The sequence below is a fragment of the Chenopodium quinoa genome, unplaced genomic scaffold (genome assembly GCF_001683475.1).
Source record: "Chenopodium quinoa cultivar QQ74 unplaced genomic scaffold, ASM168347v1, whole genome shotgun sequence".
NCBI lineage: Eukaryota > Viridiplantae > Streptophyta > Magnoliopsida > Caryophyllales > Amaranthaceae > Chenopodium > Chenopodium quinoa.
In genome coordinates this window covers 1,578,009-1,717,474 of record NW_018744239.1, presented here as the reverse complement: position 1 = coordinate 1,717,474, position 139,466 = coordinate 1,578,009, and the positions used below count along the sequence as shown (strand labels likewise).

Below are 139,466 nucleotides of genomic sequence, written 5' to 3'. Positions count from 1 at the left end.
TTCTTCTACTAAATTTTCCCATTGAACCATTATTGTGAGTTCCATTGAAAATCGATTCCTCTAACAACCGTTTCTATGATTTACCATCAGTTTCTACAAAAAAAATTGCCCTATTTGGCCCTTACTAACGCCATCGAAAATTACTAGCATGCTCTTTGAGTAACTTGGATATATCGTTTCAATATACTATTTTGAACTATCAAATTTTAATACTATGTAAATAATTTATTCTTATTAACTGATAATATATATATATATATATATATATATATATATATATAGGGAATAATTTCAAGCCTTAATCCCACTAGCTTGAACCCCACTGTGATCATACACTAAAGTACGGTGGCGTTCAAAAGGGAAGAAGATAGAGCAAAAGAGTCGCCAACAAGTTTTTTAGGAACTTGTAATCCGTTCACGAGGTGAAGGTTACACCCCTTAACGATCCAAGTGATCGTCAACTCCATAAGGTCTAGAACCAAATAAAGGGTTCGGGGATGAAGGTACAAATCCAACCTAAAAGAGATTGAACCTGCCCTAATAATAGGCCTCTACTTTATTCTGATCGTATTCATGTGCGCTTTCTGACTAACATGCAATCAATAGTATTAACCCTAAACCTGTTTAATCTACGTTGGTTGAATATTAATGCACAAATAAACTATTATTGGCGATCACTGGAATTATAATCATAATTAACCTAACAAGATTATTAATTATCTTATTAAGCGTGATTACAAGTACAAATTCCCTTTAAACATGCATAAAAGATGTGATCAAGCAATAACAATAAATCATCAGGCAACATAATAAATAATAAATCATCATGAATTATAACAATATAATAATCATAATAATAATAATCATCATGAATTATAACAATTATAATCATAATCATGTTCATGTTAATATAAAATAGCAAGATTCTAGGCATGATACTAACAAGATTAATAACAAACCCTAGCATGTCACTAAGCAATAAAAATCAAATTTTTAACCCTAACATGATACTAACAATCATAAATATTAGGAAGAATATAGGAAGCATCGTAACAATCATATTTAATATTAAAAATACCCTAAACATGATACTAGGAATATCATAATAACAATGTAAACATGATTTCTACATCATAACATCAATCAAAAACATTAAAGTACTTACTTTGATGCCTCGTACCTCATTCTAATAACAAAATACACACGTTAGTAACTTCAAGGAAAATAATAAAAAAAACAATTAAATTAAATAATTGAAAGAGAGATTTGGGACCAAACCCTCAGAAATTAAAACCTTTCACGTCTAGGGCGAAGGAAACTTCGAATATGGCTAGGTGTTTCTAGATCTCGTGAATGCGGAATTTTGTATGAAAAGCAATTTTTAGAGAAAGAAAGAAAGAATGATGAATGATTAAAGAATACTGATTGTAGATGAATGTAGATGAGAATTGGTGAATGAGGAGAATTGGTGTCAATTGGTGAATGAAAACGGAGTTTTTAATACGATATTTATAGAGAAAATCAGCCAAAAAGATAAAATAAACAAAACAGAGTCTGACGCACAAAAAACAGAGCAGGCGCCAACCCTGGCTAGCTGGCGCCAGGCACCAACACTAACGCTAGGCGCCAATGGCTAGCGCCAGGCGCCAGGCCTGGTTCCAGGCGGCAAGGCCTGGGGTTAGGCGCCAAGCCTAATTTTAACGCATTTTCGAAAATCAGATAATTTTGCCGTACTGGAGGATAAAATCATATAATTTCCTCGAAAATGCTATTTGATTTTGATTAAAACTCTGAAAAGTCAACAAAAGTCAATTTATCAATGTTAATTGAATTAGGAATGAAAAGAACCTTCTAGAAGATTCTAGAAGACTAAAACCATTCCTAATTGCATTAGGAATGATAAATCATATTAGGTCTTCCCCTAGATCATTGGGCCGTATATAAAGCTCAAACCAGACCCAGTTTAGTAAATTGGCCATAACTTCCTCAATATTCATCGGAATTGGGCTTATAATATATCGTTGGAAAGGTCTTTGCAAGCCCCATCCAACTATACTACTATTGGACCCATATCATGGACCAACCAAACTGGATTGTCTGTTTTCTTAAAATAAGTTTTCAAAAACAGAGAGAAGAGAAAAGAAATTAAAACTTTCCGCAACACTAGACTTTCCACACTTTCACTTCATTCGATTATGATTCAACGTGAAAAGTACTCATCACTGGGTTTGGTTTTGGGAAGACACATTTGGGTGTCTACAGAAGCCCCCACTTTGACTGAGTTTGGAGAAACGAAAATTTCAAAAACAAAAGTCAAAGTAGCGATAGGGACGGAGAATGATTCAGAACGTTCTGCGATCCTAAATCACTCTTGTAACGCCGATACCTGCAAAACTAGCATTAGTGAAACAGATAAAAGAGTTAAGAAACGCGTATCTTGCACCATCGAGCACACGTCTCTGAAAGTAACCAATTTGCTGCCGCTTTGTTGTTTTGACGACCTCCTGCAAGCTAGAGAATGCCATCCCGCTTGAAAATCGCTACGCCTGTAACTGCTTCCAATTTGGAAGATTGCTTCGCCTGAAACAATCCTCCTCCGCATTGATAATATTCCACGTCCAAGGGAATACTATCGAAGATTGCTTCTCTTGAAACAAATCTCCATCCGCATTATGACCATCTTCCATGCCTAAGGGAATATGATCGAAGACAACTTCGCCCGAAATTACCTCCAGTTGTTTGTGACAACGCTCCGCAAGCTAGGGAATGCTGTCGAAGATATCCTCTCTTGAAGCCATCCTCATTTGATGCGATAATTTTCCAAAGGAAATTACCGAAGACCCACTCCTGTCGATCTTTAAAAGTTCGCCTGAACTTTACTCCCGCTATGCCTGTATGTCGACGCTTCTTTTGCTTTGAACCTGTACGTCGGTGCCCTTTTGCTTTTGAACCTATATGTCGGTTCTTTTGTTAATGAGCCAATGCTTAGGCGCTTTAAGCTAAGTGAGACGATCTTTTATCAGGTCAATCACTTTAGGTAATCAAGCCGATTACTCAATCATGTCAAATTTCTTAGAGGGGCTAACTGGCATACCAAGGAACCCAAAAATATGCTGCAGAAAGGTAGAACAACCCCACTAGGTGGCTGGATGCTCTGGCGCCACTGAAAAACCATCAGCGCCACTCATTTAGCCTTAGCGCCAGGCGCTGAGATTGGCGCCAAGCGCCAAGCCAAATTTGTGACGCCAATGTATAGGGCTTGGCGCCAGCACGGGGATTTCCTTAAATACCCCTTTCCTCTTCATTTTGCTGGCTACTCGTCGCGAATTTGCTCGAAAAAAATCCGAAAACTTCAATTTCTCGGTTCTTGCTCGTTTCTCAACCGAATTTGCTCAAATTTGTGCAAATCAACGCTCTTTTCATCTATTTTCCCGATCTATGTAAGTTTTCTTCAAACTCACATCAGTTTTCATGAATTTTTGGCATGTTTATTCACGAATTTCATGAAAATTCGAAATTTATAATGCTTAATTTTCTTTGTTTGTCAAGTTTTATGCCATGAAATTACTTGATTATGTTTATATATTTCCTTGGGAGTAATTTAAGACTTGTTTGACTCAATTTGATGAAGAAATGAGCGACTTGCCGTTATTGGACCTCTTAAGGTCGTGAAGAACAATGTGACTCGTTCTTGATGTTTTTGCTAGCAATTCTTGTCCAATTTGTCACAATAATTACTATAGTATTGCAAGAAATTGTTTGATTGCTTGAAAAATGCCGTTATGCTCAATTTGAATTTGTGCTCTGTTTTAGTACTACGTACTCTGTTTTTGCGAACATAGCATCATGCGGCTAGGCGAACCTTAGATACTATAGAACCTTAATTTATGATGTTTTTGCACACTGTAGCATGGCTAGACAGCGAGGCTCGGGTTCACGGTCCCGAAATACTCGACGGGAGCATGAGCCCGTAGAGGATGACGCCACACCTTCCACTTCGCTTGGTCGACTTCCGGAGTGGGATGAGCGGACCCTGTTCTTCGCCCCCGTCCACCACATTTCTGAGAGGGTGAGACGGGGCATCACGCCCGGGAGGACGCGAAATCATGGCTCCGGCTGTGATGGTTTGGGCGATTTGTACAGGATATACATCGCCAGGGATCCTGAGACGAGACTCCTATGGGAGTCTTGCGGGCTAACTACTCTTTTCGGGACCTCTGAGACTATGGTTGCCTCCAGCGGGGGTCATCATGTAGTGCGCGCTTTGGTGGAGTTCTTTGGAATCGACGTCTTTTCTTCGGAGGTCGAGGAGCTGTTGGGGCCGATCGCTATTCGGGCTCGAGCTGAGGTCGAGACAACTCAGTTTAGTGCTAGGGGAATTTGCCGCTCGACGCTGGCAGCGGCTTTTGATGACGATGCGACCACCCGAGAGCGGCGGGGCGCATCTTTGCGCTGATGTTGTTGTCAGGGACATTCTCCCCTGACAAAGGTAGTAGGGCGTTGCTTTACTATCTCCCTGCTGTCCGTGATCTTCACCGGATCGGGACTTATGACTGGGCCAGCTTGGCCTATGCTGACTTTGTTCGTGCACTTAGGGACTCGTGTCGACACCGGTCCTTTGGGACGAACGTCGCTTTGTCTGCTTTTTGGAAGATCGTAGAGGTAAACATTATTTCCTATAAAGTTTAGCTCTACATATCAGCTAGCTTTTACTCACACTTTTAACCCTTTGTAGATCTGATTCAACGAGCACTTCCCTTCTGCTGCACCGGCGAGACCATCGCCGCGGGGATTTCCGGTGAGCGCCTCTTGGGGCGGCCGCCATGTGGATATGTCTACTACACATGTCAGGAACTGGATCATTGCGGTACGACTTTTATTGTTTATTTGCTTTTCCGCGATGCTTTAGGTATATTCTCGCCTGATTGATGTTCATTTTAGGGTCCTGAGGTGGTGTACCGGTCGTGGGCGGTTGGACAGTCCCTGGGTTAGCCGCACAGTATTCTGTCGAGCGTCGCTATTTCTTGGGGACTTATGGAGCGATCGCGTACTTAGGAGAGAGGGTTGCTAGACATCATTCCTCTGATGTCTTCGTCGTTCCTGCTGCTCCACCACGTCATATGTTCAATGACGCGCGTTTGTCGAGCATTTCTGAGGGAGCTGGTACCCCTTGGCGGTCCTATGTGATCCTCGGGCGGTGCTATGCTGAGGAGCTACTACCTTTGTTAGCTCCAGCCCCCGTACCAGCTGAGGATGTGAGGGTAAGATTTTTTCTGTTTTTTACTTTCCATGAAGTAGCCCCCAAGTAATGTTTTACTGACTTTTTTGTCTTATCAGGACGGTGCTACTGAGTTCGTGCCACCTCGTATGTCCATCCACTACCAGGGGATGTACGGGCCGGTTGAGGAGATGATTTCTCCTGCTCCCGAGGGCGAACGCTGCGTAGAGCGGTCGATTCCTCACCACCAGGATCGAGTAAGCCTAGTTACCCACAATTTTTGTTTTTGTCCATATATCATGCATGTTTACTGACTTATTTCTCTGACAGTTTTCACGCGAGGTGGTTTCGGCGATGGCACGATGTATAGATTCCTTCCAGAGCCAGATCGTCCGGATGAGGAATGCGGCCACTTGTCGTCGGGATGACGTCACCCGAGAGGTAGTCTTTCTTTATATATTTCCTTGCATTACCGTTTCAATTTTGCCTTGTTTTTTATTTAATTCTTTTTGCAGGGCCAGCCTATCGCTTCTCACACCCGCGCGAGGCCTGAGGGGCGGAGGGATCCGGCGAGGTCCAGCTCGAGACGTCGTCGTACTTCGTTAGGGGGTAGAGGTGGTCGCTCTGAGGCTGCCCATGGTGACGTTGCAGAGGGCTCAGGATCTTCTTCTGAGGGTGCTCATGCTGCACCGGTAGGAGAGGCTACCTCGGTTTTCAGAGGTGGTGGGATGTACGAGGTAGGCTCGTCATCGCAGCAGCCTCCGCAGCCTCAGCCTCAGGTTGATCCTGGGTGGAGTGGTCCTATATTGAGTCTTCCTCCTCCTACGGAGACTGGAGCTGGAGCTGGAGCTGGTGGAGAGGTGACTCCTCGTACGGCGCAATTTTATGATATGATGGGCCTACGTCCTCCAGCGCCGTAGTTTGTTCCTGTGTATATTTTGTTTTGACTTTTTTATAGAACTTTGCCTTAGACTCATTATTTATAGACACATTTTGTATATTTATGCTATTATGAGTTTATTTATTATTATGTGTATGTTTGTGTGTGCAAGAGAAGTGTGACAACAATTTTGCGCAAAAATTCCGTCATTTTTATTATTGATGGAGGGTATCCGACTCTCTCCCCCAAAAAGAAAAAATAAAAAGGGAAAAGTCAAATAAAATGTCGGGTGTTTGGAATTTAAGTAAAGTCCAAAAAACAGAATAATATAATAAAAAAATAATAGCTATTTTAATTAATTACAAAAAAAGGATGAAAAAAAAATGCTTAGGAAAGATAATCGAGCCATAAAGTCATTAGGCGACTCGAGTTTAGTATTAAAAACACAGGTTAATCACGCGCGCCTGCTATGACAACTTGGCGCCAGGCGCTACACTTAGTGTGTGGCGCCAAGCGTTGGCGGTTGGCGCCAATTACGGGAGTTTGACGCCAGTTGACGCTGATGCCGTATTTCATTCTGATTAAAACTTCTCGCAACTTGTGTATAAATAGCCCCCTGCCCAGCCGATTCTTCTCATAATTCTAGCGAATAAAATAATTCTTTGCTTTAGAGAAAAAAGAATAATAATCATGTCTTTAGTCACCAAAACCTTCACCCAATATACTCATGAATGGTGTCGGTCTCTTAATGCTAGGGAGAGAAAAGAATTAGATTTATTTCACTTGGGGGGAATTTATGGCATCAAAGGGGTAGATCTTGACTTAGATTTCATACATACCGCTCTAGAATTTTGGAATATTGATACTCATTGCTTTAGAATAGGGTATGATGAGATTAGCCCTTAGCCAGAGGAATTTGGTGCTATTTTAGGCTTCCCTACAATAGACCTTATAGTAATCCCTAGAGTAGATGCATATTATTATAAGGATTTTGAGCTCTTCTTTAATTTAAAAGAAAGGGATGTATCAAAAATAGTAGATGGCAACATAGTTAATTTGAAAGAATTTGCACGCTATTATTTTGATAAACCTCTTTCTGAATCTTTTCATGTATATAGGAGAAGGGCGTTCCTATTTGCATGCTTAATCAATTTTTTCTTAGTAGTGGTAAAAATAATGAAGGCCAATCAATTATAACCACTGTTTTAGAACAAATTGAATCAGGGAGAAATCCAATGCCATTCATAGTTGGAGAGACTATGATTAGTCTTGATGAACTGAAAACGGACCCAAAAGCACCTTTTCGCGGCTCTCCAATTTTATTACAGGTAGAAAAATAATATTTTTAATTACAGAAATCAAAAAATATATTTTTGTATTGTAATAATAACTTATTTGCATTGCGATTTTTTTACAGATGTGGCTAATGAAAAGGCTAGGATTAATTAGCCCTCCGGACGATATTGATAAGTATACTCCCAATTGCTTCGTGAGAAGGAAGAAGCGCATCCCTAAAATTGGGCGCCACGGGGGGAGAAAAGTCTTCGAATCACGTGATTTTGCTATCAAGTGGGTCGTCCCATGGTGGAAAATTGAAAGGATGGTTGGTGTTAACAAGCAACCTTTCTACCGTCTTCCAAGCTTGTCTCGTGTGACTTATTATTACCCCTGCAGGGTAAAAAGACAATATGGCTTGCTTCAGAATATTCCTTCCGGGGATCTTCGTCCTCCCTATGAGTACCCTGTATCTCAAGAAGTAGACAGATTTGATGCTTATTGGAGCGCTAGACGTTTGTGGGAAGTGATTACCTAAAAGGTTCCTCCTTCTTTGCCCAATGATGTGAAGAAGTGGTTGCTGAAGAAATCTTCGAAGGATCAGGGTAGAACTGATGTGAAGAATCGTCTAGGTGACAGGGTAATTCCTGCCAAGGAACGCTTAGGTGCAAGAATTGAATTCAAAACACCTGCAATGCCTAGGAAGAAAAATGCTACCAAAGATAAAGGGAAAAGGAAAGCTAACACCACGGATAAAAAGGCTTAGGTGGAAAAGAAGCATGGAGTGTTAGCTGAAGGGGAGACTATCTATTCTAAAATTGAATGTAGGTCCTCTAAAGGATGCCTACTAGCTAAAGTTATGGATGAGGAGGAGGAAGCAGAAAAAAATTGGAAAAGGGCTAGGAAGGAAAAAAAAGATTAGGAGCATTGCTTGACCTTCAATTTATTAGACTTAGTTTATTATTTTTATTAAAGTTAATTTATTTCAGCTTTATTTAAATTCCATCAATAATGTAATTTTATTTTATTAATGAAATTTGAGCTTTCAACTGAATTATTTACTTTAAATTTATTTTATTAAAGCAATGAAAACCGAAAAAAATTAATTTTCCAGAAATTCTTCGAGTACGAAAGTCGAAAATTTTCCGAAAAACACCGAACTTCGCCTAGAATTTATTTCCAAATTGGCGCCACTTATTGGCAATTGGCACCTATCATTGGAGTCTGGCGCCAGGCGCTAATTTCATCGGCTGGCGCCAGGTTCTTCTCTACGACGCCGATGGTTCGCCGATCTTCTGTTGAATTTTTAATTGATTCTGGAACGCGGGGATGTCGAAAAATAAAGTGGCCGCACCCGTAAAGGGTTGCCTACGTATCCTTTCTTAAGGAATCAGGTCGAACGTAGCTCTCTTGAGTATCCTACTCAAGTAATTATGGGTAGTATTTCTTAAGTTAGCCAAGATTTGTCATGTTTGAGAATTCATTGCCATCCATATCAGTTAATTTTGCTGCACCTCCTGACAGGATTGTTTTGACAATGTAGGGTCCAGACCAATTAGGTCTAAATTTACCTCTTGGATCTAAAACGTTTTTCCTTAATGCTTTTAACACCAAGTCCCCTACTTTGATATTTCTTGTCTTGACCTTCTTATTAAAATGCCTAGCCATACGAGTTTGGTAACACTGAGTATGATGTAGAGCTTCTAGTCGCTTCTCATCGAGTAGAATTAATTCTTCATTTCTTGCCCTAGCCCATTCAACTTCATCGAGTTTACTCTCTAGCGCAATGCGTAGAGATGGTATTTCTAGTTCGATAGGTTGTACGGCATCCATTCCATATACCAAGGAGAATGGCGTATTTCATGTTGATGTACGAATTGACATGCGGTAACCCCACAATGCGAAGTGAAGCTTGTCAGGCCAATCCTTATAATTCTCCATCATTTTTTCGATGATAGTCTTTGAATTTTTATTAGTTGCCTCGACTGCTCCATTTGCTTGAGGTCTATAAGGGGAAGAATGATGATGTTGAATGCCGTATTTTTGTAGAAATTCTTCACATTCGGCCTGAAAGTGAGTTCCATTGTCACTTATCATTTCATGTGGGACTCCGTATCGACAAATAATATTTCTCTCAATAAAGAGTGCTACATGTTTTGCAGTGAGTTTAGCGTATGATTGCGCTTCGACCCACTTTGTAAGTAATCGATTGCTACTAGAATAAATTCGTGGCCTCCTGTTCCTGGGGGAGTGATTTTTCCAATGATGTCAATTCCCCACGTAGAGAATGGCCATGGCGATGTGTAGGTGTAGAGCAAAGATGGAGGAACATTTTGTAAATTGGCATAAATTTGGCACTTAGGGCATCTTTTTACGTATTGATGGCAATCCCTATTCATTGTAGTCCAATAATACCCTTCTCGCATTATTTTCTGGACTAACATTTTGCCATTTATATGTGTTCCACAGATTCCTTCGTGGACTATTCTCATTGCTCTTTGCGCATCCTTCTTTCCTACACATAGAAGAGCTCGACCTTTAGGTACCCTTTTATGTAGCTCGTTATCTATGAGTACATATTGAGAAGCCAAAAGTCTTAATGCTCGTTTTTCTCTTTTGTCAGCATGAGGAGGGTATACTCCATTGGTGACATAATAGATTATGTCCGTGTACCATGGTTCTTCTTCTTCTTCTTCTTCTTCTTCTTCTTCTTCTTCTTCTTCTTCGCCTTGGACTACTTCGTTGTCTTCTATGGCCTGGATGTATGTCGGTTTGTGCATTTTTTCAATAGTTAGAGGCATTTTCTCGATCTCCGTGGGAATCCTAACCATTGAGGCTAATCTTGCCAAGGCATCAGCAAATTGGTTTTCTTCTCTAGGTAGATATGTGTATTCTACCTTCTCTAACTGATCGGTAAGAGTTTCCAGATAGGTTTGGTAAGGTTCTAGGCTTTCGCTCCTTACTTTCCACCTCTTAGATATCTGATTAATGATCAAAGAAGAGTCTCCGAATATCCTTAACTTCTTTACTCCCAATGCCAAAGCTGTTTCAAGGCCTACCACGCATGCTTCATATTCAGCAGCATTGTAGGTAACGTCGAAATCAAGCTTTATGGAGATTGGAACATGCTCCTCTTTAGGTGATACTAGTAGTACTCCAACGCCACATCCCTTTTGGTTTGAGGCTTCGTCGAAATACAAGGTCCAAGTATCCTCTTCAGTAACCATTAGGTCTTCATCTGGAAATTCATTGTCTTGGATTGGCGTCGAGTCTTCTATTGGAAAATCTGCTAGAAAGTCTAACACCATGGATCCTTTGATAGCTTTTTGTGGCATGAATCTCACATCAAACTGGGCTAGATTGACTATCCATCTTGATATGCGTCCATTGAGTGTAGATTTCTCGAATAGATAATTGAGTGGATCTAATCGGGAGACTACGAAGACGGTATGCACCAGCATGTAATGTCTTAACTTAGTTGTGGCCCACACCAAGGCGAGACACAACTTCTCGAGTTGTGTATAGCGTGCTTCGTATTCGAGCATCTTTTTGCTTATGTAGTAGATTGCGTTCTCTTTGCTTTCTACCTCTTGCGCTAGCATAGCTCCCATTGTCTCTTTGGTAACTGTCAAATATTCTAAGAGGTATTCCGGGGAGTGCTGGTGCTAATACGGGAGGATTTGCGAGATAGGCTTTGATCTTTTCAAAGGCTTTTTGACACTCGTCATCCCATATTACTGGTACATTCTTCTTGAGTTTTTTGAAGATTGGTTCACATATCGTCGTCAATTTTGATATGAACCTACTTATGTATTGCAACCGACCAATAAATCCTCGAATCTGTTTCTCAGTCTTGGGCGGTGGCATGGACATGATTGCTTTGATCTTGGTTGGGTCTACCTCTATTCCTCTAGAGCTTATGACGTAACCCAAGAGCTTGCCTGAGGTGACTCCAAAAGCACACTTAGATGGATTCAACCTTATATTATATTTTCTTAGCCTTTCGAAAAATTTCCTTAAGGCTACTTGATGGCCTGGACGGTCTTTTGATTTTACAATCATGTCGTCAACATATACTTCGACTTCTTTGTGCATCATGTCATAGAGTTAGGCAGTTGCTGCACGTTGGTAAGTAGCACCCGCGTTTTTCAACCCGAATGACATTACCGTGTAGTAGTAAGTGCCCCATGGCGTTATAAAAGTTGTTTTCTCCATGTCTTCTTCTGCCATGAGAATCTGATTGTAACCTGCGTATCCATCCATGAACGAGAGAAGCGCGTGATTTGTCGTGTTATCTACCAGAATATCGATGTGTGGCAAAGGGAAGTCATCCTTTGGACTTGCCTTATTTAGATCTCGATAGTCGACACGCATCCTTACCCTTCCGTATTTCTTCGGAACTGGGACGACGTTGGCGACCCATTCGAGGTATTTGGATACCTTGATGAAACCTGCAATTATCTGTTTTTGAACTTCTTCTTTTATTTTAAGTGCTACGTCGGGTTTCACTCGACGTAACTTTTGTTTTACAGGTTTCATTCCTGGAATTAGTGGTATAGTGTGTTGAGCTATTTCTCTATTAATGCCTGGCATATCTTCATATGACCAAGCAAATACATCGATGAATTCTTTAAGTAAGTTAATTAAATCGGTTCTTTCTTGCTTATTCAATGTTAATCCGATTTTAACTTCTCTTTTATGAGTTGAATCGTTTGAGATATCAACTGTTTCAGTTTCTTCAATTACCGGTGTTTTCTTTTCAAGTGTTTCCATTGCTTTAATAATTTCTTTGTCTTTTTCATCGTTAGCTAAGCAATGCTCGTCATCTTGGGTTAGAGAAGAACACGAGAGGTAAGGAGAATAAGAAATATTATTATACTCTGAGATCATTACATCAAAGAGTGATATGTCCTCAGGGACTGGATCACTAACTATCCTAGGAGAAGAAATAAGAGGGGGAGGTGTTACTGCTAAAGACTTAGAAAACTCTAGAGGGAGAGACTCTGACTCAGACTCTGACTCAGACGACTCCTCAAACATCGGCCCTTGCCCTGTTGTGATGGATATCTTTCTTCCTCTTAGAGTAGTCACCTTGATAGTCTTGCGCCACCCTTGTAGTGATCCTTTAGCTGGAGTAATTAGCTTCGAGGGGTCGAAGCTTTCACCTTCTAGGACCGTTTGAATGAGCGAGGAGTTGTCCTCTTTATTAGTTGGCTCATTCTTTTCTCGCCCAAACAGTAATCCCATGACAGTAAAATCAAAGCATGGGGGTGCTTTCTCTTTGTGGGTGGGAGTTGGGATTTCATCAGTGAAGTAGCAATCCAAAAAAATCCCGAATCCCGGTTGTCGTATGCCGTTTACAACAAATGGCTCGGGAAATTCATGGCATGGATAGTCCTCTCCTTCTTTAATGAACTGACCATTAAGCGTAAGAGGGTACTGATCCATTGGAATTGCTTTCTTTTGAATGCGAGCGTCCCTACGTGCCTTTGACTTTTCCTGGGCTCGCTTGAGATCCTTCCGAGTCGGTTCGAAACCAAGTCCGAAAGTGTCTAACTTAGGGAGGCCAGGTGACTCCAGCGGTTTTTCTATTCCTTTTTTCTTCCCTAGGGTCATCCCGGGAAAATGTCCTTGTTTCTGAAGCATGGTGTTGACAATCATGTTGGAATGGGGGTCATGGCAAAGAGGGGTCCTTTCGTCCTCCTAGATTAAGGAGACTTCTTCGTTAAAGCCCCATAAATCTTCATCATCCTCGTCGTGCTCCACATTAATAATTGGATTCTCTATGGATTTGATTCTCATAGGCGAAGCATCTATGGTGATTGGAATTCCCCCAACTATAGATTTTACTTGTTGGTGGAGAGATGAAGGGACGGCCTTTAGATCATGAAGCCAAGGGCGTCCCAACAATAATTTGAATGAAGCTTTGAAGCCCACTACTTGGAAAGTAGTGGCATGTTCTATTGCTCCTGCCGTTATATTTAGGGTAATTTTGCCAAGAGCTTGACGACGAGTGTTATCGTAGGCTCTTATTCCTTGTGTGGACGGGGTTAAATCTTTGTCCCTTATGCCGAGCATCCTCGCAGTTCTAAGTGGACAGACATTGATAGCCGATCCATTGTCTACAAGAGTCATAGGAACATTCATCCTCTTGCAAACTACTGTGAGGTTTAATGCCTTGTAATGTTTGTCACCTTCTGGGGGTAAATCTTTGTCAGAAAAGGTGATCAAATTAATCAGACTAGGAAGGTCGCATGTGAGGAAGTTGGCTAGTCCCTCAGGAGTAGTGTCAAAATCTATCCCGATTTTGTCCAAGGCATTCATTACAGCCAACCTATGTTCTCGAGATGTTGCCAGAAGTTTCCACACATTCATCTCAACTTTTGTCTTCTTAAACTGCTTAACAATATCATTGTCTTCAATGATAGGTATGGGAACTTGTTGTGTGGTTGGCATAGGTTGTGTTGAAACGGGAGGTTGCATTCTCCCGGATCTTGTGAGGACGTCTATCGATGAATCTTCTTCACCCCAAATGTCATCTGTGGTATATGACACAGAAGGTGTAGGTCCTACTACATCCTTCAGATAGACATCTTCTTCATCACTGTCCCAAACTCCATTGATGGTCGCATCCTATTCTTGTTGAATTTGGACTAGTTTCTTTCCATCAATCATTTTTTGTACCAAATCCTTGAATTAGAAACAGTTTTCTATAGAGTGACCCCCTGATTGATGATACTGACAGTAATATCTACCTGTCCTTTTTAATGATTCAAATGGTCTCGGTTCGAGAGGTTTGACCTCGCCACTCTCGGAGAGCATTTCGAACATTTGCACATATGGGATCCCAATTGGAATGTAGATTCTATTGCTCTTCTTGGGTTTTTCAATGACTTGTAAGGGAAAGTGCTTTGCCTCATAAGTCGTTCTCACTGGTGTGAATTCTCTTTTAGGTTCTTCTTTCGGAAGTGGAAGCTCATCATATTTCTTATGGAGTTCGTTCATAGCTTTGAGAGCTTCGCATAGTAGTTGCGATACTTCCCTCATAGACAGTGTGAGCAATTGTATATCATCCTTATTTGCCGGTTCTGGAAGGTTATCCTTGACATCAAAAAAGATTTCCTCTTCTTTTTCTTTGACACAGATTTCTTTGACGGGTCTAATGGGAGATGAGGGGTCAACCTCGTTTTCCTCATCAGAGATAGCGAGGGTATGAGCGAGAGGTGCATTGTCAATACTTGGCTTATTACTGGCAGGGGGCAACGACAGCTTGTTGTTGTCGATTAGGTCTTGGATAGCTTCCTTAAGCTTCCAACAGTTTTCAGTGAGATGGCCCCTATCTTGGTGATACTTGCAGTGTGCATTGGGGTTTCAGTTAACCTACCTCTTCTCAACTGGTGGGTCCCCAAATGGTCCAATAGGATTTATAAGACCTTTTGCATTTAATCAATCAAATGCGGTGTCAAAACTCATGCCAATAGGAGTGAAGTTCCTCCTAAATGGTTTCTTTTGTCCTTGATTGTTCATAGCAAGGACTTCTCCTAAATTAAAGGTGCTAACATTGTTTGAGTGGGCGGTTTTGGAAGAAGAAGGATTGTCGTTCTTCTTTCCTTTCCAGCCACTATTGGAGTTATTGTTGGCAGCTTTTAACTTAGCCAAGTCATCTTCAATATTGATCCCAATGTCATAAACGGCTTTGAAGGTATGGAGGTTATTTTGATATTTGAGATGCTTGGAATATTTTTCTTGGAGATTTTTGATGAATAGTCTCACAGACTCTTTTTCACTTGGCACCTCAATCATTTTAGCTGAGGTTTCTCTCCATTTGTTAAAGAAAGAGGTGAAGCCTTCATTTTCTTTTTGTTTGAGGTTTTCAAGTTCCCTATGGTCAGTCTCGACTTGAACGTTGCACTTGTACACGAAAGCGTTTGCTATAGATTCCCAGGTAGAGGTCTTTTCTTTCTCGAGAGAAAAGAACCATTGTTGGCAAACGGTCTCAAGAGATAGTGAGAACAGAGAAGGGAAGACCTTCTTATCAATACCTTGATACTCATTATTGTTTCAAATGCTCTTAAATGAAAGTAAGGGTTGTCAATTGCTCTGAATTTTGGGATGTCGTTGGCGTTGAACTTCTGCGGAAGAAGCTCTTTGTCCACCGAGACCCCTTGTGATGTAAGCTCTTGAAACTTGTAGTCGCTAGACAACTTGCTTAAACTCTCTTGCATGAGGTCCATCTGTTGTTTCTTCACGGGATCATCAATTTTAAGTGCGAGAAGCTTCAATGTCTCAGTCACGGTAGCCAGTTGGTTCTTAAGATCATTGACTTCTTCTTGTGTTTTCATTATAGTCTTAGTTTTTCTCTTGCGAGCTATGGGTTTGTCAAAAAGTTGGACTTGTACGAAGAGGTTGTCTTTGATTAACCTTCCTTCCTTTCTTGACCACGCGCTGTAAATTAAACCATTTTGCGTTTTAATTACTCAACTTGAATCAACTTGACTTTACGGTTTATTTTAAGGAGGAAAAAGAAAGAAAAGGGAAAAAGGTGCCTATTTTTGGCGAAAATAACGTACATATTTTTAGGGAGTACATATTTTTAGGGAACTGAGTATAGTTTTTTTTTGGAGGATTAATATCCGACTTATCCCCCTAAAAAATGACAAAAAAACGCGCACACAAGACTCTCTTAAACATGGTCAAAGTATGTGGATTGGTGTGTGCGTTGAGTGTGAGTGACATGCTTGGACTCTTGTGTAAGACCATGGGATTTAGTGCCTAAACTCGATCATTGACTCAAATAAATACTATTGACAGTAGAATTTTAGCCGACTCAAATAGAAAACTGATTAATTAGACTCTAGGTGATGACTCGACCAATAATCCGAACTGTTGGCCAAGCGACAGGACTGGCGTCGCACTGTGAAGCTTGGCGCCAGACGACATAGCTGTCGTCAAGCGCTACACTTCATGATGTGGCTCTACAGCTCAGACCTTGGCGCCAATATTAGAGCTTCAGTCTGGGACTGTTTTCGGTGTTATTAGTCAATCGGGGTATGCCTAAAGTCGTACTAGGTCAATTCCGATTGAAATATTAGACTTTATTGACTCAAATTAGTTAATTATTTAATTAAATAGGCAAAGTTCTTTAAGTTATTAATTTTTTAGTCTCAACACAAGTCAACAAACGGTTAAGAAAAACATAGAATATATATGCACAACAAATAATGCACACTTAGTCAAGTAGGCACAATATGATGCAATGCATTTGCAACCTAACCATGGCTCTAATTCTCTAAAGTTAGGGATGTGGTTTAGTCAAAGAGGGTCCATGGTTAATTGTCTGAATGCACCGCGCGGAAGCCTAACCGTGAAGGGATGGCGCGAGTGGATGGGACACCGCGAGTTTTAGAAAAAACTCGTTTCCATGGTTTTGTGAATTCAACAATCTCGGATGTACCCTTTGTTGCACGGAGCGTTCAATCGGGTAGATGGAGCATGAATTCCTAGAGGGTTATGTCCATATGTAGAACACATATAGGTTTCAGAAAAGTGAGAAAAAATTCAATCAGGAAGTAGGATCGAGCAAACAATACGAAAAACCGGTTGAAATTAGAACGCATATTTCTGGCTCGGTATTGGGGGAAATTGGCGCCAGCAATCAAAGACTGGCGCCAGCTTTTAACTGTAGCGCCTGGCGCCATTAATGGCGTCTGACGCAACAACTAAAATACTGGCGCCAAGCTCTGGCCCCTGACGCTACTTCCCACATGCCTCAGCAGCTTTCTGTGCTCGATAAAATTTTCCAGTTTCGGGCGGTGTTATTTCAGTCCTAGTTGTGAAAGATATTTCTCAAATTTCCTACGTGTAAAATCCTATGTTTTTAACTCATTACGGATGGTATTTCCAATGAGATCTTTTTTATGCATATGACAATAATGTTAATCAAAATTACGCACATGAAATACTTAGAACGTTTCGAGTCTCATCCACTCATTCTAAATCATTGCCGAAACAAATTCAGGAATTAAAATAGAAATCCTCCCCAGCGGAGTCGCCAAAAAATTGTAGGGAATAATTTCAAGCCTTAATCCCACTAGCTTGAACCCCACTGTGATCATACACTAAATTACGGTGGCGTCCAAAAGGGAAGAAGATAGAGCAAAAGAGTCGCCAACAAGTTTTTTAGGAACTTGTAAACCGTTCACGAGGTGAAGGTTACACCCCTTAACGATCCAAGAGATCGTCAACTCCATAAGGTCTAGAACCAAATAAAGGGTTCGGGGATGAAGGTACAAATCCAACCTACAAGAGATTGAACCTGCCCTAATAATAGGCCTCTACTTTATTCTGATCGTATTCATGTGCGCTTTCTGACTAACATGCAATCAATAGGATTAACCCTAAACCTGTTTAATCTATGTTGGTTGAATATTAATGCACAAATAAACTATTATTGGCGTTCACTGGAATTATAATCATAATTAACCTAACAAGATTATTAATTATCTTATGAAGCGTGATTACAAGTACAAATTCCCTTTAAACATGCATAAAAGATGTGATCAAGCAATAACAATAAATCATCAGGCAACATAATAAATAATAAATCATCATGAATTATAACAATATAATAATCATAATAATAATAATAATCATGAATTATAACAATTATAATCATAATCATGTTCATGTTAATATAAAATAGCAAGATCCTAGGCATGATACTAACAAGATTAATAACAAACCCTAGCATATCACTAAGCAATAAAAATCAAATCTTTAACCCTAACATGATACTAACAATCATAAATATTAGGAAGAATATAGGAAGCATCGTAACAATCATATTTAATATTAAAAATACCCTAGACATGATACTAGGAATATCATAATAACAATGTAAACATGATTTCTACATCATAACATCAATCAAAACCATTAAAGTACTTACTTTGATGCCTCGTACCTCATTCTAATAACAAAATACACACGTTAGTAATTTCAAGGAAAATAATAAACAAACAATTAAATTAAATAATTGAAAGAGAGATTTGGGACCAAACCCTCAGAAATTAAAACCTTTCACGTCTAGGGCGAAGGCAACTTCGAATATGGCTAGGTGTTTCTAGATCTCGTGAATGCGGAATTTTGTATGAAAAGCAATTTTTAGAGAAAGAAAGAAAGAATGATGAATGATTAAAGAATACTGATTGTAGATGAATGTAGATGAGAATTGGTGAATGAGGAGAATTGGTGTCAATTGGTGAATGAAAACAGAGTTTTTAATACGATATTTATAGAGAAAATCAGCCAAAAAGATAAAATAAACAAAACAGAGTCTGACGCACAAAAAATAGAGCAGGCGCCAACCCTGGCTAGCTGGCGCCAGACACCAACACTAACGCTAGGCGCCAATGGCTAGCGCCAGGCCTGGTTCCAGGCGGCAAGGCCTGGGGTTAGGCGCCAAGCCTAATTTTAACGCATTTTCGAAAATCAGATAAGTTTGCCGTACTGGAGGATAAAATCATATAATTTCCTCGAAAATGCTATTTGATTTTGATTAAAACTCTGAAAAGTCAACAAAAGTCAATTTATCAATGTTAATTGAATTAGGAATGAAAAGAACCTTCTAGAAGATTCTAGAAAACTAAAACCATTCCTAATTGCATTAGGAATGATAAATCATATTAGGCCTTCCCCTAGATCATTGGGCCGTATATAAAGCTCAAACCAGGCCCAGTTTAGTAAATTGGCCATAACTTCCTCAATATTCATCGGAATTGGGCTTATAATATATCGTTGGAAAGGTCTTTGCAAGCCCCATCCAACTATACTACTATTGGACCCATATCATGGACCAACCAAACTGGATTGGCTGTTTTCTTAAAATAAGTTTTCAAAAACAGAGAGAAGAGAAAAGAAATTAAAACTTTCCGCAACACTAGACTTTCCACACTTTCACTTCATTCGATTATGATTCAACGTGAAAAGTACTCATCACTGGGTTTGGTTTTGGGAAGACACATTTGGGTGTCTACAATATATATATATATATATATATATATATATATATATATATATATATATATATATATATATATATATATATATATATATATATATATATAGGGGAAGACTCTTGTGAGAACTTCTTCTATATGTGAGAATTATTCTTATTTGAGAACACTTTTTATGTTCTAAATTAAATTAAATGTTCAAAATTAATATTCACATATTCTAAACCATAAATTAGTTAAGTTTGATGTTATAAATGTTAAATAACTTAACTTATATGTTCTAAATTTTATAACGTGTGCTCTAAGATTTTTAATCATATGTTCTAGATTTAATTTAAAAGCGTATGTTCTAAATTTTACTCAAATGTTCTAAATTTTTACTCACATTTTCTATATTTTATAAAAGGTGTTCTAAATTTTTATTCACGTGTTCGTAATCTTAAATCAGATTTTCTAAATTCAATAAAATAGATTTTCTAAATTTTTATTCATATGTATGTTCTAATTTTTTACTCATATGTTCTAAATTTAAGATCAATTCTCATATAAGTATGAATTCTCACATATGGGCCTGTTTTCACCAGATTCCTCCTATATATATATATAGACACACACACACACAGTAGTACGTGTTGAATTATTTTGAGAATTGTAGACAAATCTCAAGTTAATAATTATATTGTGTGGATCACGTGAAAACAAACCTATGGCTGAAAACTGAAAACGGGCGATTAAGACCATTAGATTACAATCTACACTAACTCAGCAAATCTAACGGTTGAGATTTTCTCCTCTATTTTCATGCTAAATACGGAGTATCTATACTTTCTCTCTCTCCTCCTTCATTTTCCACGTTTTATTCTCTTTCCTCATACTTTCTCTCTCTTACTTTCCCAATTCTTCTGCAAAATCCATACTCACTTTCAATTACTTTGATTCTTCATCAATTTCTCAGCTCTACATCTATTATCATGTGAGTAATTCGGTTAAATTTTATTTTATTTGATTAATGTCGCTAGTTTGCTTGATTTGAGGTACTTAATTTAGCTTTATGCTTTATGAATTTAGTATTCCGAATTTCATGCGTATTTTTTTGTAGATTGAACTTGAAATTTTAGCTCCAAATCGGTGTGTTTTGAGTACTCCGTAATTTTGTTTTTGAGTATTTCGTTTCTGATTTGAGTAATTTTTTTTTTTAAAATTTTTTTTTTGATTTTATTCATAATCGTTGTTTTTTGAGTTTTTTTTTTCATAATTTCGTTGTACCATTGTTTATGAGTAATTTTTCAAGTTTTTCGTTTATGATTTGTATATTTTTTTTCGTTTTTTGTTTCTGATTTTTGTTTAATTTTGTAATTTGCCTTTTTTTTTAATTATCGACTTGATTTGAATTTTTGAGTATCAACTACATTTTCATTTTCATAGTTGTAGGTTTGAATGGTATTTTGTTTAACTCTGATTGATTTTAGTTAATTAGGTTTTTATGAGTAATTTTTGCACTTAACTCTGTTGTCCTTGTTTAATTTTGTAATTTTTGCATATAATCTATATGCATATCAGTGGAATTTAATCGTCACGTGACTGAAATGTTGGTTGTTGGAGGTCAAATTTGTGATGTTAGAATCGGGCTTTGGTGGCTAATTGGTGGAGCAATTGGTGGTTGTTGTGTGGGTGTGAGATGCGACTATAACTGATTTACAATCTGAAAGCCCGACTTTGGTTGTTGGAGTATGAGTCTCAGCTTTTGTCTCGTTGAAAGGTAAATGAAACATCCAAAGTTGCTTCAATCACGTGGCTGTTGTCAAAAGAACATCATGTGGTTGTTTATTTTGCCATTTATGCATCAGATTTGGTTTCTTGGTTTTGCAATTAGAATTTTTATATTCTTTTCCTATTAATTGCTACGATTGATGGTGTTTTCTTAGGTAGTTGCTCGTGGTGTGGTTCGAGAGTTGCTGCAGCTCGGATTGGTGTTTGGTCAGTGGTGCAGCGTCCGAGATTTGGTACGGTGGCGAGCTAATGGTTGCAGCTGGTTGTGCGATTGGAGTTGGAGCTACTTGAGTGATAGCCTGATAGGCTTACATATAGTTTGGCATGTGGTGATATAGGAGTAGTTATCTTATTTTCATATATAGTGATCTTTGGGTAAACGGTTGTAACCTTGTTTCTATATATAGTGACCTTTGTGGCTTTGTGTGAATATCGTCAAAATTGTTATACTTTAATATAATTTTTTTTTTTTTTTTGTATATAGTGACCTCTGGGTAAATGATGTCAAATTGATATAGATATCCCAAGTTTATATATAGCTACCTTATTTTTGTATATAATGTCCTTAGCATCATGGATACGTTGTAAAATTTGTTTCAGTCAGCTTATTTTTGTATATAGCAATTTTTATGTAAGTGTTGTTAGAATTGATATAGTTACCTAATTTTTATATACAGTGACTTTTATGTAAATGGAGTAAAAAAACTCAAAGTCGATATAATTACCTTATTTCTGTACATAGTGACCTTTATGTAAATGGAGTCAACAACTCAAAGTCGATATAGTTATCTTATTTTTGTACATAGTGACCTTTATGTAAAAATGTTGTCAAATTTGATATGATTACCTTATTTTTGTACATAATGACCTTTGTGTAAATATCGTGAAAATTGATATAGTTACGTTATTTTTATATATAGTGACTTTATTTTTATATAGTGACCTTATGTAAATGTAGTAAATTTAGATAAAGTTACCTTATTTTAGTATGTAGTGACCTTAAAACGATTAATTGATTATATGTACGGTTGGAAAGATCTTAGGGCTTTTAAACCGTCTGATCTTTTGTGATAATATTGAATGGTTGAGATTTGTTGTTTTCAGCTTAAGCCCTGATTTCAGCATAAGCCTTGTTTTCAGCGGAATCACCCGTATATATATATATATACATATATATATATATATATATACATATATATATATAAATTAAATATATTATTAATTATTAATCTAAAGACAAATATACCAATTAAATTGGGATAATGACTAAGATTTTCATAAACAAAATAAAACACATGGACACAAGGTAGAACCGTAGAAGTCCAATGGAAATTATGTTGGCCCCATGAAAGTGAAACTATACAAGTATAAATGCATAATATCAAATTAATATAATGATATGTCTAAAAGCTCCTCCTCAGAAGTTGAAGTAGTACGTATAGTGTTTGAGTGTACAGATAGAGTGAAAAAAAAAACAGAGATGGAGAGTAAAGCAGCTCCTTACATAGGAATGTTAATGGCGGAATGTTGCCAAGTTGGACTTTTCATTATTAGTAAACAAGCTATGAACACTGGTATGACCACTTTCGTCTTCGTCTCCTACTCCAATGCTCTTGCGTCTCTCATTCTCCTCCCTTTCTCTCTCTTCCTTCACAGGTTTCCCTACTTTTCTCTCTCTTCCCTCCATTTTCATCTTTTTTTACCTCTATTTTTTACTCCATTTTTGTATTCAATTGCAGATCAAATCTCCCCCCGCTCGGTTTCTCTCTCCTCGGATGGTTTTTTCTGCTTGCTCTTTCTGGGTTAGTTTTGCTGTTTTTCTGATACCCTTTTCAATTTTCTGTAATGGGTTGTGTTTGTCTTTCTTAATGTCATATTATTTGCAACGATTAGACATTTTTTGTCAAATTGTTGCAAATAATATGGAACGGAGGTAGTATACTTCATTCTTTTGAATTGGGTTTTCTAGTAAGAGTACCTTTTCAATTTTGTGCAATGGTATTGTGTTCTTCTACCTTAGTTATAATGTTATCGAATTGGGTTTTCTGGTACCGTTCTTAATTTTATGCATTGGATCGTGTTATTCCTCTTAAGTTATAAAACTTATAATGCTATCGAATTGGGTTTTCTGGTACCCGTCTTAATTTTTGTTATTCTTGTTAAGTTATATTGTTATTTAATTGGGTTTTCTGGTACTCTTTTCAAATCAATGCGTTGGCTGATCTTCTTTAATTAGTATAGGATAATATAATCATTTATGGTACAAATCCAATAATAAACTAATTAAAATTTTAATTAGCTTGTTAGGCTTCTTTTCTTTTATATGCTTATTGATTTTTGTTGCCATTTTCAATTATGTTAATGGATCATGTTTCTGTTTGTGATATAGGTATTTGGCTCAGTTATTTGGGTTTGCCGGTATCAATTATAGCTCTCCTACTCTTGGGACGGCAATGCTAAACCTTGTTCCAGGGCTTACCTTTTTACTTGCAATCATCTTTAGGTATGTTTTTTTTTTTTTTTTTTAAAAAAATTTCTCTCTCTTGTTTATTCATTCATTTTTCTTTTTGATTTTTGGAAAATGATAAATATTTCTCTAAGAGCTATTCAATTACTCATAAAAGCAAAAAAGGAATTAATATGAATTATTAAACATTAATTACACCAACTGACCACCCTACACGGAATTTTGTCATAAGTTCCTAAATTTATTTTTTAAAATATATTTAAAGCTTATATGTTGCTCTAACTTAACCTGCTTATTGAGCATGTTAGGTTTGGGTTGACATTCAAGTGTTCAACCCATTTTTGTAATCGGTTTACCTGGGTGTTGGTGTTCAGTTGAAAGTTTCACTCCAAACCTAACCCATTTAATTTGTTTCAGGTTTTGTTGACCCTGTTATCTAAACAAGTTGATAATTCTTAACAAAAACCCTTTGGTCAAGTTTGTGTTGGGTTATATTTCGTGTCAACTTTTAACAGCCTAACTTGTGAAACGGGAATTTGAGGGAATTGGGAATTGACACGAACACTGTGTAACATGACTATAATTATAATGTATAATGTGTCCATTCCCTTATAACAAACCAGAAAATTAGTCATGTTGGGATTTTAACTCCCATTTCCACCCTCTTAGTCCCACCCCGTTAATTATTTGGTGATTTTGATCTTCTAGTTTAGTTAAATTTAGGCTGGATTTCCCCTATTGATTAGGAAGATGTTTGTAATTGAACAATAGTCCTCTTGTGGAAAGCCTTCGGACTCCCAAGTGCAGTGCTGTTACAGAGTGCTCTTGTCAGAGTTTGTTATATGTTATATACTATTTAGTGCCCATGTCAGAGTATGCTATATTTCGTATTAAATCTCCTAAATTCTACTCCATTTAATTATGCAAGACTAACTTCTACACCGCCATAGCTATATACCAATCCCATTTTGTCAAACATGTGCATAGTCCGCCTCTAGGAATAGCTTCATAGTGAGATATGCATCATGGCCATCATCAACATCTACTGCTCATGTTGCAGATTGCACCACTGCACATGAGCTGATAGGTATTTAATTGACGAGGCCCTAAAATTCATGAATTGTAGCTTTCCGAAGTCACTGTCTTTATGTCAATAGTAAAAAGATTTCTTTCCCAAAATGAAAATTCGTTTTGAAAATACTGGAGTACATGTTAGTCAATTCTCATTCCTAATGACCAACAAAGGACTTGATAACAACCTCTGCTGAAGCATACGGATAATGGTGGCTTTTGATTTTCATTAGTAACTGGCTATGCTTTATCACCATTGCTATTAGTAGAGTATGGAGTATTTCTCTCTCCAGTGGAGACAATTAATTTTGTTATTTTTATTGGTTTCATAAACAATAAGGACCACAATACATTGTTTACTTGTAATTCAGGATGGAAATGCTAAATACAAGAAGTTTAACTTGCCTAGAAAAATTGGTGGGAACCATGGTCTCGATTGCTGGAGCATTTGTTGTTACTCTTTATGAAGGTCCACCACTTCTAGACAGGCTTGCGCCTTTGCACACTCATGAACTTAGTCATAATGGTGATCAAATGAAGTGGATTCTTGGTGGTTTCTTTCTTGCCATTCGATGTGTCATAGAATCAGGATGGGTTATCTTACAAGTATGTTCTAGAAATCTCTCTTAGTGCCAGCAATCAGTAGGAATGTAGGATGAGCTGATCAGCTGATATTTATTACTAATGTTTACTTCCAGGCAGTAATTCTCAAAAAGTATCCAGCAGAGCTCCTTGTTGTGTTCTTTTACTTCTTCTTTGCTGCTATCCAATCTGGAATTGTGACACTTATTATGGAAAGGGATCTAAGTGTTTGGAGTCTGAAGCCTACGTTGAGGCTGCTTGCAATTGTTTACTCAGTAAGCTTGCTTAGAGACCAGTCTGCTCATTTTCTTTTGGTCTTTAGATTTGATTAAATATCCATTTTTGCAGGCAATATTTGGTTATGCCCTCCAAGCTGGCCTTTTCTCTTGGTGCCTGCGAAGGAAGGGACCTGTTTTTGTTTGCATGTTTAAACCTGTGGGGGTTGCCATAGCCGCAGTTGCAGGTGTTATATTCTTTGGGGATACATTATATCTTGGAAGGTATCCTTCCTTCTTAGTAACAATTACCGTTGTCTCTTCATGCATAGTTATTGCTACTGATGCTGGTACTCCCTGAGAATTGTGACAATCTTTATGCCAATGTTGCTCGAGGCATAGTTACCAATTCAAATTCCTTAATCTTCCCCCACCCCCAGGCAAACTATGAACTGAAAAAGTCAAATTAATAAATAAAATGTGGTATGTCTATGGCTTGGCTGGATTGGTTCTTCATATGTTTTCATTGTTTCAATAGGTGAATTGACAACAAATAATGCACTGCAAAAGTTGATTATATAAGATATGTTGCATAGTGGAACACAATTTATGGAACTTCATGCTAAATTGAATTTTATAAGTGGCTGAAAGATTATAGAGCATTTAATGTTTGGGAACTTTAGGTTGGACATCTTAAAGTAGAAAGTGGGAGCTGGGAAGTTTTTTGTTTGACATAATTTTTTTGTTAGCAAGGATTATCTTATAATTGAGTAGCTTTCTTGCAAAATTGTGGAACCAATAAAATGGATTTTTATCCCTTGTATGAGTCATTGAGCTGTATCACTACCATGGAGAGATACTTGAATAAATTTTGTTCTATTGGAACAAAAATATAGCAATTAAAGATATAGTAAACCAAGAATAAAGATGTTTGCTAATACGGATTTGTTATTAAGAAAACCTAGGAAGTATTTGTATACTCTTATGTAGTTATGTGAGACAATGTTAGAAAGTTGCACATCCCATTCTGTTCCCATCCGTTTCCACACTCTTAAGGTGTATTGTTATGAGTTATGACTATTTCTCTCGGACTAAAATTTCTAAAATCTGATTCAGAATGCTTATGATGCAGTTTGCTTGGGGTGATAATAATAGTACTTGGATTCTACTCCGTTATGTGGGGAAAGGCTAAAGAAGCGAAGAAAAGCCATGTTGGTCAATCCAGCAGCTTACAGTCTCCTCCCCAAAAAATGCCTTTGCTGGGAAATAATGCTGAAGAGACAGTGAATACTGCTGCTTAACTCAGCTTAAGGAAGGTAAATTTCCTGTTCCACGAGTTTTCTATTGTTGCTTGGCCTTTGGTGGTTGGATTTTTTTCCTGTTAGATAGAAAATGAATCTAAATCTGAGTGAATGTAAAGACCATACAGGCTAGTTCTTGGGATTTTGGTGAATCTATGTTATGTTTGGATTGGGGTCAAAGTAAGTTTGGTTGATGGCAGTAACAGAGTTTCATGTTGATTTGCTTGTGAATTTGTAGATATTGAAGTTGTGAAAACTTAAAGTTCAACCTACCCTAACCTAGTTACACTTTAGAAAACAACGAAAACTTTATTCCTACTATCGTCTCAATTCAAAGCAACTGTTGATGGGTGATGGTAAAGAGATGCCTTTGGGTGTATGTGGTATGACTGAAGAACATTATATCACTGTATTTTGGTTGGTTTTGAACTATGCTGCATACGAACTATGCTGCATACAGAGGAACTGCATGAAATATTGATAGACCAATGTTAGAGCTCTCTTGTGTAGAAGGTTTCGAATAACTGCGGTATGAGGCACAATAATTGTAAATTTAGACGGAGTACGTGCATGACATTTATGTTACAAGGTCTGCTTACCCAATCTTGTACCAGACTACAAGTTGTCTTCTAGTGAGCTGAGCTTACTGTGTAGGAAGAAATCCTAATATCTGGTATCTGACAAGAACCTGCATATGAGATGCTTAATTAGATGGAAATTCACATTATTTATGGAATCAAAAAAAGTAAAAAAAAAAAAAGAGAATGGCATACTATGATCCTAGTATGTACAGACATGGGACAATTCTCTACAACAGAGTGATGATATAAAAACCGTGTTTACTAGCATGTTTTTAATCTTCTTGAGCTTATCTTATGACATGTTTCATAGTGAGATGCTAAACTCGGAAAATATTGCTATTTGTAGTGTTATTGTTGGAACAATCATAGCATTGGGTTTCTACACCATGATGAAGGGGAAGACCCAACAAGAAACTCACAAGGAGGATGTGAACGATGGATATATAACACCCAAGAGATGTGATCTCATAAGTCATAAGGTGTCCCTATGTTGCGAATTGAAGCATGGATGCAAAAATTTCACAAGTTTATCTAATTATTGAATTATTCCATTGAATGATTGGTACTAGTGTATTTGATTGTAAGTAATAGTAAAATTATACCATATATGATTAATTAATTAAAATGATAATAAAGCTGAGTATCTTTCTAATTAGTGATGTTAAAACACTATTTCATTATTTGGTTTTATTTTATTTATTTATTTATTTGGTTTTTTTTTTTTTTTTTTTTTTTGGTGGTGCACACGAGGGGCAAAGCCCCACTTTTTCTCTATTTGTACATATACAACTCTCCCAACACATAAAATCAAAGACCCAAAAGGCCAAAACGTATTTCACCGTATTCTTGTTTGTGTATAATACTTCATAATAGTATTCGTTGAATCTAAGTATCACAAATTTATTGGTTTATTTTGTCCAAAACATTTTGAAGTAATTCGTAAATGTTAGAATTAAACATTTTATAATGGCTCACATTCCATGAAATAGTAAAAAAAAAAAAAAAAAAAAAAAAAAAAACAATGAAATCAAGCTCTTAGCTACAAAGACATTTGGATTAGTCTATGTATTAAAATTCTAATTTAATTACCACTTATGGCGATGAAGTGAAATATGTAGGTTCTAACGACAAAGACCCTATGGTAGTTGATCTAGACCATGTGCAACTATTGAACTATAGATGGCTATGGGTCGTGCCGGTTCATGTCTCTTGCCAGACCCACGTGTGTTTGGGCCCGACCTATGGCTTGGCCCATGAGTTTCGTATCGTGTCGTGCCGGGCCGAAATTTTCAAAAGGTTAGACCGTGCACGGCTCAGGCCCACATGCCATTTTGTCGCTGTGTCGGGCTAGTGTGCCTAAAAAAATTGCATTGATTTTGGCATGCTTTGTGGTGTTGAGTCCGATCATACCGTGTCTTATCCCGCTATTCCCAAATAAAGGCGGCACATAGCACGCATGCACAGTATTGTGTCGCGCCGTGCTTTTTTCGTGCCCGTGTTTGTGACGTGCTGTGCCTTTTCATGTTGGGCCATGCAGAGCTTTGAGCCGGCCTGATCCAATGTCATCTTTATGTGCAACCCTCTCCAACACTCCCTACATTCATGTTCTCTGACATGTCAAGAAAAAATGGAAGACCAATCAGGTCAAGGGTGAAGAACAAGAAAGGTAAAAGGTATCTCCATTGTTGTTTTTGCAGGATCAAGAAATGCAAGGGACTAGCTTGGAACAACTTATGGCTAGTTCTTGGGATGGATTTTCTCAAGCCCTTTATTTGCTTTGCCAAATAATTCATAGTGTGTGTAACCCCAATCTCCTTTTTAGTTATTGTATTAGTTTGGTTAAGAGGTTTAAATTTTCTCGTTGTTATTTTGAGTTAGTTGTGAACTAGCCTTCTTTCTTTATTGCTGTAAATAAATAAATAAAAATCTAATTTAATTAAAAAGAAATTGTCAATTTCCCTTTTTTTTATATTGTTTAGAGAGCCACAAGAATATGTGTGAGAATTGATCACAAGAGATTTTCTAGGAGAAAAGCTCTAACCATTTGAGTTATCTTTCACTCTCTTATAATCATTGCCTTTATAACTCTATTAGAGATAGACATTGGCCGAGTCAACACGAAAATGGCCCGACCCTGCTCTAGCTATGATATTACCAAATCAGTCCAAACCAGTCGCATCTCCAAATCAGTCCAAGTCGTCCATACTTGATCTAGTGTACTAATTTTATACGAAGTACATCTTCCTCAGAATTCAGAAGTGCTATACAGATAGATAAAGAACGAATAAGAGATGGAGAGTGAAGCAGCTCCTTACATAGGAATGTTAATGGCGGAATTTTGCCAAGTTGGACTCATGATTATCAGCAAACAAGCTATGAATACTGGTATGACTACTTTCGTCTTCGTCTCCTACTCCAATGCTCTTGCGTCCCTCATCCTCCTTCCTTTCTCTCTCTTCCTTCACAGGTCTTCCCCCCTTTTCTCTCTCTTCCAATTCAATCAATTTTCTGCAATTTTTACCTGAAATTGACTCGTATTTTGTCTTTAATTGCAGATCAAATCTCCCCCCGCTCAGTTTCTCCCTCCTCGGATGGTTTTTTCTGCTTGCTCTTTCTGGGTTAGGCTTGCTGTTTTTCTGATACCCTTTTCAATTTTATGTAAAAATTGCATTTATTTTTTTAATATATATTTTTATTGAATTGGGTTTTCTGTCACCTTTTTAAAATTAATGCAATGGGTTGTGTTAATCATCTTAAACTATATAAGATAATTAAATTCGTTTTTCCTGTTACCCTTTTGAAATTTGTATGATGGTTAATGGGTTATGTGCTTTTTCTTGATTTAGTGTAATTGAATATGTGTTTTAGTACCCTTTTCAAATAAATGCAATGGGTTGCATACTAGTGTTTATCATTTTATATTAGTAAATGTACATAAAACTTTCATGTACCCTTTTCAATTTTGTTTAATGGGCTGTGATCTTCTTCTTATTCAGTAGTGTTATTGAATTTGGTTTTTTGTATTCTTTTCATATCATTAAATTATTACAATGGGTTGTGTTAATCTTTTTGAATTATAGGGTGATTGAATTGGTTTTTATGGTACCCTTTTGAGTTTTGTGTGATGGGTTGTGTTCTTCTTAATTATAGTGTTAATGAATTTGGATTTTCTGTTACTATTTTCAATTTTGTGCGATGGATTTTTGTTAATCTTCTCGAATTATAAAAAATATTTAAATTGGTCTTTCGAATACCCTTTTTGAATCTATTGGACTATGTGTAATGGGTTGATTGTTTGTGATTTAGGTGTTTGGCTCAGTTATTTGGGTATATAGGCATCAATTATAGCTCTCCTACTCTTGGGGCGGCTATGCTGAACCTTGTTCCCGGGCTAACATTTTTGCTCGCAATCATCTTTAGGTATGATTTTTTATTATTATTTATTATTATTTATTTATTTGTTAATAGCGATACTCTAGCGTAATTAAATTTAGGCTGGATTTGTCCTTTCAATTATGAAGATATTTGTAATTAAGCGATGGTCCTCTTGTGGTAAGCAACTAAGCACATCGGACTCTAAGTGAAATCCTGTGTAAGCACGTCGGACTCTAAATTATGTTTGAAGTTTTATTTGGGGCAAATATGGAGTAGAATTTTGCTGTGTAGATTCTAAAAATCATCCCACAGTTTACATCTATGCAGTGCTATTCTTTTGTCTTGGATAACTATATGCCTATATGCAATAGTAATTGCAAAAATACCTCTTTCCTTTCGTATTCTGGAAATTTATATACCAATCCCATTTTGCCAAACATAAGCTAATCTTTCTTTAGTGATAAGTTCAGAGTGTGATACGCATTATGGCCATCAACTAAGAATGCTCATGTTGCATAGTGAACCATTCATTGTGAGCATCGTTAGTGAAAAAATGAGACCCTAAATTTATGAGGAGTTGCTTTCCAAAATCAATGTCTTTATGTCAAACTGTATAACACTGTCTTCCCCAAATTGAAAGTCCGTTTTGAAATTACTTATACCGTAGAGTTTGGAATCCACATGTTTGTCAAATCTCATTTTTACTTACCAAAAAAGACTTGAAATACACCTCAGCTGAAGCATATAGACAATAAAGTGGTGGCCTTTGTATGTTTCATACGTATCTAACAATGATATCTTCACTGCTATTAGTTAAGTATTCTTCATGGGAAATTTTGGTTCTGTTATTGTTAAACATTTTAATGGGTTTCAAATAAACTATGTATAAATGAGGTGAGTGTCACTTTGTGGCATTCATTACAGCTCTCAAGCCCAGATAAAGGAGGAGAGTTGCAGTAGGCCTGTGGCGGCCAGCATAAAAATTAGTCACATCTTATTATTTTGCTATGCTCTTTTTCTTTTTCGGACGGTTCCTTATGACAATTCGTGTTAGCCGACCCCAAATCATTTTGGGACTAAGGCCTTGTTGTTGTTGGTTAGTAAAAATACAATTGTAACTTGTAATTTCAGGATGGAAATGCTAAACACAAGAAATATAACTTGTCTAGCAAAATTGGTAGGAACCATAGTCTCGATTGCTGGAGCATTTGTTGTGACTCTTTATGAAGGTCCACCACTGCTGAAAAGGCTCGCAACTTTGCACACTCATCAACTTAGTCTTCGTGGAGATCAAATGAACTGGATTCTTGGTGGTTTCTTTCTTGCCATTGATTGTGTCATGGCGTCAAGCTGGGTCATCATACAAGTATGTTCTGGAATTTCTTAATGCCAACTTGCCAACAATTAGTAGGATGAGCTGATATCTTTTTCTATTGTTTACTTCCAGGCAATAATTCTCAAAAAGTATCCAGCAGAACTCATTGTTGTGTTCTTTTATTGCTTCTTTGTTGCTATCCAATCTGGAATCGTGACACTTATTGTGGAAAGGGACCTAAGTGCTTGGAGTCTGAAGCCTACATTGAGGCTGCTTGCAATTCTTTACTCGGTATGTATATTTAGTAGTCACTCTATTCTTTTTTTTTTAGGTCTTGTCTTTTAATTCAATACCATCTTTGGCTTTGTGGGGTTGCTTCCTATCTTTTGTTATAATTTGAGTCCCATGTTTGTTAGAACAAAATTTGGAGGAATGAACAAGAGGGACCGGATATTTCTTCTAGGCACGTATCATAGCCGCTTTCCTAATAATTTATTATCGACCCTCTACGAAACAATAGGGTTAACACGATATAATTATTGGGATACAAAGAAGAGACAACTGATTTTGGTTGTTTCTCAAAATCAATCTACAAAAAGTTTGTGAACAAGTGTTTGTAAAACCAATTAAGAGAAAATGCTATAGATTAAATTCTCTCAAAAGAAGCAAGTTTAATGATAATCTCTTTTTTCATCCTATCTCATCATATATGTCATACAAACTCCTATTTATAGAGTTTATATGAAGAGTAGTAAATATCCAACGGATTTGTCCGTTCACAAAGCAATATGTTCAAATCTGTCAAAAACCGTCAGTTTTGAACTCCGCCCGGTCAAACCGGGCAATGGAGCCCTACCGGGCGCGAGCAATACTTTTGTAAAACATGTAAAAACTGACAAACCCCCTTCGCCCTGGCAGACCGGGCAATTGAGCCCTACCGGGTGCGAGCAGCATTTCAATGAAATTGAGATAATTGACAATTTTTACTCGTGCTCGCTCTACAGCTTGCCCTGGCAGCCAGGGCAAAGCACAAATTAGTCAATTTTGCCTTGTATTGTCACTTTAATACATCTTGCTTTGCCATAACTCTAAGTATAATCATTATACTAATCCTCCTCAACACCTAGCATAATATAAACTTCATATATGAACTCATAAGCACATTTATCTATAAATGTTCCAACAATGTTTGCTAGATTGACTAGGCAGTGTAGCTAAATGTACAAAGTAAAGCATTTTTTTTAATTAAAATACAGAACCTCAAGGTCAGAAGAAATTCTTATATTGATTTAATATTACTGTTGTAGTCCTTATTAGGTTTCCTTGCTGAAATATACGTTTGTGTAGGCAATATTTGGTTCTGCCCTCCAAGTTGGCCTTTGCTCATGGTGCCTGCGAAGGAAGGGGCCTGTTTTTGTTTGCATGTTTAAGCCTCTGGGAATTGCAATAGCTGCAATTGCAGGTGTTGTTTTCTTTGGGGATACATTATTTCTTGGAAGGTATCTTTTTTTCTTACTAAGGAAGTCATTGCTTCTGATGATAGTGTTACGATTTTGACAGTTTTTTGGCTTTTATGCTAAAGGCATAGACCTCCCCCCCCCCCCCCTCTCTCTCTCTCTCTCTCCGGGAACTATGAAGTGTAAATTGTAAAAGGTGAATTAGTATGTGAATGTGATACATAACAAAATTAGGTACTTAGGTAGCGAGAATTGCATACCAATACTCAATCTTGTACTTAAATTAGGTAACATCTGCATCAAGGTAATGGCTTGGTTGGAATGGGGCTCCCTCTTGTAAATATTCCTCTTTGATTAGACACAAAAGACAATAATCACTACAATGATAAACAAAAATTTCGTTGAACATAATATGGTTGTTTGAGAGGACGTAGAGCAATTAATGTTTAGGAACAATTAATGTTTAGGAACAATTAATGTTTAGGAACTTTAGGTAGGACAACTTACAAAAAAAAAAAGTTGGAACTTCACACTTCACGTTTGACAGGGGTTGTATTAAGGACTATCTTAATTGAGTAGATTTGCTGCAGGATCATGGAAATCGATAAAGTGGATTTTATAACTTGTCTGAGTTGTATCATAACCATGGAGAGATACTTGAATAATTTTCAGTCAAATGGAACAAGTATATGACAATTAGAAAATTCAAACCAAGAATAAAAAGTACAAAGTATATATTTTGCTAAGATGGATTAGTTATAACTTATAAGGTATCTGTATGCTCTTATATGAGATAAAGACAATAATAGAAAGTTGCACATTCCATTCCAGTAATTTTGTTTCTCAAGATGAAGGAGCAATCAGGCCCTGTCTAATGTTTATGCTCTTGAAAGTTTATAGCTATGACTTTTTTTTTCTTGGAGAAAAAAAATTTTGATGCCTGATTTTCTGCAGTTTGCTTGGGGTGATAATAATAGTTCTTGGCTTCTACTCTGTTATGTGGGGAAAGGCTAAAGAAGAGAAGAAAATTCATGCTGGTCACTTCAGCAGCATGGGATCTCCCACCCAAACGATGCCATTGCTGGAAAATTATGCTGATGAGATGGTGAATGCTGCTGCTTAAAGAAGGTACTTTTCCTCTTCAGCGAGTTTCTTATTGTTGCCTGGCCTTTGGTGGTTGGATTTTCTCTTGTTGGAAATAAAAATTGAGCCTTCAAACTGAGTGGAAAGTGTGGTGGTCTGTATTGTTGCTTATAATCTTTAATTATCATGCCAAACCTGTGTTTCTGTCATAGAAAAGTTGCGCTTCCACATTGAATCCCCAAGTTGCAGCTATCAATAGATTGGGCAAGGTATCTGTTGATAAGGTGCATCAAGGTGTGAACTTGAAGACCTATGATTGCTTCTTTTATTCCCTGCTAAATCCTTTTTCTGTTTACTATAGACCCCCACCATACCATATACTTCTTAGTTGATGCTTAAATTTTCTAGAATTGAGTGGTTGCTTTTATTTACCAAGTCAACCTGTTATTTCAGAGACAATCGTTAATTTTAACCAGCACGCCTCACTTTCACTCTTTGCATCTAGACTCAAGGACCACTGTTGCCTTGTTGTGCCATGTGTCTTTTCAAACTCAGTGTTTGCACCATGATCTTTGTAAAAGTTTAGGAGAATAGTGCTCTTACATAGACCACTCTACTAAACCTACTCTTTTCTATTCAGTCTTCACTTAAGCTTACAAGTCAACCTATTATTTCAGAGACAATCGTTAATTTTAACCAGCACGCCTCACATTCACTCTTTGCATCTAGACTCAAGGACCACTGTTGCCTTGTTGTGCCATGTGTCTTTTCAAACTCGGTGTTTGCACCATGATCTTTGTAAAAGTTTAGGAGAATAGTGCTCTTACATAGACCACTCTACTAAACCTACTCTTTTCTATTCAGTCTTCACTTAAGCTTACAAGTCATAACCACACCTTTACAAGGTCACACAGCATGCGTAGATAGGCAAAGCAATTGGGACAGTCATAGCTGTGCTTATTAAATCATAAGGTGCCCTCAACTTAATTATGCTGAAAGGGGTTGTTTCTTTTTCATAATTGCCAGTAAATCCCATGTTCATTACAATGATATAGGCTACAGGCTAAATTTAATCTATTATATCCGCATGTTTTTTGGATCTCGGTGAGCTGTTTCAGTGTAACCTAACCTTAATTATAGCTAACTGGTGAAATTAGGTTAAGATAGTTTGCTGATCTGTTTGGATTGAGGTCAAATTAAGTTTGGTTAATGACGCTAATTAAAGTTTTACCTTGGGTGCCTGTCAATTCTGTGGATAATGAGATTGTGGTGAAAATTTAATGTTGTACCTTCCCTAACCTAGTAGTCCTTGTTACACTTTAGAAAACAAGAAATACTTCCGCATGCTGTCACTTCAATTCAAAGAAATTGTTGATAGACGATGTTAAAGTGATACTTTTGGCTGTACTTGGTCTGGCTGCATAATTATTTGTTCAAATGAGTTTGAAAAGGGCTGAAGTCTTTAGACTGAGAATCTCTAATACAAAGAGATCAGTGAGGAAAGCAAATCATGATGAATATTATTGAGTGTTTCCTTTAATTTTGTTTTTACACTTTGGGAGACTAAAGATAGCTCATGTTATCTTAAATTATCGAATGAGGAAGATGGTACACAAAGGGCATTAGAATTTTTGCTGAAAATGTTGATGTTTTTCTTAGATTTCTTTGTACGTTAATTGTATTCATTGTCTCAGTAATCATATTGGATCTATTCTTGGCAAGAATTAAATAAGATTGTTCTTGACATTTGACTGTATACTACTGGTTAAGGGGTTTATATCTGGTATCTCGATCATTTTCATCTGTGGGTTTTTCAGATGTCAACATACATCTTACGCAAATAGCTACTGAAGCTTTCTCAGGATAAAGAAAGAGATGATTAGAAAAGCAAAAAGGTAAGAAGAAATGTCTGCATTGAAGTGGAAATTTCTTCTTGAATAAGTCCAAGATGATAGTGCATTATTCTCAATTGCTAGATAAAATGAGACATTTGAATCAAAATGGCCTTTCGTACCTTGCCACCTCTATGCTATACAAGTCACCCCCTGGACAATTTCCTATCCTTCAGAAATCCCAAAGTATAACATATTACTTTTCCTGTCTATTCCTTTGTCTGCAGTCTGTAATTCTGTATGATATCAATTTAATTTGTTTGTAATATGTTTGCATACTTAATTGTCATAGAAAAGTACTCCCTCTATCTAGTATTAAAAGTCAAGTGTACTAGTTGAGATTGTGCAGAAAATATTCTCACTCTTTAAAATAGAAATATACTTGTATATAATTTTGATTTTCAAACATGTATTCACTTATATGGAGTTGATAGGATTGGAAGGGGATAACTATGTACAAGTATTATGAAAGGATTTTGTTGTGAATTTTGCGGCATTCTTGATTGCAAGAGGTTTGGCTAATGTGTCAATTAAATTTGGAAAGATGGAAATCTTAGTTGATGTTGCGGTTTTGCATCTTTACAGAGATTGATTAACCTACAAGCAGATCTAATCAATAAAACTTTGATGGTTTTAGTTTCTATGATCAGGTTGTCGAAAGCTGGAAGGAGTCCAAACTAGTAAATGTGATGGGCATGAAGTGTTCATTTGCTGGTGCTGTATTCTATTCCATGGTAGGCACGATAGTTCTCTATGCACCTGGCTTTAAAAAATCCCGTCAACAGGAAAAACGGCGATCTTCTGTCTGCCCACAGACTGAGGAATCACTGCATCTATCTTTCTATGATCAATGCCCATAATTTGACCTATTGTATATGGATTAGTTGTCAACCTTTTTAATGATGTAAGATCATTTGTAAATATATCTTTAAATGCTGTTATTGGCCATAAGATTGAGTCTTGTATAAACATTATTTATTCTTATATGATGTAAGATAATTTGTAAATATATCATTAAATACTGTTATTGGCCATAAGATTAAGTCTTGTATAAACATTATTTATTCTTCTATTTGTTGAATACATGGAATCAGTATTTTGAAATTGTTGGTGTCTGCTGCATGACATTACAATAGCATTAAGTCAGACATGGCATCCTTAATTTTGCTGCCTTAGCCCTTAAAAATGGGATTTTATATGTTATCATACACTTTAACGGTTTGTTATTCTTATTATATTTATTATTTATTATTGTGTTTAAGAGCACACTATGTTGAACAAAGTCTTGACTTGAGAATACCTTGAAGACCCCTTTGTCACATCTCAGAGGGGTGTATATTTTTGTTACTATTTCAGTTGGCAAATTAGCTCACCTTGAAAGGGATTATTTTATTGTCAAAAAAAAAATGAACTAAAGAATCTCAAGATTATGCTTCGTAAAAACAGATTTAATTTTAATCAAAATGATTTAAGTTTCCCAAATATCATTATATAAGGTGAAATGAATATGGCATTACCACATTAGTCCGTGTTTATGACTCTCTCTATCCCCTCTCCACACCCACCCCCACTGGAATTTGTTATATACATTCGGGTGTACCGTACACCTAACTAACTCAAGGTTAGTTTCTTTTCTTCATTTGATGATTAAATGAAAAACAATTATCAAAATGAGAACAAAATACTCATGACGGTACACCTAGGTGTATATAACGATCTCCCCTACCCCTACTCTTTTATTTGATGAAACTTTCACTCTCCCTTAAACTAACCCTCGTTTTCATTTTTGAGCTTCTTAATATATTACTTAATTCATTTCCTTTTTTATAAACCTTTTTTCTCTAATTATTCTCTAGTTTGGTTCCACATTATTGACCCAATTATTTATTTATCACTAACTTTTATGTATCTCTAATTTTTATGTGGCTAGCCACACCTATCGACTATTATGAGATTACATTTAGTGCTGTGAAATTTCAAACCGAAACCGTTTAACTGCTCGAAACCAACCGACTAAATGAGAACCGAACCGATTAAAAACCGATTTTGTAAAACCGAAAACCGACCCGAATCATATTTAAGTAAAACCGAAACCGAACCGATCCGAATAATGTCAAACCGTATAAGAACCGAACCCGTTAACAAACGAACCAGTTCTAAACCGAACTGAAATCAAACCGAACCGAAAAAGAACTGAACCGTTTCTAACCCGGAATCGTTTAAACCGAGGTAAAAACCGTTTACACCGAACCATTAACAAACTGCAACCCGTTTGCACCGAACCATTTATAAACCGAACCAGTTACAAACCGAACTGTCTATAAATCAAACTGTAATTTCGATGTCACAATAACTCATCAAATCATGATTATGACACATCAATTAGATGATTGAATAAGAAGCAGCTAATAATGTGATAGTAAAACAATAATAATTCATTACTACACTAAAATTTTATAATCTACGTTACTTCGTAATAAACTAGTAAGATCAGTATGACTAAACTTGAAAAAACATGATATGTATTTTTAAAATCAATGAGAATTTGTATATAATATAATGCCTAATACCTAAATATGAAGTGATGAAGTCTCGGCTTGATATAAAACTTGTTATCCAACAAAAGGTTAGCAAGTACTATGAAATTTCAAACCAAAATTGTTTCACAGCCCGAATCCAAACGACCCGATTAAAAACCGACTTTTTGAAATAAAAAACCGTTCCGAACCATAATTTATGAACGTGAATTGAAACTGATCTGAATAACGTTAAACTGTATAAAAGGCGAACCCGTTAACAAACCGAACCAAAATAAAATTGAACCGAAAAAGAACCGAACCGTTTCTAACTCGAAATCGTTTCCATCCCGAAACTGTTTGAACCGTTTACACCGAACCGTTTACTTCCCTAACCGTTTAGTCGTTTACAATCCGAACCGAATTAAAACCGCTCAAGAATAAACCGAAAGAGAATCGAACCGATAACTATTTAAACCGAATTGAAACTAACCCGCGAGACACTGAAACCGATTTCAAACTGACCAGATTTAATACTAAACCGATTCCAAACCGAACCCGAACTATCAAACTGTTTTGACACTGCTAAGATTACTCCATTAGTGTTATAAGGGTTACTTATTAGTTAGTGTTATAAAGGTTATCAAGTATTATAGGGGTTATTCAATCAATGTTGTAGGGGATACTCAATAAATATAATAAAGAGTTTATCTATCAATATATTAAGAGTTAATCTATCAGTGTTATAGGGATTAGTTTTTTTATTTTATTTTTTTTAAACAAGCAACCAATCGGTGTAGACAGCCGCAAAAAAAACACGCTTTTTATTTATTTATTTACTTATTATTAATTTATTTTATTTACTTTTCACACCTTCCCTCTTATTTCTTTGTTTATTTATCTAGTTATTATTCACTTGTAACAAAAATGAGTAAATTACTGGTCCTTGAACATTAGTATATATATGTGGTGGAAGAAATTATACATTTATGCCTATATATCTGGAATTTAATATAGTGATAGTTTATATTGATGTAACCTAGTACAGTTGTACCATATACCTCCATATTATATAATGTAATAAAGGTCTTTTATCAAAATGGCTAATTTTACAAAAGTATTTTCCAAAACGGCTAATTATAAATTTTAATTCCCAAACTAGCTAATTTATTAACTTTGAAGAAACTTATCAATTTCTTATATTCCTTTGAACTGGTTTACGAGTACAATGATTATAAATTTCTTTGTACACAAAGGTTAAAATTGTCATGAAGTAATCGATCTTAAGACTTATTTCCACCTTAAGAATGTTTATTCACGCAATAATATCCATACTACAAATATATAACAAGAAAACAATGTCGACTGAAATAGTTTCAGCAAAATAAATTATCAAATACACACAATATATCATTTATTTTATAATCCAGAGTAAGTATATAATACGAGTATAAGAATAATTGAAATTGACATAATACAAAGAATAGAATCCAAAATACATTTGTAGGATGGCTTAAATTCAAACCTACTTTTCATTTGAAATTGAATCACAAATTTCTCTCCCACTTAAATCCTTACGTATAAAATAAAAAACAACTATGGAAATCTATCTTTTTTGCAAGTATAATCGACATGATATAGGCCGGTTTGGTTCTATGTGACTAATCTTCCATAATAACTACTTTGTGCGGTTTACACTTGATTCATATTCTCATCCTCATGATGTTATTTTGGTTGATTTACTACCATTTATGTCATATCCTATGCTTAATAAGAAGAAATAAATTGAGCTCTTACTACCGGCCTAGCTAGACCTTATAACTTTATAACTTCATTCGAACTTTGTATCATTTCATCTTTTGAAATTTAAATCTAGGTATCACTACTCTTTTCCATACATTTTGTAGGTAGGTTGGATCCCTTAGGATTCGATTATGTTGTTCGAACGAACGATCACATCTCTATATCATACTATTGTTTACGATCGATAGATTATCATTTCATATGAAATAACATTGGTTGGTTTGGTTATGATTTAACGTCGAGGTTCATTCAGACATTCACAAGCAATCTTATCTTCGCCTATCCCCCTGAAAATTCATTTATAGAAAAGTATCTTATAAACCTAGCATATGTGATACATTGATTATTCATTAGAAATTATGCATGCATGCATACACATCAATATTGTTAATTTTGTATGAAAACTTAACTAAGAGATTGATCTTATTTAATCGTATTTTGACTAACTTTATTAATTAAGCAGGATAAGTTTTGAAAAATAAATTTGGATAAAATAATTTATTTTTTTTTCATTTCATGAATAAATCCTTACAATAATACTAATTCCTTACAATAATACTAAATGCTACTACAAAGTCTACATCATTCGAGACCATAATCCTTAGTTTAATTTTGTTAATGGTGATGGATATCAATTAACTATCTATATATAATAATAGTCCTCCAAAAAAAAAATATTAAAAATGTACTCGTAGAAAACAATATAAATAGCGCCCAATATAGAGGAGAACATAGCAAATAATAACCATTAGGTCAGGCAAACATTTTAAACGACCCCAAAGAGGTTAAGACATTAAGAGTCATATTATCTAAAATAAATAGACAAAGAGCCAATATTAGTTAACTTAATTTTTTAATTGGTGGTGATTATTTAAGTGTAACGATATTATTAATTAATAAAAATTCAATGAAGCTTTCCTCATCCGTAAATATGAAATTGCTGACATTGTCTATAGTTCAACTTTAAGAAATTAAAATGAAGACCAAACATTTTAATTTCCAAGTTGTACGTGAATCATTTCATTTTTGAACCATTCATTAATCTTTTTCTAAGAAATATATAGGCCGGTTATTTAGGTCCATTAGTAGTTTGGAACTAACATTCGACGTACTACGTACTTCCCTCATTAACATGCGTGGCATGCACATCTATACAATATTTTTATTTACGGCCACAAATTCACAATGTAGCTAGTTGTGATGTCTAGGGTATGTCTGCCATTATAAATAATGAGATTGAATTTCATTTACTATAATGTTACTTATAGAAACTTTGTATATACTAAGGATCTGTTCTCTTCACCTTATTTTCAGTTCACTTCATTTCTTAATTTTCTTCTCTCATAAAATATTAAGTTTAGTTTAGTTCAGTTCAGTTCAACTCCTATAAGTTCAGTTCAGCTCAGTTTATTCAATCAGATAATGCCCTAAATAAGCTAAGAAAACCACGATCATCGACAGCGAGTAGTGGAAGGCTGATGTCGACGGTGGTGATGGAAGGAAGTGATGATGTGCACGTAAAAATATTACGGTTAGGGTTTTAGAAGAACAAATAATATGTGTGGCTACTCTTGATACCATGTGAATAATTATCAAAGGCTCTTCCCAATTTAGGGAGCCTTGACACTCAGCTAGAACTGTCAAAATCTAACTTGACCGATCTGATTCGATCTTATCCGAAAAAATCCGATTTAAATTTCGACTCGTATAGACACAATAATTTAGCATGATTCAACTTTAATGCTAATCCAATCTGACATGACCGAATTGACTCATCTACTGACACTGATTAAGTAGACTAGACAGCACTAGTCATTATACAATTACTAATTTACAGATATACCATTAGTACTTCTTTTATTTCTTAATACTTGCAACACTTCTCTTTTTATGCTTGTCAATGCACGATATCAATGTTAATATCTTTAATTACCAATGTTTAAAAATTATAAAAATTTGATATTATGAAAAGATAAATCGAGACGATCGAGTAATAAACAAGATAACACATGACCATATTCTTCCTTACCTATAAATCACCAAAGCTAGTCAAAGCGAGATATATGAATAGTGTAAAAGTCAAACTGCTGCAAGTAAAAAAAATGGAGGAAGTATATATTACACTGTTATTACTAGTACATACGTAATATGTTTCCAGATTAAATAGACTAGAAAGCCCTAGTTTCCTGCATTTATTGCATGCATGCTTTTCTTCATTCTTAAAATTATAGTTACGAAGCAATTTTTTCTTTGATCACTTTAAATAATCCCACTATCCTAGGGTAGTATGTATTCTCAGCCAGCTAGTTTACAAATTTGAAAAATATTACTTCATGCAGCACTATCTTCAAATGGAGGACATGCGTTATATCTTATATATGAATGTCACAAGCTCACAACCTATGAGAGTCGTGCATGGCATGCCTTAAAAAAAATGCAGAGTAAGTCATTGCAATAAGATAAATATAATGGCCTATTATGCGATAAAATGAACCTAGAATTCACTGATTTTAATATTTAATACGTGTTCCGTCTCATAATATAGTGCTTATATTTATTTTTATGGTCAAATTGTAGAAACTTTAACCAAGAATTCTCATAAATATATGCAAAAAAAACGTAGTAGATCGATCGTGTTATGAGATATCGTTAGATTTGTCTCAATGTGCAGTTTTATTATATCAACTTTTCATAATTTTTTTAATAAATGATTGAAGATATTGATTGTCTAAGGTATACATCTTGAAAACCGTATTAAATAATCATACGGAGTATAAACTATGTATGTACTATATTATTGGGCAAAAGGAGTAGAAATGTTAGTCTACTTTAGCTTAGGTAGCAAGGTACACCGCACCAATAATAATTATAATGGTAGGTGCATCAAATTTACATAAAATTTGTTGGATAAAGCCATTCTTGCTAAGCTTTATGATAGAGTATAAAAAACATCATTCTAAATTTATAGTTGACGTCCAAGAATATGTTTTATATATACTCTATCCTTTATATTTTTTTGGCAAGGCAAGGGGCGCAGATTAGAAATGGGCGGGAAAAATGTGAAGGTGGCAAATCAAATAAGTTAAATCTATTTAGCGATATGTCATTAGGCACATCCAGATTAAGTGGGTGCCTCTCTATACACTCAAAATTAAAGCACTTATTGCCCTAAGACCTAAGTACAAACCCTCTTTACTTCTTTAGTTGATGCTATGCCACACATTCAATTCAAGCTACCGTTAGTGTTACATATGTACGCCAATTGTTTTAAATTATTAATGGGTTTGTTAGTTCGTTGATTGAAAAATACAATATGATGTCAAAAAATTAAATTAAAAAAAAAATTTAAAAAAAATATAAGAAACCATTAGTAGAATAATTAAGTTTAATTTGGCCATTACAACTTCCCCAAGAGGTCAAGACTATTAAGACTTGGGAGTCATATATATTTCTCCACACCAAATTATATACAATATAAGATTGAATAACAACTAAATTTTGCTTATTAGATGGACGGTGTAACTTTAATAATAATAATAATAAACATAAGAATATTACATTTTACAAATATGCTTCCCTCATTCACAAAATATGAAACAGCTGACATTACCCATAGTCCAACTACATAAAATTTTTAAAATTGAAATTAATTAAAATATAATTCAAAAAATATTCTTCTTTGTTAATATTATTCAAGAATGTCGTCAACATACAAGACTAAACTTAACCCCACGTTTAGGGACAAAAATACTATTCATTTTTGCTTAATTAGATGACATAATCCAACTAGATTAGTGACTTAAACACACTATTTCCTTAATTGCACCTTTAGAAGTTGCCCAAAAGATCTCTCTAATTATAAAATTATTTTCCAATTTGGTAGGGTATATCTACAAGCTAACACTAGCCACAAACCCAAATTTATTGGGACCCCCCTTAATAATAAAATAAAATTGTAATTATAAAGAGACAAATAAAAGTGTGACATGCAATAAAATAAAATGAAATTAGAGGGGAACATACCTCAGCAAAGGTCAAAGGAATAACAAATATAATTTGCTGAGTCAGCTCACTATTTTTGACGACTTGTATATTCGAGTTGCTACTTCTCGACCCAACCCCTTGGTAGCTTCATGCCCTCATGAAAGGGTAACCATATTATTATTTTCTTATCTTTTTTTTGTAACAAAAAAAATAAAATTAACTATATCTTAATTTTTATTACTTTTTCTTTTCTCTCTCCATTTTTTTTGTGGTATAAAATGTGGATGAAGAAACTTTCTTCATTCATCAAGGTTTTTAACAAGAGCTAGCTTAGCAAGCTTGATCATACTAAGAGAGAAGAACATACACACATACATATTCATACTTGAGCTTCATTCTTTGTGTGTGTGTATATCTACACCTTGATTGCTTATCGAAATCGTCGTGTTTTCAAAGAAGAAGAATGGAAATGACAAGAGGAAATAACAGTAAAATATGGGAAGTGATTCCATTTTTATGTATGTTTTTGATAGAAGGGTGTACCATTGCCTTAACCATAACCGCGAAATCGGCTATGGCTATAGGGATGAGTCAATTTGTCTTTGTGGCTTATTCGAACGCTCTTTCTTCTATCCTCCTCGTCGTTTATTGCCTCATCTATCATAGAGATAGGTAAGTTATTAACTAGGTCTAACAAGATAATTTCATTACATATGATCATTTTGAATAATTTAAGATAATTTTACATATGATCACCTAATAATTTTTTTTTCTTTTCTTGAATGGGCAGTATGAAAAAGGTTTTCAATGTCAAGCTTCTCACACGATTCTTCCTCCTTGGTCTTACGGGGTTCGTTCAATTCTCTAACTCATGTTATACAATTTTATCATTTCTCTCTCTTTTACGAGTTATTTCATGAATGTACACATGCGCGTGCAGACATACACATACACACGCCGCCCTACTAGATTCGAATTGCTTGCATCGTCGCATGTTGCAAATTGAATCTGGTAGGACAATGTCTAAGCTAAGTCTATATTGGCGCCCTTAGCTTCATATATATGAAAGTCTTTATTGGTGTACTGTTCTTCAATACAACAAAAAACAAATAATGAAAATAAAATTTATGGTTTCTTCAAGAACAATATCTTAGGTACCAACTATCATAATTTGGTGGGCCTTATAAATATGATTGTTTTTGTTAAGTTAGTGGTGATTTGAGTAACATACGTAGTAACTTGATTAGCTAAAGAATGTTACACTTTTATTGTTTAAATTTTTAGTGTCATCCAATCATATAACTTAGAGTAGTACATTAAAACTACTGTTTTTTAGGTAGTCAGGTATCCTTATTAATTGGCTGACAGGTATAATAAACTTATTATGAAAAAAAAGATCGGCTTTTTTTTTCCAGTTTCTTTGGATGTTCAGCAACTTAAAGTTGTACTCATGATAAAAATTTACAAAAATTGACCAATTAAATTATTGTTATTACTCGTACATAATATGACTGTATATATTGCTATCGTGTACTATGACTAAACTGATCCGTACATGTATATTTGTTTGTGGATGGCAGGATAACAATTGCACAGAACCTTGCATTTACGGGGCTACGTGACAGCTCACCAATAGTTGTTTGTGCAATGGGACTATTACTACCATCCTTCCAATTTTTTCTCAATCTTATTCTAAGGTATACATACCCTTCATTTTCTTACTTCATATTTGATGAAAATGTCAAATTTTTTATACACCCCTTTATAATGCCTCCCACTATAATTTTCCCCTATTTTTAAAAAATCATTTTTCCTCACGTAAGCATTTTTTAATCATATAAAATGTAAAGATTTGATGATTGATATTCAATACTTCGTAACATATGAATATATGATGGGTCCTATTAAATCTAATCAATGGTGGCTAAGAGGACCACCTTAAAGGTGGAAATCGTGGGATTTGATTTTAATTGATTGGTTGAATTTTTTTTTCTTTGAAAAATAAAATAAAATTGGGGTTTAATCTTTCTACGCCATGCAATAGGCTAGAATCAATAGAATATACTGTTATTCATGGTTTTGTAATTTAATACAATTTGGCCTAGTATGTCATCTACATCATTCTAATGGCTCCAATTTGTGTTCTTGATCCTTGTGACATCAACTTTTGTTTTTGTAGAATGAATCATTAAAAAAGTTATTTGATAGAAGACCCCTTTTTGTCTAATTAGTACCAACCCGCACCTAAAATAACGATTCTAACAACCCTTAATTTAAACTTTTTTTTATTCTAAGCTCAAATCCTAGAATCTAGTGGTATATAATCTGATTCAAATTAAGTTATCATGAGTTACAAACTCTTACAAGTAATGTTAATTTTTAAATAACTCAAATTTACAATAATAATTGACACAGATAAACTTAATATACCTAATATATGTGTCAATGTACTATTTTGTCCGTATATATAAATAATTACATAACAATAATAATTGTTTTAAAAAGTTGATATATATTTGAAAAACTTTATACGGAGTATTATGTACTAAGCAACAGTACATTATTACATTTTATATACTTGTATTTGTGTTTTAATATATTATTATAAGGCATTTGTCTATATATAATTATAGTTAACGTTAGTCAAAGTAAATATGGAGTAATTGAGTTATTATGAAAAAAGGGAATAAGGTAATTAAAAAAAATGAAATCGACGAATTGAAAATGACTATATTATGCGTTAAAAGATTCTTATATAGGGTATTAGGGATCTAACTTGCTTAGTTCTTACTAGTAGCCATAAAATGCAAGAAAAATTAAGTTGACAAAACTATCATTTTACACCCAAAAACAGGAAGGCTAAGTTGAACATAGAGAGCAAAAGCACCCGCATCAAGCTCACCGGGGTCGCGGTGTCTATCATCGGAGCAATCACGGTCGCCGTCTACCTCGGCCCTTCCATCCTACAAGGACCAATTATTGGTCCTATCATGCTCCGTAGCTCTAAGTTTCAATTCGTGTTTATCACCACAACAGAAGAATGGATGTTTGGCACCTCTTTGCTAGCTCTTGCTACTTTCTTCATTGCAATTTGGAGCATGATACAGGTATATCATTTAGTAATAGTAAATCATGTAAATTTCTCTTTTCATTTATTAATAAAGACTTTGGTGTAAAAATAAATAATCTAACACGTAAATATTATTGGTAATATTTTGAATGATAGGTATCAACATTCTCAAGATTTCCGGATATGATGGTGATAGTAGCTTGTTACACTGTATTTGGGACCATCCAAACAATTTTTGTGGACATCATTGCAAATGGAGATTTGAGTGCTTGGAAATTACATTGGGACTTAGAGCTTCTTATTATCGTCTTAACAGTAAGCATTCGCCTTTTTATTTTACGTGTCATCAATAAACCTTTTTATTTTACGTGTCATCAATATGTACATAAAAATATATTTGAGTCTGGTTAATTTGTCATAATTAGACGTACATCTAATAGGAGGCAAAATCTATTTAGTTCACATAATGCTTGTATAAATTAGTAACTCTTATCAAGGGTACGTAGTTAGAACATTTTAAGGGTTCGAAATGAATAATGGTGAATTTTCGGGATTTATGAGAGGGCGAAACGAGGTACTAATACATGAGATGTGGTTAAAAAATGCAGGCATTGTTTGGGACGTTAGTGAGGAGCAGAATCCAAGCATGGTGCATGAGTCTGAAGGGCCCCATGTATGTGGCTATGTTCAAGCCTGCTGGGATATTTTGGGCTAACTTTTTTGGCGAAAGCTTTTTTGGTACTCTTTGTTATGGAAGGTACTCATCAATCTCTCTTTATTATCTCATTCATATAATTAAATTAAATTTCAATGAAATGACCATTGAAGCTTCCATGAGTCATGCATGACTTAATCATTTTTTTGACAAACATGACTTTATCATTTTGTGAATATAAGAATCAAATTAATTATTATTACTATTGTTGCTATCGAAAGTTCGTCCTTTACACTTTAAAATATCAAATATTGTACGGGTTTACTTTTGAAAACTTCAATCATATTTTTTCACAATTACATATCAAAACATTTTCATGTGAAATCTTGCTTGTTAAATTCGTCTAGTTGTGTATTTTCAAAATTATAATTGTGTAAAACAAAATTCATATATTAATTGTTGAAGGTTGAATTAGAGTCGGTGTAAATAATAATTTTAATCGATGTATTAGGTTTTTGTCTTCCAATTGGTTTTTCCATATACTAGAATCAAAGTCATAGATAAAGAAAAAAAAAAATTGAAAGCCTAGCAATTTGCAGTTTTGCATAGATAACCAATTAATTCTTTAATCTTATAATTGATGATTTTCTTAGACGAATATTGTGCTTACATATGTACTATGAGCCAAATTGTGGGATCAACAACTAATTACGTACGAATAGAGCCCTGCATATATTATTTTTATTTATTTTATATTTTTTAATTATAATTATTTTTGGCCTTAAGATAATCCATTGAGCCATGCATGCATGGTCATGAAAAGGCGGAAAGGTAGTAAATTACGTACGTAAATAATCGAGAACGAAATATTTTTGGAAATGGTATGATTTCAATTAGAAATTGGATAATTAATACAAGTTATTATATATAAACTTGACAACGTCTCATTATCACTATATAATCTGTCATATTTTTATTAGCGGGTGAAAATGTAACGCAAAGAAATAACGTATGAATAACATACTTGTATAGTTTAGTCACCAATTGTTAGTTAATTATTATATTGTTATGATATTAATAAATTTCAAATAGAGAAAATTCGAGTTAACGATATCGCTATTTTATGCAGTGTGATGGGTACAATTATAGTAGGGGTAGGGTACTACACAGTACTATGGGGAGTGAAGGAGGAAGCTAAAAAACAAGCAGATGATTCAACTAAAATTGCTCCATCCGATGACATCAAGACCCCTCTATTGCAAAATCAAGACGCCGATGAACAAGTGTGAAGTGTATTCCTTCATTAACTACCAATAAAACTAGGAAAAAAAATTTGCAGGTACGATAATATTCCTTTCAATATTGTTCTTTTTATTGTTCTTATTCGAAATTATAAGAACTTTATATTATACGTATAAAAAAAACCTAGTTATGATTAGTTTTATATGAAGTATAAAATAAACGTATGATTAATGAAAATACTAACAAAAACTCACGTAAATTTATTTTAATTGCAGGGTTATAAAATTAAAGCTTGGGGGGAGAAATTTTCTTCCATTTTCTAAATTGAATTTGGAGGAAGATGAGATGAACTTCGGGTTTTCGTGAAGATATGTGGATTTTAGTAATGGGTGAAATAATGTGAATTATTTTCTTTAGAATATGAAGCTAATGTAAATATATTATGAAAATTAAGATGTATTATTGCCCGATTTTTTGTGGGAGCTAGTTTTAATGAGGTGTATCTCTTTGTACGTGCGTAATTTGGAAGCATGCAAAGTCTATTGTAATTTTTGTTTTTATTTTCAAAAATGAAAAAAATAAATAAAAATCCAATGGTGCATTTCATGCACGCGATTTTCACTAATCAGGAAAAGAATTTGATGAGGCACCTGCAAGATTGAACGATGTATTACTCCGATTTATAAGCAATCAGTGTTATGCTTTAAATCATCAAGCTTAAATCTTGATTAGGAAAGTGTCAGGAATTGATTTTCCTTAGTTTGTATTTCTGTATGACAAGGTTCATATATATACAACCTAAAAACATATTAGGGCATAAACTTAAGGCCTAAAAGCTAATTACAATATTAAGGCTTAACAGAAAGCTTGTGATCGATAAATTTACAGTTTTTTGCAATGTCCCAAATGCAAAATTACCTTTAAATTCAATTTAGGAATGTACGTAACATAAGAAATGTTAGAAATCCGTGTAGGCCGAAGTTTTTTCTTATATATTAAACAAAAACTTTTGTATACACCCGGTTTACACTAATTTTACTGTACATCGAGCAGTATAAGGGTAATTTTTACCTAATTTTAGGGTAACTTTTTGCCTTTTATGGGTAACTTTTAACGTAATACAATTTTTATATAAATAGACAATAAGAAAAGTTTTATAATGGTAATTTAATTATATTTAATCACTAATAATTGATTTTTAGTTATTTAAGATGTGATTCTTTACTAATAATTTTTATTTGTATTGGATTACTTTTATGCATATTAGGGTAACTTTTATTTATTTTAGGGATAACTTTTAATCAATCTAGTCTATCTTTATAGTGGATGTACAATAATTATTGTACACCCGATTTTTTTTAAAAGTTTGTATATACTAAAAAGCCTGGAGAATGATAATATTATATCCTGTTTGAGTCGTGACTCTCGTGAGTTGTGACAAAATGAAACTTAGCGTGTTCTAATAAGAATTTTAAAAACAAGAAGATTGAGATCACTTAAATTAAGTGATGACATGCATGTTTAAAGATAGTGTTACGCTTTCTTATTGCAATTAAAAGGGCATCACCTAACCTTAGACCTACCTCACTTAATAATGGTAGGTCATGAGTATAATTTTTCTTTCATGGAAAAATATAATGATCATTCCCTTTTAATGTTCACTATTTTTAAAAATAATAAAGTTGGAATATAAGCAAGTCAACCTAACTTTTCCTTGGATTATATGAAAATTGAATTAATTCTCCAGATAAATTCAAATAGTTAGAGATGAACAAAAAATTATCTACAATTGCAATTTCATATATTACGATTTTAATTTACTTGGGATATGCTCAAGTAATTTCTTCCAAGGTTTATACGGTTGGAGACAACCATGGTTGGGGCCCTGGCAATGATTATTCAAAATGGGCTAAAGGAAAAACTTTTTACAAGGGTGATATTCTTGGTTAGTATTTCTCTAATAATTATTTATTTAATTGTTTTTTTTTCTTGACATAATTTGGATAACTTAATTTGAATCTCCAAGCTAAGTTAATCTATCAATTTTTTTATTTTTTTTATATTTTTTATTTTTTTGGGTTCGAAAGGAGCAATCTATCTATCTAATACATTAATTTTCACCATTAGGCTAGGATCTTGTGCAAGTATGAATATATATATGTTGTCTTGCGTTGAACGGTAAATCAAGTCTTGATTTTATAGCATAAGCTAAGTGATTTGGGCTTCTTAAATTACATGGTGAAATGGTTTAAAGAAATACACTACATACCTATATATAACTTAAATTACACATACATATTATGAAGTATGTGATTACTCGATCAGGCAGAACAATAAAATTTTATCTGATCAACTAATTAAAGTTAAAATTTTTGGTTTTTTGTTTTTTAAAAGTATATGATATATGTCCCAAATGAATCAAAAATTATTTAAATTAATTAAAAACATGATTATTTTGAAAACTGACAACAGAAAAGTGGAAACAGCTTTTTCTTGTTTCCTGTTTTTGGTTTTTGGTTTTCAAAAAAACAGAAAACTGAAAACCAAAAATGATGCCAAACAAGCCCTAAACAAAAAAAAAGTAAAATATTTAGGGAAACTTAAATCAAACTTCACTTGACCTGACTTGAATCGCCTCCCCTATATCCAATTTAAAATACTTAAACAGGAAATTAAACCCAACCCTTTTCAACCTTTTGGTATTTATAAATTATTTTCGTCACAATTAATAGAAGAATTACTTTTTATTGTTCAATTAATTGAACAATTAATATGCTACATGTAATTAATATTATTGATTGGGCTGTTTTTGGTGTATTAGTTTTTCATTATGCAGAAGGATACAGCGTAGATGAAGTGGATGCTAAGAGATTCAAGAAATGTGATTCAACATATTCTTTATATTCTGCAACAGATGGAAATTCTTCAATCACTCTTAAAAAATCTGGAGTTCATTATTTTATTGGGGGTTTATTTAATGAGTGTTCTCAGGGCATGAATCTCACTCTCACTGTCAACTAATTAAACCCTTTTAATTCTTTATTTGTACTTGTATTATTCTTAATTGATAAGTAATTATTAGATCCTTATTCAAAAAATTTCAATGAATAATCAAATATACGACATGAATTTTTTTTAATGTAAGAAAATTATTACATATATCCCCATTAGTCTTTGCAATGTGATTTATAAGCTTGTGTCGAAGGTGTTGGCTAATAGACTTAAAGTAAGAAAATAAATAAGATAATCTCTTTGTTTCATTATACGTAATAATTTAATTAAAGACCCGAATAGCTGGGTGCGGCCAAATTAACACATTAATATCAGACTTCTAAAACTGATTATTGGTCTATAAATATAAAATGATATCAAAAATCAAATTTACAGATTCTTGTTTAATAAGATTCTACTAGAACCTTGGAAGTACAAGTAGTTTACTTGGGAAGAGGGTTATCCTAATAGTAGTGGGAGTACCCTAATTAAATTAAACCCTATCTCTTCTATTTATTTTTATAAATACCTTCTTTTCACTTAGATAAACCTACCATTATCTCTTGTCTTAATTTCCAATCAAAATATTTGCAAATATGGGTAGAGCAAAATCCTCAAACACTTACATAGAGAAGAAAAGTAAAAGAAGCTCATGTTTCCATCTAAAAAAACAAACTTTGTTCAAGAAAGCTCGTGAGCTATCGATCTTGTGCGATGTCCCAACGTGTGTTATCGTCTTTCCTCCTAAAGAAGATAACCCGAAATCCGTACAACCCGAAGTTTTTTTCCTACAACGGAGAAGAAAAACACCAAGAAACCCAAAATGCAACAAACTTGGAGTTGACTCGTACTATAATTAAGCGTTACAAGGCATGCCCTAAGGATGATAATTACAAGAAAAGGTCAAGTAACTTAAGTGATGTGTTAGGAGATGATTTTAATGAAGAGAAGAATTTATTTATTAGGTCAAATAATCAAGATTTGAAGTCTAATATATGGTTTGAGAATACAAATCTTTCTGATTTTACACAAGAAAAACTAATCCAATTGCTTGGTAATTTGGATAACAAACTAGATTCTGTGACACGTAGAATTGATGTGATTAAGGGTTTTGAAATTGATCAACAAGAACATCAAAACTTGTTCGATGACATCGTGTTTTCGCCGTCCGATTTCGATGCCGGGTTGTTTAATGATTCCTTTAAACCTACCGTAGAAGATCATACAAGAATGTTTTACAATATGGATATGATGGGTCCTACTCCAAGTTACAAGATGTGGATCAACGGTCAGGATTTGTTGATAATTATCCTCTACAATCATCTCTTCCTACGATGGGTTCCGATTCAAGTTACTATGGTGTTGATCAAGGGTTAGGATTTGCTGATAATTGTTCACTACAATCGCTTCTTATGATGGGTGATCAAGGGTCAGGATTTACTGATTATGTTCCTCTGCAATGCGGCTTTTCGACGATGGGTCCCACTTACTATAATCAAGGGTCAGGATTTGTTGATGATCAGAGTTTTCCTATGATGGACCGTCCGATGTATTGTGATCAAGTATCTGGGTTTGTTAATGATAATGGTTATCTTATGATGTCTGATATTTCCACTTCTGCAGCGCAGTTAAATTAGTTATTTTATACGGATCCAAGATGGAGTAATGATGTCGACGAGATTCAATCCGTGTTTTTATTAGTACATTGTAATAGTAGAGTACTGCTTTTGTTACGTTGCTGATTCATTAATATTCTTATATATGTTTAATGAATTTCTTTTATTTAGAACAGTGTTATTTCCTCTTCATTCAATTCTTTCTGTTGACTATTTGACTCTATTGAGTAATGTTGAATGATAAGAGTAGTTTTTTTTTTTTTTTTTTTTTTTGTTACTATCATTAATTTTATTTTTATTTCCTTTAAATAATGTAATTTTTTCTTGTTAACCTGGTTCAAATCATAATTACAATGGGATCCCTGCCTCAAAAACTTTTACAGCAATTTATTTTAATTTTTTTAATATATATATAGTACAGCAAATCTATAGTAAGACCCGTTCACTTCACCTTATTTTTACTGAACTTAAATTATTTTTAGTGAAACAAAATTATATTTGCTAAACTTAAATTTTTTTTACTAAACTAAAATTAATTTTACTAAAATGAAAATATTTTTATTGATTTTCTATTATAAGTTTTTTTAAAATAACTGAATTTTACTTAACTGAACTTATTTTTATTGAACTGAAAATTATTTTTACTGAATTGACATTAATATTACTGAACTAAACTTATTTTTATTAAACTGAAATTATTTTTACTTAATATTATATTTTTTTAAGGTGAAGTGAACAGGGTCTAACATTGTCCATGAATTAATCAGTACGTGTATATAGAAATTATAACCTTGTTAAGAAAATGAAGGCGAAATAAAATCATTACATTCGACCAACTAACATTGATTAATGAAACTCGATGCTTACATATAGTCTAGCATTACAATAATGCTTAATTGATATTGCAAATTAAAGTTACACTCTAGGAAGTTTGAAACTTCGCACATTTTAATTTACTACTTTAGTATATAATAAGTATAATAGTAGTACCAATTGAACCAAATGCATAAGCTTTATATAGAGATCGAGTTATAAGTTAATTTGTTAATTAGGCCTTAAGAAGATAAGCATCGAGGTCTTGGAAAGTCTTGACAGCAAAAGCCTTGAAAATGATTTCAGGGTCAGGGGCATCATCTTTGGCCTTCTCGAATTCACATGACCATTTCACCAAGCTTCCTTCATCTTTCGGTTCGACTGCGAGTTGTGCCTTGAAACTCTTGTAGAAGGTTAGTATGTCGCCTTCAACTACAGAGTATCCTACTGTCTTCTTCGCTTCGTCTACCACATCGACCTTCTCCTTTGACATAGTAATCAGGGGAATTCCTATAAAATTTCATTGTAAGGGATATTAACAATTATGATTAGAGTAAAATGTAGACAAATTTGCAGATGTAGCTAGTTTATTTAGTTGATAATATATACTACCTCCGTTAAATATTATGTGCAACTTTAGAATATTTTACATCTCACAAATAATACCCAACATTGCTAATATATTCTTACACAACATCATGTGTGTCAGTGTGTGACATTAATTAAATAGCATAATATGATAAAAATTGTTGTATAATCAATACAAACATGAAACATCTACATTGTGTATTGGTACTAGGTAGCTAGTATAGTACATATGTTTTTTGTAACTTTGATAACTAGTGCATAAATTAATTTAAACCCAATGTCATCAATATATGTACCAAATTAAATCCGAATTTATAACACAACCCGAAACCAACCTGAGCAACTAATAGGACAGCCATAATCTACATGTACATAAAATTATGTTACATGTTGTGATCATGGTAAAAGTTTAGTGTACCTTCAGCAAATTTGACAAGGCGAACCGATCCGACATCCTTACCATCACCTTCAAGGACCTCAATGCTCTTGTATAATTCAGGGAATGCCTTAGGAAAGAGCTTGTCTGAATCCCTAATGCTGTTCCAGAACTTCTCTGGATTACTCTTAACTTCTACATCTACCTCAAGCTTTCCAATAGAAGCCATTGTTTCCTCTCTAATAATAAAATATAAAGATATGATGGGAAATGATATAAGATTAATGTCACATGATATGAGTTTATATAGGAAAAAAGTTTTGGAGTGGCTTTAAATTTAGAGGCTAGCAAGTGGTTCAACTGTTTTATAACATTTAAATTTACATAAATTAATTGTCCCACTCTTTTTGGTGGTGTTATTTAATTTGGTGTTGGTCCTATATAAATTATGGGTGAGCATTAATAATGCATCATGTACTATGATGATGATAATGATATTTGAATTATAGGATGGTAAATTGCTTCATTTGTGACTGAATTAATGGTTAGTTTGATAATATTTGAGAGTGATGGGGGATTGGAACATGCTTTAATTAGCTAAGTACCTAACTAAGTACACAATACTTATTAGCCCTCAAAATGTGTATGGAATTAATTAATAAATTTTTGGATGGTGAGTTTATTATGTTTTACATGTTGAAATATGAAACAACCCTAATAAGATGGAGAGAGATTGAGGACCAAACTAGCTAGTTACAACTTTGAATCATTGAAACCCAATTCATGGCTAGCAATTAGAACCATTGTTTACTTTGATCTTTAAGGGGACGATCAATGAGGTTAAATTTAAACATGATAAGAAAAAAAAAAAGTAAAAACAAAGCTTTGATCAAGGTTCAATTGAATTTATATCAATTTAATATAGATTAGGTCATATTCAGGTGATGATTCATTTTTTAAGGTATCTTTTTTGTTATTTTATTCTATTTGAATTCATATATATTTGTCTATTCTCAATCAACTTTATGATAATCAAATAGTTATATTGGGATATCACAATATCGAGTTTAGACACAAATCGGATATCTCGAATCAAGGAGTCAGAAACTCCTTAAAATGAGATTGGGGTTTGGGAATAAACTAAAAACCACCACCCTCCAACATCCAACAATCTTACAGATGGCTAGTAGTAAAAGTGGAGCCAACTTGTGGAGCCCATCCAAATCTTGAATTTGTAGCTGTAAATAGTTTGTTAGCTGGTATTAAAAAAAATAATAATAAAAAAATAAAAAATAAAATAAAAAAATAAAAAATAAAAAAATAAAAAATAAAAAAATAAAAAATAAAATAAGATGGGCGGCAGTAGGCACTCGGTATAGGCTTCTCTTTTTATTATTGATTGCACCTACAAATGACAAATCTACAATCAATAGTTGAGAAGCCCATTGCGATTATTCTAGGGCTGACCCAACAGTATGGGCTATAGTTTTCGATAATCCGTATTTAGATAATTTCCTGGCCATATTCGATTGTTAGAATTAAATTTTTGAAAATTCTTAACTCCAACAGCTATATATTATATATATATCAACATATAATACTTAAAAAATAAACATACATTTTTTTTCCCATTCCTTTTTATCTTAACTCTATCTCTCTCTCCTTTTTATCTCTATTAATTTTCTCCTCTTTTCTTCTCCATTTGAAATTTTCTCTCTTTTCTTTTTTTTCCTTTTCTTATAAGTTAAATTTCTTCAACCTTTCCACCTGTTTGTCCTATTAATTCTGATATCCTCCAATTCGTCACCATTGTAGCATTGTTCATTGTCATCCGCTTCGTGAAAATTGTAAATCTTGATGTGAATTTGAGTTTTTTTTTTTTGGTTTATAAATATGTATTATTACTTATACAAAATTGTTGATTTCTATTAATTTTGCATTTGTGATTCCTAAACCTGGGTCACTACCACGGGAACTGAAGCTTAGCTCCACTGAGTTATAGGCCTCTTGCTCATTATTTATTTATTTATTTATTTTATAATATGAACATATAAAAATCATGTTCATTTTGAATATACAAGGTGTTCATTTTTTTCGTTTTTTTTTTATTAAATGTTCATTTTATTTAGTGTTCATATATTTTTATGAAATGTTCATTTTATTAGGTATGATCCAGCTATTCAATTCTTATACAGAGTATGATAAATGTTCATATTTAATATACTAAATGTTCATATTTCTATTTTGACGTGTTCACTTTTTATTATTAAATGTTCATTTTTTTTATAACATTTTTTTTAAGTGTTCATAATTTTTTTACTAGATGTTTATTTTAAGGTTGTGGTCTATCAATTTTATGATTATAGATTATAGTCATGTTCATGTTTAATGTAGTATATGATCATTTTTTTTTTAACATGATCACTTTAATTTTTAGTACTAAACTAGATAATACCCGAGCCATGCTCGGTTTTTAATGAGGGTAATTAAGTTAAATATAAAAGTCTCATGAAAAATGTTCTCTAAAAGTCCATAATAATAATTAATTAAAGTATAAAGTTTCTAGACACATCAATAATTCTGCAAAAATCTAATCGGAAAAAATAGAGTTTAATTAGGAGGGAAAATTCCCTCCAAAAAGAACTCTAATACTCTGTATAGTTTAGATATATGAATAGATGGGCTTAACATTTCAGCGGGAAAATTATTCATGAGATAGTGACATGTGTACAACTATGAGAAAAGATTACATCAGCGGTTGCTACTTTAGTAATAGTTATAGATAGATGTGTTTTTTTTTTTTTTTTTTTTTTTTACGTTTTCATTTTGTTATTTGTGAATGCTCTTTTTTTTTTTTACATGTTCATATTTTTTTTACTAAATGTTCATTATTTTTTAAGTATTCATATTTTTTTTTATTAAATGTTCATTTTATAGGGTTGGTGCAGCTATCTTAGCCGCAAAAGGATGTAGCTAAGACTTATTGTTAAATACTCCCTCTGTTTTAAATTACTTGCTTTACTTTTCATTTTCGGCTGTTTTTAATTACTTGTTCCATTCCTTATTTGTAAAACTTTTACAATATTTAATTCATTTCTCCCAACATATTAATAATAAGTATTTTATTAATTTCATGTTCTCTCTTTTCCAATTTTCTCAACTACTTTTGCTTTTTACAATTGTTTCTATTTTTCAATCAACCCCACTACCTCTATATTTTATTACTTCTCCAATTTATCTTAAAACTCAATGCATGAAAAAATGAAGCAAGTAACGGAGGGAGTAATAAATAAGATATAGAATTCTCTAGAGAAATGTAATTCAATGGTCATAAGAATAAATAATTACATATTTACATGGAAAAGGTAAAAGAAATGATTACATGGAAAAGATAATCAATCATAAAAATAAAGGAATGTTCACTTCATCTTAATTTCAATTCAGTTCAATTCATCTTCAATCAGTTCAGTTTGGTTCAGCTCCTAATTTCCTTCTCTCATAAAATATTCATTTCAGCTCTATTTAGTTCAGTTCAGTTCAGTAAATATGAACAGACCCTAAGGCAGGTTTTAGACATTACAACTAATATGTTGCTCGGGCATTGTTTCGAGAAGTTACTTTAATAATTTCCCTACTTATAAAGGGTTTTGTGATGAAATTAACATATAGGTAAGAATGATGAATTAGGGTATGTTTACATTTACTAAACTGAACTGAACTGAACTGATTGGAGCTGAAGTGTATAAAGATGAAATGAATATTTTATGAGAGAAGGAAATAAGGAGCTAAACTAAATTGATTTGAGCTTAATTAAACTAAACTGAACTGATTAGAGCTGAACTGTACTGAACAGGACTGAACTGAACTGACATTAAGCTGAAGTGAACAGACCTTAACAAAGTTGTTTTCAATACCTTGTATAATACATTTGAATTATAATGCTGAATAGCGAAAATAATTTAAAGAGTGTTATGATTTTATTATTTTATTTTGGATGCTTTTTTATTCTACATTTAAATATATTTATGTATATGAATATAGCATAAATTGTTGCTAGCTATGATGGCAAGAAGAAGTGTGGTTTTCATTCAAGTTAACGTTGACATGGGATATTGAGTAGTGGTGACTTGACACAATGCTAGTACAAGAAGGGAACACGTGTTATATTGACATGGGCCACTAAGTGATGACATGGCACAATAATATAGCAAGAAAGATACACGTGACATACAAGCTTTATTAGGAAAGCTTTCTGATATACTTGGTATTCCGTATAAGCTAAGTATAGGTTTGATTTTTCTTTTTTGGGAAAAAAAAACTTTTTTAAATGGCCTTTGAAGAAACCTAACAACCTCTAAGTGAACCCCATATCATTGGGTCATGCTTGAAAGAACAATATTAGTAAATATTTAAGCCAAATAATAAAATGGGTTTGAATCCTTCTGAGTTCTAACATCGTTTGATCGGGTCATATGACTTCACAAATTCTTAGCTACCTACTAGTGCAGCTAAGCTAGCCACACCAACCATGTGTATGAACATGCAGTGTTTTAAAATGAACATATGTTTTTTTTCCCTTTCTTTATATCTTAACTATCTCTTCTCTCATCTCAAAATTTTCTCTCTCCTCTTTTTTGTTTTTACTTTTCCTTAAAGTTATTAAATTTCTTTCTTACCTCACCTTCCTTCAATCATTAAACTTCTTTGTTCTTCTACTTTGAGTACTTTCCAATTTTGTCACCATTGTAGCAATCTCTATCGTCGTCATCATCGTCGTGGTCTGAATCGAAAGGTGATTTTGAGGTTTTTTTAATTTTAAATATATATATATATAATTAATGAAATCTATTAATTTTGTACTTGTAATTCCTAATTTATCATGCTATAGACCGACAATTATTGTTATTATGATGAATTAAGATTAAATTTAAGGTGGATATTAAAACTTTAAGAGTTAAAATAATTACAACAAACTTGTGTTTAATTTCTGTAAAAAAATATGAACACGTTGTACTTTAAAATTGAACATTTAGACAAAATTAATATTTGGTACAATAAAAATGAATATTTAGTAAATAAAAAAATGAACTTATTTTAACGATTTATTTTGTATATTTTTATTTTTCATTAATCATTGTATACAATGAAATTGGACCTATGGATATGAAAATCATGTTCATTTTTAATATATTAAATGTTCATAATTTATTTTGACGTGTTCATAATTTTACTTGTTCATTCTTATACTTGATGTTCAATTTATCTAATGTGTTCACGTTCATTTTATTGGGTATTGTAAGCTATTCTATGATTATATGATTAATGTTCATTTTTAACATGCTAAATGTTCTTTTTTTTTTATGTGTTCACTATTTTATATTTTAATTTAATGTCCATATTACGTGTTCATTTTTTTTTATTACGAAATATTCATTTTTTGATGTGTCTACAATTTTTTTTACTAAATGTTCATTTTTAAGGTTGTGGTTCAACAATTATTTGATTATAGGATAATGTTATTCATTTTTAATATACTAAGTGAACATTTTTTTAATAAACATTTTCACTATTTAGTACTAATGATGCATTTATGTACGTGTTTATTTTTTATTATTAAATGTTCATTTTATTTATATGTTTTTTTTAACTAAATGTTTAGATTATATGACATGTTGCAGCTAGGGGTGTTCATAAATCGGTCCGGACCGAAAAAATGGACCGGACCACCCCGGACCGGACCAGACCGAATTAATTGGTCCGGTCTTCGGGTCTTGAAATTCATTTTTCCGGTCTTCGATCCGGTCCGGTCCAAAACCCTATAAAAACCGGTTTTAGACCGGACCAATTTTTTTATAAAAAATATGTGTGAAACCTTAAATAACGTTTAAATTTATCCTTAATAAGCTTAGAATACTTTAACTTTATAAGTTTTTTTGCACTAAACATACAAAAAAGACGCAAAAATGTCATTACAATATAGTTTTTCCAATTTTTTTTTTCCTTGAATTTATTAAAAATTAATATTCTTTTAAAAAAAATTCTTAAATCAGTCCAAAACGGTCCGGTTCGGGTTTTGGACCAATTCTTTCGGTCCGGTCCGGGTTCGGTCTTAATCGGTCCGGTCTTCGGTTCTTAAAATTCTAATTTTCGGTCTTCAGTCTTATCCGGTCCGGTCTTGGACCGATGAACAGCCCTAGTTGCAGCTATCTTAGCTCCACTAGGGTGCAGCTAAGATGTATTGATATGACTTGAGGAAATGAGGAGAGAAGGGACAACAAGTGCATATTGGACCTTAAGGAGAAAACATAAATAAAACACCATATTGACTTAAAGAGGATAATATAGTTTTACCAAGTCACTTGATATTTGTTGTCAAACCACCTAGATTAGTGAATGCAAGAAGTTAAATAAACATAAAAACATTACTGATTATACTGTACATTAGCTAATATAATTGTTAAGTGTACTTCACGTTCTACATTGTTGAAGGCATACATGAATGAAAAGGCAATATACGTTTTTTTTTTTTTTTGTCACGTTGACGTTTTCATACATTCAATAGCCTTTGATCCGTGCATTGCACGAGCGGTTGAATAACCATACTCATAAAGATATTAAGTCATGAGTTATGTGAAAAAAAGAGGGGGGGGGGGGGGTAAGAGATCAAAGGAGGATGAGACAAATATTTTTGATGATTTGCGTTTTTATTTACTATATTATACTTAGTATCCCTTTTTAATTTTAAAATATTATATATCTCACGAATATATATGAAACATGTAAATAGTGTACAAAGTTATACTCCATAATTAAAATAAAAACAGAAGAAGTACGACAGTTTCATAGGACTATGATATACTCCATACTAGTCAAACGTTAACAAGGGGCATAATCCTAGAATGATTCGTACTTATGTACTATTTCAATGAATTTTATTGATTCATAACATTGGCTCGGATCACTAATTTCATCTTTTCAATTTTAACTGGTAGAGTTTGTAGCTTGTTCATGAACTCTTAACTAAATGGCTACATACTTTACTCTTGTAATGTTTGCCCTACTTTGCCTTCCTCTTTCTCTTATCCCCACTGCTAACTCAATATCCTTCAAAATTCCTCGGTTCGACCCGCTTTTAACAAGCATACATTACCAAGGGGATGCGGTATACTCCGTACAATCAGTGGAGTTTAACATGGTTGATTACATAAACCGCGTTGGATTAATTACCTATGCTGAAAAAGTGTCTTTGGGATAAAAATACAAAAAATATTTCAGATTTTTCAACCAATTTTACCTTTGTTATTGACACTTTAGAGAAACCCTTAGGTAAATATGGTCATGGGTTGACATTTTTCATTGCTCCTGCTGGTTTTCAAATTCCCCCCAACTCGGCTGGGGGGTTTCTGGGGCTGTTTAACACTACAACATCTCATTCCTCGAGCAACAAGATGATAGTTGTCGAGTTTGATTCGTTCTCAAATCCTGAATGGGATTCATCATATGAGCATGTTGGTATCAACATTAACTCCATTGAATCAGCTGTAACTAAGCGTTGGAATGCTACTCAACATAGTGGTGTTTCTGCTGATGTTTCGATCATTTACAATGCCACTACAAAGAATTTGAGTGTGTATTGGTCGTACTCAAATGAGCCTAAAAATTTTCTTTCTTACCCTATTGATCTGATGCAGGTCATCCCTGAATGGGTTAGCATCGGATTTTCAGCTGCTACTGGGCAGTTTGCAGAGCGACATATACTCGAATCATGGGAGTTCTATTCTAGCTTGAATATAACTGAGGACGAGGGCTTGAGGAAGAACAATAATAATGATTTACAAATAAAAGTCAAGTTTAATAAGTTGGGGTTGATTCTTGTATCTTTAGGTATTTTTCTTTTTATCTTGGGAGGGATAATAGTGCTATTCTTTCTATGTCGGAAGAGGAAGATTCCTAGTCTAGAACATGCAGAGGATACCTCATTCAATGAGGAACTCGAGAGGGGCGCTGGACCGAGAAGGTTTTCATACGTTGAGCTTGAATCAGCCACACAAAATTTCTCTAATGAACGAAAGTTGGGTGAAGGAGGATTTGGAGGCATTTACAAGGGCTTGGATATGCTAATCGCAGTGAAAAAATTCTCTAGGGGCGGTAGACAGGGGAAAAAAGAGTACAGTACCGAGGTTAAAATTATTAGCAGGCTAAGGTGTAGGAACCTGGTGCAGCTTATAGGTTGGTGCCATGATAAAGGTGATTTCCTACTTGTTTATGAGTATATGCCAAACGGTAGCTTGGATTGTCACCTATTTGGTAACAAGCCTCCTCTATCTTGGCCTGCGTGGTACAACATAGCTCTTGGATTAGCATCTGGATTGTTTTATCTACATGAGGAGTGGGAGCAGTGTGTCGTACGTCGCGACAAAAATCCAGCAATATAATGCTAGATTCTAATTTCAATGTCAAGCTTGGGGACTTTGGTTTAGCAACACTTATGCAACATGGACATAGTGCTCAGACGATAACTCTAGCAGGGACTTTCGGGTACATGGCCCCTGAGTACTTGAGTACAGGAAAGGCAAGCAAAGAACCAGATGTATACAGTTTCGGCGTGGTGGCATTGGAGATTGCCACCGGAAGGAGGTCAACCGATCTCATAGAGGCAGGAACACATCAAGGAAAGGGATTAGTACAGTGGGTGTGGGATCTTTATGGCAATGGTGAGCTTCATTTAGCCACTGATCAAAAGCTTAATCACATGGAATTTGACGCTAAACAAATCGAGTGTTTGATGCTCCTTGGTTTGTGGTGTGCCTATCCTGACTACAATCACAGGCCATCAATAAAGCAAGCAATTCAAGTTCTCAACTTTGAGACTATCATGCCTAGTCTTCCACCTAAGATGCCTGTTCCAATTTATCAGGTGCCCACGATGCCATCAGATAGCTCTAGCAGTGGTCCTTCCATGCTTACTACAAGCGTTGAAATTGGTCGCTAGATCTCCGTAGAGATCCTCCATCTCATATTACGTCTCATCTTATGTCTCATTATCTATAATTATGACACCAGATAAAGCAAAAATTAATGTGTGAGGGAGTAAATTCTGTCTTTGATCATTTACCGAAATTTTTCTACTTTTTCCTATTTCTTATTTTTATTCAGATATTGTATTCATCCCATCCCTAGTAAAAATAATTGAATATGATTAATCCATCATTTCTCCGCACAGTGTAATTCCAAATCTAGATCAATCATGTCATAACTTTTGCTTAGACAAAAAAAAAAGGGAAAAAAAGAGAAATTAATTGATTCCAAAAGGAGATATTTTGCACTTTTTGCTAGTCAGGAAAGCACTTAAATAAACGTGGATCAATACAAAATATAATTGTGGTAGGCTCAAAAATATATTAATGTGGCACAACTAAGCAATCCCACCCCCCCACCCCCCAAAAAAAAAAAAAAAAAAATATATATATATATATATATATATATATATAATCAAAAGTTGATGATTGCAGCTTAAAAGGAATAAAGGCACTAAAACTATGGAAATTATGGAAGGAAATAATAATGTTTAGACAAATTTATTTAGATTTTTCATGAAAATGCCATCTCAACAGCTCAGACCATTTTTTCACTCTTTCAAGAGAAACAGTTACAGGAAAAAAAATAGAAAATAAAAGAGACTTAAGCTTCTATCTCACTATCAAACCAACCCCTACTCCTGACTCCTGAGACTCTTGCTTTTTCTTTTCCTTAAAGTACTCTCTATCTCACTTTCTCTCTCTAAAATCTCAAAGGTTGTTGGAAGGTTAGTGTAATGGAGTATTCTTCAAACCAAGTTTTTACTTCCTCTCTATGTACTCCTCTTAAGGATTCCTCAACTCATACTTGCATAATTTAGTTCGCTGGCCTGCCGGTTGTTCTTCTATCTCTTGTATGGTAAATCAAATCTTGTTCGGTTTTATCAACGTAATCCAGCACACAAAGAAGTAGCTTTGTTCTACAAGGCTAATTAGTGTTCCCATAATGCCCTTTGGCTTGGTTTCAGCATGGAACAAACGGAGGAGGAGCAAATCTCAGGACCAGGGTGAATCTTGTAATGCATCCTAGCTCTTCATTGTGTACTTTTTTAAGTTACAATAGAAACTGGCAAAAAGTGGATTCTAATCATTGAAATGATAGATGCTAATCATGTAATTTATGATAAAATGTGAAACTTTTTCAGGGATTTACAAACCTGTAGAATATTGGCAACTTGAGGAACAGAACCCACCTGCAAAAAGACGCCAAGGATCATCTGTTTTCACCCTCAAGGAGATGGAAGCAGCGACAAAGTCATTCAGCGAAGAGAATTTCATAGGAAAGGGAGGTTTTGGATGGGTATACAAAGGAACTCTTCGATCAGGAGAGGTATGGTTAGGATTTAGGAAAGGAGTCTTTTTTCTTTTCTAACACTTGTAAATTAGTTAAAAACAGCACAAGATTGAATCCGAATTCCGTCTTTCAGTCGTTCACAAGCTTCATTCATATGAACAGAGGTTAAGCGTGAAAGAAATAACATTACCAATATATTACCATCATAAAATCTCTGATTGAATGCTGTTGCTTTGTGTATCCCTCAGGTTGTAGCAATCAAGAAAATGCAGCTGCCACCACTTAAAGCAGCAGAAGGTGAGCGTGAATTTCGGGTGGAAGTTGACATCTTGAGCAGACTGGACCATCCGAATCTGGTTACCTTAATCGGGTATTGTGCCGATGGAAAGCACCGGTTCCTTGTATATGAATACATGCAGAATGGCAACCTACAGGATCACTTGAACAGTAAGTTTACTTCATTCAAAAGGGATCATTCATAAAATTCTCAAATCACTTGAATATAATCAAATAATAACTTAAATTACAATTTGTTGAAAATAGGTGAACGCAAGATGGATTGGTCAACAAGGCTCAAAGTGGCACTAGGGGCAGCAAGGGGGCTTGCTTATCTGCATTCAAGTTCAGCAGTTGGTATACCTATCATCCATAGAGATCTCAAATCCACCAACATTCTTTTAAGCACCAACTTTGATGCGAAGGTAAAAAATCCAACCCACAAAGCTGCTTGTATTGCTGAGCAATTTGTTAATCGAACAGTGGCTTTTGAACAGATATCAGATTTTGGACTTGCAAAGTTGATGCCAGAGGGTCAAGAAACTTATGCAACAGTAAATGTACTAGGAACTTTTGGCTACTTCGACCCTGAGTATACATCGGTATGCTTTTCACTGAAAGCTTTAGCTGCTAGTTTTTTTCTCCAGCATCCATATAACTATATAAGAACTGTATTTGACAGTCTTATAATCTACATTCAGCTTTCCTATCTCAATCTCTCAGTCCTTTCTTTTCTTTGTTTTATGTTATACTATTGGGGAGGGGATGATTTAACATAAAAAAATGTTAAAAGCTACCATATCATAATAATAACAATCCAGATGCATTAATCTTGGGTACGTTTAAAAGAAACAGCATCCTCAAGTCGTGGACACAGACCAAGAATCAGCATCCTCAAGTCGTGAACACAGCTAGGAGCAAGAATAGCTATTTTAATCTCAAGCAAATCTTGACTAACTCTACATTCTAGTTATAACTGACATGAACATAAACCAGCTCCATAACCTTGAGGTTGACGGACACTTGATAAGCCTCCAAAAGCCAAGATAACCCCACCCTCATCCTTCAATAAAAATACCCCCATCTTTTATATGTTGGTTTTATAAGAAAGCATAAGGAATTCCATCAAAAAATAAATAAATAAATAAGCCACACAGAATGAATTCTAACATTTGGATCTTGTTTTGAACCCAGGTCTAAGGTTAAACCCCTGGAGAATTCTCCGGCTAGTTTAGCTAGCACCCAAAAAAACAAAATCAATTTTATTGAACTTGCCATTTCTAGTCCAATGTCAAATTATTCATGCAGTATTGTCAATCCTTGAAAGAGATTGAATTGCATATTGGAATGATAGGTCCTCTTTCATATGCTTCATCATCTATCTACAAACTTATTGCATCAGGTGATAAGAATGATCCTAATGAGATGCTATACTGGTAACAGACAGGAAGACTGACTCTACAAAGTGATGTTTATGCATTTGGGGTAGTGCTTCTTGAGCTTTTGACAGGCCGTAAAGCGGTCAATTTAAACCAGGGACCAACAGATCAAAACCTAGTATTACAGGTATGTTACAAATCTTACGATAAATTCACAATATACAACTCCTTGGAAATGTATTGCTGACAAATGACATCTAAATACAACAAAATGTTTCAGGCCAGAAACATGCTGAATGACCGAAAGAAGCTGCGGAAAATTATAGATCCTGAGCTACCACGGAACTCTTACACAATGGAATCTATAGCTATGTTTGCAAATTTAGCATCACGTTGTGTAAGAATCGATAGTACTGAAAGACCAACCATGTCAGAGTGTGTTAATGAGCTCCAACTGATTTTCCATACAAATTCCAAAGGCTTAGGTATGGCTCTACATACACTACGAATGATCTAAATTGCCAACATGCTTCTCTCATAGGAATGGCCCAAATTTGTTCAAATAATTCATTTCATCTGGAAATTCCCAAGCTTATAAGATTCGGGTTGTCTAGGTTAGGAGACAGAAGTTCCTTGATGGGAAAAAACTATAGGTTTCATTGCTTTTGTGTCCCTACTCCCTCGCAAACAGGGGGGAAGGGGGGGCTCTCTTTTGTATTTCTTGGTGTGGGTATAAAAGTGTACTAGTCTTATTAGTATTTATGATACATGCATCATGTACTTTTGAGTTCATGTGAAACAGAATAATTTCCAGCTTTGCACAGTAAGCATCAACTCTTAATAAACCCAATTCAGAAGTAACATCTTTATTCTCTCTTGTACGAGGGTATTTCTGGGGGCAGTAAAAAATACATATACTCATATATACATATTTGTGCACAATATGAACAGATTGTAATTGTATTTGTAAGTAACATTCATACTCACCAAAAGCTGAAATTCATCCATCCATATCAAGAGAGCTCTGCAAAACCTGAAGTGCAATAAAAGTCGATTCATGAAATTGATTAGTCGTGTTGAGAATCATAGTATTTTTTTTGGAATAAGGTCATAAAGAGCTATGATGTATATACAATCAATTGTGCAAGACAAGGTTATTAACCCGTATCACAGATCTACAGCACCACAGGGAGAATATTAAAAAGGCTACACAAAAAAGGTTTGTGTGCGAAGGTATAGTGTCTCAACACTTTCAAGTGGTCGTATGATGCCAAAGAAAACTCTATCCTTTTCAAAGTAAGATCAAGGAGAAGTGATCGGTGTTTCTTTAGCATTTTCAAGCCGTGGGGATAACAATTTATTCGTTCCCACCCACATGTTATTTAACTCATGGCAGTGAAAAATTAGAGGTAGGAAAATTTCTATAAGAATGAATCGGATGGTATGTCTTCCATGTTTGTTTAAGTACAGGATTATTTCATCAGAAAGCCCAACACACAAAGAATAATATAGATCTGAAATTGACCAAAAAATGAGCAGGTTCAGTCATGAGCACAAATCATAATGAATCAGTAGACTTGAGCACAGAACATACACACAAGTCCCCATCTGGTAGCCAGGTGCGCTGGTGCCTGGTGGTGTGTGTGAGAGAGAGAGAAGAGAGAACAAGAATCGGATCAATCCTGACTATCTCATTCCCAAGTTCAGAAGAGTATCATTACCTCATCGAACAATAAAGGTTCTGATTCTCCCCCATCATTTAAAGAGGGGTCTTCTTCTCCATCCCCTGCAACGATTGTCTCCAAGGGCTTGCTCAAAGCAGGAAGCTCCTTACACATCAAATGTTTCCGTCTTTGTAGGGAGAGTAGGACTAAGAAACTGTCTGTCTTGGCAATGGTGTATCCTGCCTTCTTATACATGTTAAACGGTGCTGAATCAATCATTCTACAATGCAAGTAGACATTTCTTGAGGTGCTCATGTTTGATATTAGTTCCTCACTTGCCTTCAAAAGATGCCAACCAATGCCCCTCCTGGAACAAATAACATCAATACTTTATTCCTAACTCAGCCAATCACTAATAATGCACATCAATTTTCAATATCGCATAGAAATGTGTATATCTAGCAAGTTGCAACTCCACTTTAATGATATTGGCATTCAGATAGCAGATAATTTGTGACAGTTTCTCAAACATTGAAAATTCAAGCATCCAACAGAAGATGGCTAACATTCATGTTAAGGCAGCAGGTCAAGATAAAGTATCTGAGAAATTACATGCGAAGTAAAAAATCTATACGCAAAAGTGCAGAACTTTAAATGAAGACACAGCTACAATTATTTGCACGTGTTTGTCATCAACTAAGAGAGATGCTACAAGTGAAACACCTCTTCATCATTGAGAATATTAATTAGGCTTAATTAGAAAATAACACCTGCAAAAAGACCCGATTTTGTTTATAACACCTTAACATTTCGAAATTTTATTATAACACCTACAAAAATCCCAAAATTTTGGTTTCACCACCCACTAACGGATTTTTGGATGGAAACCGTTAGTGGGACCCACTAGGGACACGTGTCAGTTGTTTATTGGCTTAAAAATAAAAATTTTGGGTTTTTTTTTTATTAATTTTTATTTTTAAGCCAATAAACAACTGACACGTGTCCCTAGTGGGTCCCACTAACGGTTTCCATCCAAAAATCCGTTAGTGGGTGGTGAAACCAAAATTTTGGGATTTTTGTAGGTGTTATAATAAAATTTCGAAATGTTAAGGTGTTATAAACAAAATCGGGTCTTTTTGCAGGTGTTATTTTCTAATTTGGCCTATTAATTAAAAAGAAAAAAAAAAGCATCTATAAGCATCATAAGTAGACATTTGAGCCAGCATCAATTCAGCAATTGCAAACGGTCATAATGGTTATGCATTAACATATACTTCGTATTTTTTTCAAAGCAAAATATCTCATGCCAATATTTATGGTTCTTTTTATCAGTAGTTCCCTGTTGTGCTTTGCAAATGTCTTGTAATTTATGCTTTTTTAACAGTAGTTAAATTCAATTCAGGCACCTTCCTCTAAAGCCCGCAGTACAAATTCAAAAGAAAGCACCAAAAGTAACAGGACAGAAATGTGATGCTTAAACCAAAGAAATGATCATGCTCATCACCTCATCCTGGTTCCTACTTCCTATCCAAGCGCAAAAGTACACCCTGATAGTAGAGACTCCAAAGAAAATCAACGTCATATTTTACTAAGAATAGAGCCTCAAATTATAAGGTCCTTAACTTTTCAAAAAGAATTGATGTTGCCTTTACTTAGCTTTTTAGTTATATAATATTGCCTTTTTGTTATATGAAGGTTATGATAGCACCTTCACGCTGCTTATTTTATACAAACGCCCAATTTTTGAGATACTTTTAACTTGCTTAATTTACATATACAGACATGTATGAAGAAGATAACCATTTCTATCCAATAATGAAAATGTCAATTTGCGACAATCTCTAAGCCAAAAATAAGACTAATAGCATATGAAAGCAATTTGCACAGCAAAGATCATTTCAATCCCAATCATAATTCGAAGCATTAGATCAATTTTACAGTATATAATAGGCCGCGCCAATGTTGTAAACAATCTAAACATAATGTCCTCAAAATTCACATAAGCGTGTACACTCACTTCCATAGGCAAAGTATATATGCATCAAGAATTCAAGATAACCAACAATTCTAGAAAATGTAAGTTGTATATGAAATACCTACACTATAAATCAGAGAATGAAGAATTTCACCTTCGAAGGCGGTCTTTCACGGTCATATTACATATGTAAGGGCAATCTTTAGGTGGGGTTGGCGTAGGAGGTGAAGAATTAGCACCCCTTCTATCAAAGGAAAAGGACACTTCCACTGTTCCAGCTAATTCATCTTTTCTACCTTCACCATCAACATCAACATTCCCTTCTTCGACTCGAAAAAATCCGATTAGGGTAACACAATGAGGCATCAAACCCCTCCTCTCAATCAAATACTGCTTAATCAAAAAACCCAACACAGTTAAGTACATATTAGGCAAAAACATGGACTCGGCAAATGCTTCTGCAAGCAATTCAACAACAATATTAAGCTCCATATCCTTCATAACCCTAATACTCAAATACCCAGATGGCAATTTGCAAGAATAAGTGTAATTTTCAAGAAATTGAAGTTTTTGGAGCTCGTTATCCGTTAAAAAACGGCTAAATTTTAGTGGGTTTTGGGTGTTGTACGCAATGGAAGTTTGGGGTGAAGATGAAGGATGATCAGAGGAGGAAGAAGAGGTGGAGAAGCGAGTGAATTGGGAGTTGAAATTGGATTGTTTAGATCTTTTTGGAAGAGAGAGAAAGAGGGGTTGGAGCTTTGATTTGGGAGTGAATTTTGATTGGAAAGTGGGGTGAAGATGAGAATCAGCAATAGGGTAGAGAAAGAGTGTTGCCGCCATTGTTGGAAAGCTTTGGGAAAATGATTGTTCTAAAGTTGTGCAAGAAATGGAGTTGGTAGCATAACTTGCATCTCATTTTGAGGGAGGAATTGTGTTGGATGGATAAGGCAAATTCGTGGAAAAGACAGGTTTGACGTGTTTGCATCGAGAAAAAGGAAGGGTGTTATTATTCGTCGCTCCCATTCTACCGGTAACGCTCCCTTTTTTATTTGAAATTTCAATTTTACCCCTAATATTTAAATACGGTTTTTTTCACTTCCCGACCAACATTTCTCACTTTCTTACTTCTCTCTCTAACTCTCTTACTCTCTAACTCTCTAAAACACTCTTAAAATCTGAAACAAAAAAAAAATCCAAATTTTTTTCTTCATTTTTAAAAAAAAAAAACAATCATCAAAAACACAAAAAAAAATGGGTGATTCAAGGCGGATAAGGCTGAAATTCGGAGGGAGGAGCTTTGGCGGCGGTGGAGGCAGCGGAGGTGGCGGCGGCGACGCAGGCGAGTAGGTAAATTTTTTTTTTAATTATGGATCGTGGAACTTCCGCCCAAAAAATCCGGAAGTTCCATGGAGGATCCGCCTGAAATTTCCGGATCCTCCTTGGAACTTCCGGATTTTTTGGGCGGAAGTTCAAAATTTTTTTTTTTTGTTTTTTTTTCCCGTTAATAATATGGTTTTGTAATTATTTATTGTTAATTTTAATTTATTTATTTTTTTTGGATTTTGTTATTTTTGTTGTTATTTTGAAGTGTTATGGTTATTATTATTATTATTGTTATTATTATTGTTGATATTATTATTATTATTGTTGTTATTATTATGGTTAGTATATTTTGTAGTGTTATTATTTTTAAAAATATGATAATTTTTATTTTTTTTTGATATTAGGGTTTTTATTATTATTGTTATTATGGTTATTGTTGTTGTTGTTAATTTATTTTTTATTTTTTTTGGATTTTGTTATTTTTGTTATTATTTTGAAGTGTTATGGTTAGTATTATTATAATTATTATTGTTATTATTATTGTTGATATTATTATTATTATTGTTGTTGTTGTTGTTGTTGTTATTATTATGGTTAGCATATTTTGTAGTGTTATTATTTTTAAAAATATGATTAGTATTATTATTAAACTAATTTGATATTAGGGTTTTTATGGTTATTGTTGTTGTTTAATTTATTTGTTGTTGTTGTTGTTGTTGTTGTTGTTGTTGTTGTTGTTGTTGTTGTTGTTATAATAATATTATTATTATTGTTATTAGTAGTACTATTATTAATATTTTTAATTATGATTAGTATTATTGTTGTTGATATTAGTGTTATTATTATTGTTATTATGGTTATTGTTGTTGTTGTTAATTTGTATTTGTTGTTGTTGTTGTTGTTGTTGTTGTTGTTGTTGTTGTTGTTGTTGTTATTATTGTTATTATGGTTATTGTTGTTGTTTTTTATTTTATTTGTTGTTGTTGTTGTTGTTATTCTTGGCCTTCTATGGTTCTTGTTGTTGTTGTTGTTAATTTTAATTTTTTTTTGTTGTTGTTATTACGATTATGATTGTTGGTGTTGTTGTTTTGATTATTGTTTATTATTATTATTATTATTATTATTATTATTATTATTACTAAAATCGGATTATTTTCTTATTTTATGTAGATCGAGGGTTCTGGTGCTCGACATGCAATATCACGACGTCTGAATGCGTCTGTTAGGAGAGACATCTCGTTCAGCACCGCTTCAGCCCGAGCAGCAGCAATATGGGTCTACTAGTGGTTGGTCGGGAGACCAACAGTCTGGTAGTAGTCGGCCCTTGTACTCTGCAAGTGGAGCACCCATATCTGACGAGGAAGACGAATGTTCGGCTAGTCATGCTGGTGACCGGGATGAAGAACAGGATCCTCAGGATTACCATATGGTATATAGGGGTCAGTTTGGGAGATTTGTTGGTAGTGGATCGAGTCAGCCTACTTTCAGCTCTGCAGAGGCATGGTTAGTGCAGGAACCGATGCTGGGTGGGCCTGAGGATGGGTCAGTTATCCCTAGTTTTGGCGGTCACGTGGCACGATATATCTGGATGGAGCAGGAGCGTAGTGTTTTGCGCTGTTTGAGTAGGACAAAGTTATGTTCTGACTTGTTCACTTGGCGAGGTCGTCAATCTGTGGAGGACCTCGCGGCGATTGATGCTAGTTGATTGTCTCACTTGCCCGACCTGATGTTTAAGAGAATTGATTGGCCGTTGATTTATGCTTTTGTTGAGAGGTGGCAGCCAGATACGAACACCTTTCACATGCCATTTGGGGAGATTACGATCTTGTTGCACGACGTGTACAACATACTTGGGTTACGGGTAGCAGGCAATATGGTCACCACTACTCCTAGCACGAACGTGTTACGGGATGCGTGCTCGATCACCATGGATATGACTCCAGATGATCTGTCTGAGATTTGCGGCACAAAGACCATTTGGCAGGGTAGTGGGGTGTTGACTGATAAGATTTTTGAGTCGACATTGGCGGTTGACCGGGAGTTTAGTGATCAGCTTGATGGATACTTGTGGTTAGTGCTTGGAGGTACACTGTTTGTAGCTTAGACAAGAGTGGTAACCGTACGCATCCTTCCTTCCTCCACGAGCTATGTTACATGGATGTCCCTATTAACGAGTATGCTTGGGGAACAGCTGCACTGGCCTACTTGTATTGGCAATTGGGCACGACATCACGAAAAGGTGCTGATTCGATTGCTGGTTGTCTCATGCTTTTGCAAGCGTGGATTTACGAGTACTTTCCGTGCTTTCGGCCACAGCAGGGTACCTTGACCCGGGACCTTCAAATGCCTCGTGCGTCTGCTTGGGATGTTGGAGCGGGATGTCCTAGCAAGAACCTGGAGCGCCTGTTAGCTTTTCGTACTAGAATTGATGCGCTTACTGACCGTGAGGTGAACTGGCTACCGTACGGAGTTGATCCTCATTACGAGTGCCCCCCACTTTATTCATTGGTTGCATCCAGTACCGTAACATCATTGAGTCGTACATGCCTGATAGAGTGGTGCGCCAACTTGGTTTCGTGCAAGGCATTCCCCGCGAGATCATCAGGCCAGAGAAGGCCAAGAGGCCGACTAACTTGAAGATGTATCGGGTAGACTTCCCGACCGAGATGACAGATGTGATGTGGAAGAGGTTTGTCCCTGGGGTATCTCAGAGTGTAGTTTTAGGTGCCCTCACCAGGCTTAGTGCGCTGTAGCTCCTTCGGTTGCGCCTGGTTACATGTAGTGGCTGTACAGGTTTTCTCACCCGCGGGTATCTCCAGGTGCAGGAGTTACAAGCAACCTGCCTGAGCAGACTAACACTGATTATGTAAGTATTTATGCTTATTATTATATTAACAATGACTTTATGAATTTTTGTGTTTATAATATGTTATTGTTTGATTTGCAGCGGATGGGTCGGTCCATAGAGATTCACCAAAGAGCACTGGGTGAGTATCCTGAAATGTCGAGTGAGACTCGAACAATGACTGAGCAGCTTATATTTGGTTGGAAGTAAAAAATGGGACTTTAGATTATTTTGATTAGAAGTTGTGTTAGTGGTTTTAGTTATGTTATGAACTTTTTTTTTTTAAAATGTAATGTATAAACTGGACACTTATTTATTTTTATATTTGATGTTTTGTTGCATATCATGTTAGATTAAAAGCAAATACATTTAAAATTAATTTCATAATTCTAATTTTCTTACAAATGTTCAAAGTTAGTGAATGTACATTACAAACTACCTAGCTAATGCATCCCACATGTCCCTTCTCAATTGATATTGTTGATCCCATCCATTGACACTATCCTCGTGGTGTTTCGTCCACCAACCGGCGATCGGCGGGAGAGGTGAATCAGGTACAAGGTCAAGACAGATGAAATGTTTTTAACCAACTGTAGCAATCATAAACTCTCGAGTCGGTGACCGAACCCCGTTGCGTTCCCTCAGCGGTAAGACTGTGATGCATGGGTAGTAGCAAGTTGGTACTAGGCCTACCCCGAGACAAATCACCCTTGCGTTGAACCACGTAGCAATAGGAAATAAATCTTGAATTATAACCATCCAATGCCGCTCCCCGACAGCCCCACCATCCCATCGAATACGCTCTACGTTCATCCAAAGTCGCCCAAACCCGTAAATCCGTTCGTACAAATCAGGATGACATGCGATCTCGTTCGCTATTGTTTCTCGAGCGTCAAACCAGTGATTTTGATCGCCAAAGAAGAAGTCGGCGACACAACGAAAGCCATAGTTCCCATCACCAATGACATCCTTCCAAGACGAAATGTACGGCAACATTGGGGCTGGAAGCAAGTTCAAATACCTGCATTGACTAATGTCACTTGGATCTACAACACAATATTAAAAGATAAATTATTAGTAAAGCTACAAGTATTAAGTTTACATATTTTAATATTACATATAGAATTTTAATATTACCTGAATCTGGGTCACCACCACGTTGAGTGTGTTGACGGTTCACATGCTCGAAATAGCTACGATCACACCTGGTGTCATTTTTCTTTGGTCTACCACGAGTGTTGAGGTTGATATGTGGTTCTTCAAGGTGTGAATGATTTGGATGTAGCTCCTCTTCAATGATTCGCGTTACATTTCGACGTACGGCCGAGTCACTTTCCATGACTTCATCAATTAGGGACCGAAAATGTGCAGCCTCCTCGGTCGAATCATTAACCACTTCAGGAATGTTAACACCATCACCAATAACCAGTGTCTTCTAGAAAGAATGAATTTGGCTGCTATACAATCCTGTCTGTGCAACTATCGAATCATGTATCTGGCAAGCACATGGAAGACCATGGGTCACACGCATAACACATCCACACCGTTCATGGACCTGGTAACTCAAATCCCGCATCCTTTTCGTCTCGTTATCCATTACTTTCAAGCAATGTTGAGACACTTTGCCATTTATACGTGACAGTGGCAACTGTTTGTACATCTGACCAATTTTAGACCTTGATGCCTCCAAGTCATTACGAATTTGTATGATGCGATTATCGATATGACAATGGACTCGGGCCCACACGGTATCCAAAGAACCTGCCAATGATTCTAATTAGTAAATACATTTTAATTTGCAGTATTATAATTACAATTACGTAACAACGATAACAACTAATAAAATAATACAACTAACCTGTGGATGATTCAAACCAAGTTTTTACTGCTGAATGTTGGCTCTCAACTCTGCAGTTGGTGGTGTTACCAAAGTGAAGAACCTGGTTCGTCCAAAATTTCACAATTTCTCCTTATGACAAAGCCATGTTCTCTGAACATACTGAATCACTGCCGGATATTTTCCCCACCTCACTTGCATGGCAGCTAGAGCATGATCATACTCCGCCTGTGTTGTTTCATTCACGATTTTGAACCATCTCCCAGCTCTAAAACTGACACCAACCTTCTTGTTTCCGAACATCTTCGTCACCTTAGCCTCCACATCTCCGTTGATGTGCCATAGACAGAGTAAATGTGACGTCCCTTAAAGACTTCTCTCAAAGTCGCACATAGCCCAAGATCACGGTCTGAAATAAATACAGATGACTCTTTATCAAACCTAATCAACTCCCTTAATCTCTGCAACACCCACCGATAGCTAGCCATGCACTCGTCGCGCATGAAAACATATCCAACTAGAAAATTCTGGTTTGTCGGTGTCACACCTACTATCTCAAAGAAAGGCATGTTATATCGATTGGTCTTGTAAGTAGAATCCATACCTATGACATGTGGGTATGTGCGGAGTATGTTGACCATGATCGGGTGCACCATAAATGCATGTTGCAAAACGTTGTGATCATCGTTCGTGACCCAGTAAATGTATTTACTCTCTCTCGCCAGATGAAGAAATTGTTGAACAACTCCTCTTCCTTCGGACATCTCCATCCTGAAGTCATTTTGGCAATTGTAAATGTGTTTGATGTTTGGATGATCATCAGGAAATTGCTCGGCAATAGTGGACATGATGTTACGGGGAGCAACCTTGGACTTTGTCATGTTCCGCACAACCTGTTTTGCACCCGGACTCAATCCGCTCACTTTACGGTGACCCTCTTGGTACACAATCATTGGGTGGTTATGTGTCCCGGTGTGATCATTTTTCGCAATGATCTTCCAACTGTCGGTGCTGACATCATAATATATCTTGATGTAGAATGGACAACCATTAGCTTTGGTTTTCGTGTCCTTCCGTATCGCGTGCTCCAAATCTCTCGGCTTGCTCCTTCGTGACCGATCACATCGCAAATACCGATACGGCCGACCATCTCTGGTTTTGTTATAAGACGATTTCACCAATATAAATCCCAATTTTATGGAAACACCATCAGCCCATGTAACTACATCGTCAAATGTAGAAAAAAATATATCCGTGACAAAATTCTCACTATAATTCACACCGTCATCGCCTTCCTCAGATTCCATATCCTATACAAATTAAACAAAACATGGTTTCTGTCAAAATAATAATAATAAAAACAACAACAACAACAACAACAACAACAACAATAATAATAATAATAATAATAACAATACTAATAATAATAGTAATAATAATAACAATACTAATAATAATAATAATAATAATAACAACAAATACAAAACAATAACAATATTAATAATATTATTAAAAATAATAATAAACAATTATAACAACAAATACAAAACAATAATACCATAACATTAATTACTAAATAATAATAATATTATTATTATTAAAATTATATTTCTACTAATTAATAATAACAACAACAACAACAACAACAACAACAACAACAACAACAACAACAACAACAACAATAATAACAACAACAACAACAACAATAATATCAACTACAAAAACAACAATAACAACAACAACTACGATAATAATAATAATAATAAATAATAATAATAATAATAATAGTAATAATAATAATAATAATAATATTATTATTATTATTATCAATAATAATAATAATATAAATAATAATAATAATGTAACAAAAAATAATCATATTACTAATAATCATATTAATACAAAAAAATTACATTAATTATCAAATACTAAATCACAACAATAATCACAAGACCACGAAAAAAAACAAAAAAAAAAACAAACTTAATTAACATTAAAAAAATAAACGTACTTAACATTTAAAAAAAATAAACAGGGACATCCGCCTAAAATATCTGGATGTCCCTAGGTACTTCCGCCTAAAATTTCCGGATGTACCATAGAAGATCCGGATTTTTCAGGCAGATCCCTACTTCCGCTTGAAATTTCCGGATGTTCCATGGTACATCCGGAAATTTTAGGCGAATGTACCTAGGACATCCGGAAATTTTAGGCGGATGTCCTATTTGTAGAAAATAAAAAATAAAACTTACAGAATGTTCCGACGCATTCTCCGGCGTACGAATGTTCCACTCGCCGTCCATGACCCAAGACCCATCGGAAAATTTCACGATTAATTAACTTTTTTTAAAAAATAAAATTAAGGTGGTCGTGGGGACCGATTTGGTTTTAAGGTCGTGGAGACCGATTTTGGGAGGCTCGGGATAGCAAGGTCGTAATGTGAGGGGACCGTTTCATGTAATGTTTCCAAATGGGGAACAAGGTCCTTTTTATAACACAAATTGCATAAAGGGCATAGTTGTCCATTCAAGTCAAAAAGGGAGCGTTACCCGGTAAAATGGGAGCGACGAATAGCAGTTCAAAATAGGAAAGGTGTCATTTGGTTTAATTTAGGTTGTGTTCTTTAGAGCTGATTTACTTTCATGCTCTGAACGGCTCTATTTTGCTAAAATTTGCTCCGCGGTGTGTGGAAGACCAACTCTCTCTACTCTACTGAAATATGTTCAACTTTGTTTTATTCTGCCTGAAGTTCAAAAATCAGGGTCTTACATATGAATTACTCAGTAAAATTTCTCATGAATTACAAACTTATTTAATTAACATTGAGAGAAGCAATTTTTCATGACAATTTCTACTTACCTAGAGGATTAGTTAAGTTAATTCCTAAATTTCAATTCCATATTTCACCAAAAATTTGTCAACTAAACAATACACTTAACTTGTAATTCCTAGGAAATCTTACTTCTCATGTTTTTCATATCATCAACCAAACAAACCCAAAAAATTTTACAAGGTGACCTCAAGGAATTAAACCCGAAAATTGACTCCAACTTATTTTATTCATCCCACTACCGAATTAAAGCGGATAATATTGAGTTGTATAAGGCTTGTACCCGGTATCATATCAATTTGCAAGACCTCAACTCGAATCTGAATAGATGAATAAATTACATGTTAACATTCAATAAGAGCAACTCCAATGCTTGTAGCTAAGGACTTGCTTGCAATTTAGAAAATTCCCTAGCTATTTGTTTAACCATTGGAGCTTAAAATTAAATTAGTTTGGTCAAGCAAATTAGAGCATCTCCAATGGCAAGCTACAATGCTTTTGTAGCTTGCTTTTCCACATCAATTTCTAAGTTACAAAACTTTTTAAGCAACAAATTGTTCTAATAGTAAGCCACAACATATTGTAGCTTGTAAAAAATAAAATTTAAAAAATAATAGATAATTATACACATGTTACAATGTAAGTGAAAATTATTTGTCTCTTTTTCAATCAAGCTTGTACCTTGGTTGGGCTACAGTTAGTTGCATGTTGCTCAATTTTTTATTCTCCAATGATAAGCATGTAGCTAGGAACTTTATTTAAATTGCAAGCAAATCCTTATAATTGAACCATTGAAGATGCTCTTAGTTTAGTAAAAAACTAATTTGCTTGAGAAATAAAATTGCCAAAAGATAGGTTGATTACAAAAATTAAATGTAAAAAGCTAATTAAATTAACAAATTGATGCTCAATTAAATTACAAGCTACTAGCTAACCATTGGAGCACAAATTAGCTACAAAAGATATTAACTTATAACCTTATGTGGCATAACAAGCTAATTTGTTGATTAGCTTACTATTGAAGTTGCTCAAACTCATTCCCACTCCAAACCTGAAATGTTTAAACGACTTAATATGTGACTCGTTTAACCTAATTAAATTGTTTACAACCCGTGCCTAAACCCTTTTGCAAACCATGATTCGTTTAATTAGTCATTAACTACTAGACTAATTACTACTATATCATCCCGTTCACCCAAAAAAAAAAATTACTACTATATCATGAGTAGTTCAAAAATTACTACGACAACATTTTTTATTTGGTTATAGTCTTATATACTCTTACAAACATTATGAGGTTTGCTATCAACTTATAAAGTGTGAATTTTGTAGTGTTTTGCAATTACATTAATTGGTAGCTAATGAGTTCGTTATACATTTAAATTTACTATCATTATTCATAAATAAATGTTAGTTTTTATTAAAGATACATACTACCTCCACTTCGCATTACTCGCAACAAAGAGGTATTATTTGTGAGATATAAAATATCCCTTTGTTGCAAGTAATGCGAAGCGAAGGTAGTATTAAAATCTAAATTATTTATCGAGTGTATACAAAGGGTTTTTTTTATATTATATTATTAAGGAAAAATAAAAAAGAATAATCCCACATTTCGCTCATCTGCTCAAAATAATCCCACCTTGTAACTCCATCTTCCCAAAATAATCCTTTTTACCTTCAACCTGTAAAACAGGTTATATTTTTTATTTTTTTTCCCTCTAATCCCTCTTCTCTCACCTCCATGGCTGCATCCATGTCAAACACCTCCACAGTCCACACCACCACCGACCTGACTTGCAACCCAAAATCGTGCAGCCACCTACTGTAACACCCCAATAATTCTCTCTTAAAACCTGTAAATACCCTGAACAAAATCCAAGAGAATTACTGACGTGCTACCGCCACGTGTTCAAACGTTAAGGCTTTATCAGAAAATAGCAGCGGAAAAACTAACTCAGTTATAAATAAGGTTCAAAACCAATAACCAAAACCAAATTAAATCATACAACTTGGAACCAATAAGGCCCTTATTCAAAACCCCACAAAAGTAGTAAATAAATAAACCAGAGTTTAAATAAATTCAAACTTATGAAAAGTAATAAACTGCGAATAATAACCGACTCTCTACTCAAAATCCCACAACCCTGATGCGAATGCTGCGTATGTAAGAACCTGTGGTTAATCTGCTCCCCAATATTACAAGTGTAATAATTGGATCGTCACATGGTCATTGAAAGGCGAAGGCCATGACCAAAGAAAGACACACAAAGCACGCAATCAGCAAAGCTGAGTACATACAAGCTGCAAAACATAAAAGAAATCTCTAACGTGCTACTAATAATCAACCATTACGCATCATTAGTTTATAGACTCGGCACATGACTCAACTATTTATATTACTAAGACTCCATTAATTAATAATAGGTAAATCATTATTTTTTATTGGAAACAAGGCAAAGTGCTAGACTTGATAGAGCACTTTGTAATGGAGAGTGGGCTACTCGATTTGATAAGGCTATGATGAAGCATCTCCCGGCAGTAAGTTCTGATCATTGCCCCCTCTTTATATCCCCGAATGGATTTACCCCATTGCAATCCCTTCATAGACCTTTTCGGTTCCCAGCTACATGGCTAACTCATGAAAAATTTAAAGAATTTGTGGCGGAAAAGTGGGATGTGCAAGGTAATCTAATGGACTCGCTGAGCAAACTGTCGAATGATCTTCAGAATTGGAACAGAGATGTCTTTGGCAACATTTTTAAGCTGAAAAGAATGCTTCATGCGCGTATTGCTGGTATACAAAAGAATTGGCAGTGAAAGTAGACAGGGGCTTGATCAAACTAGAGGCTCGACTTAGGAGGGAATTGGATGAAATTTTGGAAAGAGAAGAGATCTTATGGTACCAGAAGGCGCGCATCGATTGGTTGAAGCATGGGGATCGAAACACGACCTTTTTCCACTTGAGCACAGATGTTAAGAGATGGAAAAATAAGGTGGTGACTATTAAAGGTTCGAAGATAAAGTTGAAATTAAGGAACACATTGTGAATTATTTTTCGACTTTATTTAGTGAAGAAGGGGAGCCTGAATTTTTTGATGTTCCCTCTGATATTTTTCCAGAGCTATCTGCACAAGATTGGAGAGCCCTCACCTTACCTTACTCAAGAGTTGAAATTGAAAAAGTGATTAAGGAGATGGGAGCGTTGAAGGCCCCGGGGCCGGATGGTTTTCAAGCGTTATTTTACCAAAAAAATTGGGAAATTGTGGCTGAAACAGTGTTAAGCACGATTATTCCAATTTTGGAAGGGAAAGGCTTACCGGAGCATCTAAATGATACTTTCATTGCTCTTATTCCCAAAATTGAGCAACCAGAGCTAGCCTCTCAATTTCGACCCTTAGGACTTTGTAATGTAGCCTATAAGGTGGTGACAAAAGTCTTGGTAAACTGATTGAAACCCATTCTCCCTCATATCATCTCCAACACCCAAGCAAGCTTTGTGCCGGGGAGACAAATCACGGATAACATTGTGATTGTGCAGGAAGTCATACACACTATGAAAAGGAAGCAAGGAGGTAAAGGGTATATGGCAATCAAAATAGATTTTGAGAAAGCGTATGATAGACTTCGATGGTCTTTCATTCGAGACACTTTGCTCCAAATGAATTTGCCTATTTTCATGATTGAATTGATAATGGAGAGTGTGACTTCGGCTTCACTTCAAGTATTGTGGAATGGTGAGCCTTCGAAGAGGTTTAAACCAAGTAGAGGAATCCACCAAGGAGATCCATTATCCCCGTATTTGTTTGTAATGTGCATGGAAAGGTTCTACCAAACGATAGAGGAAGCAATAATTCAAGGGAAATGGAAACCAATTCGAGCAAGCCGCAATGGTCCTTTGTTATCTAATTTATTTTTTGCGAATGACATCATATTATTTGCGGAAGCAAGTGTAGAGCAAGCTGAGATTATTCATCACTGTTTGAATCGGTTTTGTGCGGCTTCATGGCAGAAGGTCAGCTTGGCCAAATCAAGGGTCTATTTTTCGAATAATATGAGTGAAGAAGCGTGTGAGTCTATAAGCACTGCTCTCCATATGGAAAAAACGGAAGACCTTGGTATGTATTTGGGGATGCCTACATTGACAAGTCGGGTTTCTCTTGATACTTACGATCATATTTGTGAGAAGATTGATCGAAGATTGGCAGGATGGAAGTCGAAATACTTATCCTTGGCTGGCCGAATTACTCTAGCAAAGTCAACATTGTCGACCATGGCCATGTATGCAATGCAAACGGCAAAAATACCTCGTGGTATTTGTGACAAAATTGACAAGAAGACTAGGCAATTCATATGGGGAGGTGATGAGGATCAGCGCAAGGTGCATCTTTTATCATGGGAGATGCTTCAAAGACCCATGGAGCAAGGGGGTATTGGCATTACTTCGGCTAGACAGGCAAATGCTGCCTTCCTCACGAAGCTTGGATGGAGAATTCTTGCGGAACCGAATGCTTTATGGTCAAGAGTGTTGAGAGCAAAATATTGCAAAGGAAGGTGCGACATTGATATGTTCGTTCCAAAAGTGGGGAAGTTGAATGTGTGGAATGGCATCACTGAGAATGCTAAGGTGATTGGTGAAGGTACTCGTGTGGCTATTGGTAATGGGAATAGAACATTGTTCTGGGACCATCGGTGGTGCACGGATCAGCCACTGTCCGACCTTACAAATCAGCCCCTGCCAGAAGAATTAATGGGAGCAACCGTAGGGGAAATGTGGGAGGAAGATGTTGGATGGCGTTGGAATATTTTTTCACCTTTTCTGGAGGAAAAATATTTGAAAATTATCCAGAATCATGAGGTTCAAGTAGATCCAAGCATAGGGGACCTTGTTTATTGGAAGGATGGAGACAAAGGGCGCTTCACAATAAGGTCTGCAATTCGTATAATGCAGCACAATACTGATGAAATAGATGATGAATGCTGGGAGGTTGTGTGGAAAGCTCCGGTTCAGCAGAGAATAAGGGCCTTCTTATGGCTTGCGTGTCATGACCGTTTGTTGGGGAACTTGAATAGATTTAAGCGCAAACTAACTGATGATTCCAAGTGTTACATTTGTGGAGCAAATGAAGAGACTAATTTACACATATTGCGAGATTGTCCAGCTGCAAAAGTTGTTTGGAGAAAGACAGTAACCCCGATGATTTGAAATCAATTTTACAATGGAAGCATTAGGGATTGGATAGTGAAAAATATGAAGGACCCAGACCATGAAGATGCTGAAAGCTGGGTGGTTTACTTTGGGATCACATTGTGGTGGATATGGAGATGGCGCAACTGCTATGTGTTTAACAGGAGAGATGAGCTTCCCATTGATTTTTGTGCTTTTCTTCAAGTAAGATATGAGGAGGCAAGAAGATCTTGGGTGAGCAACAAAGAAGAATTCAGCAGCACAAAGCAGCCGCGTATTCAAGTGAATGTTTCTTGGAGTCAGCCTGATTTTGGGTGGTATGTGCTGAATTGTGATGGTGCGGCAAAGGGCTTCCCGGGTCCTGCTGGTGGTGGCGCGATCATCAGAGATTATGCAGGCAAGTGTGTTTCAGCTTTCTCGAGCAATTTTGGTTACTGCTCTGCCTTCAGAGCAGAGGTAATGGCTCTGACTCGGGGATTGGAAATAGCAAAGAACTTGCAGCTAACCAAATTAGAAATCCAACTTGACAATTTGGCTTGTGTTCAAGCACTTCACAAAAAAGATGTGCCAAGAGGAGAAAACATTCACGACATAATCTATTGCAGGAGCTTGATAAATGAACAAAGATGGGAAGTGAAAGTGGTACATGTTTATCGTGAAGGGAACCGAGCGACGGATTAGTTGGCCAACCGCGGAGCTATTCAAGACTCTCAACTTATATTTTATAATGATATTCCGGTAGATTTAAATCGTATTTTAGAGGAGGATACTAGAGGTGTGGCCATGCCACGATTTGTCCCTCCTTAGGTAGCTGTTGTTTTTCGTTCAGTAGCTTGTAGTGTGCTTTTTCTCTTTTTTCTTTGGTATTTGATTACCTCTTCAGAAAAAAAATTTTTATTTTTATTCATTGTATTTTGCAATAGACAAGGTTGTCCAACCCATGCTCTATTTGGAACATCAATAAAAGAAAAACCCCATGCCTCCTTTCGGAAACATCAATAAACATCCAATGACCACGGGCGCGACTCCGTGACCGTAGTTAGTATGAGATCTCACCTAAATCCTAGTTTTAAAAACTATTTGAAATAGGAGACTCGTAGATCAGACGACCTCGATAAAGTACACGGCTAATACCCCGTGTACCCCAACCCCTGATTGTCATTACTTCAGAAGTGCACCAATCCAGAGTTTTATTGCTCATCCATCTTGCACTTTACGTGATTTAAAGGTTTAGACTTGGTGATGACTCATATGCATAACAATACAAACATTCCAAACACAATTCAATCAAACAAGGCAAGTTTCCAATTTCAAATCTTGATTTATTAGTGACGAACAACATTTATTATTTATTCCTTTACTACCTCGGTGTATAAACACCTTGAGTGCATAAGGCACCCCAAAACCTTAACCTCGTCTTATAAGACTTGAATTCTTCCTTTACTCATCCTGTTTGCATAATCATGAATGAGTAATAAATTAATCATTACACCAATCACATACCTTTGCCTCTAAGCGCACCTTGCATAATTAGAGCACAAATAATACTTGCAATATAAAATAGTGCACATCATATGAAATTCACAATGTATAACCAAACAATTTAACCCAGTCATCCCTATACATGATACTAAGTTCTCGATCCGTCCTTAAACATGCACCTAAAAGCAAGTTTTCATAACTCGTACGTACCTTGAATAAACGAATTGGTATGCCACTTTACTATCTAGAAATCACCTTCAATAAACTCATCTCCTAAACCAAACAATAACATTCAATCAATACCCAATCAATCAAATTTACAGCAATACTAACTTACTTTAAAACCTTCAAAATCCAAATCAAACAACACTTTAAAACCTTCCCTTTAGTTAAAATTAAAGGCTTATATATAGTTCTTTAAATTTTCTTCATAAAAACCTTAAAATACACTCTTATACATGGAATTACAGCAAGTTTAAAGTTTAATAAAAATCTTAAAATTATTTAAAAACCCCTAATAATCTCCCTTTTTAATGGGTGATTGAACCCTCTTTATAAAACATCAAAAGTAGTACTTAGAAAATATTTTCAACACTTAAAACTTCAATAAAAACATATATTTATGCTTAATTAACTTTAAACATAATTAATTTTATTAATCAAACTCAAGGATAATATTTTAAGTATAAAAAAAACTTCGTTAAAATTAAAAACTGCCCGAAAATCATATGTAGAGGCTGAATTTGGCCACGAGAGGGTGGTGCTCATTACCAAAGGTAATGAATCTTTCTTAAAACGTTGTTTTCACATGGAAAACACTACTTTTTCATCAAAATCGGATGAGTTCAGAACCTGATCGGGATTAAAACGAGATTAATATTAACGAACGGAAATCTAAAAATTAAAACCCGAATTTAAGTGTTCAAAATAATCTGAAATTAAGTTAAACTAATCATTAGTTATAATCACCAAAATTTCAAAACATCATTACTATAAAAGCCCTAAATCAATTGTTCATAAAAACCCTAAAATCATGATTTTCAATAATTAAAAACCCTAGGTTATAAAATTTACAAAATCTGAAAATTATGACATTTATAAAATCTGAAATTATAAAGTTTAATCATCAAAATACAATTTGATACTAATTAAATTAATTTCAAACAATAAAATCAAAACCCATAAATCAATAATTATAATTCTACAAATTAATAAAACAAAGGAGAAAATAAGACTAACCTTTTTGTGTGGGAAAATTTTTGAGATTCATGGGATATTTATAGGAGAGAATTATTGTAGGGTAAAAAGGAAGATTAGGCCTCATAAAAATAATGAGTCAATTTAGTAAACAAATGGGTTAGCTTGTTTGATTGGACATAAATTGTAGAATAAAGGTGCATAAAATAATTTGTTCAAATAATTTTCGACCCAGATTAACAATTTGAAACTTTTGAAATTAAATTCCGGAAAATAACAAATAAATATTATAAATAAAATAAAATTTCATTTATAAAATATTTTTAAAATACGGGGGATTACACCTACCCTCACCTCGCAACCCACAACCGTGTAGCCACCATCCCTCATCTCGCAATCTCCTACCCTGCAACCCACAACCGTGCAGCCATAATCCCTCACCTCGCAACAACCAACCCCAACAGTCCCGCGACACCAACAGAGCAACCCAGCTCGCTCCTCTAGTTGCCGCACTCAAAACCGCACTCCACCTCACCAAAATTCGACAACAATTAACCGCACCTTCACTCCAAAATCCACATCACAGCCCACAACGACACCAAGAACAACTCCTGCTCCACCTACTGCCGTCAACAATAGTGGCATCGGGCGCGCAAATCTGGGTATAATTCGTGCGGTGGTGGCGATTTGGTGCGATTGGTGGTGATTTAGTGTGTGGGTTCACTTGGTGGTGGTGGGTTGTGGTGCAGCAACTGCAGAGGAAGGTGAGACTTTGTTGTGGCGGTGGTGATGGTGGTAAGGGGCAGCGGCAAATGGTGGTGATGGGTAGTAGCAGGGGGTTATGATGGTGGTGGTGGTGATCTGATAAAGGGGTGGGAGATTTTTTATTTTTTAATTTTAATCGTTTTGTTTTTTAAAAAAAATTATTAAAAAATAGAACCAATTAGAAGGTGACAAGTGTCAAGTTACCTTCTAAAACAGGTTACTAATATTATTAACCGGTAAAAGGATCATTTTGGGAAGATAGGGGTACAAGGTGGGATTATTTCTGGAATTCAGAAAGGTGGGATTATTTTGAGCATATTTGTTAAAGGTGGGATTATTGTTTTCAATTTTTCCTATTATTAATGTAATACTGCATGCAAGGGCGAAGCTACATGGGGGGCGGGTGGAGGCCCAGCCTCCATGGACCAATTTCGTGGCTTATTATCTTAGCTCCTAGCCCCTATAAGTTTTTTTGAATAAATATTATCTTCGTTTCATATTATTTGCAACGATTTGACATAAGGTAGAGAGAAAAAATGTCTAATCGTTGCAAATAATATGAAACAAATGTACTCCCTCCGTGTTTTAAATAAGTGTTACAATATGATCAAACAAGCATGCCGAGGCACAAGTTTGACCATTAATTTATGTAATTATATAATACTAAAATTATAGAAAAGTTGATATTATAAAATATATTTTAACGAATCTAACAATGTATTATACAATGACATTTGTTTTTTTTTTATATATTGGTAAATTAATCAAGTCAAAACCATTATGTGAATAGTGAAAAAAGTGAAAACACTTATTAAAAAACGGAGGGAGTAGTAATATTCTTGTTATAACTTAAGTTGTATTTAACGATTGCCGTAGTGGTTTGAATCTCATTGTTTGGGGTTTAATTAGTTCCTAGGATCAAGCCCGTTTTCACATTAATTTTTTATTAAAGTGTTTGTCGACCCCTGTAGCTTTAAAATCCTGGCTTCGCCCCTGACTACATGTAGTTAACTTGAATTTTTATTTGTATTGTTTATTAGAGTAAATTATTTGTACAAAAAATTATTTTTAAAATTTTCAATGCATGCTAATACGAATATACATCAAGTTACCACATATTAAGTAGGTGTTAATATATAACGTTGAGTCACCACATGTTGAATAGGTACGGTGTTGATTCATAAACTACATTATAATGATTATATATAGAGGGATTTGAACAACTCATGGATTTCCAGCAAAGTTATGCTATTAAAGGCATGGAAAGGGTTGGAAACCAAAGTGATTAATTAATTAATTAGACATATAGCTATGTATAGCCACAAAATATTGGCAAAGTACAGCTAAATTTGCACAAAGTTGAACAATGCTTCTATTTATGTCATAAGCATGCATAAATATAATATCTGCCAAGAGCAAGCTGCAAATGAAAAAAATTCACAACTTTTTTCATTACCATTAAAACAACACCATAATGAGCAAGGCATTATTGTATAGAATGCTCCTTGTTATGGGGTTGGTTCAATCAATCTATGGGCATCAAGTTTATAGAGTGGGTGATGAACAAGGTTGGAACCCAAATGTTGACTACAAGGCATGGTCTGCTGGAAAGACATTCCATTTGGGTGATGTTCTTGGTAATGTATTTTATTCCTTTCCCCCTTTTTTTTTTAATTCATGATGCGTGCACAATACTATCACCTCATCTTTGATGGATTTTTTTTGCTTATGCACGATAATAATTCACAATATGGGAATCCCCTAAAACATTTTTTGCAATAAACAAGACAAAGACATTAAACACCTGAAATATAAAAAAAGTTTGACCAATACGATGTTTTGATAGTATATTTGGTATTTATCTTCGACATTTTATATATGAAGGCGATGTGGTTGTATACTTAAACAACTATCAGACAAGAATGGTTGTGTTTATGATGTTGGGTCTTTCATGGTGCAGAGTTTAACTATAAAGAAGGCTTAGAAGTGCAAGAGGTGACAGCTAAGAACTTCGAGGCTTGTAATAATGACAATGTCATATTTGAAGACCATACAGGAAAAACCTTCATTCCTCTTCGTTGTACAGGATCTCATTACTTCACTTGTGGTGTGTATAACTATTGTAAAGAGGGCATGAAACTAAACATAACAGTTACTTGATAGGCATAGTAATTAGGAAAGATTATCGAATCCTACAAGTTAGAGATGTAATATCTTTCCAGGAATTTTTTGTAACAAATTGCCTATTTTGTTAAATGAAATTGGTTTCCGATTGGAAGTATCTGGTTTCTCATCCATCACAGTTTTTTTGAGATTGATATCAAATAAATGAAGCTAGGGATTATTCATGTCAAGACAATATCCATCATTTGAATTTATTTAAACACATTTATATTTTTTTTTTTTTTATGAAAGTATCAAAAGTTCCAAATAAATGTAAGTAGTCTCACCTCAAAATAATACAAAATATACAAGTATATGCAATTATGTGTGATAAACCTCTCTCTTTTAATCATGCTGTTAAATAAAATAGCAATCTCATAACCATTGGCTCAATGGCTAATTTAACATTTTTATCCTTGTACTTCAGTAATCTCAATGACCATTGGCTCTTTGCCTCTTTCAACAAGTTAAAAAATTAGCAATTCCATGACAATTGGCTCTTAATTACTGAGTTCCTGAAGTTTGCAGTGAACAAAAGTTACAAAACCCTTAATAGAAGAAATGTACCACATCGGCACAAAACAACTTACCTGCTGCAACATCAAGCTATAAAAAGCAAGAGATTAAACGTAAAAAATCGTACCTTTCTCGGCCTTTTGGCTAAGAACAAGTGTAGTATCTGTTCTTATTAGTTTAATATCTGATACGTGGGCCAATGCCCCACAACAATATTAAATTTATTTTTTAAGGGGGAAGGTCCACCACATTAGCTTGCTGCTGGGATCTTCAAGCGTCGCCCATGCAACTCTGTGTTAAGCCGTTTAAATTTCTGGTTGTGAAAAAATTTAACAATTACTTCGTATTAATGAGTTGTGATATACTGAGATCATGTGATGATACTATTCTAATCATTGAATGGAAATGTGTGGCTATTATTTTGTTACTTGGCAGAAGGAAGGGATATGCATTTTTTATTTTCAATTTGGTTTATAATTTGAATTTTGAAAACATTCCAATATTTTTCTACTTATGCTTCATCTTGGACTGAAAACGCGTGATCATCTTTGCTACAACAGGTGCAGTACGTTTTCTGGCAAATCATTCAATACCAATACCTAAAAGTGCAAGAATCTGAAGATGTTAAGGCAAATCATTCAATACTTAAAAGTGTCAAATGTATTTTAGTAACGGAGGAATCAATTATCATTCAATGATGCCAAAAAAAAAAAGAAGAAGAAAAGACAGTTCTGTTTTTATTTTCAAATCATTATCATCTTTTGTCTAAATTGTTGTTAATGGAAATTTGTTGTAGACTTGTAATATTCATTTTAAAACAAGGACCCTAACCAAATACCAATGGCGTGAGAATTTTAGACCAAGGAGCTTGATGACGCTTGTTAATCCCGGGAGCATTTCATTAGCTTGTTTTTCTTAAACAAATTTTATTGTATTACCAGATCATGTTACACTCTATTCTTATAAAAAAATTTCTACAGTAATCTTTACTTGCCAGCCATATTCCATCTGTAGGTGCATTATTTTTGCTGATATATTGAAACTAAAAATAAAATACAAAGAGTATTAGTGTATTGCAGATATTGAGTATGATCTTGAATTAATAGTCACACAGAGTATATTTTTTAGACACCAAAAGTTCCTTTTTGTTTGGATGATTTTATGGTAGCCTTTTGAAAAGTCACTACCACAAGCTTAATGACATGGCGTAATTTAATTGGATGTCATAAGCTATGTCATCTTTGACTTTTCAAAGCCTTTTTTTTTAATTAAAATTCATTTCTTTAAATTCTGAAATTCTTTTTTTAATTTTCGAAAATCATATTTTATAATTTCAAAAATTCTTTTTTTGATTTAATCATTAATTTCAGAAAATCAAAATTAAATTTAAAATCAAAATTAAAAAATTAAAAACAAAAAATAATCTTCATTGTTGGTTCTTCATTGTTCTTCATTTCTTCATCCAAAATTAAAACTTTCATGCAAATTTGTCACTATTATTCACTAATTCGTTCAATATTCCAGTCTAAAGTTTGATTTTAAATTTTTGTTCATCAAATCGTATTATTCAGTTTCCAATTTTAAGATTTTTGTTCTCACAAAAATCTCACCGAAACCGCATTATAACGTATTTGTTAACAATGAATTACCCGCATAGGTGTTTGGTTGTATCGCGGTTGTCGGTGGCATGGTGGTTTAAGTTTAATGATTGTTGTTTTTCAGCATGTTTGATTGAAGAAGACAACAATAATTCGTTCTTTTTATCCCTGTTTGATCCGTAGTAATATAAATATGTGGTTGCAAATTTGTTTGTGGCTTAGTAATGACCATAAACTCGTTATGTCATTACCTTTGGAAAACATTGTTTAATATTTTGTAAAAGATTATTATGCTATTTTTCGGGTATTGTCAAATTCAGTTTTTTTTTTCTCTCTCTCACGACATACACGTTTTCCTCCACTAGCTCTTGTGCAGTTTTATTTTTTATATTTTATTTTATTATTTTTTTTATATATAGAACTTCATTCTTTGCTTTCCCTAATTAAATTCAAATTCAACAATTGAGTACTCTTGAACTTCCATCATGGTTAAAAACGAAGATGTAAGTATATTCGATTTTAACCATAACTGGCATAATAATCTTTTACAAAATAAAAATATTTCAAATAATAAAAAGATGTAACTCTTGAATTTGACAATAACTGGCATAATAATCTTTTACAAAATAAAAAGATTTCAAATAATATAAAGCACTACTATTTTCCAAAGGTAATGACCTAACAAGATTAAGGTCATTATCAAAGGCACAAACAAGTTTGCAACAAATTATTTACATTTTTACGGATCAAAGAGGGACGAAAACAAAAAAAGAATTGTTGTCTTCTCCAAGCATACATTTGGAAAAATATCAATCATTCAACCTAAACCACCATGCCGGCGACCACCGCGATATATCCAAACACCTATGCGTGTAATTCATCCTTAACAAATACATTATAATGCGGTTTTTTGGTTGAGATTTTGTAAGAACAAAAATCTAAAAATTGAAAAATGAAAACTTCGAATTGCTACAAAATGAATTGATGAACAAAATTAAACATCGGACTTCAGAATGAAACATTGAACTAATTAGTGAATAATTGTAACAAATTTGCATTAAATTTTTAATGTTGGATAGTGAAATGAAGACCAATGAAGAACGAACAATGAAGAACAATCTTTGTTATTATTTTTTTTATTTTGATTTTTAATTAAATTTTTATTTTCTGAAATTAATTATTAAATCAAAAAAGAATTTCTGAAATTATAAAAAATGATTTTCGGAAATTAAAAAATGATTTTAGAATTTAAAGAAATGAATTTTAATTATAAAAGGCTTTGAAAAGTCAAAGATGACATAGCTTATGACATCAAATTAAATTATGCCACGTCATTAGGCTTGTGGTAGTCTTTTCTCAAAAGACTACTGTAAAAATTTTATTTTTGTTAATAATAACAATAACAATAAGATACTTGTTATTTATTTCCCGATTATTAACAACAACGTGGACGTGCCGGAGTGGTTATCGGGCATGACTAGAAATCATGTGGGCTTTGCCCGCGCAGGTTCGAATCCTGCCGTCCACGTTTTTTTTTTTTTTTTTTTTTTTTTTGGCGTCAATCTATGAAGCTCACTGCATTACCTTCTTTCAATCAATGTATGCTCCGTCTGTAGTATAATTCTTAGGATTCCTCATAAATTCATAACCCAATTTTCAATATAAAACAATTGTTCACTTGTTTTGAGCCAAAAGGCTGTGACATATGTACCACCCAAGGCACCAACAGCCAGCTTCTCCTACCGTGCACAAAAATTGTTAATCTTTGGCAACTAACAATTATCAAGCATTCGAATTCTGAAGTCTGAAACACATTAATAAAGCCGAAGGGATTTGTACAACTATGAAACAATCTTCAGTATAGAGCATATTACGGTTTTCACTATATACGACTATACGAGCATACAAGAATCACAATGTTAATCAACAATAACAAAACCAATAATTCTAAGTACTTGTATGTGAAGAATCCAATTCACCCGTCGACAAATTCCAATAGCGCTTTGGTATCAAGTTAGCTCTATCTCTAGCATATATTGCCATATTCATGTAAACTGCTGCGGCAAAGACACATTAGTAAGTATTGACGATAGTAAAGTCCCACATCGGTCAATAACACAAGATCCAAGCCAGGATTGCATTATATATTACTCAGTGAAAATCTGTACAACTCACGAAGCCACGCAGTGAGCACAGAGCGAACTATTCTTTCGCCTTTTACTAAAGAATACCGTGTGCTCGCTGCATTCAGTGGCATACGTTTATTTTTGGAGGGAGTTCCTGAAAGGAGCTTCCAACAAGTCTAGTCGAAGAATTTTAGTTACTATTATAATCACAATAATATTTACATCTTAAAATATAAAATCAGAAGTAAAACTTTGTTAATGAAATTAGATTTGTTAAATGTATCATAATAACATATAGGAAATTTTGCGAACAACTACTTATTAAATGATACGTTTTGGAAACAACTATCTTTTAATTTTTTTTTTGAAACAACTACCACAAAAACTAAAAAAGTTTGAGTAGCACGAGCACTATTTCGACGAGAATCTCCGACTGTGGGGCCCACCACTTTTCAATTTCCCTCCTAAAATCTCTCTCCTCTGTCTATAACCACCAAACTTCGTTTTACCCTCTCCACAAATTAAAACCCTAACTTTTTGAATCTCTTCAAATTAAGAGCGCAAAACAAGGGAAATTGCTTGGCGAACTCAAATCAAGGTAATGTATATCTAATCTCCCATTTTAATTACTCAATTTCTACAGTGAATGTTGTAATTAGGGTTCTTGGTTTTGAATAAGTGAAATTGAGGCTTTTAAAAATTGTGACATTTAGGCAAATTCTTTTGTATTGTCTATTTTAGGGTTCATTATTAAACTTCTATTGTTGTATTTGCAGCAATTAATTGCTTCCAACCATGTCTCATTCATCGTATCAATCAGCTCGGTCATTTCCTTCAAAATGCTATTGTGGAATTCCCCCAAAAATTGAGACTTCTTGGACAAGCACTAATCTTGGGAGGAGGTTTGTTGCCTGCAAATTTTATGATGCTATGAGTGGTAGGCGTGGCTGCAAGTTTTTTGACTGGATTGATGAGGAAATTGTGGAGTGGCATAGGGTGATAACCAACCAGCTTGTCTTAGAGAAGAAGCTGATGAGGGCTGAAATTGGTAATCTGAAACAAGAGGTGTGCTTGCTACAAGATCAGAAAGCTAGGTTGGTTGCACAAAATGAAAAATTGAGCAAGAAGCTGAGGTGCACATCCATGGATGGTTGTTCCCCTGCCAAAACAGGCTGCAATGCAGTAATCTTTTATGCAGCAATTGCCATGCTGATAATAGTTGTAGCTAAGCTTTTAGTTGCTTAAGTTGTAGTAGGTAATGCACAATTAGGTTACTGTCACTAATTTTCTGTTAATGTTGTAATCAAGTGGCAATAAACTATGTATGTGTGCAAAGTTGGTTGTAAAATTGTTGCTAATGAATGAAATGAAAGTATTAGTTTGTGAAATAATTGCAATTTTTGTTAGATAATATCTCCCTGGTCATTGTTGCATAATTAAAAAAAAAAAACCACATACATAGACCAAATTCTGAATTACATGACTGAGTGATTATAAATGTATAGCAAAAGAACACTTGACATACACATTGTTTTAGGCAAACAGCTGAATATACTAGCCTAGCTTTTGCAAAACACTATGCCTAGATTACTAAAAACCTACATCATGACCTCTTCCTAAACTATCAAGGCATCCAATGCTTGTTCTTGTTGTTGGACTTGATGGCCATCTTTCCTTTGGGAGGTGCATTTGGCTTTCCCTTTGAAGTAGTTGCTTTTGCCTTTCCCTTAGCTTGAGTTATGGATGACCCTGCCTGACTGCATTGAACCTCAGCATCTGTCACAACAGCTTGACTTTCTTGGGTTGGTTGTGGGTCATATGCCTGCAGATTAACTAATAAATAAGTACAGCAAACAAATAAAAAAAATAGTAAAAAAAAAAGAATGAACCAATAAAATAGGAAAAGGATCTAACCTTTCTAAGGTTCCTGTCCATTTTCTTTTTCCTTTGTGCCATTGCCCACTCATCAGTAGCATAAGGCCTACCACCTTTGTCTACTTCCTTAGGTGGGGCAGGAGGGTTCTTGCATTTGTTCTTGTAGTGTCCTGGCACACCACAATTGGAACACTTGTTCTGTCTCTTAGGCCTTTTGACAAACCTAGACTCTTCATCTTCTCCTTTCTCTTTTCTTCTCTTTTTCAGTGATGGTCTGCCAGGCATCTTCTTCATTAATGGTGGCAGAGGTTGTACCATGTCTGATTTCTCCCATTGCTCCATTCCAGGCATTGGTTTGATGGTTGGTGTATAAGCTTGCAGGTAGGTTTGCTTAGTATAGTACTCATGAACATAATCTTCAGGCCTTAGCCTTTTCTTAACAATGCAAGCCTATGCATGAGGACAGGGAATTCCAGTCAACTCCCAGTGAAAGCAGGTGCATGTGTTGTCATTCAAATTGACAACAAACCCGTCACCCTCAAAATCATCCTCCCATATATCCATCCTAGATGGAACAACAGTGCACTTAGAAGCATAACTTGATATCCATTTGAATACTTTGCTCACATATGGCATAAACTTGCCCTCAAGTCCTTGAACCCCCTCCCATTTTTCAGTATTCCTCTTCATAACATATCTCATGATCCATTCAAGACAGGTGATAATTGGCTTGTCTTTAGCCTCTCTCAAAACAGCATTAAAGGTCTCACATAGATTATTCAGCAACATGTTTGAATTAGATGTTGTTCTAAATGCATGTCTTGCCCAATGCTCTGGAGGGATTGCAATTAAATAGTTGTATGCATCTTCATCCAACAGTCTAATGCATGCCAAATGACCCTCACAATCAACCTAATTGATGAAATCAACAAAAAGTTTAAACACACAAACACACACACACACACACACAAAAAAAAAAATTCTAGTCACATGCATGTTAGGTCACTGGATCTGCCATACCTTGTTATTACACCTAGCTGCTTTCCAGAAATGTTCCTTGAATGTATCACCATGGAACTTGAGCTTAAAATTAGCCCATATATGTCTTGCACAGAACCTCACCTCTGCATCTGGTGCCATGACAGCAATTGCTTCTATTAACCCCTGAAATAGCATAAAAAAATAAACCAATTACTTTAGTTAACAACTTAAATGAACAAGTTAATGAACATGATAAAGGTGAGTGATTTTACCTTCTGCTTATCAAGTGTCAAACCTTTCCCATTTGGAAACCCCACATCCTTGATCAGCAGCTCAAGGAACCAAGTCCAGCTATCTTTATTGTCAGTTTCCACTACTGCCCAAGCAACAGGGAATATATTATTATTCCCATCTTTACTGACAACAACCAAAATCATCCCTGAAAATGCCCCTTTAAGATGACATCCATCCACACCCAGTAATGGTCTGCAACCTTTCTTAAACCCCTCCTTACATGCATCCAAACACACATACATCCTTTGAAAAAAGGGAGGAGGCCTCTCAATTCCTTCTAAGACCACAATTGCAGATGAACCTGGGTTATACTTCAGAATTGCAAACCCATAATCAAAGATTCTTGCATACTCTTCGGCTGAATCCCCATACAAAGTCAATTTTGCCCTGGCCCTAGCATACCAAGCTTTGTAGTACCCTATATGTACACCTAAATCTTTGTACACCCTCTCCACAAATCTGACTAACTTCCAATTTGGATTAGCTCTCCAATCATCAAGGTACTTCACAACCAAGTACTCAGAACTCACCTTTGTACTAGAATGATAGAAACCACATGTGTGGTTAAGCCTCAAACCCTTAACCTGCATAGTTGACTCCCCTGGCAACTGTCTCACATAGATCTTGAATCTACATTTGTTTTCATCATCACACTTGCACTCTCTCAACTTCCCATGCTTCTTATCCCAAGGACAGGACTGACATCTATTCCTACAGTAAGCAGTTACCCTAAACCTACTATTGTGCAATAGATAGTAATCATAGTTGTTCTCAATACTATGATGCCTAATTGCCTGCCTCACTGCTAAAACATTTGGAAACTTAAGCCCTAGAGTGAAGTTAATCTTGTTCTTGAAATCAACTTCAGGATTGAAGGTTGGATAAGGATCTATCTCATCATCTGATCCTTGCAAATGGACCCTAAACTTGTTCAGGATTGCTTATGTTAACCTCTCTTCCCTAAACTGAGATTGATCTGTCTTAACTTTTGCCTTTCTTTCAAATGGACCCTCTTCAAAAAACTCATCACCAACTACACCAACATTATCTTCCTCACTAGGCTCAAAATCAACATCTAGATCTGAATTATCAGAATCTGTAGACCACACCCCTTCACTACTGCAATCAGAGTCCACCCCTAGACTTACAGCTGCCTTTCCCTTTCCTTTCTCTGTTTTTTTATTCCCTTTCTTCCCCTTTTCCCTCTTTTTTTTTTCTCTGCAACCTTTTCTGCTTTCTTCTTTGTGGCAACAGTTTTCCTTCTAGGTGTTCCCTTACTAGATAGGGAGTCAAATGTAGGTTTAGGTTGAGAAGCAGCTTCAGTTGGTTGAGAAACAGTTTGAGTAGGTACGGGAGTAGGTTGAGAAGTAGGTGGGCTGTTATGAGAAGAAGCAATGGGCTGGGGTGAATATGGAGTAAGGGTTTTGAGGCTAAAGAAGCCATGTGCAAGTCATACTCTTCTTTGGTAACAACTTCTGCATCCAAGTCCACATCACTATCCTTGACTTTAAATGGGGATAACCTGACACTTCCTCACCCCCACTGTCTCTTTTTTAATGGGTTTTAGTTTTTTTGGTGGTGATTTTTTGGTGTTATCAACGCTGGGTATGTTTGTTTGGCCTATTAGTCTAGGTGGAAAATATGTTGGGTTTTTGGACCTCACTGAATTGGACCTAGCAGTTGGTTCTCCTGGTTCATATAAGGCCCATATAATCACTCTATCATTCAAATCTCTTGACTTTACCAACTTCACTAAGTCCTCCTCTGTCTCCACCTTCCTCCTACCATTTGTCAAGTTCTTACCATGCATCCTAAACCAAACACTGAAGTTCATGGGAACTCTCTTCATAACTAAGTCATAAGCCTGTATTACTGCTCTTCTAACACTACTGACACTCATTTGAGACAAGTAACAACTTATTTTCATAAACATTCCACCACCTATGTATTCAGTCTTTCCCTTATTATTTTCAAACTTCCCACCAACCCATATATTCATGTCAACATATTCAGGAGTAGTCCTACAATTAATTAATCTAATTAGCATTCAAACAATCACAGATTAGCAAACACATGCAGAACAACACATTTTCCCTAAGCATAATTGTCACAGCAAACAAAACATACATCAAGCACAAATCATATTATAAATTAACATTATAAAAATCAACTAATTTGTCTCATACAGTACTCCATTTTTGATTAATTAGTACTCCAATGACTAAATTAAATGTTAATTAGCTTAATTTATAACATAGGGTTTAAACAATTCCCAATTAAAAAATTAGGGTTTTCAGTTTTCAATGAAAAAGGCAAAGAATTCCCATAAATTACAGAAATGTACCTCGTCTTGACCACTTTTTGTCGTTTTTTAGCTGTCGCCATCTCCAATTGCTCCATTAAAGGCACCGACTTCTCTTTTTACCCAAAAAAGCAGCCAAGAGTACGAAAAGGCAGAACCTTTCCAGCTAAATTTGGACCACAACCGTAAGAGAGAGAGAGGGTGAATGAAAATGGAAGAGAGAGAGAGACAACTGGGGGAATATTCTCTGAATTTCAGAGATGAGTACATGAAGAAAATGAACAATGGAGTTAGGCGGGAAATAAATGATGAGGAAGATAGGTAGTTGGGGGAGAAATTAAATCAGGGGTAGATGCGTCAATTCAAGTGGGATTTTAGGAGGGAAATTGTAAGTGGTGGGCCCCACACTCGGAGATTCTCGCCGAAATAGTGCTCAAGGTAGTGCTACTCAAACTTTTTTAGTTTTTGTGGTAGTTGTTTCAAAAAAAAATTTAAAAGGTAGTTGTTTCCAAAACGCGTCATTTAATAGGTAGTTGTTCGCAAAATTTCCTAACATATATAGGTGTGAACATAGTTTATGACTGGTAAAAAATAACATAAATGTCAACCCCTATTGGGCTGCCTGACTATTCAAGCTAAATTGGGCTAGGTAATGCTGTAATGGTAGGCAGACAACCCCTATAGTTATGTACTCAAACTGCTTGAAATCCTTTTCAAAACATTACTAAGTTGATTGAAACAAGGATTGACTATTTGACTTGGCTTTTTCAGCCCAGCAGAGAAACAAAGTTTGAAAAAAAGATAATCTTGATTACTATGTTTTGTTTTCATGTCATGCTTGCATAACAGGAAACAATCATCGATTTATACCTCAAAGTTCAAGCTTAAAACTCAAAAGTTGTAGGGAAATCCAACTTAGGACATTAAGCATCTCATGATTCTGCCATTAACTAACACAGTCGTGTACGTCTTAGAATCATGTAAACGTTTCAGACATTAAACTAATAAAACACCTAATATGCTTGATCTTATAGACAAAATACATACAAGACCAAAAGGTATGCTTCCTAAAATTTACATACCTCTATCTATTTTGCTGGCCATTCCAGCAAAATCCAGCTTTGATTGCTGCTACTCCGTGTGAGAAAGTCAAGTTTTGAAATTTGAGATGATCATTTCAAACAGAAATACTTTCAACAGAAGTTCCAAAGCCTGGAAGTAACATAAGCAGCAAGTTACAGCAGAGGAAAGCAGTAGCAAACATTTCAAACGCATAAATCACTAAGACCCTAAAACTAGAAACTTTAAATAAACATCAGCTAGCGCCTTTCAATACAGAAGCTTCAACAAAGTAAGGATACGTTCTTTACTTTCTTGAAGTAAAATGATAAAAGCAAAGGTATACTGAAACTAAGCACCAGCCAAATAAAAGATCTATAGTCAGGCACTTGCTCGTGATCTACTTAAGTAGACAAGCATTACTTTAAACAAAATACTCAAAACCACTATATTCTATAATTACAAAGCTAAGGGTAACTGTTATAGCTGATGTGATAAAGCCATAGGAGCACAATGGCACACAATTTTTACATGATCCACTGCAATATGCATTAGCTACATCCACAGGCATAGATGAGAATAATATCAACCCCTGAAGTCATTCAGCTCATCGCAACTACAAACAGTTTAGCCCTTACGAGTCCTCAAGCATAAGGCTACAACCTACAAGGCATATACCAAAGAAATTCCTTCTCTTTAAAAAAGCTTGGACATTATGTATTAGCCCCAGCCTGTGGTAAGAAATGACGCCTTCACTTCAGCAGTAGCATAAACACCAGTTAACAAGTGTCAAGGAGTTGAAGACTTGCTAATCTTCACATCAGTCCTTAGATATGCAAGTCTGCAACCCAAAATGTAATATGTAATCACAAACTTTTCTCCCTTACATACACCAATACTTCTATTCTCAGAAAGGCCAGCAGTATGGAAGGCAAGAGCTGAGCTCAATGAATAACAATGAGGTTATAAATAGAATGATCCGTGCTCTCTTAAAAAACCCAATTACAATATCTACATTTGGATTAGATGCAAGAAGCTAGCTCAAATCTGTTACCTTTTACAATTGCACAAACTCTAAAAATGCCTTCAAATATGATAATGATGACTTTGATTTCAAGGGATATACTAATTATCATCCAACTCAAGTTCTTTCCAGGTTAACAAAACACACAATCTCAAAACCCTGACAAAGCAAAAAAAAAAAAAAAAAAAAGGTTTTACAAGGGCTCAAAACCACACAATATTGCTTAGAAGTAATACGCCACACAAGTGAGGTACTTGCCAAAAACTGGAATTCCTACACAGTTGGTTGTGCATAGAACCACGGACAATCTTTACAATGACCCTATAAACTCCTACTTATAACTTAAGTTATAAAACTACATACTACGTTACTACCTAAATCCTAGATCATTTAGGATTAGAAAGCTAAATGACCTTCCACTAGTTGCTAAACATTTCACCATAAGTAGGTAGTTCGTCTAACCTATTTTATACATGGTTGCTAAATGGAATCCCTACAAACTGAGCACACACTCCAAATTCTAAAAGAAGAAAAAGGCCCCTTTTCCTCTATCTCCTTTCCTTTAGCTTCTTCAGTATTCCGACTTCCAATGAATTCAAAAAATCAAATGGAAATTCATTCAACACTATTAAAGCCAAAATCACACTAATTTCTAAATTCATTCAACACTATTAGTGTTAAATTACAAAGACAATACACCCTCCTTAGTTCCTCAACACCAGTTGCCTTTCACTTCACTTGCATAAATAGATGTTCCACTGTTCCAGTCATTCACGATGATACAAAATAAGAAAATTCATGAAAATCACTGACTTTGGCAAATTAGAGTCAATGCATTAGCAGTGACAACAAAAACAAAAATGTGCCTTATAATCTTTTGATTACATGTTGACCTTATTTGACACTCGATTTTCAGCTATATTATAGCCTTATAGGATATTTAGTGATTGTCCCGCATCATCGGACTACCGAAATTAAGAAGGACAACATAGATATATAAAGAAACCATGGAGGACTGAGAAACATACTTACCTGGTCGGGGTTGATGGGTGATAAAAAATTTCCATGGCCTAGGAAGGTAGCCTCCATTGCACTTTGTGAGGGATGCTTACCTAACATCTTCCCAAAGAGGAAGAGTGTACTTGTATTCAGTGCCATACCATAAACTCTGATTAAATTATAAAGAGCACAAGAAACAACCTGAGCTGATGTCAATATTAAGCAACATGAAATCAATATATATAACAAGAATACAGTTTTGAATTTATAGTGTATATAAGTCACATACATGAAATCAATACATTAACTGTTCTCTCTCTTCACTTCCATATTTTTGCTTTTGGATTTACAAGTGCTTACTTTATCAGGGTTCATTAAACTACAGCAATATTGCAAACGATACATTTCTCACATGTACTGTAGTCGGAGGTTAACTGCTATTTATTTTTCTTTTCTTTTCTTTTTTTTTTTAAGCTCTAGGTTCTGGTTTCAGTTATTTCAACACAAAGATGGGACAACTCAGTCATTCGAGAATGGTTGAAGTCTAGCATAACTAATGCTGTAAAATTATTCATATATTCAGCAGAAACTTTTCAAATGTACAATTAAGAAATTCAGACACATGAAACAGGCAACAAATGACATTGTCACAGTAGAATTATCTGCCCTGAGACAGCAAGCAGAGACATCTCTTGTTTGGTGGGATTCTACTCCATACTTCAAACAAGGTACGACAAAAAGATGAAAAAGTCCCACATTAGTCAAGAAAGAATTTCCAATCTAGGAATGCAGGGTATAAATAACAAAGCCTGACTGTATACTAATTACGCAGCCATGCAGTGAGCACAGAGCGAACTATTCTTTCGCCTTTTACTAAAGAATACCGTGTGCTCGCTGCATGTAGTGGCATACGTTTATTTTTGGAGGGAGTTCCTTATCAGGAACTTCCAATAAACCAAGTGAAATTTTTTGTCAAATTTCCAACTAACTGTATAGAAGACTAGAGGATATGCCAATTTGAGTTTCAATTACATAACAGAGTACCTAGCTTTTGTTGTATTGAACATATTACTCCCTTTACCGTCTATGTTTGTCCCATATTATTGTTGGTTTAGAGAACCCCCAACTTTATTCTCACAACCACTATATTTAATACCACCATTGTTCTTTCATTAATTTCGTTCGACCAAAAATTAAGATAACCCTACGCATATGGAGCAACAGAAGGGAGTAGTTTTATTGATACCTTGCTGTAGTCTGAGGCATCCTAGCATTCAAGAAGAGTTCAGAGGGCTACAGATCCTTGTGCAAACCATATACAGTATAATTTTGTAAGTCATGACAATTTAAGCACTTCATACGACCGAACCTGAGTTTGAAGAACAAATAAAGTTGTTAAGTGGCAGAGTTGTCACAAAAGCAAGCTTCAGAAAAAAGATTTTAAGCTGCTTAGAGGGAATAGAAACTCCCCACAAGAGGATTGATTAGTGGACTGCACTCGCTATAAATTAGGGTATCAAGCACTGCGTGAATGAAACCAATTACTGTGACAAATAGTTTCTATATACTGTACATACAACTAGATCTAATTAGTTGACAAACACGGGCAAGAGCCCAAAAATGGGCTGCATTTCTGTCCTTGATTGGAAAAGTTTAGACTAATAAGAGTATACTAGACAGTGGACACATTCTAATAAACAAGCGCTATCTACATTCTCTATCATGAAAATTGCATCACATATTCACATGGATACCTGAAACTGGAAGCTTTTAGGACGAAAAAAAAAAAACTAAAATCTAACTAATTTTTGAACCATTTCTCGAATTACATGGGTCAAGGGCTATGCTAATATTCTCTGCATCACTACATATTTATAAGATGTCTCAGAAAAGATAAAAGTATCGCAGTCAATACTTCATACAAAGATACAAACATTTGTATCATAGACTTGGAATGCTGAATTATGAATCATAGCTTCAAAATCAAAATGACTCTGATTTACCTAGGAATTTGCAAAACTCAAATGATCTCAAGCTACCAAATCCAATATATGAAGTATCAAGTTAATAACTCACTAAAACTTCCAGGAAAGCCTACTCAAGGTGTTCCGCACAACTGATGGTTACTCTCTAGCTCAAATAGAAGTTAATATACTACAAGGTAGAATGAACTGATCTAATCTTTCCATAGGTTAATCTATAAGAGAGCGCTAACCTGTCTTTGAAATATAAATCAGTAGGGTTGTGCCAGGAATTGCACTAGCATTGTGCACAAAAAATTCAATTACAGCTACGGTAATAGTCCCTCCCACAAAAATATTATCATTGTCAGTCAAAGACCTCTGCATCTGATATATAAAGGATACGAAAATCTTGATATTAACCATAAGTATTCATGTATATCAAAGATCAAGACAATCTGACATAAAGAACGAGGTTTTTGCTTTAAATGACAGCAAAACTTCATAGGATAGACAAGCATAACCCCTATTTCAGAGAATGAGAGCCCTGGGAGGATAGATTTTTTTTTCCAAAATAGACCATTTCTCGATCTCTGTGTCATCCTTGTGTAGGGGCCATGCTAACTCTATATCGTTCCAATTTTATCATGTCTCTGAAGAGAACTCAAAATGATGTATAGAACAATATAAAGATTGTTATATTGGAGTAGTTTAGCAATGGGGGATACAAATATGCTTGTATATTGCTCAAGTGTACCTATGCTAATGTACTCAGAACAACGCAACGAGCACATATGACTCATAACATCAATTAGGTATCATAGATTGTTGGTTATCACCACAAAAACTCAGACCTTCAGTAATTCTAGACCTGAAATGATTATTCATAATTTGCAAATGAGATTATCACCCATAAAAGATATAGCAATAGATGCAATCGAACTTTTTGGTCAACCATCAAAATAGAAAGAAGATCAAATGATTTTAGCACTTAAACCACTGAAGTAGTCATCATAAGACATGTTTATAGGCAGAGAATTAAAATTTTATGTGGCACATGCTTGCACCAAATGTACTTCACAATGAACCAAAAACACCAAAACTTTGCTTATAAATTATAATTTTTTTCAATGCATGAAACAGGCAAATGGAAACTGTCTGAAAAAAGGCCCTAAAAATCCCAATAATCTAAACGTGCTTTAAATATATCATCCTAACTTAAAGATCAAGGGACATGATCCTTCTACTGGACTTTTGGTTTAAGTATTGGTGGGGTGCGCCAGGCCCGTGCAGTACTGCAACGCATGGGCGACGCTTGAAGATCCCAGTAGCAAGCTACTGTGGTGGATCTTCCCCCTTAAAAAATAAATTTAATATCGTTGTGGGTCATTGACCCACGTATCAGATATTAAACTGATAAGAACAGATACTACACTTGATCTTAGCCAAAAGGCCGAGAAAGGTATGATTTGGTAAGTTTAATCTCTTGCCTTTTATTTCCTGAAGTTGTCTTGCCCTCGTCGCTTCTATTCGATGTGGTACAGCAGTCCTTAACTATAGGCCAAAAGCACAGCTAAGAGCAGGATTGGATCATAAAAGACTTGAAGAAGTCTGGATATAAAGCAAACAGCATGGGAACTCAGCTTTCAGTTCCATAGAAGAACACCATAAAAAGAGAGCTACAGAAGTATGAAGGTCCAAAGTAGAAGCTTCATCAAAACACTATACATGAAGATTAAAAAATGATTTTGTTTAGGAATCATATAAAATAGTATTTCTCTCTACCTTAATTTCACTTATCTTATATGAAGTTATTAGTCCTTATCTAATATGAGTTAATCAACCCTTACCTTATCTTATTCGACTTTATTGGACCTTATAAAATTTATTATATAACCTTATAGAATTTATTATCCCTTATCTTGTCTGAACATATCAACCCTTATTATATAACCTTATAGAATTTATTATCCCTTATCTTGTCTGAACATATCAACCCTTACCTTAGTTAAACTTATAAATTCTTATACTATATTATACGAAGTATTAACTTATAAGCTTCAGCTGAGGAGAACATAACCCAATTATGTGGATAATTTAATAATGCATGGAACAGGAAGGAACTTAGTAGAGTAGTTTCTAAATTGAATGCCTAAATTAAAATAGATTTAGTATAGTTATTTACTTTATTTTCACTTATTTTATGAAAAATAAGTTATGACAAGTGTTATTCAAGCTCAAATCACAACTAAAATAAATTCTAATAAAGTATCGTGAGTTCATATAAGATAAAATAAGTGTACAATGTACTAGATGTGTTTAAGGTTGTCAAAAGTATGATTCACTCTTTGGATAATAAGGATTGAAAAAGATAAAAGGTTGATTTGTGAAGAAAAAAGTATATTTCAACTTAGGAATTTTTTTTGTTTTTAAAATTCTGATTCATCTTACAAGTCTTTTTCGAAATTAAGTCTTTCGATTAAAAATCTTAAACCACGGTTCATAGAATGATCCCAATCCAAAACTTATACAGTATTTACATTAATCTGAATGCATCCTAGTTTAATACTCCCTCCGTGTTTAAATCAATACGTTGAAAACTGTGTTCTTTAAATTTTAATGTTGTGTTCTTTTATAAATTCATAATATTCTTTATAATTATAAGTCATGTTCTTTTGCTTAATCTGGTATGCCCGGGGAACCACCGATTGAGTTTTAGGAAGGTTAGTTGAATTTATAAATATAATAAGTAGTAGGGTATAAGTTGATGAGAGTGGAGAGAGTAAGGGGTTTTTGTTGAGACTATTAGTTAGTAGCATGTTATTTAAAAATAGAGAGAATATTATTAAAAAATAGAGAGAAGTTACTATAAAAGAAAAGTGTCATTTATTCAAACAGGGCCGGAAAAGGAAATTGTTTCATTTATTTAAACACAGAGGGTTTGAGTGAATATTTGAGAATGCTACATAAGAAATGTTTTATTCAAACAAAAATGGACATTCCCTAAGTCTGCTTAAAACTTCCATGTGTTGTGAACCTTTCTCAAAAGGGTCTGAGTGAATCCTCATGGGGTATGGGATTGTATTACTCTAAGATACAATCCTAAGTTCATTCTTGATGGAAAACCCACACTACTCCACAAACCAGACACCCCCTAAGTAGAAAAGGTTTGTATTTATTATAGGTTTTCGCCCTATTTAGTGAAGATTTTTTATGTAAGTCCTTAGTTTTTAGCCTTGGAAGTTATACTCATTAAAAATCCCTCGTTTACATTCAAGTTTCTTTAGCTTTTCACTTTTTAGCTACATGCTAACAGCTCTTTAACTATATTTCACCACCTCCAGCAGTATTCAGTCTCAACACTCTGTCATGAATTTGTTAATTTGGTAAAAAAAAAAACAAGAGAAAAATTCACACAATGTCCAAATAGAGTATAAAAAGAGAATTACCATTTAAACACAATCTCACTCAGCTTTTTCACATCTTCGTCATTGTCATCCTCTATTCCTCATTTCAAGAGCGGCGAAGGATTTCAATTAAGAGAGCAAAATCTACAAGAATCAGTACTGTTATAACGAAGGTGAGAAATAACAAATCTTGAATGCGAAATTAACAAGAAAAACACACACAATTTTACGTGGTTCACCAACAATGTGTTGGCTACGTCCACTACCCGGTAGGGGTGTTCACTGTGCGGTTTGGATCATAAACCACACCATACCTCAAAAGTGCGGTTTGTAATTTTTTCAAACCGCACTTTTAAAAAAACCGCACCATAAAATGTGGTTTGGTGCGGTGTGGTTTGCGGTTTAACCGTATTTTATCAAAATTGTAATTATTCTTTTTAAAACAAAACTTTAATTTTATTTTATAATTATTAGTTTATAATTAAACTATTAAACTCTTTTTATTAACCTCTAATTAACTAATAGTCAAAGATTAGCTCAAATATTTTAGTTCTTTTGTATAGTTTTAATGAAAATATAGCATAAAAATCGCGGTTTGGTCTCAATATTTTTGGAAACCGCACCAAACCGCAAAATTGTGGTTTGGTTTGCGGTTTGGTGCGGTCTAAACTGCACTTTGTACAACCCTACTACCAGGCGAAAATAATAGTTTTATTTATCTTGGGAAAACAAATTGCATATTCACAACAGATTTGAGGCCAATCATAGAATACCGATTGATTGTCTCTCATATTTCAAATGTCATCATAATAAATAGACAAAAAAACTCTGAGATTTATGAATAATCACTCAACTTATTCGGCTAGGAGTAACCCTAAGGGTATATAATTAATATAGAACTCTTCAAAAGAGAAACTGATTTGGGCCAAAGCCCATTAAATAACCACACGGACCAAAACCACACGACCGTGTACCTTGATCCACACGACCATGTGACATATCTTGTAGTAGCGGAACTACACGACCATGTACCATGAACCACACGGTCGTGTATATTGAAGAGTACATAATAACACTGACTACGAGATCGTGTATAATGGACTACATGATCGTGTACCTACTCGGTCACCGATTCAAGGCATATTTCTCAACAAGTACAATTCAGATTAGCAAGCGCCAGAACAAGAAGGGAATTGTCAGCCTTTTGTTTTTACACTTCAGTATGTGTGCAGCAAGAAGATCCAAAACATGATGTAAAGAAATGAAATCAATAAGTTCGTAAATGTAAAAGGGGGGGGGGAAATATTATTGGGGGGGGGGATATTATGCTTAAATGTCTAAATTTGAGTCAAGTACATGCCTCTGGGATAGTTGACATAGCACATTACATATGTGATGTGGATTATTCAAGCAACCAAGGATATGAATCGATTGGTGTTCCAGGGAGATATAGTAAAAATGATGGGAATCTTATAATTTATCAAGACTTTTTATCATTCAAAATGAATAGCATCATTTTCAAACGGAGAATGGTGGCATTTCACATACTACATCAAAGGCGCAAATTGTCATTCTTACACACAATGTGAAGTCCTCATACCAATTCTTGAAAGAGAGAATAACATCGTACCATGAGCCTTGGGTTTTATTTAGTTGACACAATCCTGCTTAGTGCACCCTTTCACCAACAAAAGAATTCAAGCACTATTGGTCAGTATAATTAGTAATTACTTGTATAAAAGATCATGCAAGGGTTGGCGTGCAAAGTTATGAGGTAGAGATCAAATGCATAAGATATAACATATAAGTCTTTTGATCCTAATATCCATTAATAGGTCTGAGGTCAAATGCAATATTAAACCTTCCCCTTCAAATAAAATTACCGTTACTCACCAGCAAGATAGATACAAAGAAATCATCTACATGCAGTTTACACTACCCCTCATCCTTAAAGCCATGTCTTCACATAAATACAGGGGCATATCCGAATAAGATTGATAACTGATTTAAATACACGTCAATGCATTTCAGTCATCTAAATCTAATTTTTTTCCAATATTTCATAGGGCACATATAACCTCCAAGCATGAATTGGTGCAGTTTTTTTTTTTACTATTCACAGATTGGTCAATATGATATATTGCTTGTTCTAATATTCCATCTTCAGTATTCAGTACATGATATGTAAAATTGATACTAATATGCATACTGAACCAATAATTTATAATTTCATTCACTACATATACAAGATTAAAATCAGTTTTGCAATGTTGGATATTGTCCCACATCAACTAAATAACAAGGGGAGTTCATTAGAGATGAATATAAAACAAAACTGAGTATGACCAAACAAATTACTTACCTGGACGGGGTCAATGGGCGATCAAGAAGGCCCATGGCCTAGGCTGGTGGCCTCCATTGCACATTCGGAGGGGTGCCTGCCTAACATCTTCCCAAGAGGAAGAGTGTACGTCATAATTTGTGATAGTGGGGGCCTGCGTTCGCGCGGCCCCTGTACAATTTACAGTTAACTCGTTAGAAATAATGGAAATGGTGAAATAAAGCAGTAACACTCCTCGAAAATAATTAATTCCAAGTGAATTTAAATGGCATGTGTACATTTGTACACAATCATGACCTAGTAAGAATTAATCAAAATCTACCATCTGTTTGGCAAGGGTTCAAGTGTTCAACAAAAGGAAAGTCAATGAAGAACCGCATTTCAGTTTGTATTTAAAGAAAAAATAAAGCAACATTGAATATTGGAAGAAGCAAAATTGAATTAAAACAGAACAACATAAGTAGAATAAGCTTCACAGAGTAATTAGCATTAAGTGTCATACTAGATTGACGGATTTTTGAATAAAGGTATAGGGAATTCTGGCTAAAACTGAAGCCAATGGTAGATTGACGGTTTTTAGAATAAAGGTATATGAATTGCAGTTAAAACTTAAGCCAAAGAATCCAACCATAGAAAATCTTACAGTCCCAGCAAATTAACACCAATGCTGTAAAATGATGTTATGTTTCTTCCCTTACATACGATAAATGGGGATCACTTGTTAAATTACAGCATCTTGAACCTCCAGGATGTCAATATTTTCAACACAGAATGAAAACTCTGGCAGTTTGTTTCTCACACATACATCATCTTGAACCTCCAGTGTATCAATATTTTCAACACAAAATGAACAAACTGACAGTCAAGTAGAATTTACAACTACTATCCAGAGGACCAGAGAAATCTGTACATCAACCATCTTTTACTTTTAGTCCTCATGGCCAAACGGTATTTCAGATTCATATTTAACTGAAACTCAAATGTAAAACCAAAAGACAGACATACTGAGGAAGCAATAGCCAAAAAATGAAATCTTGTCTCAGTCCCATATGACACCAACCATGTAAAGGACCAGCACTACCACCCCACATCAAGTCAAGAAAGAAGATTTAAGCTAGGAATTTACGGTATAAATAACAAAACCTGTTGCAATTATCTTCACACAGTCATGCAGTGAGCACAGAGCGAACTATTCTTTCACAGACATACGTTTATTTTTGGAGGGAGTTCCTTAACTGGAGCTTCCATTAAAAAAAAAAGTGGAAGTTTGTATCCCACAAGCCAACAGCTGTTGTACTCTCCAAGTATATATCAATTGATAATATAAACTTATCTAACCAAATTACATTATGTTGATAATAACAATACAACAGTATAACACCTACCCCTCACATAATGTTGCTCTAACTTTTGTTAATGTTTATTTATTACATTCTTAAGGATGAAGTAAATTTCATTTTCCACCAGAACCTCTTAATGCCAGCACCAACTCCGACTTAATCAGAGTCAGATAAATGAGCTTTGGTAGATGATTATAAGCAAAAAGTTACTAAATTTATAGTACCTTGCAGAAGTCCCTGATACATTGTGGCACTCTAATGAAGCTGTGCAGGTATCAAGCATACGCCGCAAGTCAGGACAATATAAGCACTCCATATCTGAATTTAGAGTAATAAAATTATTAGTGAGAGCTACAAGAAACAAACTTCAGAAAGAAACACAACCAGCCAAAAGGAGCAGAAAGCCCCCAAAATTGGAGAAAGATACAAGGGAGAAATGTTTGGACTGTATTAAAGTAGGCATCAACTTTGCCACTATTTACTTATCTTTGACCAACTAATACATAAAGTAAATTTTATTACCTATAATATGTTATTGGGTTGTCTTTCAATACATCAATTTTTTTATTATCAATGGTCCTGTTTTCAAAGTATGCAAATATGAAAGAGCAGTAAAGAAACATGGCAGAATACAAAATTATCAAATTAATTGTGAGGGCCAGACCCGTGCATTAAAGCTAAACTTAACTAATATTGGTGGGGTACGCCAGGCCCATGCAGTAGTGCAACACATGGGCGACGCTTGAAGATCCCAGCAGCAAGCTACTGTGGTGGATCTTCCCCCTTAAAAAATAAATTTAATATCGTTGTGGGCCATTGGCCCACGTATCAGATATTAAACTGATAAGAACAGATACTACACTTGATCTTAGCCAAAAGGCCGAGAAAGGTATGATTTGACAGGTCTAATCCTGTGTCTTATATTTCCTGAAGTTGCAATAGCTTCATCATTTCTTTTCGATGTGGTACATTCCTCCTTATTTAAGAGTTTGGAACTTGGTACTCCTACTATTATTCTGATGTCTGAAGTATTTGGATAAGTAATGCATTAATGATGTAACTAGAGGTGATAAGATCTTGTGGATTTGGTTAAAATATGAAGACATGTTTATCACACATTAATATCATTTTAAGGGGTAAGGCAATGTAAGTCTAGAGCATGTCAAACTTCCATCTTGAACAAATGGAATGAAAATTTGGAAAATTTATCGGAAACAACCTTTTTATATAAAAAAATTTGCGAGAAATAAAATTTAACATTTTTCAAAGATGAAAGCTTACTCCATTTTCTGGCGTTGACCAAACATTTTATGATTGACTCTCGCATTTAACTCACGTGCCTGTATTTCCTCAATTTTCATTCATCTTCTTCCTATTTCCATCTTCTTCTTCTATCCCATAGTGAAAGACCTCCAAACAAATACCAGTTATGATGCCAGATTTCGACCCACAATTGTATATCTTTTGATGCCAACTTTTACTCGAATCTTCAGTCAAGTCAGGTGCCACGAGTAAAATAAGGAGAATCCTCCAACCTGACAATTACCGGCAGGAAATTTATTAATGCAACTCTCTTAATTAAACTGCAAATGAGATTCACAGAATTTTTACTAGTCTACAAAATCTTGCAACTGAAAAGTTCAGTAAGATAGACCATTTCTATAATAATTAATGAAACTGGCACAACAAGTACAGAAGAATTTGCCATTGGACTGTTTGAGGCAAAGAAATCGAAATTTTTCATGGACGATGGCATACCAAATTTAGTTCAAGATGGACCAAAACCATAAACGCATTACTTATTACTTAAACATTGGAAGGGCAGAAAAGGACAAAAAAATTTGGACCATTTCTCGATTTGTGCGTGTCATCCTTGCGCAGGGGCCATGCTAATCTTCTCTGTATCGTTCCAATTTTATCAGATGTCTCCAAAGAGACAACCCTATTGTGAAGACACAATAATATAAAGAAAGTGTTTTTCTCTAAACTAACCGATGTGGGACTGAAATTCCTTAACATACTTTAAAGGAATCAGAAACCTGAATTACTGCAGCTCAATTAGTCAACTGTACGAAAACATATCTAACCAAAAAAAAAAAGCTGTATTAAGACATAAGACCTACAACCTGACAGTCATAATGTCAAACACTAGCTAGATCTCATTGAATCATCAGCTAAAAATTCTACACAAATTGCATGGTTACTTTTTTGTCAAGTTGGCAACATCATCAATAACAGATATAGCAGAGTTGAACTTGAACTCTTCGTTAAACCATCAAATTAAGAACGAATTTATCATCATTAGACAATAGTAACTGATTTAATATAGAAAGATAGCAATTGAACTCTTAACTAAACAATCAAAAACAAAGAAACATTTAGTAAAATGGTATCCTTCCCACAAATGACATATCAAATGACTTTGGCATTTCTAGCATTGAAGGGTTCATCATTTTAACTTTTTACAGACAAAGAAATCAGAAAACTATGGCAGATGTCGTTACAAATCCAGTTCAAAAATCACAATAACTGCTTATAATTTTATTTATTTTTTTTAAAGCATGGAAAAGAACCTAAGGCAAAAAGAATAAACTTTCTGAAAAAAGGACCTAATAAAATTTCCTAGCTAGTTTGACATTGTTCGACCGTTTGTTTTCAGTCATTCAAGCAGTGACATTATTTTTCTATCTTATACTTGATGTAGTAGAAATTTTTATGTCATGGAAATTGTTATGGACTCATGTTTTCATCAAGATTGATTTCATCCCATATTATTACAAGTAAAAAATCACAACAGCCAGACCATTCCCTCAGTAAGCTTCATTTTCCAACAAGTGGCAACCACAAAACATCTGCGATAACGTAATAGTCACTATCAAACAATCATTCAATCAAAGTAATAATCTCATAAGTGGGGTCGGCCACATAAACCAAATTTGATTATTCCGTGTAATCATCGACGAAGATCCTCCTCCATCCCTTACGATCCAATGGCTAATCCTCATATAAATCCAAAAATTTTATATCCTTCCTATCTTTCCAACCAAGTCATTTTCGGTCTCCCTCTCCCTCGTTTAACCCCTCCATTGTCCCACCCTTCCACTCTTCTTACCGGTGCACCCTCGGGTCTCCGTTTTACATGCCCAAAGCAATGCACACAATTTTTTCGTAGTTTGTCTGCAATGCCTACCACAACTACCTTCTTGCGAATAACCTTGTTTCTGATAACCTAATAGTCACTAAACATAAAAGAAAAATAAAAACTATTGGATCCATTTCTTCACAGCTTGCTTATCCCAACTTTTACTCATATAATCAGTCGGCTAAGGTGCCTTAACCTAATTTAGGAGAGCCCAAAAAGATCATGAACATTCTCTGACCTATTTACCAACAGAAAATTAATTAATGCAACTCTCATAGTTGTTAGTCATGTAAAACTGCAAATGAAATTTGAATCATCTTTAGTACTCTACAAAATTAAGCACTTGATGCACCAAAATTGGACAGAAATTTGGTAAAATAGTTCATTTCTATACTAACACAGGATTCTAACGATTACAAATTACAAGTAGAATGATTAGCCATTTCACCTGTTTGAGTCACAGAAGTTGGAAGTTCTTTGAAGAAGATGTCACACCAAATTCAGTTCAGGATTGACCAATATCTTAAGCATATTGCTTGAAACACTTTTCAGACCCTGAAATCAGAACCAAGCCATGCAAAAATATCAACAGAGTTAGAACAAGAGCCTAAAATTCAACCACAAAAAGGAGACAAATCTCTGTATGCTATTGACATACTTAAATTTTACATACAGGACTCAATTTTGCATGCAATGTAAATTTGCAAGAAAAATCTCTATCAGCTTAACAACATTAACAACAAATACATAGCCACGGTATATGGCATGATCAAACCCTGTAGTGGACTACTGGACCCCTAATGCATAGCCAAGGTATATTGGCATATCACAAGTGCCAATTATGAATAACTAACGCCAACCATAAATACTGATCTTAAATCTGACAGCTTCTGATGCACAATAGGAAAAGATCTATGTGAACAGGTAAGATTTTACAAGCACGCTTTACTTTCTTGAAGTAAAATGATAAAAGCAAAGGTATACTGAAACTAAGCACCAGCCAAATAAAAGATCTATAGTCAGGCACTTGCTCGTGATCTACTTAAGTAGACAAGCATTACTTTAAACAAAATACTCAAAACCACTATATTCTATAATTACAAAGCTAAGGGTAACTGTTATAGCTGATGTGATAAAGCCATAGGAGCACAATGGCACACAATTTTTACATGATCCACTGCAATATGCATTAGCTACATCCACAGGCATAGATGAGAATAATATCAACCCCTGAAGTCATTCAGCTCATCGCAACTACAAACAGTTTAGCCCTTACGAGTCCTCAAGCATAAGGCTACAACCTACAAGGCATATACCAAAGAAATTCCTTCTCTTTAAAAAAGCTTGGACATTATGTATTAGCCCCAGCCTGTGGTAAGAAATGACGCCTTCACTTCAGCAGTAGCATAAACACCAGTTAACAAGTGTCAAGGAGTTGAAGACTTGCTAATCTTCACATCAGTCCTTAGATATGCAAGTCTGCAACCCAAAATGTAATATGTAATCACAAACTTTTCTCCCTTACATACACCAATACTTCTATTCTCAGAAAGGCCAGCAGTATGGAAGGCAAGAGCTGAGCTCAATGAATAACAATGAGGTTATAAATAGAATGATCCGTGCTCTCTTAAAAAACCCAATTACAATATCTACATTTGGATTAGATGCAAGAAGCTAGCTCAAATCTGTTACCTTTTACAATTGCACAAACTCTAAAAATGCCTTCAAATATGATAATGATGACTTTGATTTCAAGGGATATACTAATTATCATCCAACTCAAGTTCTTTCCAGGTTAACAAAACACACAATCTCAAAACCCTGACAAAGCAAAAAAAAAAAAAAAAAAAAGGTTTTACAAGGGCTCAAAACCACACAATATTGCTTAGAAGTAATACGCCACACAAGTGAGGTACTTGCCAAAAACTGGAATTCCTACACAGTTGGTTGTGCATAGAACCACGGACAATCTTTACAATGACCCTATAAACTCCTACTTATAACTTAAGTTATAAAACTACATACTACGTTACTACCTAAATCCTAGATCATTTAGGATTAGAAAGCTAAATGACCTTCCACTAGTTGCTAAACATTTCACCATAAGTAGGTAGTTCGTCTAACCTATTTTATACATGGTTGCTAAATGGAATCCCTACAAACTGAGCACACACTCCAAATTCTAAAAGAAGAAAAAGGCCCCTTTTCCTCTATCTCCTTTCCTTTAGCTTCTTCAGTATTCCGACTTCCAATGAATTCAAAAAATCAAATGGAAATTCATTCAACACTATTAAAGCCAAAATCACACTAATTTCTAAATTCATTCAACACTATTAGTGTTAAATTACAAAGACAATACACCCTCCTTAGTTCCTCAACACCAGTTGCCTTTCACTTCACTTGCATAAATAGATGTTCCACTGTTCCAGTCATTCACGATGATACAAAATAAGAAAATTCATGAAAATCACTGACTTTGGCAAATTAGAGTCAATGCATTAGCAGTGACAACAAAAACAAAAATGTGCCTTATAATCTTTTGATTACATGTTGACCTTATTTGACACTCGATTTTCAGCTATATTATAGCCTTATAGGATATTTAGTGATTGTCCCGCATCATCGGACTACCGAAATTAAGAAGGACAACATAGATATATAAAGAAACCATGGAGGACTGAGAAACATACTTACCTGGTCGGGGTTGATGGGTGATAAAAAATTTCCATGGCCTAGGAAGGTAGCCTCCATTGCACTTTGTGAGGGATGCTTACCTAACATCTTCCCAAAGAGGAAGAGTGTACTTGTATTCAGTGCCATACCATAAACTCTGATTAAATTATAAAGAGCACAAGAAACAACCTGAGCTGATGTCAATATTAAGCAACATGAAATCAATATATATAACAAGAATACAGTTTTGAATTTATAGTGTATATAAGTCACATACATGAAATCAATACATTAACTGTTCTCTCTCTTCACTTCCATATTTTTGCTTTTGGATTTACAAGTGCTTACTTTATCAGGGTTCATTAAACTACAGCAATATTGCAAACGATACATTTCTCACATGTACTGTAGTCGGAGGTTAACTGCTATTTATTTTTCTTTTCTTTTCTTTTTTTTTTTAAGCTCTAGGTTCTGGTTTCAGTTATTTCAACACAAAGATGGGACAACTCAGTCATTCGAGAATGGTTGAAGTCTAGCATAACTAATGCTGTAAAATTATTCATATATTCAGCAGAAACTTTTCAAATGTACAATTAAGAAATTCAGACACATGAAACAGGCAACAAATGACATTGTCACAGTAGAATTATCTGCCCTGAGACAGCAAGCAGAGACATCTCTTGTTTGGTGGGATTCTACTCCATACTTCAAACAAGGTACGACAAAAAGATGAAAAAGTCCCACATTAGTCAAGAAAGAATTTCCAATCTAGGAATGCAGGGTATAAATAACAAAGCCTGACTGTATACTAATTACGCAGCCATGCAGTGAGCACAGAGCGAACTATTCTTTCGCCTTTTACTAAAGAATACCGTGTGCTCGCTGCATGTAGTGGCATACGTTTATTTTTGGAGGGAGTTCCTTATCAGGAACTTCCAATAAACCAAGTGAAATTTTTTGTCAAATTTCCAACTAACTGTATAGAAGACTAGAGGATATGCCAATTTGAGTTTCAATTACATAACAGAGTACCTAGCTTTTGTTGTATTGAACATATTACTCCCTTTACCGTCTATGTTTGTCCCATATTATTGTTGGTTTAGAGAACCCCCAACTTTATTCTCACAACCACTATATTTAATACCACCATTGTTCTTTCATTAATTTCGTTCGACCAAAAATTAAGATAACCCTACGCATATGGAGCAACAGAAGGGAGTAGTTTTATTGATACCTTGCTGTAGTCTGAGGCATCCTAGCATTCAAGAAGAGTTCAGAGGGCTACAGATCCTTGTGCAAACCATATACAGTATAATTTTGTAAGTCATGACAATTTAAGCACTTCATACGACCGAACCTGAGTTTGAAGAACAAATAAAGTTGTTAAGTGGCAGAGTTGTCACAAAAGCAAGCTTCAGAAAAAAGATTTTAAGCTGCTTAGAGGGAATAGAAACTCCCCACAAGAGGATTGATTAGTGGACTGCACTCGCTATAAATTAGGGTATCAAGCACTGCGTGAATGAAACCAATTACTGTGACAAATAGTTTCTATATACTGTACATACAACTAGATCTAATTAGTTGACAAACACGGGCAAGAGCCCAAAAATGGGCTGCATTTCTGTCCTTGATTGGAAAAGTTTAGACTAATAAGAGTATACTAGACAGTGGACACATTCTAATAAACAAGCGCTATCTACATTCTCTATCATGAAAATTGCATCACATATTCACATGGATACCTGAAACTGGAAGCTTTTAGGACGAAAAAAAAAAACTAAAATCTAACTAATTTTTGAACCATTTCTCGAATTACATGGGTCAAGGGCTATGCTAATATTCTCTGCATCACTACATATTTATAAGATGTCTCAGAAAAGATAAAAGTATCGCAGTCAATACTTCATACAAAGATACAAACATTTGTATCATAGACTTGGAATGCTGAATTATGAATCATAGCTTCAAAATCAAAATGACTCTGATTTACCTAGGAATTTGCAAAACTCAAATGATCTCAAGCTACCAAATCCAATATATGAAGTATCAAGTTAATAACTCACTAAAACTTCCAGGAAAGCCTACTCAAGGTGTTCCGCACAACTGATGGTTACTCTCTAGCTCAAATAGAAGTTAATATACTACAAGGTAGAATGAACTGATCTAATCTTTCCATAGGTTAATCTATAAGAGAGCGCTAACCTGTCTTTGAAATATAAATCAGTAGGGTTGTGCCAGGAATTGCACTAGCATTGTGCACAAAAAATTCAATTACAGCTACGGTAATAGTCCCTCCCACAAAAATATTATCATTGTCAGTCAAAGACCTCTGCATCTGATATATAAAGGATACGAAAATCTTGATATTAACCATAAGTATTCATGTATATCAAAGATCAAGACAATCTGACATAAAGAACGAGGTTTTTGCTTTAAATGACAGCAAAACTTCATAGGATAGACAAGCATAACCCCTATTTCAGAGAATGAGAGCCCTGGGAGGATAGATTTTTTTTTCCAAAATAGACCATTTCTCGATCTCTGTGTCATCCTTGTGTAGGGGCCATGCTAACTCTATATCGTTCCAATTTTATCATGTCTCTGAAGAGAACTCAAAATGATGTATAGAACAATATAAAGATTGTTATATTGGAGTAGTTTAGCAATGGGGGATACAAATATGCTTGTATATTGCTCAAGTGTACCTATGCTAATGTACTCAGAACAACGCAACGAGCACATATGACTCATAACATCAATTAGGTATCATAGATTGTTGGTTATCACCACAAAAACTCAGACCTTCAGTAATTCTAGACCTGAAATGATTATTCATAATTTGCAAATGAGATTATCACCCATAAAAGATATAGCAATAGATGCAATCGAACTTTTTGGTCAACCATCAAAATAGAAAGAAGATCAAATGATTTTAGCACTTAAACCACTGAAGTAGTCATCATAAGACATGTTTATAGGCAGAGAATTAAAATTTTATGTGGCACATGCTTGCACCAAATGTACTTCACAATGAACCAAAAACACCAAAACTTTGCTTATAAATTATAATTTTTTTCAATGCATGAAACAGGCAAATGGAAACTGTCTGAAAAAAGGCCCTAAAAATCCCAATAATCTAAACGTGCTTTAAATATATCATCCTAACTTAAAGATCAAGGGACATGATCCTTCTACTGGACTTTTGGTTTAAGTATTGGTGGGGTGCGCCAGGCCCGTGCAGTACTGCAACGCATGGGCGACGCTTGAAGATCCCAGTAGCAAGCTACTGTGGTGGATCTTCCCCCTTAAAAAATAAATTTAATATCGTTGTGGGTCATTGACCCACGTATCAGATATTAAACTGATAAGAACAGATACTACACTTGATCTTAGCCAAAAGGCCGAGAAAGGTATGATTTGGTAAGTTTAATCTCTTGCCTTTTATTTCCTGAAGTTGTCTTGCCCTCGTCGCTTCTATTCGATGTGGTACAGCAGTCCTTAACTATAGGCCAAAAGCACAGCTAAGAGCAGGATTGGATCATAAAAGACTTGAAGAAGTCTGGATATAAAGCAAACAGCATGGGAACTCAGCTTTCAGTTCCATAGAAGAACACCATAAAAAGAGAGCTACAGAAGTATGAAGGTCCAAAGTAGAAGCTTCATCAAAACACTATACATGAAGATTAAAAAATGATTTTGTTTAGGAATCATATAAAATAGTATTTCTCTCTACCTTAATTTCACTTATCTTATATGAAGTTATTAGTCCTTATCTAATATGAGTTAATCAACCCTTACCTTATCTTATTCGACTTTATTGGACCTTATAAAATTTATTATATAACCTTATAGAATTTATTATCCCTTATCTTGTCTGAACATATCAACCCTTATTATATAACCTTATAGAATTTATTATCCCTTATCTTGTCTGAACATATCAACCCTTACCTTAGTTAAACTTATAAATTCTTATACTATATTATACGAAGTATTAACTTATAAGCTTCAGCTGAGGAGAACATAACCCAATTATGTGGATAATTTAATAATGCATGGAACAGGAAGGAACTTAGTAGAGTAGTTTCTAAATTGAATGCCTAAATTAAAATAGATTTAGTATAGTTATTTACTTTATTTTCACTTATTTTATGAAAAATAAGTTATGACAAGTGTTATTCAAGCTCAAATCACAACTAAAATAAATTCTAATAAAGTATCGTGAGTTCATATAAGATAAAATAAGTGTACAATGTACTAGATGTGTTTAAGGTTGTCAAAAGTATGATTCACTCTTTGGATAATAAGGATTGAAAAAGATAAAAGGTTGATTTGTGAAGAAAAAAGTATATTTCAACTTAGGAATTTTTTTGTTTTTAAAATTCTGATTCATCTTACAAGTCTTTTTCGAAATTAAGTCTTTCGATTAAAAATCTTAAACCACGGTTCATAGAATGATCCCAATCCAAAACTTATACAGTATTTACATTAATCTGAATGCATCCTAGTTTAATACTCCCTCCGTGTTTAAATCAATACGTTGAAAACTGTGTTCTTTAAATTTTAATGTTGTGTTCTTTTATAAATTCATAATATTCTTTATAATTATAAGTCATGTTCTTTTGCTTAATCTGGTATGCCCGGGGAACCACCGATTGAGTTTTAGGAAGGTTAGTTGAATTTATAAATATAATAAGTAGTAGGGTATAAGTTGATGAGAGTGGAGAGAGTAAGGGGTTTTTGTTGAGACTATTAGTTAGTAGCATGTTATTTAAAAATAGAGAGAATATTATTAAAAAATAGAGAGAAGTTACTATAAAAGAAAAGTGTCATTTATTCAAACAGGGCCGGAAAAGGAAATTGTTTCATTTATTTAAACACAGAGGGTTTGAGTGAATATTTGAGAATGCTACATAAGAAATGTTTTATTCAAACAAAAATGGACATTCCCTAAGTCTGCTTAAAACTTCCATGTGTTGTGAACCTTTCTCAAAAGGGTCTGAGTGAATCCTCATGGGGTATGGGATTGTATTACTCTAAGATACAATCCTAAGTTCATTCTTGATGGAAAACCCACACTACTCCACAAACCAGACACCCCCTAAGTAGAAAAGGTTTGTATTTATTATAGGTTTTCGCCCTATTTAGTGAAGATTTTTTATGTAAGTCCTTAGTTTTTAGCCTTGGAAGTTATACTCATTAAAAATCCCTCGTTTACATTCAAGTTTCTTTAGCTTTTCACTTTTTAGCTACATGCTAACAGCTCTTTAACTATATTTCACCACCTCCAGCAGTATTCAGTCTCAACACTCTGTCATGAATTTGTTAATTTGGTAAAAAAAAAAAACAAGAGAAAAATTCACACAATGTCCAAATAGAGTATAAAAAGAGAATTACCATTTAAACACAATCTCACTCAGCTTTTTCACATCTTCGTCATTGTCATCCTCTATTCCTCATTTCAAGAGCGGCGAAGGATTTCAATTAAGAGAGCAAAATCTACAAGAATCAGTACTGTTATAACGAAGGTGAGAAATAACAAATCTTGAATGCGAAATTAACAAGAAAAACACACACAATTTTACGTGGTTCACCAACAATGTGTTGGCTACGTCCACTACCCGGTAGGGGTGTTCACTGTGCGGTTTGGATCATAAACCACACCATACCTCAAAAGTGCGGTTTGTAATTTTTTCAAACCGCACTTTTAAAAAAACCGCACCATAAAATGTGGTTTGGTGCGGTGTGGTTTGCGGTTTAACCGTATTTTATCAAAATTGTAATTATTCTTTTTAAAACAAAACTTTAATTTTATTTTATAATTATTAGTTTATAATTAAACTATTAAACTCTTTTTATTAACCTCTAATTAACTAATAGTCAAAGATTAGCTCAAATATTTTAGTTCTTTTGTATAGTTTTAATGAAAATATAGCATAAAAATCGCGGTTTGGTCTCAATATTTTTGGAAACCGCACCAAACCGCAAAATTGTGGTTTGGTTTGCGGTTTGGTGCGGTCTAAACTGCACTTTGTACAACCCTACTACCAGGCGAAAATAATAGTTTTATTTATCTTGGGAAAACAAATTGCATATTCACAACAGATTTGAGGCCAATCATAGAATACCGATTGATTGTCTCTCATATTTCAAATGTCATCATAATAAATAGACAAAAAAACTCTGAGATTTATGAATAATCACTCAACTTATTCGGCTAGGAGTAACCCTAAGGGTATATAATTAATATAGAACTCTTCAAAAGAGAAACTGATTTGGGCCAAAGCCCATTAAATAACCACACGGACCAAAACCACACGACCGTGTACCTTGATCCACACGACCATGTGACATATCTTGTAGTAGCGGAACTACACGACCATGTACCATGAACCACACGGTCGTGTATATTGAAGAGTACATAATAACACTGACTACGAGATCGTGTATAATGGACTACATGATCGTGTACCTACTCGGTCACCGATTCAAGGCATATTTCTCAACAAGTACAATTCAGATTAGCAAGCGCCAGAACAAGAAGGGAATTGTCAGCCTTTTGTTTTTACACTTCAGTATGTGTGCAGCAAGAAGATCCAAAACATGATGTAAAGAAATGAAATCAATAAGTTCGTAAATGTAAAAGGGGGGGGGGGAAATATTATTGGGGGGGGGGATATTATGCTTAAATGTCTAAATTTGAGTCAAGTACATGCCTCTGGGATAGTTGACATAGCACATTACATATGTGATGTGGATTATTCAAGCAACCAAGGATATGAATCGATTGGTGTTCCAGGGAGATATAGTAAAAATGATGGGAATCTTATAATTTATCAAGACTTTTTATCATTCAAAATGAATAGCATCATTTTCAAACGGAGAATGGTGGCATTTCACATACTACATCAAAGGCGCAAATTGTCATTCTTACACACAATGTGAAGTCCTCATACCAATTCTTGAAAGAGAGAATAACATCGTACCATGAGCCTTGGGTTTTATTTAGTTGACACAATCCTGCTTGGTGCACCCTTTCACCAACAAAAGAATTCAAGCACTATTGGTCAGTATAATTAGTAATTACTTGTATAAAAGATCATGCAAGGGTTGGCGTGCAAAGTTATGAGGTAGAGATCAAATGCATAAGATATAACATATAAGTCTTTTGATCCTAATATCCATTAATAGGTCTGAGGTCAAATGCAATATTAAACCTTCCCCTTCAAATAAAATTACCGTTACTCACCAGCAAGATAGATACAAAGAAATCATCTACATGCAGTTTACACTACCCCTCATCCTTAAAGCCATGTCTTCACATAAATACAGGGGCATATCCGAATAAGATTGATAACTGATTTAAATACACGTCAATGCATTTCAGTCATCTAAATCTAATTTTTTTCCAATATTTCATAGGGCACATATAACCTCCAAGCATGAATTGGTGCAGTTTTTTTTTTTACTATTCACAGATTGGTCAATATGATATATTGCTTGTTCTAATATTCCATCTTCAGTATTCAGTACATGATATGTAAAATTGATACTAATATGCATACTGAACCAATAATTTATAATTTCATTCACTACATATACAAGATTAAAATCAGTTTTGCAATGTTGGATATTGTCCCACATCAACTAAATAACAAGGGGAGTTCATTAGAGATGAATATAAAACAAAACTGAGTATGACCAAACAAATTACTTACCTGGACGGGGTCAATGGGCGATCAAGAAGGCCCATGGCCTAGGCTGGTGGCCTCCATTGCACATTCGGAGGGGTGCCTGCCTAACATCTTCCCAAGAGGAAGAGTGTACGTCATAATTTGTGATAGTGGGGGCCTGCGTTCGCGCGGCCCCTGTACAATTTACAGTTAACTCGTTAGAAATAATGGAAATGGTGAAATAAAGCAGTAACACTCCTCGAAAATAATTAATTCCAAGTGAATTTAAATGGCATGTGTACATTTGTACACAATCATGACCTAGTAAGAATTAATCAAAATCTACCATCTGTTTGGCAAGGGTTCAAGTGTTCAACAAAAGGAAAGTCAATGAAGAACCGCATTTCAGTTTGTATTTAAAGAAAAAATAAAGCAACATTGAATATTGGAAGAAGCAAAATTGAATTAAAACAGAACAACATAAGTAGAATAAGCTTCACAGAGTAATTAGCATTAAGTGTCATACTAGATTGACGGATTTTTGAATAAAGGTATAGGGAATTCTGGCTAAAACTGAAGCCAATGGTAGATTGACGGTTTTTAGAATAAAGGTATATGAATTGCAGTTAAAACTTAAGCCAAAGAATCCAACCATAGAAAATCTTACAGTCCCAGCAAATTAACACCAATGCTGTAAAATGATGTTATGTTTCTTCCCTTACATACGATAAATGGGGATCACTTGTTAAATTACAGCATCTTGAACCTCCAGGATGTCAATATTTTCAACACAGAATGAAAACTCTGGCAGTTTGTTTCTCACACATACATCATCTTGAACCTCCAGTGTATCAATATTTTCAACACAAAATGAACAAACTGACAGTCAAGTAGAATTTACAACTACTATCCAGAGGACCAGAGAAATCTGTACATCAACCATCTTTTACTTTTAGTCCTCATGGCCAAACGGTATTTCAGATTCATATTTAACTGAAACTCAAATGTAAAACCAAAAGACAGACATACTGAGGAAGCAATAGCCAAAAAATGAAATCTTGTCTCAGTCCCATATGACACCAACCATGTAAAGGACCAGCACTACCACCCCACATCAAGTCAAGAAAGAAGATTTAAGCTAGGAATTTACGGTATAAATAACAAAACCTGTTGCAATTATCTTCACACAGTCATGCAGTGAGCACAGAGCGAACTATTCTTTCACAGACATACGTTTATTTTTGGAGGGAGTTCCTTAACTGGAGCTTCCATTAAAAAAAAAAGTGGAAGTTTGTATCCCACAAGCCAACAGCTGTTGTACTCTCCAAGTATATATCAATTGATAATATAAACTTATCTAACCAAATTACATTATGTTGATAATAACAATACAACAGTATAACACCTACCCCTCACATAATGTTGCTCTAACTTTTGTTAATGTTTATTTATTACATTCTTAAGGATGAAGTAAATTTCATTTTCCACCAGAACCTCTTAATGCCAGCACCAACTCCGACTTAATCAGAGTCAGATAAATGAGCTTTGGTAGATGATTATAAGCAAAAAGTTACTAAATTTATAGTACCTTGCAGAAGTCCCTGATACATTGTGGCACTCTAATGAAGCTGTGCAGGTATCAAGCATACGCCGCAAGTCAGGACAATATAAGCACTCCATATCTGAATTTAGAGTAATAAAATTATTAGTGAGAGCTACAAGAAACAAACTTCAGAAAGAAACACAACCAGCCAAAAGGAGCAGAAAGCCCCCAAAATTGGAGAAAGATACAAGGGAGAAATGTTTGGACTGTATTAAAGTAGGCATCAACTTTGCCACTATTTACTTATCTTTGACCAACTAATACATAAAGTAAATTTTATTACCTATAATATGTTATTGGGTTGTCTTTCAATACATCAATTTTTTTATTATCAATGGTCCTGTTTTCAAAGTATGCAAATATGAAAGAGCAGTAAAGAAACATGGCAGAATACAAAATTATCAAATTAATTGTGAGGGCCAGACCCGTGCATTAAAGCTAAACTTAACTAATATTGGTGGGGTACGCCAGGCCCATGCAGTAGTGCAACACATGGGCGACGCTTGAAGATCCCAGCAGCAAGCTACTGTGGTGGATCTTCCCCCTTAAAAAATAAATTTAATATCGTTGTGGGCCATTGGCCCACGTATCAGATATTAAACTGATAAGAACAGATACTACACTTGATCTTAGCCAAAAGGCCGAGAAAGGTATGATTTGACAGGTCTAATCCTGTGTCTTATATTTCCTGAAGTTGCAATAGCTTCATCATTTCTTTTCGATGTGGTACATTCCTCCTTATTTAAGAGTTTGGAACTTGGTACTCCTACTATTATTCTGATGTCTGAAGTATTTGGATAAGTAATGCATTAATGATGTAACTAGAGGTGATAAGATCTTGTGGATTTGGTTAAAATATGAAGACATGTTTATCACACATTAATATCATTTTAAGGGGTAAGGCAATGTAAGTCTAGAGCATGTCAAACTTCCATCTTGAACAAATGGAATGAAAATTTGGAAAATTTATCGGAAACAACCTTTTTATATAAAAAAATTTGCGAGAAATAAAATTTAACATTTTTCAAAGATGAAAGCTTACTCCATTTTCTGGCGTTGACCAAACATTTTATGATTGACTCTCGCATTTAACTCACGTGCCTGTATTTCCTCAATTTTCATTCATCTTCTTCCTATTTCCATCTTCTTCTTCTATCCCATAGTGAAAGACCTCCAAACAAATACCAGTTATGATGCCAGATTTCGACCCACAATTGTATATCTTTTGATGCCAACTTTTACTCGAATCTTCAGTCAAGTCAGGTGCCACGAGTAAAATAAGGAGAATCCTCCAACCTGACAATTACCGGCAGGAAATTTATTAATGCAACTCTCTTAATTAAACTGCAAATGAGATTCACAGAATTTTTACTAGTCTACAAAATCTTGCAACTGAAAAGTTCAGTAAGATAGACCATTTCTATAATAATTAATGAAACTGGCACAACAAGTACAGAAGAATTTGCCATTGGACTGTTTGAGGCAAAGAAATCGAAATTTTTCATGGACGATGGCATACCAAATTTAGTTCAAGATGGACCAAAACCATAAACGCATTACTTATTACTTAAACATTGGAAGGGCAGAAAAGGACAAAAAAATTTGGACCATTTCTCGATTTGTGCGTGTCATCCTTGCGCAGGGGCCATGCTAATCTTCTCTGTATCGTTCCAATTTTATCAGATGTCTCCAAAGAGACAACCCTATTGTGAAGACACAATAATATAAAGAAAGTGTTTTTCTCTAAACTAACCGATGTGGGACTGAAATTCCTTAACATACTTTAAAGGAATCAGAAACCTGAATTACTGCAGCTCAATTAGTCAACTGTACGAAAACATATCTAACCAAAAAAAAAAAGTTGTATTAAGACATAAGACCTACAACCTGACAGTCATAATGTCAAACACTAGCTAGATCTCATTGAATCATCAGCTAAAAATTCTACACAAATTGCATGGTTACTTTTTTGTCAAGTTGGCAACATCATCAATAACAGATATAGCAGAGTTGAACTTGAACTCTTCGTTAAACCATCAAATTAAGAACGAATTTATCATCATTAGACAATAGTAACTGATTTAATATAGAAAGATAGCAATTGAACTCTTAACTAAACAATCAAAAACAAAGAAACATTTAGTAAAATGGTATCCTTCCCACAAATGACATATCAAATGACTTTGGCATTTCTAGCATTGAAGGGTTCATCATTTTAACTTTTTACAGACAAAGAAATCAGAAAACTATGGCAGATGTCGTTACAAATCCAGTTCAAAAATCACAATAACTGCTTATAATTTTATTTATTTTTTTTAAAGCATGGAAAAGAACCTAAGGCAAAAAGAATAAACTTTCTGAAAAAAGGACCTAATAAAATTTCCTAGCTAGTTTGACATTGTTCGACCGTTTGTTTTCAGTCATTCAAGCAGTGACATTATTTTTCTATCTTATACTTGATGTAGTAGAAATTTTTATGTCATGGAAATTGTTATGGACTCATGTTTTCATCAAGATTGATTTCATCCCATATTATTACAAGTAAAAAATCACAACAGCCAGACCATTCCCTCAGTAAGCTTCATTTTCCAACAAGTGGCAACCACAAAACATCTGCGATAACGTAATAGTCACTATCAAACAATCATTCAATCAAAGTAATAATCTCATAAGTGGGGTCGGCCACATAAACCAAATTTGATTATTCCGTGTAATCATCGACGAAGATCCTCCTCCATCCCTTACGATCCAATGGCTAATCCTCATATAAATCCAAAAATTTTATATCCTTCCTATCTTTCCAACCAAGTCATTTTCGGTCTCCCTCTCCCTCGTTTAACCCCTCCATTGTCCCACCCTTCCACTCTTCTTACCGGTGCACCCTCGGGTCTCCGTTTTACATGCCCAAAGCAATGCACACAATTTTTTCGTAGTTTGTCTGCAATGCCTACCACAACTACCTTCTTGCGAATAACCTTGTTTCTGATAACCTAATAGTCACTAAACATAAAAGAAAAATAAAAACTATTGGATCCATTTCTTCACAGCTTGCTTATCCCAACTTTTACTCATATAATCAGTCGGCTAAGGTGCCTTAACCTAATTTAGGAGAGCCCAAAAAGATCATGAACATTCTCTGACCTATTTACCAACAGAAAATTAATTAATGCAACTCTCATAGTTGTTAGTCATGTAAAACTGCAAATGAAATTTGAATCATCTTTAGTACTCTACAAAATTAAGCACTTGATGCACCAAAATTGGACAGAAATTTGGTAAAATAGTTCATTTCTATACTAACACAGGATTCTAACGATTACAAATTACAAGTAGAATGATTAGCCATTTCACCTGTTTGAGTCACAGAAGTTGGAAGTTCTTTGAAGAAGATGTCACACCAAATTCAGTTCAGGATTGACCAATATCTTAAGCATATTGCTTGAAACACTTTTCAGACCCTGAAATCAGAACCAAGCCATGCAAAAATATCAACAGAGTTAGAACAAGAGCCTAAAATTCAACCACAAAAAGGAGACAAATCTCTGTATGCTATTGACATACTTAAATTTTACATACAGGACTCAATTTTGCATGCAATGTAAATTTGCAAGAAAAATCTCTATCAGCTTAACAACATTAACAACAAATACATAGCCACGGTATATGGCATGATCAAACCCTGTAGTGGACTACTGGACCCCTAATGCATAGCCAAGGTATATTGGCATATCACAAGTGCCAATTATGAATAACTAACGCCAACCATAAATACTGATCTTAAATCTGACAGCTTCTGATGCACAATAGGAAAAGATCTATGTGAACAGGTAAGATTTTACAAGCACGTTTTTCTACTCGGTAACACATTAATTTCACATTCTTCTAAAAAAATCAGTGTGACATTTAACAAACGGCGTATGACCCTCACACATCAGAGCGTGTTAACAGCATAACTATCACATCTAGGATCCAGTAACCTTATTTGTATAAAAATACAGTTACTGACAAAGGTTTGAAGAAAGGAGATTAAGGATATTTTCTTAGCCCTTGCACTCAACAGGATGTTGCAGCTTGATATGTGGACTTTCTTGCAGGTTTGATGGAGTAATGCATTAGTAGATACTAGATAAGCCAGAATAGTGAAAATGCCTAATTAGTACAAGACAACTACTTTCTTTATCAAATATCAATATATTCTGCAACGACTATAAACACACCACTCAATATAACTCATACTCAAGAACTCACAATAGATATGAGTAAGTGTCCTAAGCATCTTTAACCAAAGAGAAGCAAAAGTTCATAGCTCCGTACCCATGTCAATGTCGAAGACTCAACACGAGGATTTGAAATAAAGTAAAAGGTCCAAGCAACTAATAGTCAAATATTATACTAGAGTATACAAAGCAAGTTCCAATAAAAGTAAGGTCTAACTAACAAAGCCCTAAATTACAACCAAAAACAAGAACCTCATTATTCATTATCCAAGGGACGAGGCCAGTGGCGGAGCCACTATAGGTCCTGGTAGGGCACGTGCCCTTGCAGATTTTTTTCCTTAAAAAAAAAAAGTTACTAAAAATGTATTTAAAAAGAATACAAAGTGTACTATGTTATTTAAACTTCCAGTAGCCTAGTGGTTGGAAACTTGGAACATAGCACATTACTTTGTTTACCCAAGGTCATGGGTTCTAATCCCTTACCCAACATTTATTTTTTCCCTTTTTTTTTAATTTTTTAATTTTCTTAGTGTCCTTATTTTTTTTATATTCTCCTTATTCTTTCTATGCTTAATATCCTTATTTTTTTTAATTCTTTTTTTTTTTTTTCTAAGTGTCATTTTTTTATTCTCTCTTTATTCTTTCTATGCTTAATGTCCTTTTTTTTTTTTTGGCTTAATGTCCTATTGTGGTACGTAGATGTGTCTTGATTTTTTTTTTTTTTATTGCGGTACGTAGATGTGTCTATTTTTTTTCTTGCTTATTGTCCTATTGTAGTACGTAGATGTGTCTTGAATTTTTTTTTTTAAAAAAATTTTTTAAGAGCATGATAAAAGTGTTTTAGTAGTAGGTGCCCTACCATTGTTAAAATCCTGGCTCCACCACGGGACGAGGCAACATTATACTTCTAGAAGGGGCGCACCATAATGTCACATGTTTGGAACTATTAATTTTGAGAACCCGTGCAATATACTATTATACTAAACACTCCAACTTGCATAAGAACAATTAAACTTCAAATTTTTGAAGTTCTGAAAAGTGATTGACATACATGATACATACAACATACCCATTGCAACGCCCAAAATTATGATAGAGGGGAGACTTACTTATTAGACGATCAAACTAATTCTCGGCTTGTTAGTTATTCCTTTCCTATACAAAATTGCTGATTAATTCCCAATTTAACATCATAAAGATATAAACCCATTTCCAATCTCACTTGTTAACACCATAAGCTCATCTCCATATATCAAAATAAGAACATGCTTCAAAAAAAAAAAAAAAATAAGAATATTGCAAACATTACCATAGATACTGGCGGACCCAGGAATTTCCGACTGGTGAGTCACAATTGATAACCAAATATGTAAAAAGAAAAAATTTACCAAAATTCTCAAGAAAAATTATTTACAAAGATCATCCAAATAGAAAATTGACAAGATTACAGTACTAACTAATAATTAACAAGCTTAAAATTGACAAGACTAAAATTAACAAACTAATAATTAACAAGCTAATAATTGACAACATGACAAGCTTAGCTCTCTAATTATTAACAAACTAATAATTGACAAGATTAAAATTTGTACAAGCATTAGGTTCACATTTCATCAAAAACCCAACAACATTAACAAAAGGTTCAAAGTTAGTATTTTTTTTTTTAAAAAAAAAACTTAGAAAATAATTTGTTTTTTTATTTTTTTTTAAAAAACATAAAAAATATTTTGGGCCCTGGTGAGTCATTTGACCCACCAGGCATAAGGCCAAGTCCGCCAACAAGTTATAACACAAATCCCCCACATAACATGAACCAACAAAGATACATTATGTGACTTGGTACATTTTGGCCTAATTTAACATTACTAGGTAGCGAATTGCATACCCGTACCCAAATTTTATATCGGCGAGTTATTAGTTAACGCTAAAAAATACTAAAGTCGAATTATAATTTTAAAACATTCTATAGATTATTGCATATTGTTTTACTAGGGCTTTATCAACATATAAATGATAATGGTATAAAACCAATGTAACACATCAATTGGAGGGAGAAAGTTTATTTACTTTTGTATTTCAAAAAATTAAAATTAAAATTGGAATTCATTCTTCAATTCATACCACACAACCGATGTACTTCGCACCTCAATTCAAAAAACGGTTTATTTTTCATTGATCTCATTAAAAATGTTAAATACCAAGAATCGTTTTTATTAATTTAATGTGCTCAATAAAAAGGCCATACCTTTTTTTTTTAATTAATTTTCAGAAAAAGGACCAAAGAATTTAGGAAATAAGAAGAAAAAAAAAACGTAGTGTAAAGGAAAAAACTCAAAATCAAGTAAAAAAATCACATGATAATGAAAAAAAAATAAAAAAGCATTTCGAAGAAAATTAGGGAAAGAAGAAGGCGGTAGATTACCTGAACCACGAATGATTGATGAAAAGTAAGAGATGCTGAAAATCATCAAAAACATCCCAAAATTAATACTACGTAAAGCGAAATGAACAAGAAAACTAAATTTATTTTTGTAAAATTGTGATTTACAATTTACCCATTTAAATTGCAACTATAATGATGAATTTTGGTCATTTTGAGTATGATCAGTTGATCACGCTTTCTAGCAGGGTGACGCATCACGCATCAAATACGGAGTGTAGTCTAGTCTTATCAGTGCAACTGTGCAACAGCAACACTAATGGATTTTGCCATTTTGGAAATTATGCAGTTTAACTGTGTAAGGAAACATTAAAAGGCGGGTTATTTTACAAGCCAAAGTCAAATGACTATATTGGGTTTAGGGTGCGTCTAGTATGTGTAGCCTTTACCGTCTAGTATGAATACTAATTTAATCTCCCGTACGTTGCACGAATTAAGTAGCCATTATTTGTTTAATTAGTTGTTAATTTTATATTTAAAAAAAATTATAATCTTATTCATTAATTTTGAAAGAAACATCGTATTTATTCAGTTTTGGAATATAGAAAAAAAAAAGGAAATTATGATGTCAAAAATAATTTAGGTGGGAAAATTTTTAATAAAAAATTGACATGTGTCCATTAATGATGTCAGCATGTTTGTTTTAGTAATAATTAATAGATTAGAAATAAAGTGAAAAAAAATAATTAAGCGCGAGAAAAGGAATTTTTTGAGTCTTTATCTTTTTATGTGTTTGGTTTAACCATGAAAATGAATTACTTATACGGTTTTACTTATCTCCCTCTCTTTTTGTTTGATGAGGTTAAGTCGTTAAGGTTAATAGTTACCTTAGGTTTTAAAGAGGTAATAAATAAATGGAAACCGTTACCCTGAGAAAATGGTAAATGTCACCCAAACACCAAAAACTTGATAACAATTATAGTTTAATTGAATTCGTTTCTAATCAAATATATATATATATATATATATATATATATATATATATATATATATATATATATATATATATAGGCCATGTTTGGTAATTGGCTTTTTAATGGCTTTTTGGTTAGCTTTTGGCTTTTGGCTTTTTTAGGTGGTCAAACAACCAATAAATATGTTTGGTAATTGGCTTTTTAGTCAGCGAAAAAGCTGGCTTTTAAGCCAAAATGAAAAAGCTGCTTTTAGTAGCTTTTTTGTTGGCTTTTGGCTTGTTACCGCCAACAACCATTTGCCAAACAAGGCCATACTCTTACAGTCTTACCAACACATGCCCTTAGAATCTTAGTGTCATGTGTTGTGTTTAGTACTTTAGTGTGATCGATGACCCAAATTTCATAAGCCCACAATTTTAATTGTTATAACGGATGTGAGAAAGAATAAATTAACGAATGCAAAATAAATAAATAACACACACAGATTTACATGGTTCACCAACAGCAGTGGCGGATCTTGAAACCTTTTCTTTCGGGGGCCATTTATATCTAAGATAAGTATACGTCTAAAACAATAACAAGGAGTATAAGAATATAACTAAATATAATAAATATTACCAAACAATTTTTTTTTAAAAAAATGCAAGTGTCACAATCTAATTCTTTCTCATACAAATGTCACAATATATTCCTTTAGCAAACTATTAAAGTAAGGCTCGTCTTTCTTTTAATAATTTGAAATCATTAATAATTGACTTAGTACTAAATGACTTACAAATCTTCCTTTCAATGGAAATAACTAAACTATCGGCCAAAAACTCATCCTCCATCTTGTTACGTAGTCTTGTTTTCATGATCTTCATTACCGAAAATGCTCTTTCAGTGGTAGTTGTTGAGACAGGAAGGGTCAAAACTAGCCGCATTAGTCTATCAAACAAAAAGTATACATTTGATTTTCCTGTTTGTGCCAAGTGTTCGCAAAATTCCTCCAAGATAAATGATGAGTCAAACTAGGCTCATTTTTTGCTTCACAAAAAAAGTGTTGCAATTGATACTGTTTCGGGGGTTTTTGTCCCTTGGGAGAGTTACAACACTGAGACTGGATTCAGCAAAGGGTGTTTGTACCTGCAAAGCAAACGGACCGCCGGATGGTCGGTGGTCTGCCTCCGAAGATTAAGTTAGTAAGTATTCGGAGTAAAACGTGCGGAAATAAAGTTATCTGCTCGGATTCCAAGCTCAGGTAAGGTGTTGTCTGTTTCTTGAAAACGACAGCTTTGTAATAAATGTGAAAGTGACGTGTTGTCTCGTATTACGTGTCTTCTTTTTTTTCATAAATGAGAGAATTGTCCCTATTTATAGGGTCTCATGGAAAAGTGTGCCCTCCTTAGGATCCGGTGAACTAGGGATTAGGTCACGCCGAAAAACGGCGCCTCAAGGTTTGGGCCCTTGAAGGCCGCCATTCCAGAAACAACGCCTGAGTGACATGTGTCACTGACCCAAAGGGTATTTGGGCATTGCTTAGGGGGACACGTGTCGCCCTCTTAATGTTCCATGCTGGATCATCAATTACCCCAGAATGGTGGGATGGCTGCCTACCACGTGTCGTCATCTCAATGGTCCAGGTGACACCTTTACCTATGACATGTGGCGGCTTCTGATTGGGCCACTTGGGCGGGTATAAAAATACCCAAATCATTTGCCCCTCACAGGGGTCACGTGCATTGCACATGACACTTGTGACAGGTGTCATCATCCGACTGGCCGGATTTTCAAATTACATTTTGGGGGGAAAAATTAGGGTTTACACTTTCTATAAATAGAAGGGTTTGACTTCCTTTTGGATTCACATTTGCGTGAATCTTCAATGAATCTTGAATCTTCTGACTTTCAAGGACTTTGACTTTCCAGAGCATTCGACAGCCGGCCCCCTTAGTTCGCCTGCTTCATCAAGCGCCCAAGACCGACGTCTCTCGTTACCTTCTTCTAAGGTAACCGCCTGATCCCTTTTTCACTTATTTTTTGCATTTTTCTTTTATCGAAATGGTTTCCCAAACGCATATGGCACCACCTAGGTTAGCGATCAGCCGGTCACCGGGGACGGCTAAATCTAGAACTAGGAGTGCCAAATGCTCGTTCGAGAACTTTCCTTTAAGTACATCTCCAAATCCGACAGTGTCTGTGCCTCTACAGGACACGATGGCCAGAACAAAGCAAACGACCAGGAGATATATAGAGGATGGTAGCTTTTACCATTTGGACAGTGAGACTGTCAATTCCGATGGCTCCATTAGGGTGCATATCTCTGAGGTTAGCAGAGACCCGCCTAGCACCGTCAACACTCCAAATGACTCGTTTTTGGAGGAGTGCGACGAGGAATTTGAGAACCCCGGGCCGAGTGGATCGGTGCCGGATGATGAGTTTGGGGAGGATACTGCTGGCAACAGCCGACAGTCCCCTAACTCTGGTGAGAGTTCTGATGACTCGGCATCATCGTCTTCCAACTACGTCCCCCTTGACTTAGAGGAGGCGCAGTCAAACTTAAAAGCTGCCAGAGAGTCCCTCTCCGTTGGGAAGGGAGAGGGTTGGGCAGAGCCGTCTGCTTCCAGGCGGCATGAACGTGCGCCCTACTATCTGCACGTTCCGGAGGGCAGGCGGAAGATCATGGCGGATGATCTTCCCAAATTTCTTTCTACTCATGTCATGGGACATGGGTATCTTCTGTCTGTGCCGGATAGTGAAGACACGGTCACCTGGCCTGAGATGGCTGTTTATGGTGACTAGTGTTTCGGCTGCTACAAGGCGGCCATCCAGGCAGGACTTCGCTTTCCTCTCCATCCGGCCGTGGAGAGGATCTTGGACGAATACCAGCTGGGTATCTGGCAACTAGCCCCCAACTCTTGGGTAAATATCTTGGGCTACGTTGCTGACAGGCTAAAGTCGTATCACCTAATCAAAAGTAATTCCTAAAACCACTAACTAAAATAGATAGGGAAGTAGGGTCAAATCCACAGGGAAACAAGTCTTTCTATTCCTAATTAATTATTATAATCTAAATTATTAAAGTAACCAAGAGTTGTTGTTATTTAAAGGAATTATACTACGAAGAATAAAAGTAGGGAGAAATAAAAGTAGGAGGAAATCAATAAATAAAAGGCCTAGGGCATAGGTTCACCAATAAATAATACTCCAGGATAAAACATAATAATTAATCATCAATACAACAATTAACCAGATCATAAAGGGCTTTCGCTACGTATTACAATCACAGAATTATTACCGGTATTAAATCTCATCTCTCGAATCTTGACCTAACCATTTATAAATTAACCCGCCTATTGACACTAAGCCTAAATTTCAATTCTCATCTCTCGAATCTCGAACCAATGTTGCGTAACTCATACAATTAAACCAACGCTAATCTAATTGCATAGCAGTAAATCAATCGATAGAAAATTAATGTAAAACATTAACAATCAACAATAATAAATCATCCCTTCATATTATTTATGGATCCCCACAACCCTAGAAATAAACTA

The 139,466-nt window shown here is 34.8% G+C and overlaps 10 protein-coding genes, 1 long non-coding RNA gene, 1 other non-coding gene and 1 pseudogene across 30 annotated transcripts; 8 read left to right on the top strand and 5 right to left on the bottom strand.

Moving 5' to 3' along the window:
• The first annotated feature begins 22,541 nt into the window (after positions 1 to 22,541).
• Positions 22,542 to 28,055, top strand: LOC110694109 (WAT1-related protein At4g15540-like). The gene is made up of 8 exons (XM_021871271.1): positions 22,542 to 22,813; positions 22,897 to 22,959; positions 23,547 to 23,660; positions 25,067 to 25,301; positions 25,394 to 25,552; positions 25,626 to 25,777; positions 26,625 to 26,808; positions 27,721 to 28,055. Exons 1-7 carry the CDS (start codon positions 22,557 to 22,559, stop codon positions 26,791 to 26,793), a joined length of 1,149 nt encoding a protein of 382 aa, XP_021726963.1. The 5' UTR covers positions 22,542 to 22,556; the 3' UTR covers positions 26,794 to 26,808; positions 27,721 to 28,055.
• A 1,509-nt stretch (positions 28,056 to 29,564) lies between these two features.
• Positions 29,565 to 37,595, top strand: LOC110694107 (WAT1-related protein At3g28050-like). 4 transcript variants are annotated; one of them, XR_002505763.1, is made up of 9 exons: positions 29,565 to 29,841; positions 29,930 to 29,992; positions 30,681 to 30,794; positions 31,881 to 32,115; positions 32,197 to 32,355; positions 33,412 to 33,563; positions 34,476 to 34,649; positions 36,422 to 36,499; positions 37,134 to 37,595. XR_002505763.1 is itself a non-coding variant. In XM_021871269.1 (8 exons), exons 1-7 carry the CDS (start codon positions 29,666 to 29,668, stop codon positions 34,642 to 34,644), a joined length of 1,068 nt encoding a protein of 355 aa, XP_021726961.1. In that variant the 5' UTR covers positions 29,565 to 29,665; the 3' UTR covers positions 34,645 to 34,649; positions 37,147 to 37,593. The 4 variants fall into 4 exon arrangements, 2 of the variants coding, with proteins under 2 accessions (XP_021726961.1, XP_021726960.1); XR_002505764.1 differs by having other exon boundaries at positions 37,147 to 37,594; XM_021871269.1 differs by lacking the exon at positions 36,422 to 36,499 and having other exon boundaries at positions 37,147 to 37,593.
• Positions 37,596 to 45,068: 7,473 nt separating this feature from the next.
• On the top strand, positions 45,069 to 50,391 carry LOC110694106 (WAT1-related protein At1g70260-like). Its single transcript, XM_021871267.1, has 8 exons — positions 45,069 to 45,471; positions 45,590 to 45,649; positions 46,380 to 46,496; positions 47,654 to 47,906; positions 48,026 to 48,184; positions 48,478 to 48,626; positions 49,654 to 49,863; positions 50,042 to 50,391. Exons 1-7 carry the CDS (start codon positions 45,263 to 45,265, stop codon positions 49,811 to 49,813), a joined length of 1,107 nt encoding a protein of 368 aa, XP_021726959.1. The 5' UTR covers positions 45,069 to 45,262; the 3' UTR covers positions 49,814 to 49,863; positions 50,042 to 50,391.
• Positions 50,392 to 51,375: 984 nt separating this feature from the next.
• On the top strand, positions 51,376 to 52,927 carry LOC110694524 (blue copper protein-like). Its single transcript, XM_021871708.1, has 2 exons — positions 51,376 to 51,711; positions 52,588 to 52,927. Exons 1-2 carry the CDS (start codon positions 51,534 to 51,536, stop codon positions 52,785 to 52,787), a joined length of 378 nt encoding a protein of 125 aa, XP_021727400.1. The 5' UTR covers positions 51,376 to 51,533; the 3' UTR covers positions 52,788 to 52,927.
• Positions 52,928 to 55,187: 2,260 nt separating this feature from the next.
• LOC110694523 (MLP-like protein 423) lies at positions 55,188 to 56,447 on the bottom strand. Its single transcript, XM_021871707.1, has 2 exons — positions 56,193 to 56,447; positions 55,188 to 55,696 (listed from the first exon to the last, which is right to left on the bottom strand). The coding sequence occupies exons 1-2, from the start codon at positions 56,377 to 56,379 to the stop codon at positions 55,422 to 55,424; spliced, it is 462 nt and encodes a 153-aa protein (XP_021727399.1). The 5' UTR covers positions 56,380 to 56,447; the 3' UTR covers positions 55,188 to 55,421.
• Positions 56,448 to 63,130: 6,683 nt separating this feature from the next.
• Positions 63,131 to 65,586, top strand: LOC110694522 (annotated as a pseudogene).
• Positions 65,587 to 65,705: 119 nt separating this feature from the next.
• Positions 65,706 to 73,219, bottom strand: LOC110694105. 3 transcript variants are annotated; one of them, XM_021871265.1, is made up of 6 exons: positions 71,970 to 73,219; positions 69,898 to 70,207; positions 69,164 to 69,209; positions 66,723 to 66,949; positions 66,385 to 66,420; positions 65,706 to 66,293 (listed from the first exon to the last, which is right to left on the bottom strand). In XM_021871265.1, exons 1-3 carry the CDS (start codon positions 72,653 to 72,655, stop codon positions 69,177 to 69,179), a joined length of 1,029 nt encoding a protein of 342 aa, XP_021726957.1. In that variant the 5' UTR covers positions 72,656 to 73,219; the 3' UTR covers positions 65,706 to 66,293; positions 66,385 to 66,420; positions 66,723 to 66,949; positions 69,164 to 69,176. The 3 variants fall into 3 exon arrangements, with proteins under 3 accessions (XP_021726957.1, XP_021726958.1, XP_021726956.1); XM_021871266.1 differs by having other exon boundaries at positions 65,706 to 66,310; positions 66,385 to 66,949; XM_021871264.1 differs by having other exon boundaries at positions 66,385 to 66,949.
• On the top strand, positions 66,119 to 69,003 carry LOC110694103 (probable serine/threonine-protein kinase PBL28). Of its 2 annotated transcripts, XM_021871262.1 has the most exons (7): positions 66,119 to 66,243; positions 66,373 to 66,557; positions 66,770 to 66,968; positions 67,065 to 67,222; positions 67,295 to 67,399; positions 68,241 to 68,363; positions 68,457 to 69,003. In XM_021871262.1, exons 1-7 carry the CDS (start codon positions 66,174 to 66,176, stop codon positions 68,691 to 68,693), a joined length of 1,077 nt encoding a protein of 358 aa, XP_021726954.1. In that variant the 5' UTR covers positions 66,119 to 66,173; the 3' UTR covers positions 68,694 to 69,003. The 2 variants fall into 2 exon arrangements, with proteins under 2 accessions (XP_021726954.1, XP_021726955.1); XM_021871263.1 differs by lacking the exon at positions 68,457 to 69,003 and having other exon boundaries at positions 68,200 to 68,363.
• Positions 73,220 to 78,128: 4,909 nt separating the features above from the next.
• On the bottom strand, positions 78,129 to 79,127 carry LOC110694590 (protein FAR1-RELATED SEQUENCE 5-like). The gene has a single exon (XM_021871755.1). It carries the CDS (start codon positions 79,125 to 79,127, stop codon positions 78,129 to 78,131), a length of 999 nt encoding a protein of 332 aa, XP_021727447.1.
• An 11,573-nt stretch (positions 79,128 to 90,700) lies between these two features.
• Positions 90,701 to 91,682, top strand: LOC110694520 (blue copper protein-like). Its single transcript, XM_021871706.1, has 2 exons — positions 90,701 to 90,919; positions 91,243 to 91,682. Exons 1-2 carry the CDS (start codon positions 90,757 to 90,759, stop codon positions 91,440 to 91,442), a joined length of 363 nt encoding a protein of 120 aa, XP_021727398.1. The 5' UTR covers positions 90,701 to 90,756; the 3' UTR covers positions 91,443 to 91,682.
• Positions 91,683 to 95,005: 3,323 nt separating this feature from the next.
• Positions 95,006 to 95,087, top strand: TRNAS-AGA. The gene has a single exon. It is a non-coding gene; the product is annotated as a tRNA-Ser (tRNA).
• A 1,850-nt stretch (positions 95,088 to 96,937) lies between these two features.
• On the bottom strand, positions 96,938 to 111,255 carry LOC110694102. Of its 7 annotated transcripts, none has more exons than XR_002505757.1 (6): positions 111,218 to 111,255; positions 109,630 to 109,731; positions 98,814 to 105,588; positions 98,581 to 98,724; positions 97,600 to 98,472; positions 96,938 to 97,507 (listed from the first exon to the last, which is right to left on the bottom strand). XR_002505757.1 is itself a non-coding variant. In XM_021871261.1 (4 exons), exons 2-4 carry the CDS (start codon positions 99,423 to 99,425, stop codon positions 98,011 to 98,013), a joined length of 1,218 nt encoding a protein of 405 aa, XP_021726953.1. In that variant the 5' UTR covers positions 99,426 to 105,588; positions 109,630 to 110,028; the 3' UTR covers positions 96,938 to 98,010. The 7 variants fall into 7 exon arrangements, 1 of the variants encoding a protein (XP_021726953.1); XR_002505758.1 differs by lacking the exon at positions 111,218 to 111,255 and having other exon boundaries at positions 98,814 to 100,856; positions 102,220 to 105,588; positions 109,630 to 110,028; XR_002505760.1 differs by lacking the exon at positions 111,218 to 111,255 and having other exon boundaries at positions 98,814 to 104,420; positions 105,466 to 105,588; positions 109,630 to 110,028.
• Positions 111,256 to 111,267: 12 nt separating this feature from the next.
• On the bottom strand, positions 111,268 to 132,192 carry LOC110694101. 7 transcript variants are annotated; one of them, XR_002505750.1, is made up of 9 exons: positions 131,711 to 132,192; positions 129,402 to 129,655; positions 126,802 to 128,438; positions 126,070 to 126,117; positions 124,481 to 124,582; positions 116,859 to 120,440; positions 114,550 to 114,803; positions 113,493 to 113,586; positions 111,268 to 112,099 (listed from the first exon to the last, which is right to left on the bottom strand). It is a non-coding gene; the product is annotated as an uncharacterized LOC110694101 (long non-coding RNA). The 7 variants fall into 7 exon arrangements; XR_002505753.1 differs by having other exon boundaries at positions 111,268 to 113,586; positions 116,859 to 116,965; positions 119,105 to 120,440; XR_002505752.1 differs by having other exon boundaries at positions 111,268 to 113,586; positions 116,859 to 119,272; positions 120,318 to 120,440.
• Positions 132,193 to 139,466: the final 7,274 nt, after the last annotated feature.

Excerpts from the sequence above, each read along its gene's own strand:
- LOC110694109 (XM_021871271.1), top strand. The coding sequence starts at position 22,557 with ATGTCTAAAAGCTCCTCCTCAGAAGTTGAAGTAGTACGTATAGTGTTT. Across the intron at positions 22,960-23,546 it reads TTTCTGCTTGCTCTTTCTGG|GTATTTGGCTCAGTTATTTG; the intron begins GTTAGTTTTGCT and ends TTTGTGATATAG. Across the intron at positions 25,302-25,393 it reads CAGGATGGGTTATCTTACAA|GCAGTAATTCTCAAAAAGTA; the intron begins GTATGTTCTAGA and ends GTTTACTTCCAG.
- LOC110694523 (XM_021871707.1), bottom strand. The coding sequence starts at position 56,379 with ATGGCTTCTATTGGAAAGCTTGAGGTAGATGTAGAAGTTAAGAGTAAT. Across the intron at positions 55,697-56,192 it reads CCTTGTCAAATTTGCTGAAG|GAATTCCCCTGATTACTATG; the intron begins GTACACTAAACT and ends GAAATTTTATAG.
- LOC110694107 (XM_021871269.1), top strand. The coding sequence starts at position 29,666 with ATGGAGAGTGAAGCAGCTCCTTACATAGGAATGTTAATGGCGGAATTT. Across the intron at positions 29,842-29,929 it reads TTCTCTCTCTTCCTTCACAG|ATCAAATCTCCCCCCGCTCA; the intron begins GTCTTCCCCCCT and ends CTTTAATTGCAG. Across the intron at positions 29,993-30,680 it reads TTTCTGCTTGCTCTTTCTGG|GTGTTTGGCTCAGTTATTTG; the intron begins GTTAGGCTTGCT and ends TTTGTGATTTAG.
- LOC110694103 (XM_021871262.1), top strand. The coding sequence starts at position 66,174 with ATGCCCTTTGGCTTGGTTTCAGCATGGAACAAACGGAGGAGGAGCAAA. Across the intron at positions 66,558-66,769 it reads GAACTCTTCGATCAGGAGAG|GTTGTAGCAATCAAGAAAAT; the intron begins GTATGGTTAGGA and ends TGTATCCCTCAG. Across the intron at positions 67,400-68,240 it reads TCGACCCTGAGTATACATCG|ACAGGAAGACTGACTCTACA; the intron begins GTATGCTTTTCA and ends TACTGGTAACAG.
- LOC110694590 (XM_021871755.1), bottom strand. The coding sequence starts at position 79,127 with ATGGAATCTGAGGAAGGCGATGACGGTGTGAATTATAGTGAGAATTTT.
- LOC110694102 (XM_021871261.1), bottom strand. The coding sequence starts at position 99,425 with ATGCAGGTTAAGGGTTTGAGGCTTAACCACACATGTGGTTTCTATCAT. Across the intron at positions 98,725-98,813 it reads TGACACTTGATAAGCAGAAG|GGGTTAATAGAAGCAATTGC; the intron begins GTAAAATCACTC and ends ATGCTATTTCAG. Across the intron at positions 98,473-98,580 it reads CAGCTAGGTGTAATAACAAG|GTTGATTGTGAGGGTCATTT; the intron begins GTATGGCAGATC and ends TTCATCAATTAG.
- LOC110694520 (XM_021871706.1), top strand. The coding sequence starts at position 90,757 with ATGAGCAAGGCATTATTGTATAGAATGCTCCTTGTTATGGGGTTGGTT. Across the intron at positions 90,920-91,242 it reads CCATTTGGGTGATGTTCTTG|AGTTTAACTATAAAGAAGGC; the intron begins GTAATGTATTTT and ends TTCATGGTGCAG.
- LOC110694105 (XM_021871266.1), bottom strand. The coding sequence starts at position 72,655 with ATGGCGGCAACACTCTTTCTCTACCCTATTGCTGATTCTCATCTTCAC. Across the intron at positions 70,208-71,969 it reads GTGAAAGACCGCCTTCGAAG|GAGGGGCATTGGTTGGCATC; the intron begins GTGAAATTCTTC and ends TATTTGTTCCAG. Across the intron at positions 69,210-69,897 it reads AACCTTTATTGTTCGATGAG|GTTTTGCAGAGCTCTCTTGA; the intron begins GTAATGATACTC and ends ATTGCACTTCAG.
- LOC110694106 (XM_021871267.1), top strand. The coding sequence starts at position 45,263 with ATGGAAATGACAAGAGGAAATAACAGTAAAATATGGGAAGTGATTCCA. Across the intron at positions 46,497-47,653 it reads TTTCTCAATCTTATTCTAAG|GAAGGCTAAGTTGAACATAG; the intron begins GTATACATACCC and ends ACCCAAAAACAG. Across the intron at positions 47,907-48,025 it reads CAATTTGGAGCATGATACAG|GTATCAACATTCTCAAGATT; the intron begins GTATATCATTTA and ends TTTGAATGATAG.
- LOC110694524 (XM_021871708.1), top strand. The coding sequence starts at position 51,534 with ATGAACAAAAAATTATCTACAATTGCAATTTCATATATTACGATTTTA. Across the intron at positions 51,712-52,587 it reads TTACAAGGGTGATATTCTTG|TTTTTCATTATGCAGAAGGA; the intron begins GTTAGTATTTCT and ends TTGGTGTATTAG.